Source organism: Grampus griseus (assembly GCF_964374135.1).
Source record: "Grampus griseus genome assembly, chromosome: 9".
NCBI classification, from domain to species: Eukaryota; Metazoa; Chordata; class Mammalia; order Artiodactyla; family Delphinidae; genus Grampus; species Grampus griseus.
The window spans coordinates 60,085,756-60,229,934 of record NC_139003.1 but is presented as its reverse complement, the minus strand read 5'-3'; the positions used below and the strand labels follow the sequence as shown (position 1 = coordinate 60,229,934).

Here is a 144,179-nt window from a genome sequence, read left to right as displayed (position 1 = left end):
TATTCCAGATGTCCATATAGATACTGCTAACTAGAGCTTTTGTCCCAAATCCCAATAGGGTCAAAAGATATCTTCTGAGAAATATCTGCTTTGGGGGAAAACTTGGAGAAACAGTGACTGTTTGGTAGTTACCTAAAATCCTTTAGGAAATAAGGCATGACTAGAAGTTAGAAGAGTGGGGAGGGGAGAGGAAAAGACAGCAAGAGAGAGGCAAAAACTATTGGGCTTAAATAAGAAGAAGCTAAAAGGAGATTTTACGTGTCCTTATTCCTATGAAGGAATATTACGGGACTGACCATTAGACCACTAGTGGGGTTTTCTTTCCCCCCGTTTTCTACTAAAAATAGGAGAAAATGAACCTGAATCAATTCAACCACTTACTAAATTGAAGTGTAACACAGACCCTATAGAGGTCATCTTAACCTCTCCAGATCTGTTTCCTCATCTGTACAAGGTTAAGAGTAGACTGATCCCCCCCAAGATTACTTCCACGTCTAATTTGTAATTTGAGATTTTAGAGTAGGTGGCAGAGAATTTATGAAGGCCCTTTTACTGGAGATTTTTAAGCAATAATGATGACTATTTTTTTGAGATGCATTGCATAGAGTGTTGCCTGAAGGTTTGAGGATAGAGTCCCTGGCATCTAAATGTTCTCTTTAACATGTACGGAGTGTGTAGGACTAGGTGAAAGCCTGATGGCAATCTGGGAAGGCTTCCAAGAGGAGGTAAGCTCTGAGCTAATTTAGGAGACCTGCTGGAAAGGACTAGAGAAGGGAGCATGTTACCAAGAAAAAGTATGACTCAGCCAGGCAAATACAGGATATGGTAAGGGGAGTGTGGAAAAGCCCAGAGGGAGATCAAATCACTTCTACAACATTCCTCTACCTTAGGAAGGACACCGTGTGTGTAAATATCTAATTGTGCCATAGCTTTGGTATCACACATGTTCAAATTTGAGTGTCAGCTCTGTATCCTTGAGGAATTTTCCTGAAGGGCTACAGATTTCTTACCTGTAAAATATGGATAATAAAACTTACCTCTATTAGGTTATTGAAAAATTAAACAATATAACATATACAGTGTGTCTAGCATCATGCCTGTAATTGCAGTAGGAGAACAACAAATGTAGTCACCACCCTTCCCTCCCCAGGACAAACCAAACATCCTGCTGAAAACTGCACACACAAGAGCCCTGGGCTGGAAGTTAGAGACCAGATTTGGGATTGCAGATGTGGGTTCTAGCCAACTGTAAGACCACAAGCATGTGATTCAATATTGTTAGATGCAGTTTTCTCATTCTAATAATTTTGAGTTTGTAATAGATGATCCCTAAGTTCCCTTATAGCTCTAACATCCTACATTCAGTTCCTGCCCTTATGTTGTTACTAACGTACAAAGAGAACAAGCATGTGAAAGAATTTAGTGCCAGTCCAGCCTGAGAAAAAAGCAACATGAAACAGTGGCACAGTGGCTGTAGCTTTCCAGCTTACGAATGTAGCTCTCTAACTGGGAAGAAGTAGAAGTCCAAACATTTGTAATGTATTGCTCTGAACATATTAAGGACGTTAGTCTGCATGATTCACTCGACTGATATTCATTGAGCGTCTGCTATGTTCCAAGCACTGTACCAGGCCTGGGGATGCAGAGTTAGTAACACAGGCTCCCTCCCCAGTCTGTAGGGGACCTGGCTGTTATAGAGCAGTGTGTTAAGCACAATGATGTGTATGTAAGGCATGCTATGGGAGCAACAAAAAGAGTAGACCCATCCCAGAGTAGAGGGAAGGAAGCCATTGAAGTCTTCCCAGATGAAGTGACAGGTCAACAGAGGTTTAAAGAGTGACTAGAAATCAGATACTTTGTGTTTTTAAGAGCAACAGAGCTTTACACCAGAAGTCCACGCAAGGAGGCAGAATATCCACAGCTGGGACTGATGTCCCCAAAGGCAAGCAGGTCTCAGGCAGCTACTCAGTTCCTCAAACAGACTAGCTCTAGAGCTTCCTTTGCTTCTGGCACCAACCTTCCCTTTCAACAGAACTTTTAGACAAAAGATGATAACTCCAGATGCTTTGTGGCCACAGTCAAAGTTTTGTTTACCAAAAGAAAAATCAACTTAGGCTAACTTCGAGGAAACAAATATGCTTTAGAATACTGGGTAGCTCATAGCATTGATGAAGAAACATGAAGTCCTAAAAAAAAAAAAAAAAATAGGAACGAAGGGAAGCAAAGATGGCCAAGATCACCCAACAAGACTAGTCTACTTTGAATTCTAGTACCATCCTCAGAGTTCATTTGTGGCCATGCCTGGACTCTGCTGCCCCTGGACACTTGCACTTACTGCTAGACTCTTAATTCAGCCATGCCGACATGGGTAAACTCTATCCATGTACCTTCGTTTCATTCCCATGCCTGCACCACAGTTTCTACAGAGCTTGTGGGGAAATGCACATGCACACACACACACACACACACACACACACACACACACACACACAGCCACTAAACCTTGTCTCCTGCCTGGCTCAAAACACAAATATTTTGAGTATTTGTAATAAGCATTAAATATATGGAAGCAAAGTGTTATGTAAGTATAAAGTATTAACATCAGTGATTAACTTTAGTCAGTGAAAATTATAAATCATCTCATTTATGCTCTTTGTAACAAGGGAACAGTTGTCATTTTCTCTGAAATGATCTAAATTAGCTACATTTTGAAGTGAGGCTAAATGTCATTACAATATAATATGCTAAACCTGTCCATCAAAAGGAACATTTGCACATTTAAATTTAAATGAAGTAGGGATAGACCTATTATCTCAATGTCCTAGGTGATAACAGTATTATTATTATATAGCATGTCTTCTACTGTTTATAGACATTATGCTATTTTGAGTAACATTTTAAAAATCACTACAATTTTTATAAAATATCTGGAAATAACCTTAAGGATAGAAAGTATTGTATGTGTTGATTTGTAGCATTTATATAAATTTGGTGTTCTATTATCTCAGTGCTTTTGATGTCAAGTTACTATGAAATCCGAGAGGTCCGTTTGTATTAAAGTAAGTTAGGTCAGCTCTTATAACCAACCAGGAAAATCCCAATGGCTTAAAATGTTGAGGGAAGGTTTCTTGCTCACATCACAGTCTAATGTGGGCCAACAGGGCTATCTTCTTCATGCACATGTTCAGAGACAGACTCTCCGTATCTAGTAACTCAGATTTACCCTAAGGTCTGGGAACCCTCCACTGGACACCTGCCTCCAGCCAGATGACAGGGAAGCCAGAAGACAGGGAAGAGAGAATATAAGGAAATACAGGGCTGGTTTTAAATATCTATATTTATTTATCCTGAAAGCAAACACAGGTTTCTGGATCACATAGTCCAAAGAGGTGACCTTCTTTTGGGGCCACCCAGAGAAAAAGGCATCTTTTCCTAATATTCACAAAGACATCATATAGGCTAGTGAGTGGCGCTGAACTCTAAGTTCAGTAAATGAGAAAATGAGAGCCGTCTGGAAGTCAACAGTGGAAGCAACACCATAAAATACAGCCCGGGGAGCATCTGGCTGCAGAAGGCATAAGATGCAAAGAGGAAAAGTGTGCAGCAAAGCAAGAGTGCAGGAGAAAACAATTCATATAGGTTGAGTGGCAGTAATAAAGAGACCCCCAAAATTCAATGGCTTATAAAACAAGTTCCTTTCTTTCACATAACCGTCCAAGATGTTATTCAGAAGCTTTCCGTAGATGAACCACTGGATTTTAAGGTCACCATGGTCATGCCTAACCCAATCAGGACAGGGGAGACATCATGGAAGACCTCACAGAGGAGTATTTTTTTTTTTTTTGAAGTATAGTTGAGTTTCAATGTTGTGTTAGTTCCAGGTGTACAGCAAAACAGTTCTATATATTGTTTTCTGAGTCTTTTCCCTTACAGGTCTTTACGAAATATTGAGTATAGTTCCCGGTGCTATACAGTGGGTCCTTGTCGGTTATCTAATTTATATATAATAGTGTGTATCTGTTAATCCCAAACTCCTAATTTATCCCTCCCCCAGCCTTTCCCCTTTGGTAACCAGAAGGGATTTTGACTCAGGAATTGGCTGACTTCCACTGGCTGGAACCCAGTCACATGACCACACTTAACTTCAAAAGAGGCTCTGCAAAATGTAGTCTGAGGATCAAGAAAGAAGATGACAGATTTTGGTTGACAGCTCACAGTCACTGTCACATGGATTCACAGAGACTCTTAGCAACAACATAGGAGAGAGTAAATGCAGAGGGAGCTCTCTGATACATTAATTAAAATAGGGAAAGAAGAGACAAGGACAGTTGGCTGACCTCTGTACCCTTAACCCCCTCTGTGGGGCAGGGCTGGCTGACACAGATAAATTCTCATTTCCTCAGTATGATACCTGTGAGTTTTGCTTTTCAATGTGACTAGCTGATCAAAACCATTCTTGATTTCAAACACTATTTAGGAACTCTGGTAGGCAGAATAATGGTCCCAAAAGATGCTCACATCCTAATTTCCAGAATCTGTGAATATGTTACTTTACATGGCAAAGGGGTTAAGGTTACAGATGGAATTAAGGTTGCTAATCAGCTGCATTTAATATTGGGAGATTATCCTGGATTATCCACGTGGGCCCAATATAATCACAAGGATCTATGACAGTGGAAGAGGGGCAGGAGGTCAGAGTGATGCCAGGGGAGGAGGACTTGACCCACCATTGCTGGCACTGAAAATGGAAGAAGGGGGGCATGATGGAAGGAACGTGGGCAGCCTCTAGAAGCTGGAAGAGGCAAGGAAATGAACTCACCCCTAGAGCCTCCAGACTGATTAACAGCTCTGCTGACACCTTGATTTTTAATCCATTAAGATCCATGTCAGACTTATGACCTAAAGATGATGAATTTGTGTTGTTTTAAGCCACTAAATTTGTAATAATTTGTTACAGCAGAAACTGTAATAGGTCGTCACCCATATAAAACATATGAGAATGAGAGGGAGCCTCAGAAACACTGGTCACTAGAAGGGCTGCCCAACAGAGGAGGCTGACCCCGTAAGCCATACTCATACAGGAGAGTTGCCCACGAGGTGCTACCACTGTCAGAAATGTTTCCTAAACTTGCCGAGATAATCACTCCATCCTCTTGTACCTGAGATGTGATTTTGACTACCTTTTTAAACACAGAGCTTCTCTAGTAGCTAAAGAAGAAAAGTCCTCCAGGGTCCAGCTGAACACTGATACTAGGTAACATCAAAACACAGCTCGGCTTACCCTTGAATCCTTGCGACCTGTTTATGTCAAATTAGGAGTTGAGAAAAGCCGTCAAGGTATGAAACAGAAATTTATTGCAACTAAATCTCTTACCTTGTACAAAACATGAACTCCAAATGAGTAAGTGCATCTATGCCTCCAACTCTAAAATGTTCCATTTTACCGCCCCCAAAGAACTCCATGAATGAGTGTTCTTCTCTTGTTTTATATTTATGTAAATAAATATTTTATATGTATTTTATATTTACATATTCTCACGGTGGGCAGTCTTAGTATCCACATCAAAGTGTTGCATTTTTTCTACCTGGGAGAAAGCTGTTAGCTGGTTTAACAAATCCAGGATAGTACCATCTGGATGTTTCCCAGAGCGTTAGCAATAGGGTTTTAATCAGTGTTGAACTTTCGGAAGAAACGTGTTAGATAAACAAAGACAGAGAACATATAAATATATTCCAGTCTGCTGGCCCAAATAATGATAAACCAGAAATATTTCAACAGAACGAAAAGCTAAAGAACTTCGTTTAAAATTGTTATGCTCTTTTGGGAAAGTTAATAAAAAAGAAGGCAGAGAAGCAAATCAAAGAGTCTTTTGTGTTGCCACTCATCTCTCAAACTGACAGAATATACTTGTGTTTCATAAAGGACCTTGATATGGCTAGAGCTTGACTTGATTCCATCAAAAAATAATAAAATATACAGTGATGAGAAAAAAATATTACAGGCAAGGTTGAGTCTGGTTTTTGTGTAAACAATTTTCACATCCAAAGAGCACACAATGAGACAATACTTTGATTTTCTTTCATGATTATAAAGTATTTAGTTCTCAGGAAACCTTGTCTTGAGGCAGTGCCACCACATTGGTGAAAAGTTCCAGCCAAGTTAATTTCTTTCTGGTATAAAGCAGAGCCAGAGTTGATTTTTTTCAAGGTCATCCATTTAAATTAAGAGCTATTCACTCCAAAGGTTAAAGTAAATAAGTAGTTTTAAAGTGAAGTGTTAAGGCCACGCATATGAAAACAAAGTTCACATAAATTATAATTGCTGAAAACAATTTTGAAAATAATTAACTTTTCCATTTTTATGCCATTCTCCTTTTGTACGAGAATTTTAAAGTTCTTCAGAACGTTAGAAAAAGGCTAGGATCCTTTCGTTAGATTTGCAAAGCAGCAAGACTGATGCAGTGCCGATATATATAATGAAGGTCCATTTGCACTATTTTTGGAGCTTTGAATAGAAAATAAGAGGCTGCTTTCTTTATGTGCTCTGGAAATCTGTATCAGTCTTTTACATCCTTATTCCATACATATATGTGTAGTCTCCCCCTACCCCCGCCATTTCCCTAGGCCACATCTGCCTGAGAGGTAGGAAAAATAAATCATGTCACAACCATGGTCATCTCATGTCTTGTTGACCTCGTCTGGGAAATCACTAAACCCTAGTCACACCAGTATTTCCTTTCTTGTTCAAAAACAATAGGTCCTCATCCAAACTATTCCAGGCCATTATAGCCTTCCTTTGCTACTTAGGAGTAGGTGGTAGACCCTAGGTAATTAACATAACACAACTCTTTTGATTGTCTGTATTATAGAAGATGAAGAAGCTAAACTCTAGAGTTCCTGGCCTGCCTTTGCATTGGTGTGGCTGTGCAACACATTCTGATCAATGATATGTAAGAGGATGTCTCCTGGTGCCACATTTTCCCTTTCTCCTTTCTGTCTGGGACATAGACAGGATGTCTTGAGATGCAGTAGCCATCTTGTGCCCACGCTAGATGTGGCAGGCTGATTATAAGGTGGCTCCCAAGATCCTCACTTCCTGATGTTCATGCCCTCCCCTTGAGTATGGGAGGGACCTTGCTTCTAACCAATAGATTACAGCAAAGGTGATGGGATGTCGTTCCTGTGATTGTGTTACATATGAGGGTAACACCTTTCTGAGAGAATCTCCTGCTAGCTTTGTTGAAGAAAGTGGCCATGATGGGGGACCTACATGTGGTGAGGAATTAGAAGGAGCTTCTGACCAGTGACCAGCCAAAAATTGTAGTGGCCTCCAGCCAACAGCTAGCAAAAAACTGAGGCCCTCAGTCTAACATTCCACAAGGAACTGAATGCTGCCAGTGATGCAAGCTCAGAAGCCATCCTTTCCTTACTCGAACTTTCAGATGAGAACCCAGCCCTGGCCAACATCTTGATTACAGTCTTGCAGAGGACCCAGCTAAGCCATTCCCAGACTCCTGACCTACAGAAACTGTAAGATAATAGAAGTGGTCATTTTAAGTTGTTAAGTCTGTGGTAACATTGTTGCACAGCAATAGACAACTAATATACCAAAGATGAAGGAGAGGATAGAGAGTCCTAATTCCTTGAAGGCACTTACCACTGGTACCCCAGTCTGGACTGCCTATTCTGGATTTTTATTGAATGGGATAAATAAACACCTATGAACTTAAGCTCTTCTGTTTCTCACGTTTTCCGAGGCTTGGACGTAAAAGCAATCCTTATTGGTACAAGGTGGCTTGTAGCCCAAATTGTTCTCTCAGCTCTGAGTAGAGCCTTCCTCTTGTTCATGATAGTTCTCTGGTTGTAGCAGCTATTTGCATAACTGTCTCAAGACATGCTCCCAAATGTTACGGTTCTAACTCTTCTTTTGCTCCAATAATTGTTAAGGTGAGTTAAGGGAGAGGCTCTCCTTCATCCAATATTAAAGGAGAAGAGAAGGAAAGGGAAAGGGAGAAATGGAAAGAGGAAGGAAGGGTTAATATTTTTAGCACCCAAACTATGCGTCCAGACCTTCTGAGTTTATTATGAACGTGTGTATGTGATTATAACATGTTACAACTTTCATCAGGCTTGATGTATTTATGACATCTTTCACTTCTGCCCCGGCCTCCAAACCTGACACAAGCCCCCAAAGAATATTCCTTTTTACCCACTGACTTCCTACTACAAGTCCTTATCACTCCTAACATAAGTCTTTCCTAACCTTTGGGAGATGAGGACTCCACTCTCTCCCGTGACTTGAATAGTACTGCAAATTTCCCAGCAGCCCTCCAATCCCCTGAGCCTTATCCACTGTCATGCAAACTGAAGTCAGTGAGGTCTGGGGGAGTCCTCACTGCACACTTGGAACTCTGGCCACACAGGTGTGCACTTTTGCATTGAAGACTCTTAACATATACCTACTTAGGTAGTATAGTGTTCACTCCATTATAGAGACAAGGAAACTGAGGTGCAGAATCAGAAAGTCTTAGCTTTAGAAGAGACCCTTAAATGACTCCAGTGCTCTTCTCACTGTACAAAAGAGGTGCTGGGGAGGAAAATGAATTGAGTATGACTTCACTTCTTGTAATGGCTCCAACATTTATAGTCCTGTGACCTTGATAATATCCTTTACCCTGAGGCCTTCTCTCTGATGAGTGATACTTCTTGTCTCCTCAGTAATGCTGTGGTACAGACTAAGAGGATTCAAGAATATGAACAGTTTTTGAAAGCTTTAAGCACTACAGACCACATGAAGTGCAGGAACGTTGAAACCCACACTTTTTTTTTTTTTTTGGATGTATAGTTGATTTACAATGTTGTGTTTCTGCTGTACAGCAAGGTGATTCAGATATATAGACACTTTTTAAGATTCTTTTCCATTATAGATTATTATAAGTTATTGAATATAGTTCCCTGTGCTATAAAGTTGGTCCTTGTTATCTATTTTATATATAGTACTGTGTATCTGTGAATCCCCTACTTCTAATTTATCCCCCTCTCCCTCCCTGTCCCCTTTGGTAAACATAAGTTTTTTTTAGGGTTCTTTGAGTCTGTTTCTGTTTTGAAATAAGTTCACTTGTATCATTTTTTTAGATTCCACATGTAAGTGATATCGTAATATTTGTCTTTCTCTGTCAGACTTACCTCACTTAGTATGATAATTTCCAGGTCCATCCATATTGCTGCAAATGGCATTATTTTATTCTTTTTTTATGGCTAGGAATATTCCATTGTATCTTCTTTATCCATTCATCTTTTGATGGACACATTTAGGTTGTTTCCATGTCTTGGCTATTGTAAATAGTGCTACTGTGAATATTGGGGTGCATGTATCTTTTAGAATCAGTTTCCTCTGGATATATGCCAGGGAGTGGGATTGCTGGATCGTATGGTAGCTCTATTTTTAGTTTTTTAAGGAACCTCCATACTGTTCTCCATAGTGGCTGCACCAATTTACATTCCCACCAACAGTGTAGGAGGGTTCCCTTTTCTCCACACCCTCTCCAGCCTTTGTTATTTGTAGATTTTTTAATGATGGTCATTCTGACTGGTGTGAGGTGATACCTCATTGTCGTTTTGATTTGAATTTCTCTAGTAATTAGCGATGTTGAGCATCTTTTCATGTGCCTGTTGGCCATCTGTATGTCTTCTTTGGAGAAATGTCTGTTTAGGGCTTCTTCCCATTTTTGAAACCCACACACTCTTGAATACACATTGTACATTAAAGCTGTGCACTATCCCATGTTTAATGACACTTCAAAAAAACACAAAATGCTGAAGTCTATAATCTTCACGTGGGAGCTGTACTAATAATATCTGCAAATGCATTTTCACAAACATACTTTGAACAGAGTTTTCCAGTTTGGATTTTTTTTTAATTGTCTTGATTTGGTAGATGTATTTGGTCTTTCATAGATATTTTGTCTGTAAATCACAGTTTTTATTCCTCAGTGATTGGATGTCTGCTTTTTAAAGAAAGGGACTAGTCAGTATTGGTTCACAGCTGACTTCAGATACCATACCAGTTACTTACTTCTCAGGAACTCTAGGCATAAATTTTATTTACTAAGTCTCTTATTCAAAATACCTGTCATGGGGCTTCCCTGGTGGCGCAGTGGTTGAGAGTCCACCTGCCGATGCAGGGGACACGGGTTTGTGCCCTGGTCTGGGAAGATCCCACATGCCGCGGAGCAGCTGGGCCCGTGAGACACGGCCTCTGAGCCTGCGCATCTGGAGCCTGTCCTCCGCAACGGGAGAGGCCACAACAGTGAGAGGCCCTCGTACTGCAAAAATAATAATAATAAATAAACAAAATACCTGTCATGAATATATGACCTTTTAGTAGTGGGGTAATTGCCTACATATTAAATATTTTAAAATAAAACAGACAATAGTAAAAGAACACAGTTTGAGCCTAAAATTTATGGATAATAGACAAACCGAGGACTTTTAATGTTGACTTGTCCTCCCTTTGGGTTTTAGGCTAATCAAGGAATGTCACTCAGCAGCTAATATATAGGATATTCCACATGGTTTCTGACTGTAATGATTTACTTACTCTTGATGAGTTTCTAGCAACACAGGCACACATGACGAAGACTAGTCTAAAATATCCATCAGGATTATTCCATGCCTCTATTAATTGAAAAAAGAAGTTCAAAATTAATGTAAGACTTTGCTTCATATCACTCATTATGGGGTATACCAAAAGATGAGTTTAATGTTTTGTTGTTTTCTTTAAGAATAGGTAAATAGAGGAATTTTTGTTTGTCTTCCCTCAGGAGCTCAGCCTTAAACAGCAGAAACAAACTTGAAGCCACCTCAACTGTATCAGATTCTAAAACCAGCTTTCACTTCCTATTTTAGTGATTGCTACAGTCCCAACTTGGAATTTTCCTTTTTTCATTGCTTTAAAGTCGGAACTGTGTGTGTGTGTGTGTGTGTGTGTGTGTGTGTGTGTGTAGACGGTGGAGGAGCTGATACAGTCCATGTAAATGTGGAAGTGATGTCTCCTGGCTTCCCAACCTTCTCTGAGAATCAGTAACTTGACATCCCTATGCCTTCACAACATTAACCAATTCATCATGAGATGTCATCATGCCTCAGAAAGGAAAAATACCCAGAACCCAGAAAAATGTTTGCACCTACTTCTGTGATGCTATTAGCCTTTGCTCTGAGAACCTAGACGTGAGAGACATGTCTTCTCCCCAGGTGACTGGGTGCTGTGAGAGTGAAAAGCTACACTAGGGCAGATTACATCCTCTCTGCCTCTTCATGCCTGTTTAACCTGTTTCCACCTGCCATGAGATGCTGTTTGATAGAACACTGGATCAAAAGTGTTGAAAATTAGAAAAAGTCATCAGAGAGAGAAACAAGATAAAACGTGTAAGGCAGTGAGCACAGTGCCTTACACATTATTCACCTAGTGAATTTGGGCTGTTCTGTCATTTTCAACAATGAAAGTAGCATTTTCCTTTAACCATTCTTGCTGTTTTACCTCCAACTAAAATTTGTTCGGTGTGCAGGCCATGAAACATTCATCCAAAATCCACAGATGTAGACATTTCATCTACTTGTTCAGTATGGAGCCCAGCACAAGTTCCTACCATGTTTTTACATACGTTCATTTGCCCTGCCACTACAAATAAGATCAATAACTATTTGAATGCCTACATTTAAAGAAATGCAAACTATTAAAAGTAACATGTAAATGGTATTCTGAGTAGCAATTCTCTCTGGCATTTAATTATTGGGATTGTGACATAATTTGAGATGGGAGCAGTGGATTTCTGTCAAGCATAAAAAAAGGCATTTACACCAAAAAATAGTGCAAAGAAAATGTGATTTGTCTATAAAACTAGTGCATTCTTTAGCAATTTAGTTTGCAAAAGAACCAGCAGCTCTGCGTGCTTGTGAGTTATTTTATCATGTAACTGCTCAAAGATGCCAATAACATTGGCAATGAAAAGTGGAGAGGTTTATGAGAGCTAACCTGAAATCAATGGTGACAGTGAACTCTGTACTTCTTTGCTGATTTTCCATTACATTCAGAAAGCAAGGGAACCAAAATGTTGGTCAGTAGCAGCTGAATTTAAGAAAGTCTGTCTGTTTTTAGACTTTGCTTGGCTGCAATGTTGAAAAGTAATTGCTGTTGGTTTTCAGTTATTTCTTGATCTTTTTTCTTATGTGATTTTAGAACTTGGAATTACCATTGTTTTTCTAAGACTGATTCATACTCTCCCCTTCATCCTCTCTCCTTCTATTTTTAAATGTAATTCAAATGTCAATACTCATTTATCAGTCACCTGTTTCAAGGAATGTTCTTGTTGGATTCTTTGAAGGGAAAAATTAAGAACTTACTATGACGTGTAAGTGGAAAATGAGTCAAAATAGCTGAAAGTGGAATTTTTAAAACCATTGTAGCTTTGTATAGAGAAGTCTGTTCATATATTTATTCATGATAGAAAAAAAAAAGTTGTTGGAGGAAACATTGTTCTTGTTTCAGGGCAGAAAATGGCCCTGGAGAAAAATGAGTTCCACTTCTCATCAAGCCTTAAGCCTCGACTTCCTATGTCCCAGCTGGGTCAAACCCTGGAAGTCTCTAATTTATATCCTTACTAAAGCCCCTATTCTAAATGTTGTTTAAATTATAAAATAATAAGATACAAGATAATGGGGAATAAGTTCTTCCAGAAGGAAAGTGGATTGTAAAAACTGTGCCTATGAAATAAAAAACAAGTTAGGTACTTAAGGTGGGAGACCCCTGCCAGGGATGAATAGCAGGGGGTCTAGAACAAAGGTCAACATATTTTTTCTGAAAAGGGCCGCTAGGAAATATTCTCAGCTTTGTGGGTTAAATGACCTCTATAGTCTTTGTAGCATGGATACTCAGAACTACAGTGGCACTCAATACTGCCTTTGTACTTTGTGGAACAAAAGCCGCCATAGGCAATAAATAAATGAATGAATGTGCTTGGGCTCTGATTGCATTTTTAAATGATTGAAACATGTTGGAACATTTCTTAGTTCATGGGTTGTAGAAAAATAAGTGGCAGGTCAGAGTTTGCCACTTCTCTGGTCCAGGGAGTTGGAAAGGGGCCTTTGTTCCATAGTTAGGTGCCAACGCTAGAATTACTGTTAAAAAAGGGTGATGCCCCTCTCCTTTAAGAGAGGGGAATAGTGTTTTCCCCCTTATAATATTTGAAAATCTGTCACAAAAACTTTTGGGGCTCTCATTTGCAGGTATTTTCTGTGATAGTTTTTCTTATTCAGGCACACAAGGAGATCAGATGTGGGAGAGTCAGAGGAAATGGCAGAGGATTCCGGCTGAGGGAGAATCATAAAGGGCTCTGTCTTCAATTATTCTCCATAGGCAGATAGTTTCCCAGTGTTCAAGATGGAGAACATTAGGCAGTGGTCAGAATGCTGAGGCCAAACTGTTAGCAGGATTTATTTTTAATTCCAAGCCTAAGATTCTGGAGCTTAGGACAAGTCCTTAAAGGGTCTGACTCCAAGGTAAATATTTCAAGTGTGTTAGAAAGAGATACGCTAATCAAATCCTGTAGTTAACTAGGGCTAAATTAAATAATCACAGTAACAGTCAAAAATTAGGGGAAAGGGGAACTTTTTTTTTTTACCTTAGGCCTCCTTAAAGGCTTGCTGTTAACGCAAATCCTTTAAGCTTAGTTCTGAAAATGGTATTAAATATAGATATATCAAAGAAGTATTCTATTTTGACTTAAAAAAGCAAAAGCTGTTTCATTTCCTCCTCCCCCCTTCTCCTCCTGTTCTTCCCTCTCCCTCTATTCTTTCATTCTTCCTCCTTTTATCCCCCATTTTTCCTCCTCTCCCCATCTGTGTGGGTCACTGAAAGCATGAGAATGTCTGTTGGTTTGGGTTTTGTTTTTCTGTTTTTGTTTTGTTACAAGCTCTGCAAGTGATTCTTGGTGATAAACGCCAAGATTTAGGAAGACTTGTGGTAGAGCAGTGGCTCTAAAACTTGAATGAACATCAGAATGATCTAGAGAGCTTATTAAAACAGATTGCTGGGCTCTCCTCCTGTGGGTCTGTAATGGGACTTAAGCATATGTATTTTTTAACAAATCCTCAGGCGCTGCTGGTCTGAAGATTACATGTTTATTAAGAATTGCTTCAGGTTGTATGACCAACACTCCTGTCTCCAACTGACCACTTATCCTTAGCCCAGGCTCCAGCTTTGAACTACTTCTTAAAAGTTTCATCTGCAATTGTAAACATAGGCTTATACAAACCATCAAGCCCACCAAATAGTTCCTAAAGATAAACACCAAAAGCTGGACTTCTGTTGCTTAAACATTCAGTTAACAGAATATGCACTTAGCGAAGCACCATGACACCATGTAAATGACTCTCATAGCTCGTCTGATCAGAACACTCTGGAGGTGAAATGTGTCCATAGGCATTTGCTCTTGTTTGATGCATTTGAATTCTATCACCTCCTAGAGACGGCTTTGGAGTTCCTCAGAAGCAAAGGGTGGTAGCAAATTAGACTTGATTTAATTTCTGTGTAAATAGAAGACCAAAATGACAAATCTTTCCATAAAACAAAGGCCTCAATATAGGTCATTATTTTTATATCCTTTGAGGATTCATTGGGATCATGAAGATTTTTCTCTCCTTCAGTGCATGGATTAAATGTTGAAAACAATTCCCAGAATTTGAAACATCATGATGGCTACTTCTCTGTACCTGCTCTTGTTTGTCTCAAACATAGACTTGTTGCCTGCAGGAACTAGGGGATGAGTTGAGTGACATCTGAGTTACCTACTGTTTATCTCATTTAACACCCACAATAACTGTGAGGAAAATGGTGAGAAAACTAAGATGAATTCTCCCAAGGAAACATAAGCAATAAGTTGTGGGTCAGGATTTACACGTAGTTCTATCAGGTTCTACCATGCCTTGCTGATACCTAGATTCAGAGTGCCCCGGCAAATACACAATCTGTTGAAAATAATAACAAGCCAAAAGAGAACTAGAAAGTGACACAAAATCTTCTTAATTTCTTATCAGAACGTTCCTTGATTTTATTTGAATTGCCTTGATTTTTAAGACCTGCACCCATACATCAACAAATCTATTTTTGTGGGTATTTTAAAATTCTGAGGTTCAATTCGTTGTTAGAACATGTAAAACTTCCTGTGCAGGCAGTGATGCAAATCATCAAGGTCTATAGAAATGTCTTAGAATATGCTGATTCTGAGCTATATTTACCATGGAGAGACGTTTCTGTGAATATCACGATCCTCTGCTAAAAGGTCAACCTTCTTCTCTGCATCCAGAAATTCATGAAAATGGGAGAGGCTCCAGAGACTCAAGGTACAGGGACTGCTGGGCGTAGCATAGAGGGAGTTAAAGGGAGTGTGCTCTAAGAAGGCTAATGGGGGGTACATAGGGGAAGTTTCAGCTAATGCCAATCATACAGCCTCAAAGGAGCCATGGTCAGATTCTCTGTAGACTCCAGCAAACCCATAAAAGGCAGGAGCAAAGCAAGGATGTTTTCATCACATGCCTTCTGTATATGAATACCTGGGTGGTCGGCAATATTAAAATAGCTTATTTGAAACTGACAGCTTCCAGAATTTGTAGCCAAGCTCCATTTGCTAGAAACACAACTCTGGACACCAACAGATTTGTCTCGCTTGGAATAGGAATTACACATTTGCCTATAAATATTTATCTCTGAAGAGATGTCTTTCTTAATGTTTAGTCTCCCCATAAGCTTTTGATTTAAAAAATTATTATGAATTTTAGAAAGTACTTAATTTGTTCCAGGGATACCATGCAGAGTGCTTTAAATGGGTCATTTCATTTAATTCTCACAACAACCCCCTAGATAAGTGCCATTATTATCTTCCCTATTTGACAAATGAGGATATGGGGGCTTAGTAGTAACATATCCAAGGTCCAACGGGAAGTGGCAAAGCTGGGATTCAAACTCAGCCAGTGGGAATCCAGGGTCTGCATCCCTAATTACACCATTCTGCCTATCAATATTTATGCAGACCTGGAGCAGTAGTTCTCAACCCTGGATGCACATGGGAATCATCTGGGACATTGCATTTTGGAGAAAAAAAACATCTGATGCTTGAATCCTGCCTTAAGAGTTCTGATTTAATTGATGGAAGGTGGGGTTAGTCACAAGTGTTTTCAAAAGCTCCCCCAGTTGAGTCTAATAATACACAACCAATACTTGAGCTTCAAATATACTGATGCCTGGGTCCCACCCTCCCCACCCCCGAGGTTGTAATGTAATTGGTCTGGAATATGACTTGGGCTTTGGGATTTCTAAAAGATCTCTGCCCCCCACCCCACGCTGCCCCAGGTGATTCTAATACACAGACAAGTTCAGGAACCTCTGCACTAGGGACTCTCAAATTCTGACCAGTATCAGAATCATTGGAAGAACTTTATTAGAGTACAAATGCCAGGCCCTATCCTACTTAGTTGGGCCTTGGCCTCTGTGTATCTCAAACTTTATTGCACATCACAGTCATCTGGAGGGCTTGTTAAATGACCATTTCCTGTGTACAACCCCAGAAATTCTGCTTCAGCAGGTCAGGGGGGGTGGGCTTAAAATTTGCATTTTTAGTAAGCTCGCAGATGATGTCATCGTTGCTGGTCTGGGGATCACAGGGAAATGGAATTTTCTCCCCAGGGACATTAGTCAATGTGTGGAGGCATTTTCTGTTGTCCCCATGGAGGTTAGGGAAGAGTGCTATTGGCTTCTAGTGTGCAGAGGCCACAAGTGCTGCTAAACATCCTACAATGCACAGGAGAGACCCCAGTAAAACAATTATCTGGTCCAAATGTTAGTAGTGCCAAAGTTGAGAAACGCTGCTCTGGACTTTAGAGGAATGTTTAGGTCATTTTAAACCAGAGAATTTGAACACAGATTTGGAGAAAAAGATCTAAAACTCTTGAATCAGTATCGTCTTTAAAATTGAAATATAGAACAGGGCTTCCCTTGTGGCGCAGTGGTTGAGAGTCTCCCTGCCGATGCAGGGGACACGGGTTCGTGCCCCGGTCCGGGAGGATCCCACGTACCGCGGAGCGGCTGGGCCCGTGAGCCATGGTCGCTGAGCCTGCGCGTCCAGAGCCTGTGCTCCGCAACGGGAGAGGCCACAACAGTGAGAGGCCCGCGTACCGCAAAAAAAAAAATTGAAATATAGAACAAACTGCATGGCTTAGATATACTTAGAAGTTGTAAAACATTGTGATTTCTATTTCAAAACAGAAGACTAACACGTGGAAAGGCATTACTTCTTTGGCAAACTTTTTGCTGTAGCATGAATTATTATTATAGCATTCGGATGCCTTCCAGAGGGTTCCAAATCCTCCATGAGTTTGCCTTGAAATTTTGTATAAAAAAATATGGGGCTTCCCTGGTGGCGCAGTGGTTGAGAGTCCGCCTGCCGATGCAGGGGACGTGGGTTCGTGCCGCGGTCCGGGAGGATCCCACATACCGCGGAGCGGCTGGGCCCGTGGGCCGTGGCCGCTAAGCCTGTGCGTCCGGAGCCTGTGCTCCGCAACGGGAGAGGCCACAACAGTGAGAGGCCCGCGTTCCGCAAAAAAAAAAAAAAAAAATCTGAATTTACTAAGGAAACTATTAGAGGGTAATTATCCTTTTTATAAAAGTACTGAACAGAGGACCTCATTAAAGTGAGTGTTCACAGTGCATTTTAAAGGAAATCTAAATTACCTTGAAAAATATTCTCTAAAGTGAAATCCATGGATATTTTCCCACATTGATTTTGTTGTTTTATGTTTAAGAAATCTAGGTGGTAAGGATATAGGAACTTTAAGAAACCAAAGACCTGTCTTCAGTGGGTTTAAAGCTAAGACGTGTGTAGGTCTCTGATGTGAGGAAGTAAGTAAAAATTGCCTTGAGGGTGACAAATATGTTCTGGAAATGCTTTTGAAGGCATCATGTAGGTAGAGGATGTTTTGTGGGAAAGGTGAATTCAGGACTGGACCCAAAACAGAGCAAAATCTAGAAACTAGATAACTAGTCTGGAGGTTATGGATGGTTAAGGCAAAACACTGGGTGTCCCCAACAGGGAGCAGATGATCCTAAGGGGAAGAAGCATCTGTCCTGCCCGGTGGTTCAGGCACTAGACCAGGAGGCTCTCCTTGGATATGGCTTCACCCACTTCTCTAGTGGAAGCGGGTGTGAGGGTGAGTGACTATGTGCAGAATTCTGGGAGTGTGGGAAGCTTGACACCTTACTGTGAACTTTATTCCAAGTTTCAAGGAAGACTCAGTGGCAGACCACTAAGTGGTGCAACCAGGTTAAAGTTTGGATTTGACAGCTCTGCTGGGCGAACCCAATCATCTGCAATTTAGAAGTAAAACGCAAGTTCAGGGAGTGGGCCAAAATTTCAGAACAAATTAAAATTAGGTAAAATGTTGGTAGCCCTCTCCCACCATCCACTTAATGCATTTTCCTCTCTGACAAGTGTGCCATTGAAGGTTGTGCTCCATTGTTTGAGTGTCATAACTATAGGTCTATTTTAGTGATAGCAGACACCAGCAAAGGCTGATATTTCCCCACAGACTTTTTTTCCTTGCCATCTCTCTATTTAGCTCTTTTCTAGTTATTTGCCGTCTTTTAGATACTGTGTGGGTGAAGAAATATTAGTTCTAATAACCCCTGGTTCCCACTGAAATGAAAAGGTACAATTAGGTGAAATCTATTGGCAAAATTGTGTATTTATCCAAAGTGAGCAGGGAGGATATTTACCTCCTGCCTTTGGAAGCTGCATGATTATCAGAATTTGAATAACAGCTGGGCTCTTTCCCTTTGTTAGGATATATCTTTTCTTTCTTTCTTTCTTTCTTTTTTTTTTTTTTTTTTGCGGTACTCGGGCCTCTCACTGTTGTGGCCTCTCCCGTTGCGGAGCACAGGCTCCGGACGCGCAGGCTCATTGGCCATGGCTCACGGGCCCAGCCGCTCCGCGGCATGTGGGATCTTCCCGGACCGGGGCACAAAACCGTGTCCCCTGCATCGGCAGGCGGACTCTCAACCAGTGCGCCACCAGGGAAGCCCAGGATGCATCTTTTACATCTATTGATTGTTTCAAGATGATTGTATGAGTAAATTCCACCATACTTCCAACACTAAGGTGAGGCAGGTTAGAGAACTATTCTTCTTTGTTGTCAAGTTAGTGCTTTACAATACAAATTGCAGCAAAAGGCTCCTGCTGGATTTTATTCTTGTTTTCTCCAAGACTAAAAAGTTAAATAAATCAGCAGTCTTTGAAACCTGCTGGCAGGGTTCTGACACTCATTTGAAATATGGAATCTCAGAAGCATTTGGCTGTTTTAAAACCAACAAAGGACTTAAGCCAGTCATCTTGAAATTAATAAATACCCCTCTGTATTTCTCCGTGACTCTCTATGAGGATTGGTCTTTTTTCACCCTCTTAGGGTAGACAAGTCCTTCTGCCTTGCTCTTTGGATTCAAGATGATGCCACAAATAGAGGTTTTCACTGTGTAGATGAGTAAAGTACAAATTGATTTTACCCATCAGCCCTCCTGCCAAGTGCTTCCTGACCAAGACTCAGCTCCAGGCAGATAGAAAAGTGAATTAGGTACTTCAAGGAATTGAACGTTCACTAGGGGAAGTAGACACGCTTGCTTATAAGGCATTTGCCAAATCCTGGTTGGAATTTGGTTCCTTTGAAAAGAGTAAGGCACAAAGTTCTAGAAACTGAGAGACAAAGAGCAAAGGGCTTTCCTAGTACCTTTTTATTCTCTGTCCAAAATAACATTGACGAACTTTTTAGGAATCCCCATTTGGATTTCGCTCTCGTTGGAAGGTTTTCTTTCTTTGAAATATATGAGCAGCTCTGGACTTGGAGGTTGGGAACAAGAGGAAGGAAGGGGCACCATAATAATCCCTAGGGTGGAAATGCAGGGCCATGAGAACAGTCCACCATAATATCTCATTCAGCTAGGTTCACTAGAAGTTATGCCACTGTACACCGACAGACAACATAATTCTCAGATAGGAGTAAGTCTCCCAGGAATTTTACCAGCATTACATGCCCATTTGTCGCATCATGCAAGCACTTTCCTCTGAGAAAGATGCCAAATATTTTTGTGTGTGACTATCCAAACAGAGGATAGCCACAATTGCTAAACCCACAATTGTTTTTCATGAGAGGGAAAAAAGAGGCCCTAATTGTTTAGTGAATGTTAGGAGGTATGTTTATGCCCTTTATAGGGCCATAAAGCAGTTGCCTAAAATAATGCCCCATGTAGCTCCTTTGTTCAAAGAACGTTGCACCCCATCTTCTCCTTGCATGTCACAAATCAGTAGGTAGATGTTTAATATTTAGGAGAGATATACAGCCCAAACCATGGACAACACACCTCAGAAAAAACTTAAACTTTAGTGATTTTTTTTTTTTAGTGTGTGTACAATCCCAATTGAGTGGGTTTATCCTAAAGCTTCCTGTTGATAACAGCAAAATGCAGGCAAAGTTTTAAAAGAAAGAATCCAAGTGAAAATACCTTGAGCATGTAAATTCAATACCATGGATAGTTTTTAGATGTCTTTCATGTGAATCTAGGGATTCAGAGTGAACAGAAAACACGAGATACAAAGGTTTAAGTATGCAGAGCCATAAACAAAACCATTTTTATTTTTCAAAACTAAGGATTAATGCTATATATACATAGGTAGTTAAAATATCTAACTATTCAAATATTTTTTATGATAAACCTCGGCAAAATAAATCAGAGTTTAAAGTGACTAGAATTTCTATTAGTTTAGTACAAGGTGTTACTAATCCGTTGTTAGTTGAAGTGTCTGGAAATGTGCATTTTAGAAATTCAATGTTATTTTTTTGTTTGTTTTTAGGTAAAACATCTTTTAATGTAGTAAAAACGAAAAGAAAAATGTAGTAAAAACGTGCACTGGTGTCTTACAATATGATCATAGTAGGAGGGTTTATGCCTGGAGATTGTGAATTGACATAAATCTGTCCTGCTTTCCCACAGACAGCTGTGCCCCTCCCCCTTCTGGTTATTGCTGCATATGTCCTTGAAGCTTTATTTTTCTGTAGGTATAAAGTAAGATTTTCTTCCTTGTCCTCATACATCCTACTTATAAAATAAACTCCTTCATAATTAATTGGCTGCCTGGATCAAGTATGAACTATGTGTCCAAAGGATGGAGGAGTTATTTCTCCTACTTCTTATTAGCCAAACAAAACATATTTGCAGATTTTGATATCCATGATGAAGCTACAAGCAGGGCTGTGATGGTGTGTGTGTGTGTGTGTGTGTGTGTGTGTGTGTGTGTGTGTGTATCTGTCTGTGTGTCCAGGTATGTATCCCATTTTGAATTTTTAGAATCAGCTAAGTGTACTAAAATGATCACAAGACAAATACTGTTGCTTTACATTGTTTTCATAAGACGGTCACCAAAAAGCATCATGTATGGCTAGAGTATTGGGAAAGTCAAGGTTTGTTATGTACCTTATCAGTTACCCAAGCTTCACTCACTTGAATTAAGTGTTTGTCGTTAGGTAGGAAATGTTAAAGTTTTATCTTAGACTTGAAAAGTGAAGGAAATCCATGGTTATAAGGGGATGTGCATGAAGAAGTAAATCCCTAAGAAGTTGTGAAGAAAGCTTGTTCAGTCTCTTGTTGAGAGTGTGTCTACACTGGGGAGAAATGGGTACACATTCTGATTTTCAATTTTTTCCCTCAGACATAACCCTCGTCACAGCCCTCTCCCTAAGTGTACTAGTCAAATTCATTTTGTTTTGAAAAACTATGGGTGTATATATAGCCTTTCTATCTTTAAAATAACTTTTCTTGACAAGTTCAAAAATGTAAGACATATGACAGAACAGAAATTTTCTTCAATTATATAGTTTTATTTTCCACAGTGCTGCAGCTGAAGTTTGCCCTGTTGTCAGTTCATACATGAGTCCTGTTGACACTTCTTTTCTCTTAAGTGCCAGGGGTTTGGCTTTGAAGGTTTTCCTAACTCAGTCTTTAGGGACCACTCTAATTACATTATTAAACAAGATGAAAATAATTCAGATAACAAAACCTTCTTTAGAGATACCCATCCAACGAATTAAGTATAAAAAACTTATTCAGTAGAGTATATTGCAAAAAATTAAATGAGACTTAAAAATGGCAAATTATCTTCATATCTTTTATTAGGACATGTAAGAACTAATGCAAACATGATGAGAAATAGCTGTCAGGTTTGTAAAAGCAATTTTTGACTGTTATTCTCTTTCTGGATTTTCTTTAGAGAAATATTTGAACTTTCATGCTATAATATGAATTTATTCAAGCCTAAAATGTTATTTTATTACATTAAACATTTATATTTATCGAACATAAAACACTGACCAGAATATTTTAACATTTCAAATGGTTCATATCATTTAAATGTTTTATGTCACAAATTCACACAGAAATCATACACTAATATTGTGTGTGTCGGTGTGTGAGAGAGAGAATTTTAAAAACAACTAAAACATGCTTTCTAAACTAGAGGAAGAAAAAAATTGATGAGGGAAAATAATCATCCAACATACAAGGAGGCAAGGGAAAAAGAGAAACATAGAAGTGGAAAAAATACTGCAAAATAAGAAAATACAAATGAATACAAATACATCAGTCCTCACAATCTATATAATTTGACTAGGGTTCCAGTTAAAAGCCGAGATCTTTAGATTATTTTTAAATTAACTATATATTATTTACCAGTATACATTAAAAAATTCATAATAAGGACACCGAAAGGTAGTGAGTGAAAAGATGGGAAAATACGCACTAGGCAAATACTAACCAAAGCAAAGTTGATAGAGCTAAAGTGATACCAAATAAAACAGGCTTTAAGACAAAAACAATGTTCAAAATAAAGAGGGTCACAGGTACATACAATTCCCAATTCACCAAGAAAAGAATATATATAATTCTGAAGTTATATATACCTAAAACGTAGCTTTAAATATAGAGAGTAAAATTAGGAAAAATTACAAGGATAGAAAAATCCACCAGCACAGTTAGATTATATCACACCAATTTCAGTAATTGATTTTAAAAGTAGGCAAAAAAAAAAAAATCACTAAGGATGAGGATTTGAACTCAATTAAAAAGCTTGATCTAATGTGTATATATATAGAATTCTGAGCTCACTATTAGAATACATTTTCAAGTACACGTGGAACATGTTTTTTGAAATGCGTTATGAACTGGACATAAAGCAACTCCTTAATTTCAAAAATCTATATCATACATATCCTAATCTCTGAACTCAAGGAAATTAAGATAGATATTATTACCAAAAGGGGAATTTTTAAATTTCATGCATTTGAAATTTAAACACATGCTTTAATTACCCGTGGGTAAAAGAAACCACACAAAAATTTAAAATACTTAGAACCAAATGTGAATGAAAAACTATATATAAAAATTTCCAAGATGCAACTAGAGCATCTTCATGTTAAAAGAATACTTTATAGCTTACTTTTAGAAGTCTGAAAGTGAAAAGGGTGCTATATATAGGCTGCAGAAAACAAGCAGAAGTTATTTTGAAGCAGATGTAATGGTTCAAAATCTAAAATGATAGAACATACTAAAACTGACTCATGAAGAATTAGTTAATCCATATAGTCTATGACTATGTCAGTCAGGGTTCATTCAGGGAAACAAAAAACTAATATAGGAACTGTGTAAAGAGGTTTCAGGACAACTGAGGCAACAGGGATAGTAACTGCAGGCAGTATCTGTTACTTCTAGAGCTGTGGGAAAAAAGGAAGAGGTTACTATTTTCGGAATTTAACAGCTTGGAAAAGAGACTGCTCAGAGCTGGGACCCAGATCTCTGATGAGAGGGTGCTGTTCAGCAGGTGCTGATGTTCAGGGGTTCAGAGGAAGCCCCCCGTCCCTGCAGATCTTCGAATCAAACCACTGAGGAAGGAAGCACTGGCCACCTGGTGCTGGTGTCTCTAAGGAGAGACAGTGATGCTGGTTATGGGATTATAGAAAAAACTGGAACAAAAAATGTCACTGCCAAAGTAAAGAAACATTTCTGGGGTGCCATTAACAGGAAGCAAACACAGAAGGGACAGGTTCCTTCTCCTTCCTCCAGTCTCCTAGTCTCCCTTTAGCAGCTATTGGAAGAAACTAACAGGCAACCCTAAGGAAAGGAAAAATGTGGTTTGAAGAGTGTCATTTCCAGTATTGCAAGACAAAATAGAGAACAGGCTTTTTTAAATTTTATTGGAGTGTAGTTGATTTCCAAGGTTGTGTTAGTTTCAGGGATATAGCATAGTGATTCAGTTATTCATATACATATATTCATTCTTTTTCAGATTCTTTTCCCATATAGGTTATTACAGAACATTGAGTAGAGTTCCCTGTGCTATACAGTAGGTCCTTGTTTGTTCTCTATTTTATATATAGTAGTGTGTGTATGTTAATCCCAAGCTCATAATTTATCCCTCCTCCCCTCCCTATCCCCTTTGGTAACCGTAAGTTTGCTTTCGAGTTCTGTGAGTCTGTTTCTGTTTTGTAAATAAGTTCACTTGTATCATTTTTTTAGATTCCACATATACCAATATCATATGATACTTACCTTTCTCTGTCTGATTTACTTAGTATGATAATCTCTAGTTTCATCCATGTTGCTGCAAATGGAATTACTTCATTCTTTTTTTTTTTGAAGGAAGGTAATCCACTTGGTATTTATAAAGCATTAAATACTGAGGAACTTTCATAATTATGAAAACTGCTTAAGAAGTAGTGAGTTTAGCATTACAAGTACAAAAAGTACTAATGCCTATAGCTCATCTCCTGAGATGTTAGATTAAATTAAAAAAAAATTCTGAAAAAGAGTAAACTCTTGGTCTTGTTGCTTGGGAGAAAAATCTAAACTTTAGAGGCTAGCTCAAAAGTCTATCTTGGTTGCAGGCTTCAAGTCTGGTAGGAATCACAGCTGCTCAGTTGAAAACCTATTAAGAGTAGCAGCAAGGTTAATGAAGAGCAAGCTAAATCTCCTCAGAATAATTCATGCTGCCACAGATTTGCTCTGTGGACTTGGAGATGCTGCTGTTCACCCAGCACTGGGAGAGGGAAGGCGCACAAATGGACTCACAGTTTCGGATGTCAGAGGAGCTGAAGGACTGGTTAGGGAAACCATCTCCGGGATTGCTAATTGGAGCTTTAAGCGATGCAGAGGATTGCTGATTGCAGTTTCTCTCTGGATCTCAGTGTCTGATAAAGCAGACACAGTGGCACCGCTCTTCATATGGGCTCCGCAGGCTGCCACTTACCAAGCAGGCATTCCCAACCAGAGCTCTAACCACGCGACTACAGTGGGCCCATTCCACTGGGCAAAAGGTAATCCCTTTCTCCAAGCTTCTTCTAGAGGTTCATGCTTTTTCCTCAGTCTTCTATCCTCAGTTTGAATTCCAAGTTGGCCTATCCCCAGGGACTCCTGAGCTGCAGCTTCAGTCTCCATAAAGCCTCGGAGCTGCCCAAGTCGAGGTTTTTCTTTTTTACCAAAACAAACGTCCTATTGAAGACTTGATTCCTTTCTTCTTGGGGGCTTTGTGAAGAGAGTCTTGGTGGCTGTTGGCACTGCCAAGCCCAAGGCTTTCAGGCTTGAGGGAGGCAGTTAAACTACTTAGGGCATCATTGCGGTAGGAAGAAGGGAGGGTGTGAGTCATCCTGTTGGCTCTAGGGGGAGGGGGAGGAGAAGTTTCACATTTAATTGTTGATTTATCCTCCCGACCATCTTCTTCTACCACTGCAGTCTTTCTCCGATGTTTCCTTAGATCACTTGGCAGTGTCGTGACTCCCATCCGATCCATATCCCTGGCAGGACTTTGAGGGGTGAGCTTTGGTGTTGAGTGTCCACTGGGGGGGGGGAGATGAACTGGCCAGTGAAGAAGCTGTAATCGAGGCAGTGATGGAGGTACCTGAAAGGACCCTCGCTAAATTCAGGCCTTCCAGACTCACACTAGCCACTCTATTCTCAATTTCTTCAGCATGTAACTCTACATTGTTTTTCTTCCTGAATTAGTCTGATTTCTTTGTTGATAGCATCCAGCTGTTCCTGAAGCATCATGGCTAGGGTCTGGGCATCAGAATGACCACTTGGAGAGTGAAGATCCATTGAGCTAAAAATCGTTTCTCTTTCATCATCATCAATGTCAGACCTTTCTACGTCACTTTCAAAAGGGAGACTGCTTAGCACTGCAATTTGTTGTGTTCTATTCCATTCGTGATCCCCAAGAGATTTCACCTTTGGCTCATCTCTCCGCACACCCATGTGACCTCTCCTTGGTCTTCTTATTACTTTGGTTGTTCTGTAATCAGACTGGCTGTCCACTAGGGATCCAACAGAATACCGCAGCTCAGCTGAGGTGTCTAGATGAGTTCTTGATATTGTGGGTTCAATTAAAGAGTCAGTTCTCATTTTCATCTGGTCAAGTTCAGATCTCAGCTTTTCAATTTCTTCTGCTAATCTTTCCTTATCATGTAAAGATTCTTCCAGATTCTTTCTGAAAGTTTCTGATTCTTGAATTAAAACATTCCTCTCTTCTAGAGCAGCCATTCGTTCCTTTAAGTGTAGCTGTAAGCGTTTGTTGGATCCAGTCAGAAGTCTATCCACAGTATCGGATAATCTTTTGTTGTACTCCTCATTCATTTTCTCTCTTTGCCTAGCTCTTTGAAGTTCTTGATTTTTCTCTTCAATTTGACCTTCTAGATGCCTCATAAATTCTTCAATGTTTCCATGTCTTTCTTCAGCCTTTCTTAGGGCTGCAGTTCTCTGAGCCAGTTCAGCCTCTACTTCAGGTAAGCTCTCAGCTTTTCCCATAGTTTGCTGTAACTTTTGCTCAGCCAGCTCAAGACGCTCTTGTAACTGTCTGTTCTTCTCTTCCATCTGCCATAGGATGGCCTCTTTATTTGCTAACTCATTTTCTAGTTTGTCATTCATGTCATGTATGGAGGTAGATTCTCTCTGAGCACTGAGGTAACGCTTCTCAAGGGTCATGATTCTTTCTTCCATGTCTTCCTTCTGTGCCATGGCCTCCCTAATGTCCCTTTGATACTTAGTGTTCCATTTCTTCTGTTTTAATGAGACCCTTTCTTGCTGTCTCTACTTCCTGTTCCACCTCTCCCACTTGAGAAGAAAGGGCTGCTAAACATTCTTTCATTTGGGCCATTTCATAGTTTTGTTTTTCAAGCAATTCTTATAGTTCAACTACAAGACTTGTTTCATCAGTTGAGTCTATAGAGCCATTGGACAAACGCTTTTCATGGACTTTCTGGCCAAGTTTCATCCCTTCAAGATGTTCTGATTCTGTGGATCCCTCACTTGATGCCATTTTTCTTTGTATACGAACATTTTGTTCATGCAAAGCAGCAATCGCCTGATTAGCAGCAGCTAGTTCTTCTTCCAGTGCAGAGACTCTTTCTAAAGAAACCCTCAGTCACTCCCTTACCTTCCATCCAAAGCCTTGAGGTGCTCAAATAAAGATTTCAGTGACCTGAGAACCTCGACTTCGCTGGACATTCCAGAGGGGGACAGGGCTTGTCACTTCACCACCGTCATTCTTAGTGACCTTTCATATCGTGACACAAGGTACTCCAAATGCTTCAGTAACAGTCTTGTATTGTTTCTTTCAGCTTTAAGTTCAGAAATTTCTTCTTCCTTTTTTAGAAGTTGTTCCCTGCTGGCATTTAATTCTTTTGTCAGTGCAGCAAATTCCGGTGGATCAACCCGCTTAGAACCAGTCAGCCCTCCTGTCAGGGATTCAATATTCTGCTGGTGTTGGAGGGTCTCCTGCAGAGGCAGGGGGTGGCTGTGGCTCACTGCGGGGACAAGGACACTGGCAGCAGAAGTTCTGGGAAGTACCCCTTGGCGTGAGCCTTCCTGGAGTCTGCCATTAGCCCCACCAAAGAGCCTCTAGGCTCCAGTCTATTCCATTCTTTTTTATGGCTGAGTAATATTCCATTGTATATATGTACCATATCTTCTTTATCTATTCATCTGTTGATGGATATTTAGGTTGCTTCCATGTCTTAGCTATTGCAAATAATGTAGCAATGAACACTCTGTATCTTTTTAATTTTTTTTCCAGATAAACGCCTGGAGTGGGATTGCTGGATCATATGCTAGTTCTATTTTTAGCTTTTTAGGGAACCTCCATACTGTTTTCCATAGTGGTTGTACCAATTTACATTCCCACCAACAGTGTAAGAGGGTTCCCTTTTCTCCACACCCTCTCCAGCATTTATTGTTTGTAGACTTTTTGATAATGGCCATTCTGACTGGTGTGAGGTGATACCTCATTGTAGTTCTGATTTGCATTTCTCTAATATTATAATTAGCGATGTTGAGCATCTTTTCATGTGTGAGAACTGTTACTTTTGAGCATAGTCCTGGGTACTTGTGGTAGAGAAGAAGAAATTCTGAAAATAAATGAGCTAAATATACAACTTTAAGAAGTTAGAAAAACAGAATAACTCTAAAGAAATTAGGCAGGTCTAATTAATAAAGATAAAAATAAGTGAAATAGAAAATAAAGATTCAATAGACAGAATGAGCAAAGCCAAAATATAGTTCTTCAAAAAGAATAAGAAAATTGACAAAACTGAAAAAGAAAAAGGCATAGGTAAATAATTTGGGAAAAGGAAAAGGAAGACATACAAACACTGCAGAAACCAAGCAGAGGATATTATGAACAGCTGTATGCCAAAAACTTTAGAAATACGTGAAATGGTCAAATTATTAAAACAGTCTCAATAAGTAGAAACTCTAGTCTATGGCCATTGAAGAAATTAGACTTGTAGTCATTTTTCTTCCACAAATCAAACACCAGGCTCAGATGGTTTTATAGGACAATTCTACTTCTTTCAAGGAAAAGAAGAAGAATTTTTCACAAACTCTTTAGGGCCTATAACAAAAACCAGAGTGGAATATTTCTTCTAAAAGTTATAACTTAATACCAAAACCACAATTAGTAAAAGAAAAGATATAGGCCAGTTCAAAGAACAAATCTGTCAGTGTATATAAAAACACAAGATGTATTCAATAGTGAAATGTTACAAGTGTTCTCCTTAAGGAACAGTATAAACATACTCGCTATCATCATGGGTATTCAACATTGTACTGGAGGTCTTAAAATAATGTGACAAGGAGAAAATGGTAGAAAAGTAATGGAAGGAGAAAAATGTCATCTATAGATGATATGATCATCTACATAGACAACACAAAGGGGGATATACAAATTACTGAAATTGTTATGGAAACCTGTCAAGGTGGCAATATGTAAGATTAATACACAAAAAACAGCTGCGTTTCTATATACCAGCAACGAACAGAAAATTCAGGGGTTTTTTTGTTTTTTGTTTGTTTGTTTGCGGTACGTGGGCCTCTCACCTTTGTGACCTCTTCTGTCGCGGAGCACAGGCTCCAGACGCGCAGGCCCCAGACGCGCAGGCTCAGCGGCCATGGCTCACGGGCCCAGCCGCTCCACGGCATGTGGGATCCTCCCAGACTGGGGCACGAACCCATGTCCCCTGCATCGGCAGGCAGACTCTCAACCACTGCGCCACCAGGGAAGCCCAAATTCAGGTTTTTTTAAAGTTACTGTTTACACAGCAACTGAAAATAGATGGTATTTAGGAATACATATATCAAACAATAAACAAGCTTTCTACAGGGAAAATAATAAAACTGAATCAAAAGACATTTAAAAAGTTCTAAATAAAGAGAGATACATGTTATGTTCATCTATTGAAGAGTTAATATTGTAAAGATATAAGTGCTTACTCAAGTTATTCATATTTACTGGAATTACAGATTTTTTAAAAAGATTTAAAAATTTAGATGGAAGAGCAAAGAGCCAAGACAGTCCTAAAGAATCAAGTAGAGAGAATTTTCCTGCCAGAAAAATTCATAATAATTAAAACTGTAACTGGTGCAGAGATAGAGCAATGGAATAGAATGGAAAAATAAGAAAATGGTCTCTGCACATAGAAAACTTGACATAAGGCACAACTAAATTCAGGATTAGTGGGAAAGGACAGATTATTCAATAAATGGTTCTAAAATAATTGCTCATCTATAAGGACAAAACTGTAAACTGATCCTTACCTCATACCTTACACAAAAAATCAGTTTCTAACGTATCAAGCTGTAAGTACAAAAGGCAAAACATTAGAAATTCTAGAAGAAAATAAAAGAGAAAAACCTCTATATCCTTAGGGATTTTAAAACAAAAATTATGTAAACTATGCCAAGTATTAAGAAATTCAGCTTCATCACAATTCAGAACCATGCATTAAAAGACCCTTGTAAAGACCTGTGGTTGCCAAAGGGGGAGGGGATTGGGGAAGGAATGGATTGGGAGTTTGGGATTAGCAGATGCAAACTATTATATGTAGAATAGATAAACAACAGGGTTCTACTGTACAGCACAGGGAACTATATTCAATATCCTGTGATAACCCACAATGGAAAAGAATACGAAAAATAATGTGTATATATGTATAACTGAATTACTTTGCTGTGCAGCAGATACTGACACAACATTGTAAATCAACTATACTTCAATTAAAAAAAAAAAGACCCTGTGAAGGGTGTAAAAGACAAACCACAAACTGAGAAAATGTATTTGTGATACACATAACAAAAAATATAAAAAGGACTAGTGTCGGGCTTCCCTGGTGGCGCAGTGGTTGTGAGTCCGCCTGCCGATGCAGGGGACACGGGTTCGTGCCCCAGTCCGGGAAGATCCCACATGCCACGGAGCGGCTGGGCCCGTGAGCCATGGCCGCTGAGCCTGCACGTCCGGAGCCTGTGCTCCACAGCGGGAGAGGCCGCAGCAATGAGAGGCCCACGTACCGCAAAAAAAAAAAAAAAAAGGACTAGTGTCCACAATATATAAAAACCTCGTGTGTCAATAGAAGAATATAAACAATCGTTTATTTATTTATTTATTGGGTGACACGAATAGCCAATAAATATCAAAAGATTCTCTATCTCATTACAATCAGTGAACATTTAAATAATAATATATCATTTCACAGCTGCCAGACTAGAAAAAAATTAAAGTCTGACAAAACCAAGTGACGAGAGGAACATAGAACAGTAGAATTTATTGGAGCAGGTAAGAACACAAATTGGGACAATGATCTTGGGGAATAATTTACCTACCATTCAACTTCCATGTGCATAAACCCCTTGCCCCAGCAATTCTAATCCAAATCTTTGCACATGTGCACCAAGAAACATGATGAAAAATGTTTATAGTAGCATTGCTCATAACAGCAACAAACACTAGAAACAACTCAATTGTCCATTGAAATTAGAATGGATAAATTGTAGTATAATCACATAATGAAATACTGTGCTGTAGTAAAAATGAATTACAGCTATAGGCACCAACATAAATGAATTTCAGAAGAAAATTTGAGCTCAAAAAGCAAATTGCAGAATACAGAAGTACAGTTCCATTCATATGAAGTTCAAAAATAGGCATAGCTAAACAATATATTGTTCAGGGACACATACATGCGATTAAAATATGAAGAAAAGGTACAGGGAGATTATCACAAAACTTAGTATAGTGATTGCATCTGGGAAGGGAGAGAGTGGTGTTGCTATCATGGAGGGGTACACAGTAGCGTCCAAAAACATTAGTAACGTTTTGTTTTTTAAGCTGGCTGATAAGCAAGGTTTGTTCCTTTTATTTTTGTTATTTTATACAGTTATACACTTTTACTCTGTATGATACACTCAAAATGAAATATTTTATAAAATTTAAAAAATTTTACTTTTATATTAGTTGTTTGGTTTGGCTTTATAAAGTAACCAATGGATTCGTTTAATATTTTTCTTTATCCTAGTCTGATAAATTCCACTGCCCCCTTGGGTTACAAAATTAAACATTTTAAACCACCATCCTCAAAAAGTCTAAATAATTTTGACTGAACTATTTAACATTTTGATTTTTTACAAACATGTATGTATACACATATATATGAATTTTAATATGACACCTGTGAAATAGTTTAAAAACATACATACCTATCCAAATGCAAGCTAATATAGACATGGTGCATGTATTTTTGTTTTGAATTTTATTATATATATATTTTTTATACAGCAGGTTCTTATTAGTTAACCATTTCATACATATTAGTATATATATATATGTCAATCCCAATCTTCCAATTCATCACACCACCACCCCCCCCCCACCCAGCTTTCCCCCCTTGGTGTCCATACAATTGTTCTCTACATCTGTGTCTCAATTTCTGCCCTGCAAACTGGTTCATCTGTACCATTTTTCTAGGTTCCACATATATGCGTTAATATACGATTTTTGTTTTTCTCTTTCTGACTTACTTCACTCTGTATGACAGTGTCTAGATCCATCCACGACTCTACAAATGACCCAGTTTCGTTCCTTTTTATGGCTGAGTAGTATTCCATTGTATATATGTACCACAACTCCTTTATCCATTTGTCTGTCGATGGGCATTTAGGTTGCTTCCATGTCCTGGCTATTGTAAATAGTGCTGCAGTGAACATTGGGGTGCATGTGTCTTTTTGAATTATGGTTTTCTCAGGGTATATGACCAGTAGTGGGATTGCTGGGTCATACGGTAATTCTATTTTTAGTCTTTTAATGAACCTGCATACTGCTCTCCATAGTAGCTGTATCAATTTACATTCCCACAAACTGTGCAAGAGGGTTCCCTTTTCCCCACACCCTCTCCAGCATTTGTTGTTTGTAGGTTTTCTGATGATACCCATTCTAACTGGTATGAGGTTATACCTCATTGTAGTTTTGATTTGCATTTCTCTAATAATTAGTGATGTTGAGCAGCTTTTCATGTGCTTCTTGGTCATCTGTATGTCTTCTTTGGAGACATGTCTATTTAGGTCTTCTGCCCATTTTTGGATTGGGTTGTTTGTATTTTTAATATTGAGCTGCATGAGCTGTTTATACATTTTGGAGATTAATCCTTTGTCCATTGATTCATTTGCAAATATTTTCTCCCATTCTGAGGGTTGTCTTTTCTTCTTGTTTATGGTTTCTTTTGCTGTGCAAAAGCTTTTAAGTTTCATTAGGTCCCATTTGTTTATTTTTGTTTTTATTTCCATTACTCTAGGAGGTGGATCAAAAAAATTCTTGCTGTGATTTATGTCAAAAATTGTTCTACCTAGGTTTTCCTCTAAGTTTTATACTGTCCAGTCTTACATTTAGGTCTTTAATCCATTTCGAGTTTATTTTTGTGTGTGGTGTTAGGGAATGTTCTAATTTCGTTCTTTTACATGTAGCTGTCCAGTTCTCCCAGCACCACTTATTGAAGAGACTGTCTTTTCTCCACTGTATATCCTTGCCTCCTTTGTCATATACTAGTTGACCATAGGTGTGTGGGTTTATCTCTGGGTTTTCTATCCCATTCCATTGATCTATATTTCTGTTTTTGTGCCACTACCATATTGTCTTGATTACTGTCACTTTGTAGTATTGTCTGAAGTCAGGGAATCTGATTCCTCCAGTTCCGTTTTTTTTTCCTCAAGACCGCATTGGCTATTCGGGGTCTTCTGTGTCTCTATACAAATTTTAAGATTTTTTGTTCTAGTTCTGTAAGAAATGCCATTGATGGGCTTCCCTGGTGGCACAGTGGTTGAGAGTCTGCCTGCCGATGCAGGGGACACGGGTTTGTGCCCCGGTCCGGGAAGATCCCACATGCCGTGGAGCGGCTGGGCCTGTGAGCCATGGCCGCTGAGCCTGCGCGTCCGGAGCCTGTGCTCCACAACGGTAGAGGCCACAGCAGTGAGAGGCCCGTGTACTGCAAAAAAAAAAAAAAAAAAAAAAAAAAGAAATGCCATTGGTAATTGGTAGGTTTATTCCTAGATATTTTATTCTTTTTATTGCAATGGTAAATGGGAGTGTTTCCTTAATTTCTCTTTCATATTTTTCATCATTACTGTATAGGAATGCAAGAGATTTCTGTGCATCACAGAAACTTCTATCCTGCAACTTTACCAAATTCATTGATTAGCTCTAGTAGTTCTCTGGTGGCATCTTTAGGATTCTCTATGTATACTATCATATCATCTGCAAACAGTGACAGTTTTACTTCTTGTTTTCCAATTTGTATTCTTTTTATTTCTTTTTTTCTCTGACTGCCGTGGCTAGGACTTCCCAAACTATGTTGAATAATAGCGGTGAGAGTGGACACCCTTGTCTTGTTCCTGATCTTAGAGGAAATGCTTTCAGTTTTTCACCATTGAGAATGATGTTGGCTGAGGGTTTGTTGTATATGGCCTTTATTATGTTGAGGTAGGTTCCCTCTATGCCCACTTTCTGGAGAGTTTTTATCATAAATGGTTGTTGAATTTTGTCAAAAGCTTTTTCTGCATCCATTGAGATGATCATATGGTTTTTCTTCTTCAGTTTTTTAATATGGTGTATCACATTGATTGACTTGCATATACTGAAGAATCCTGGCATCCCTGGGATAAATCCCACCTGATCATAGTGTACAATCCTTTTAATGTGTTGTTGGATTCTGTTTGCTAGTATTTTCTTGAGCATTTTTGCATCTATATTCATCAGTGTTATTGGTCTGTAACTTTCTTTTTTTGTAATATCTTTGTCTGGTTTTGGTATCAGGGTGATGGTGGCCTCATAGAATGAGTTTGGGAGTGTTCCTTCCTCTGCAATTTTTTAAAAGAGTTTGAGAAGGATGGGTGTTATCTCTTCTCTAAATGTTTGATAGAATTACCTGTGAAGCCATCTGGTCCTGGACTTTTGTTTGTTGGAAAATTTTTATTCACAGTTTCAATTTCATTACTTGTGATGGGTCTGTTCATATTTTCTATTTCTTCCTGGTTCAGGCTTGGAAGTTTATACCTTTCTAAGAATTTGTCCATTTCTTCCAGGTTGTCCATTTTATTGGCATAGCATTACTTGTAGTAGTCTCTTAGGATGCTTTGTATTTCTGAGGTATCTGTTGTAAGTTCTCCTTTTTCATTTCTAATTTTATTGACTTGAGTCCTCTCCATCTTTTTCTCGATGAGTCTGGCTAATGTTTTATCAATTTTATTTACCTTCTCAAAGAACCAGGTTTTAGTTTTATTGATCTTTCCTATTGTTTTCCTTGTTTCTATTTCATTTATTTCTGCTCTGATCTTTATGATTTCTTTCCTTCTACTGACTTTGGGTTTTGTTTGTTCTTCTTTCTCTAGTTCCTTTAGATGTAAGGTTAGATTGTTTATTTGAGATGTTTGTTGTTTCTTGAGGTAGAATTGTATTGCTATAAAATTCCCTCTTAGAACTGCTTTTGCTTCATCCCATAGGTTTTGGATCGTCGTGTTTTCATTGTCATTTGTCTCTAGGTATTTTTTGATATCCTCTTTGATTTCTTCAGTGATCTTTTGGTTATTTAGTAACGTCTGTCTGTACAATTTTACATTTGTAAAATAAGAAATGAATGTTGGTTCATTCAGTGTGCTTTCTTACTTGAAATAAGAATACTAGAGTTTCCCCATAGTTTTAACTTTGAAACTCTAGACAAGCATCTGATATTCAGAGTGAAACTTTTTGAGGCAGAAAGGATAGTGATTTAAGAGCACGGGCTCTGGAACCAAACTTTCTTGTTTCTAAACTTAGCTCCACAGTTCACTACGTCTGTGGCCTTGGGTGAACTTACTTAACATCTCTTCGCTCTTGCTTCCTCATCAGTAAAACAGGCAAAAGTACAAATACCATAGAATTGTGGTGAGCACTACATAAATTACTACATGTAGTAAAAAGTATATATAACTGACACATAGTGAATACTCAAAATCGAGCTCAGTTAGAATTCAGACAGTCAAAAATGAGGGGCTGTGGTCATCCATAATTCAGGAAGTGAGACCAATAATGATTATTCTCACATAAAATTGCTTTGCTTTATAAAACCACAAATTTAAGTTATGTGACATAAGATGTTCTGTAGATTGTCATAGTCTCCTCAAAATCCTTTGAGATCAAGTGTTTAAAAGGTCCCTGGAAATGATCTACTCGACACATTTTAGAGCTAAGGAAACTGGATTTCAGAGAGGTTAAATGACTTGGGTCAAATGACAGCAATAGCACCTAAACATCCATTTAAGGAGACTGCTTAACAAAAGAAGAGAATGTGAGATTATGAACAAAACAACTTCACATCCCTCACCCAGCGTAACTCTTCAGAACTCCACCTGAGTGCAACCAGAACCAGCAGACCAAGGAATGGAAATCCAACCAGAGAGAGGGAAGAGCCAGGAATTTGCTGGAGCTCAATTAGGATACAAATGTATTGTGGACCTGTGTATGTTTATTCCACAAATACCTGTTGGCCACCCAATATCCACACCGTGTTTTGGTTAGAAAGCTCAACATCATTTCTTTTATATGCAGAAACACTTGAGCCTCAGATCCCTCTGTCTCATTCATGTCTTAAGATCTGGTACATAGCAGTAGTCACAGATGAAGTCTCTCTCGATGCAATGGTGTGGCAACATGGGAAGACATGGGGTTTAGAGTCTCCAGTATGTCTGCCACTTATGAGCTCTGTAATCTTTTTTTTTTAATTTAATTTAATTTATTTGTTTATACAGCAGGTTCTTATTAGTTACCCATTTTATACATATTAGTGTATACATGTCAATCCCAATCTCCCAATTCATCACACCACCACCCCCTGTCCCACCACTTTTCCCCCTTGGTGTCCATATGTTTGTTCTCTACATCTGTGTCTCTATTACTGCCCTGCAAACTGGTTCATCTGTACCGTTTTACTAGGTTCCACATATATGCATTAATATACGATATTTGTTTTTCTCTTTCTGACTTATTTCATTCTGTATGACAGTCTCTAGATCCATCCATCTAGATCCATTTATAGAGTCTCTAGACTCTACAAATGACTGAATTTTGTTTCTTTTTATAGCTGAGTAATATTCCATTGTATATATATACACCACATATTCTTTATCCATTCATCCGATGATGGACACTTAGGTTGTTTCCATCTCCTGGCTATTGTAAATAGAGCTGCAATGAACATTTTGATACATGACTCTTTTTGAATTATGGTTTTCTCAGGGTATATGCCCAGTAGTGGGATTGCTGGATCATATGGTAGTTCTATTTGTAGTTTTTAAGGAACCTCCATAGTGTTCTCCATAGTGGCTGTATCAATTTACATTTCCACCAACAGTGCAAGAGGGTTTCCTTTCTCCACACCCTCTCCAGCATTTGTTGTTTGGAGATTTTCTGATGATGCCCATTATAACTGGTGTGAAGTGATACTTCATTGTAGTTTTCATCATATTTCTCTAATAATTAGTGATGTTGAGCTGCTTTTCATGTGCTTCTTGGTCATCTGTATGTCTTCTTTGGAGACATGACTATTTAGGTCTTCTGCCCATTTTTGGATTGGGTTGTTTGTTTTTTAATATTGAGCTGCATGAGCTGTTTATATATTTTGGAGATTAATCCTTTGTTGATTCATTTGCGAATACTGTCTCCCATTCTGAGGGTTGTCTTTTCATCTTGTTTGTAGTATCCTTTGATTTGCAAAAGCTTATAAGTTTCATTAGGTCCCATTTGTTTATTTTTGTTTTATTTCCATTACTCTAGGAGGTGTATCAAAAATGATCTTGCTGTGATTTATGTCAAAGAGTGTTCTTCCTATGTTTTCCTCAAAGAGTTTCATAGTGTCTGGTCTTATATTTAGGTCTCTAATCCATTTTGAGTTTATTTCTGTGTATGGTGTTACAGAGAGTCTAATTCCATTCTTTCACATATAGCTGTCCAGTTTTCCCAACATCACTTACTGAAGAGACTGTCTTTTCTCCATTGTATATCCTTCCCTCCTTTGTCATGAATTAGTTGACCATAGGTGCATGGGTTTATCTCTGGGCTTTCTAACCCGTTCCACTGATCTATATTTCTGTTTTTGTGCCAGTACCATACTGTCTTGATTACTGTAGCTTTTGTAGTATAGTCTGAAGTCAGGGAGTCTGATTCCTCCAGCTCCTTTTTTTCCCTCAAGACTGCTTTGGCTATTCGGAGTCTTTTGTGTCTTCCTACAAATTTTAAGATTTTTTGTTCTAGTTCTGTAAAAAAATGCCATTGGTAATTTGATAGGGATTGCATTGAATATGTAGATTGCTTTCACTAGTATAGTCATTTTCACAATATTGATTCTTCCAATCCAGGAACAGGGGTATATCTCTCCATCTGTTTGTATCATCTTTAATTTCTTTCATCAGTGTCTTATAGTTTTCTGCATACAGGTCTTTTGTCTCCCTAGGTAGGTTTATCCCTAGGTATTTTATTCTTTTTGTTGCAGTGGTAAATGGGAGTGTTTCCTTAATTTCTCTTTCAGGTTTTTCATCATTAGTGTATAGGAATGCAAAAGATTTCTGTGCATTAATTTTGTATCCTGCAATTTTACCAAATTAATTGATTAGCTCTAGCAGTTTTCTCGTAGCATCTTTAGGATTCTCTATGTATAGTATCATGTCATCTGCAAACAGTGACAGTTTTACTTCTTCTATTATGACTTGATTTCCTTTTATTTCTTTTTCTTCTCTGATTGCTGTGGCTAGGACTTCCAAAGCTATGTTGAATAATAGCACTGAGAGTGGGCAACCTTGTCTTGCTCCTGATCTTAGAGGAAATGCTTTCAGTTTTTCACCACTGAGAACAATGTTGGCTGTGGGCTTGTCATATATGGCCTTTATTATATTGAGGTAGGTTCCCTCTGTGTCCACTTTCTGGAGAGTTTTTATCATAAATGGGTGTTGAATTTTGTAAAAAGCTTTTTCTGCATCCATTGAGATGATCATATGGTTTTTCTTCAATTTGTTAATATTGTGTATCACATTGATTGATTTGCATATATTGAAGAATCCTTGCATACCTGGGATAAATCCCACTTGAACATAGTGTATGATCCTTTTAATGTGTTGCTGGATTCTGTTTGCTAGTATTTTGTTGAGGATTTTTGCATCGATGTTCATCAGTGACATTGGTCTGTAATTTACTTTTTTTGTTGTATCTTTGTCTGGTTTTGGTGTCAGGGTGATGGGAGCCTCATAGAATGAGTTTGGGAGTGTTCTTTCCTCTGAAGATTTTTGGAAGGGTTTGAGGAGGATGGGTGTTAGCTCTTCTCTAAATGGTTGATAGAATTCACCTGTGAAGCCATCTGGTCCTGGACTTCTGTTTCTTGGAAGATTTTTAATCACAGTTTCAATTTCATTACTTGTGATGGGTCTGTTCATATTTTCTATTTTTTCCTGGTTCAGTCTTGGAAGGTTATACCTTTCTAAGAATTTGTCCATTTCTTCCAGGTTGTCCATTTTATTGGCATAGAGTTACTTGTAGTAGTCTCTTAGGGTGCTGTATTTCTGTGGTGTCAGTTGTTACTTCTCCTTTTTCATTTCTAATTCTGTTGACTTGAGTCCTCTCCCTTTTTTTCTTGATGAGTCTAGCTAACGGTTTTTCAATTTTGTTGATCTTCTCAAAGAACCAGGTTTCAGTTTTATTGATTTTGCTATTGTTTCCTTCATTTCTTTTTCATTTGTTTCTGATCTGATCTTTATGATTTCTTTCCTTCTGTTAAGTTTGGGGGTTTTTTGTTCTTCTTTCTCTAATTGCTTTAGGTGTAAGGTTATGTTGTTTATTTGAGATTTTTCTTGTTTCTAAAGGTAGGATTGTATTGCTATCAACTTCCCTCTTAGAACTGCTTTTGTTGCATCCCATAGGTTTTGGATCGTCGTGATTTCATTGTCATTTGCCTCTATGTATTTTTTGATTTCCTCTTTGATTTCTTCAGTGATCTCTTTGTTATTTAGTAATGTAGTGTTTAGCCTCCATGTGTTTGTGTTTTTTCCTTTTTTTTCCCCTGTAATTGATTTCTAATCTCATAGTGTTGCAGTCAGAAAAGATGCTTGATATGTTTTCAATTTTCTTAAATTTACTGAGGCTTCATTTGTGACCCAAGATATGATCTATCCTTGAGAATGTTCCACGTGCACTTGAGAAGAAAGTGCAATCTGCTGATTTTGGATGGAATGTCCTATAAATATCAATTAAATCTACCTGGTCTATTGTGCCATTTAAAGCTTGTGTTTCCTGATTAATTTTCTGTCTGGATGATCTGTCCATTGGTGTAAGTGAGGTGTTAAAGTCCCCCGCTGTTTTTGTGTTACTGTTGATTTCCTCTTTTATAGCTGTTAGCAGTTGCCTTATGTATTGAGGTGCTCCTATGTTGGGTGCACATATAATTATAATTGTTATATCTTCTTGGTTTGATCCCTTGATCATTATGTAGTGTCCTTCCTTGTCTCTTGTAACATTCTTTATTTTAATGTCTACTTTATCTGATATGAGTATTGCTACTCCAGCTTTCTTTTGACTTCCATTTGTATGGAATATCTTTTTCTATCCCTTCACTTTCAGTCTGTAGTGTCCCTAGGTCTGAAATGGGTCTCTTGTGGACAGCATATATATGGGTCTTGTTTTTGTATCCATTCAGCAAGCCTGTGTCTTTTGGTTGGAGCATTTAATCCACTTATGTTTAAGGTAATTATCAATATGTATGTTCCTATTACCATTTTCTTAATTGTTACCAGTTTGTTTTTGTAGGTCCTTTTCTTCTCTTGTGTTTCCCAATTAGAGATGTTCCTTTAGCATTTGTTGTAGAGCTGGTTTGGTGGTGCTGAATTCTTTTAGCTTTTGCTTGTCTATAAAGCTTTTGATTTCTCCATTGAATCTCAATGAGATCCTTGCTGTGTAGAGTAATCTTGGTTGCAGGTTCTTCCCTTTCATCATTTTAAATATATCATGCCACTCCCTTCTGGTCTGTAGAGTTTCTGCTGAGAAATCGACTATTACCCTTATGGGAGTTCCCTTGTATATTATTTGTTGTTTTTCCCTTGTTGCTTTCAGTAATTTTTCCTTGTCTTTAATTTTTGTCAGTTTGATTACAATGTGTCTTAATGTGTTTCTCCTACGGTTTATCCTGTATGGGATTCTCTGTGCTTCTTGGACTTGGGTGGCTCTTTCCTTTCCCATGTTAGGGAAGTTTTTGACTACAATCTCTTCAAATATTTTCTCGGGTCCTTTCTCTCTCTCTTCTCCTTCTGGGACCCCTATAATGCAAATGTTGTTGCATTTAATGTTGTCCCAGTGGTCTCTTAGTCTGTCTTCATTTCTTTTAATTCTTTTTTCTTTATTCTGTTCTGCAGCAGTGAATTCCACCATTCTGTCTACCAGGTCATTTATCCGTTATTCTGCCTCAGTTATTCTGCTATTTTTTTCCCTCATTTCATTAGACAATATATTTTGTACATCATTCCAAATAAGTACATATTCACAACTTTGTTTTTTCTCACACACACACACACTGCATTTTATTTTTACAAGAGATAAACTGACACCAAGTTGTGCAAAATGCACAACCAAGCATTGTAAATGGATGAGCAAAATAAAAGCAACAATGATTGCAATTACCAAACACGAGTTATTCTGCTATTGATTCTTTCTAGTGTAGTTTTCATTTCAGTTATTGTATTGTTCATCTTTCTTTGTTTTTTAATTCTTCTAGGTCTCTGTTAAGCATTTCCTGCATCTTCTCGATCTTTGCCTCCATTTTTTTCTGTGGTCCTGGATCATCTTCACTATTATTATTCTGAATTCTTTTTCTGGAAGGTTGGCTATCTCCACTTCATTTAGTTGTTTTTCTGGGGTTTTATCTTGTTCCTTTATCTGATATGATACATAGCCCTCTGCCTTTTCATCTTGTCTTTCTGTGAATGTGGTTTTTGTTCCACAGGCAGCAGGATTGTACCTTTCCTGCTTCTGCTGTCTGCCTTCTGGTGGATTAGGCTATCTAAGAGGATTGTGCACATTTCCTGATGGGAGGGAGTGGTGGTGGGTAGAGCTGACTGTTGCTCTGTTGGGCAGAATGCAGCAAAACTTTAATCCGCTTGTCTGCAGATGTGTGGGGCTGGGTTCCCTCCCTGTTGGTTGTTTGGCCTAAGGTGACCCAACACTGGAGCCTACCTGGCTCTTTGGTGGTGGTAATTTGGTGCACTCTGCGAGGGCTCATGCCAAGGTGTACTTCCCAGAACTGCTGCTGCCTGTGTTCTTGTCCTCACGGTGAGTCACAGCCACCCCCTGCCTCTTCAGGAGATCCTCCAACACTAGCAGTTAGGTCTGGTTCCGTCTCCTGTGGGGTCACTGCTCCTTTCCCTTCATCTTGATGCACACACTACTTTTTGTGTGCTCTCCAAGAGTGGAGTCTCTGTTTCCCCCAGTCCTGTCAAAGTCCTGCAATCAAATCCCGCTAGCCTCCAAAGTCTGATTTTCTAGGAATTCCTCCTCCCGTTGCCCAACCCCCAGGTTGGAAGCCTGACGTGAGGCTCAGAACCTTCACTCCAGTGGGTGGACTTCTGTGGTATAAGTGTTCTCCAGTCTGTTAGTCACTCACCCAGCAGTTATGGGATTTGATTTTATTGTGATTGCGACCCTCCTACTGTCTCATTGTGGCTTCTCCTTTGTCTGTGAATGTGTGGTATCTTTTTTGGTGAGTTGCAGTGTCTTCCTGTTGTTGATTGTTCAGCAGTTAGTTGTGATTCCGGTGCTCTCACAAGAGGGAGTGAGCGCACGTCCTTCTATGCCGCCATCTTGAACCTATTTTTTCAACATGGTGCATGTTTTAAAGGATAGGTAGAATCACTGTTGTTTTTGGACTAAGCAGCATGTGGCTAAAGATCAAATTAGATGTTCATACACTGAAATCTCGGGTAAACCTTTTTCTTGTTTTTGTTTTAATGGTACGAAGACAAGATGGGTTTGTCGACTGAAAAAAATGCACAACCTTAAAAGTTCAGAATTATGTTTTATTAGTTGACTTTACTGAGGACTGTAACATGGGAAGCAGCCTCTCAGATAGCTCTGAGGAACTGTTCCCAAGAGGTATGAGAGAAACCAGGGTATATAGGAGTTTTAGCTGGGGTGGGGGTGGGGAAACATGTAGTAGAACATCAAAAGATTACTGCTAATCACAAAAAGCAGACATCTCAATTTAATGATTTTAATGATTTTCTATGTATAGGAAAATGCAAGAGTCTGGGCTTATTGATATCATTCCTTTGATATGCTCCTTAACTTTATAGGGCCAGTATCATGTTTTCGTCCATCCTGAATTCCCCTCAGGGTGCATGGGGTGGGGGGCTGATGCAGTGACTGATGGCTTTATGGCCACAACATCCTTTGTTTACTGAAATAGCAGGTGACATTCTTTGTCCACATTTGAGAAGAGCAGAGATGGGAATAGAACCTCATGTATCTTTGCAGAATAAGCTAGGGGTTCCTGATATGTGACATAAATGTGGAAGGAGGAGAAGAGAAACCGTTTTCACCAAAAGAAATGAAGTAGTTAAAGTACGTCTCACTAAAAAGTCAGAAGTCCTCCCACCTTAGTCTCTATACCTCCCGATTCCCACCAAAAATAGAATTTATCAGGCTGGGTGTATAAGAGTTCAGGAGATCATTCCAAGAAAAAGCGCCACACTTTGGTGAAAACTGATACATCCAAGATGGTATGCAAGGTATTTAATGATCAGTTCAGTGCATGACCAGTCAGAAATTATGCTAGCAAGCCTTTAAGCTGTTATCAGTGCATCCTAATATCAAGACTGGTATTTGTCGACCTTTTAATTTGTTTTATCGAGGTGGTGTCTGTTTTTTATCCTAGAATAGTGCCTTGCACACAGTAGTTGCTGAATAAATATTTGTTGAATGAATGACATGTTTAAAATTTTAAAAGCAGAGAGTAAAAGCTATAAAAGCTGTTAGAACAGAGTAAATATTTATAAAGCCATTTCATGTAGCCTGAGAGTAATAGCAGGAGATGAAAAACAGAAATTAGGAATGCTAGGGAGCAGAACACAGCAACTGCAAGGTACATGGGATTTGGAGTCTGAAAGGTGTGAGTTCAAAACTCTGTTGGCTACTGGATTTGTAATCTCATATAAAGCTTCTCTGTTGTTTTACTGGCTGATTTTGGGGTTTGGTTTGGTTTTCCTGCGTGTATTTTTTAAAAATTTTATTGGAGTATAGTTGATTTAAAATGTTGTGCTAGTTTCTGCTGTACAGCAAAGTGTATCATTCATACATATACATATACTCACTCTTTTTTAGATTCTTTTCCCATATAGGTCATTACAGAATATTGAGAAGAGTTCCCTGTGCTATAGAGTAGGTCCTTATTAGTTATCTATTTTATATATAGTAATGTGTATTTGTCAATCCCAATCAATTACAGGCTGTTTTTAAGGTCTTTGTCTTTCATCTTCAGCATTTTCACTAAGATGCAATGTAGGGTTCTGTTCTGCTTGGGACTCACATTTTCTGAGCATGAATATTCCTGTCTTTCATCAATTCTGGAGATTCTCAGCTAATATTTCTTTAAATACTGACTCTTCTTTTGATCTAAAATTGATTTTAGACACATAGTGAGGCTTCTCTTTCTCTCCTCCATGTCTTAAACTCTTTTACATTTTCCCTGTTTTTATCTTTTCTCTGCTACATCTTTGATTTCAATGATTTTCTGTGTTTTTTCTGAACTGCTGTTTGACTTTCCCATTGAGACTTTAATTTCAATGATCATATATTTCAAGTCTAGAAGTTCTATTTGTTGTCTTAAATCTTAAATCTCTTTTTCCCCTTGTGTCTTGTTATTCTGTTTCTATTTATTTCATGATAAGTGGGACTTTGCCTGTGGGAATCTTTTCTGGTCTGAGCTGAAGGGGTTTCTCTCTAAAACAGTTGTACATTTGTTTCTGACAGATCTATCAGACATATTCCTAGCCCAAACCCCTTTCATGCTACTTCCTTAGCTGTAATCTTATACTCTACATGGTAGCATCGATTAGAATTGCAAACTCTAGGGAAAAAATGCCCCCAAGTGTAATGAACTCTTAGGGAAGCCCTTTTTGTTTCCTCTACCCGGAGCCAAGGCAAAGGAAGACAAGTTCTTTCCTTGCCTATCTGTGCTGAAGGGCAGATTTGTTTTCCTAAATTTCCCTTTAACTGAGGATGTAGTGACTCAAAGGTCCCTGCTTTTTATAAGAATTTCAATTCCATGTCCTGTGAACCCTCCATTTTCTCTATGAGCTCAAAGGCTTTATCTCATGGTCTTTCCTGGATGTTATACCTCTAACCTCCCAGAGTTTCTTGCTGTTTTCATTTCCAAACTTGTACTTGCCTTCTGGGGATTTCCTCTTATTGAAAACTCAGCTACGCACAGTTCGTTTTGTTGAGGGGAAGTTCTCAGGGTATCTTCCTTGCTGCAAAAAATGGAAATCTCCCACTTCCTAATATTAGATCCAATTATATGACTTGTTGATATTTGACCATTTTTGACCTATACAATTTTATGTTTCATAATATCATAATTCTTAAATATTTAAATTAAGTATTTTCTACCCCTCAGGTTTGATACAAGGATTAAATGAGATAATATATGTAAAGATCTTATCAGTTTGGACATGTAGTTAACAATAAATGGTAGTTTCACATTATAAACATATATGTCCATAAATGCATAAAATACTATGTGAAGGATACATATCACAAATATATGTACTCTTAGCAGGATTTGCTTCAAGGGAGGGGAATTTAATTGCTGGAAACACAGAAGGAAAGAGACAATTTTTCCTGTAAACTCCTTGGTAACTTCTGAATTTTGAACTATTTGCATATATTCCCTATTCAAAAATTATTGTAGAAATGAAAAATTATAAACCCATCAAACTGCCTAACATGCTATATATAAGGTAGAGCATGAGATTTGGGGATGGATTTTCACTTTTCCGCTATGTATTTGGTGATGTTTGAATCTTTCTAATAAATGTGTTTATATGCTATGTTTATAATTTAAATATTAAAGCTAAAAAAATCAGTTGGACATATGTCCATATGGGTATGACACATTATTTTAACCTATTTGTGAACCTATATGTCAGAACCAAGGTTACCATTAGCTTAAAGACAGTCAGTGGGCAACTCATTCTAATTTGGTGTGAAGAGCAACAGCAACAAAAGATTTTAAAGAAGGTAGCTTCAAAAGCTAAACTTTAGAGACAGCAGAGATATTTTATAGTCATAAATTACCTTCTGTGCTTTGAATATTTTAGAGAAGATGTTTGGCCTTAGAGTAGAAGAAATCATTGCCAAGTCATGGTAGAAAAAAATGAGACATTGTTTTGTTGTGTTGGCAATTTTTCTTAAAACAAAGCAACCACTGCTTTTTAAAACAGGCTCTCACCATGACTCCTCTGTATGGCGTGGTAATGAAGACATTTACTACAAAGATGCTAATGGATTTTTTAAATTGTACCTTCATTTGGGGATGTTTCCCTTCAAAATATGAGGTCATTAAAAGAAGTTATCACAGCATTTTAAGTGCCCAACAGCCTTTTAAGTAATCACCCAGTATGGCAGGAGGAGAGCCGTCTGTATCTGGACAAGTAGAATTTGCGTTAAATTATTTTTCCTTAGTTATGTGAGGTAGTGTGGTATTGTATTGACATTTCTCCCCCGCATTTGGTCTACATCAAGCTAGCTTAACCTCTGTACTACTGACATTTCAGGCCTGCTAACTCATCGTGGTGGGAGCTGTTCTGTGCCCTGTAAGATGCGTAGCAGTACCCCCAGGTTCTATCCCTAGATGTCAGTAGCACTCCCCCTCCTCAGTTTTTTATACAGACATTGCTAAATATTCTCTGGCGGACAAAATCGCTCCTGATTGAGAGAGATTTGAGCAATCTACCTCTTGCTAAATTCTTTGGTCTGAGCCTATATGGGTGAGTTAAGTGTCAAGATTGAGAAGAAACACCTTAAAAGTCTTTCTGGGGCTTAATGAGGAGGAAACTCATAGATTTAGCCTGGTTCTCTCACTAGATAAACCAAAGAGGCACAGTGGCGGGGCTTCCCTGGTGGCGCAGTGGTTGAGAGTCCGCCTCCTGATGCAGGGGACGTGGGTTTGTGCCCCGGTCCGGGAGGATCCCACATGCCACGGAGCGGCTGGGCCCGTGAGCCATGGCCTCTGAGCCTGCGCGTCCGGAGCCTGTGCTCCGCAACGGGAGAGCCCACGACAGTGAGAGGCCCACGTACCACAAAAAAATAAGGAGGCACAGTGGCAACATCCCAGTGCTACTCAAAAGAAATGCCAGTGTCCTTCCATTGAGACTTATGAAATGTCAGTGTGGAAGGTACTCCTTCTGCTAGTCATATAGACAAAGTCCATTTGTAAATAGTACATGGACATTCTTTTGGGTACAAGCTTATATATAAAGGAGCACAGGAAAGACTGGCAGGAAGGTCTTAGGCCATATTCCCCTCCTTGGCTCATTAAGAAGAATCACATTATGTCTATCTTCTCAGTCAAATATACCTGTCTGCACACAACACAGCATAGAAAGGTTTGCTTGCTCTTAATTCAGCTAGTATATATTGGACAACTTAAAAATTCTAGGTTGAGGATTTCTATTTAAAACATTGCCATCCACTCATATCAAGTTCATTTCCAAATTACTTAAAACTTTGCACTTAAGAATATTAACTTTGTAAAAGTCTAACTTGGTGTGGAAAGAAAGCGTAAATTTGGGAAAATTTCCCTTTAAAAAGTGAATCAGAGAATCATATTAATCTAGGAGTTTTTCTCCCTTGTCCTACCTTCTTTAAAGAATAGTAAACATTTTCATGCAAAATGGAATTACTTGTAGGGATCCCTGCTCTGAGCATAGTAAATAAACTATAATTTGCAAAGTCCATTGTCAAGGATCAACATTAAGAAGTGAATAATCATAGTCAACTGCGTGCAAATTTTTATCACTTAAATATCACTGAATATGCTTGATAGGCATATTTAAATTTTAAAAATTAAAACAGTAAAATTATGGAGGGTTTTTTTAATTAAAAAAATTTTTAACATCCTTAATGGAGTATAATTGCTATACATTGTTGTGTTACTTTCTGCTGTATAACAAAGTGAATCAGCTATACATATATTCCCATATCTCCTCCCTCTTGCGTCTGCCTCCCACCCTCCCTATCCCACCCCTCTAGGTGGGCACAAAGCACCCAGCTGATCTCCCTGTGCTATGCAGCTGCTCACACTAGCTATTTTACATATGGTAGTGTATATATGTCCATGTCACTCTCTCACTTTGTCCCAGCTTACCCTTCCCTCTCCCCACATACTCAACTCCATTCTCTACGTCTGCGCCATTATTCCTGTCCTGGCCCTAGATTCATCAGAACCTTTTTTTTTTTCCCCTTAGATTCCATATATATATGTTAGCATACGGTATTTGTCTTGCTCTTTCTGAGTTACTTCACTTTGTATGACAGACTCTAGGTCCATCCACCTCACTACAAATAACTCAATTTCGTTTCTTTTTATGGCTGAGTAATATTCCATTGTATATATGTGCCACATCTTCTTTATCCATTCATCCGATGATGGACACTTAGGTTCTTGCCATCTCCCGGCTATTGTAAATAGAGCTGCAATGAACATTTTGGTACATGACTTTTTTGAATTATGGTTTTCTCAGGGTATATGCTCAGTAGTGGGATTGCTGGATCATATGGTAGTTCTATTTGTAGATTTTTAAGGAACCTCCATATTGTTCTCCATAGTGGCTGTACCAATTCACATTCCCACCAGCAGTGCAAGAGTGTTCTCTTTTCTCCAAACCCTCACCAGCATTTATTGTTTCTAGATTTTTTGATGATGGCCATTCTGACTGGTGTGAGATAATATCTCATTGTAGTTTTGATTTGCATTTCTCTAATGATTAATGATGTTGAGCATTTTTCATGTGTTTGTTGCCACTCTGTATATCTTCTTTGGAGAAATGTCTATTTAGATCTTCTGCCCATTTTTGGATTGGGTTGTTTGATTTTTTGATATTGAGCTGCATGAGCTGCTTGTAAGTTTTGGACATTAATCCTTTGTCAGTTTTTCATTTGCAAATATTTTCTCCCATTCTGCGGGTTGTCTTTTGGTCTTGTTCATGGTTTCCTTTGCTGTGCAAAAGCTCTGAAGTTTCATTAGGTCCCATTTGTTTATTTTTGTTTTTATTTCCATTTCTCTAGGAGGTGGGTCAAAAAGGATCTTGCTGTGATTTATGTCATAGAGTGTTCTGCCTATGTTTTCCTCTAAGAGTTTGATAGTTTCTGGCCTTACATCTAGGTCTTTAAACTATTTTGAGCTTATTTTTGTGTATGGTGTTAGGGAGTGTTCTAATCTCATACTTTTATATGTATCTGTCCAGTTTTCCCAGCACCACCTATTGAAGAGGCTGTCCTTTCTCCACTGTACATTCCTGCCTCCTTTATCAAAGATAAGGTGACCATATGTGTGTGGGTTTATCTCTGGGCTTTCTTTCCTGTTCCATTGATCTATATTTCTGTTTTTGTGCCAGTACCATGTCATCTTGATTACTGTAGCTTCATAGTATAGTCTGAAGTCAGGGAGCCTGATTCCTCCAGCTCCATTTTTCGTTCTCAAGATTGCTTTGGCTATTCAGGGTCCTTTGTGTTTCCATACAAATTGTGAAATTTTTTGTTCTAGTTCTGTGAAGAATGCCAGTGGTAGTTTGATAGGGATTGCATTGAATCTGTAGATTGCTTTTGGTAGTATAGTTAATTTCACAATGTTGATTCTTCCAATCCAGGAGCATGGTATAATTCTCCATCTCTTCGTATCATCTTTAATTTCTTTCATCAGTGTCTTATAGTTTTCTGCATACAGGTCTTTTTTCTCCTTAGGTAGGTTTATTCCTAGGTATGTTATTCTTTGTGTTGCAGTGGTAAATGGGAGTGTTTTCTTGATTTCACTTTCAGATTTTTCATCATTAGTGTATAGGAATGCCAGAGATTTCTATGCATTAATTTTGTATCCTGCTACTTTACCAAATTCATTGATTAGCTCTTGTAGTTTTCTGGTAGCATCTTTAGGATTCTCTATGTATAGTATCATGTCATTGGCAAACAGTTACAGGTTTACTTTTTCTATTCCGATTTGGATTCCTTTTATTTTCTTTTCTTCTCTGATTGCTGTGGCTAAAACTTCCAAAACTATGTTGAATAAGAGTGGTGAGCGTGGGCAACCTTGTCTTGTTCCTGATCTTAGTGGAAATGCTTTCAGTTTTTCACCATTGAGGACAATGTTGGCTGTGGGTTTGTCATATATGGCCTTTATTATGTTGAGGAAAGTTCCCTCTATGCCTACTTTCTGCAGGGTTTTTATCATAAATGGGTGTTGAATTGTGTCGAAAGTTTTCTCTGCATCTACAGAGATGACCATAAGGTTTTTCTCCTTCAATTTGTTAATACGGTGTATCACATTGATTGATTTGTGTATATTGATGAATCCTTGCATTCCTGGAATAAACCCCACTTGATCATGGTGTATGATCCTCTTAATGTGCTGTTGGATTCTGTTTGCTAGTATTTTTTGAGGATTTTTGCATCTATGTTCATCAGTGATATTGGCCTCTAGTTTTCTTTCTTTGTGACATCCTTTTCTGGTTTTGGTATCAGGGTGATGGTGGCCTCGTAGAATGAGTTTGGGAGTGTTCCTCCCTCTGCTATATTTTGGAAGAGTTTGAGAAGGATAGGTGTTAGCTCTTCTCTAAATGTTTGATAGAATTCGCCCGTGAAGCCATCTGGTCCTGGGCTTTTGTTTGTTGGAAGATTTTTAATCACAGTTTCAATTTCAGTGCTTGTGATTGGTCTGTTCATATTTTCTATTTCTTCCTGATTCAGTCTTGGCAGCCTGTGCCTTTCTAAGAATTTGTCCATTTCTTCCAGGTTGTCCAGTTTATTGGCATAGAGTTGCTTGTAGTAATCTCTCATGATCTTTTGTATTTCTGCAGTGTCAGTTGTTACTTCCCCTTTTTCATTTCTAATTCTATTGATTTGAGTCTTCTCCCTTTTTTCCTTGAGGAGTCTGGCTAATGGTTTATCAATTTTGTTTATCTTCTCAAAGAACCAGCTTTTACTTTTATTGATCTTTGCTATCGTTTCCTTCATTTCTTTTTCATTTATTTCTGATCTGATTTTTATGATTTCTTTCCTTCTGCTAACTTTGGGGTTTTTTTGTTCTTCTTTCTCTACTTGCTTTACGTGCAAGGTTAGGTTGTTTATTCGAGATGTTTCCTGTTTCTTAAGGTAGGATTGTATTGCTATAAACTTCCCTCTTAGAACTGCTTTTGCTGCATTCCATAGGTTTTTGGGTTGTCGTGTCTCCATTGTCATTTGTTTCTAGGTATTTTTTGATTTCCTCTTTGATTTCTTCAGTGATCACTTTGTTATTAAGTAGTATATTGTTTAGCCTCCATGTGTTTGTATTTTTTACAGATCTTTTCCTGTAATTGATATCTAGTCTCATAGCATTGTGGTCGGAAAAGATACTTGATACAATTTCAGTTTTTTTAAGTTTACCAAGGCTTGATTTGTGCCCAAGATATGATCTATCCTGGACAGTGTTCCATGAGCACTTGAGAAAAGTGTGTATTCTGTTGTTTTTGGATGGAATGTCCTATAAATATCAGTTAAGTCCATCTTGTTTAATGTATCATTTAAAGCTTGTGTTTCCTTTTTTATTTTCATTTTGGATGATCTTTTCCTTGGTGAAAGTGGGGTGTTAAAGTCCCCTACTATGAATGTGTTACTGTTGATTTCCCCTTTTATGGCTGTTAGTATTTGCCTTATGTATTGAGGTGCTCCTGTGTTGGGTGCATAAATATTAACAATTGTTATATCTTCTTCTCGGATCGATCCCTTGATCATTATGTAGTGTCTTTCTTTGTCTCTTCTAATAGTCTTTATTTTAAAGTCTATTTTGTCTGATATGAGAATTGCTACTCCAGCTTTCTTTTGATTTCCATTTGCATGGAATATCTTTTCCCATCCCCTCACTTTCAGTCTGTATGTGTCTCTAGGTCTGAAGTTGGTCTCTTGTAGACAGCATATATATGGGTCTTGTTTTTGTATCCATTCAGCCAGTCTGTGTCTTTTGGTGGGAGCATTTAATCCATTTACATTTAAGGTAATTATCGATATCTATGTTCCTGTTCCCATTTTCTTAATTGTTTTGGGTTTGTTATTGTAGATCTTTTCCTTCTCTTGTGTTTCTTGCCTAGAGAAGTTCCTTTAGCATTTGTTGTAAAGCTGGTTTGGTGGTGCTGAATTCCCTCAGCTTTTGCTTGTCTGTAAAGATTTTAAATTCTCCATCAAATCTGAATGAGAGGGCTTCCCTGGTGGCGTAGTGGTTGAGAGTCCGCCTGCTGATGCAGGGGACACGGGTTCGTGCCCCAGTCCGGGAAGATCCCACATGCCGCGGAGCGGCTGGGCCCATGAGCCATGGCCGCTGAGCCTGCGCATCTGGAGCCTGCGCTCTGCAACAGGAGAGGCCACAACAGTGAGCGGCCCGTATACCGCAAAAAAAAAAAAAAAATCTGAATGAGATCCTTGCTGGGTAGAGTAATCTTGGTTGTAGGTTTTTCTCCTTCATCACTTTATATATGTCCTGCCACTCCCTTCTGTCTTGCAGAGTTTCTGCTGAGAGATCAGCTGTTAACCTTATGGGGATTCACTTGTGTGTTATTTGTTGTTTTTCACTTTTGCTTTTAATATGTTTTCTTTGTGTTTAATTTTTGACAGTTTGATTAATATGTGTCTTGGTGTGTTTCTCCTTAGATTTATCCTGTATGGGACTCTCTGTGCTTCCTGGACTTGATTAACGATTTCCTTTCCCATATTAGGGAATTTTTCAACTATAATCTCTTCAAATATTTTCTCAGTCCCTTTCTTTTTCTCTTCTTCTTCTGGAACCCCTATAATTCGAATGTTGGTGCGTTTAATGTTGTCCCAGAGGTCTCTGAGACTGTCCTCAGTTCTTTTCATTCTTTTTTCTTTATTCTGCTCTGCAGTTGTTATTTCCACTATTTTATCTTCTGGGTCACTTATCCGTTCTTCTGCCTCAGTTATTCTGCTATTGTCCCCTTCTAGAATATTTTTAATTTCATTTATTGTGTTGTTCATCATTGCTTGTTTCATCTTTAGTTCTTCTAGGTCCTTGTTAAATGTTTCTTGCATTTTCTCTATTTCCATGATTTTGGATCATCTTTACCATCATTTTTCTGAATTATTTTCATGTTGACTGCCTATTTCCTCTTCATTTGTTAGGTCTGGTGGGTTTTTACCTTGCTCATTCATCTGCTGTGTGTTTTTCTGTCTTCTCATTTTGCTTATCTTACTGTGTTTGGGGTCTCCTTTTTTCAGGCTGTAGGTTTGTAGTTCCTGTTGTTTTTGGTGTCTGTCCCCAGTGGGGACTAAATTTAGTTCAGTGGGTTTTGTAGGCTTCCTTGTGGGGGGGACTAGTGCCTGTGTTCTGGTGGATGAGGCTGGATCTTGTCTTTCTGGTGGGCAGGTCCACGTCTGGTGGTGTGTTTGGGGGTGTCTGTGGACTTATTATGTTTTTAGGCAGCCTCTCTGCTAACGGGTGGGGTTGTGTTCCTGTCTTGCTAGTTGTTTGGCATAGGGTGTCCAGCACTGTAGCTTGCAGGTCGTTGAGTGAAGCTGGGTGTTGGTTTTGAGATGGAGATCCCTGGGAGATTTTCACGGTTTGATATCATGTGGAGCTGGGAGGTCTCTTGTGGACCAGTGTCCTGAAGTTGGCTCTCCCACCTCAGAGGCACAGCACTGACTCCTGGCTGCAGCACCAAGAGCCTTTCATCCACACGGCTGAGAATAAAAGGGAGAAAAAGCAGAAAGAGAGAGAGAGAGAGAGAGAGAGAAAGGAAGGAAGGAAGGGAGGGAGGAAAGAAGGAAAGAAAGAGGATAAAAGAAAATAAAGTAAGATAAAATAAAGTTATTAAAATAAAATATAATTATTAATAAAAAATTAAGAAAAAAACGGACAGGTAGAACCCTAGGACAAATGGTGAAAGCAAAGCTATACAGACAAAATCTCACACAGAAGCATACACATACACACTCTTGACAAAAAGAGGAAAAGGAGAAAATGTAATAAATCTTGCTCTCAAAGTCCACCACCTCAATTTGGGATGATTCGTTGTCTATTCAAGTATTCCACAGATGCAGGGTACATCAAGTTGATTGTTGAGGTTTAATCCGCTGCTCCTGAGGCTGCTGGGAGAGATTTCCCTTTCTCTTCTTTGTTCACACAGCTCCTGGGGCTCAGCTTTGGATTTGGTCCCGCCTCTGCGTGCAGGTCCCGGAGGGCGTCTGTTCTTCGCTCAGAACTGACGGGGTTAAAGGAGCCGCTTATTCGGGGGCTCTGGCTCACTCAGGCCGTGGGGAAGGAGGGGCACGGTGCGGGGCAAGCCTGTGGCGGCAGAGGCCGGTGTGACGTTGCACCAGCCTGAGGTGCGCTGTGCATTCTCCCGGGGAAGTTGTCCATGAATCCCGGGACCCTGGCAGTGGCGGGCTGCACAGGCTCCCCGGGAGGGAGGGTGTGGATAGTGACCTGTGCTCACACACAGGCTTCTTGGTGGCTGCAGCAGCAGCCTTAGCGTGTAATGCGCGTCTCGTACCCGTCTCTGGAGCTCCTTTGAGCAGCGCTCTTAATCCCCTCTCCTCGCGCACCAGGAAACAAAGAGGAAAGAAAAAGTCTCTTGCCTCTTCGGCAGGTCCAGACTTTTCCCCGGACTCCCTCCCGTCTAGCCGTGGTGCACTAACCCCCTGCAGGCTGTGCTCACGCCACCAATCCTTTACCTGCGCTCCGACCGAAGCCGGAGCCTCAGCTCCCAGCCCCGCCCTTCCCGGTGGGTGAGTAGACAAGCCTCTCGGGCTGGTGAGTGCTGGTCGGCACCGATCCTCTGTGCGGGAATCTCTCCGCTTTGCCCTCCACACCCCTGTTGCTGTGCTCTCCTCCGCGGCTCCGAAGCTTCCCCCCCGACACCCGCAGTCTCCGCCCGTGAAGGAGCTTCCTAGTGTGTGGAAACCTTTCCTCCTTCACAGCTCCCTCCCACTGGTGCAGGTCCCGTCCCTATTCTTTTGTCTCTGTTTATTCTTTTTTCTTTTGCCCTACCCAGGTACATGGGGAGTTTCTTGCCTTTTGGGAGGTCTGAGGTCTTCTGCCAGCGTTCAGTAGGTGTTCTGTAGGAGTTGTTCCACGTGTAGATGTATTTCTGGTGTATCTGTGGGGAGGAAGGTGATCTCCACGTCTTACTCTTCCGCCATCTTCCCCCCAAACCTCAGTTGCCACGCTTTTGACTGCTTTCCTTATCTCCCCTCGATTTATTACAGTCATAGGCTGTTTAGCACATCTCACATGGGAGTTAGGTCCTTTAAGAAACTGACCCCCTGGTGATGTATTTCCAAAAGGAATACTGCTCACTTCCAACATGGAGGGTAAGCAATTAGAATGCAACAGCTCCTTGATATGGAGATTTCCAGGGACAGTGCCTCTCTTTCTGCTCCTTCTTCCTCTTAGCTCCTGATGAGGAATTAGCTTGCTAGTGGCAGTGACACTTCCCTCTGCTAGTTGTCCCATTCGATCAGGGCAGCCCTGGAGGAGTTACAGGAGCAGCCACTGTCTCCTGTGAACCATGCTTGGAACTGAAGTTGGACAGTTTTGGCCACTTCCCTGACTCTTCATGAAACTGTCAATTTCCTCATTTATTGTCATGTCTCAGTGTTAATTTCTCTTTCCTCACTGGTTTCTAGTTTACAGCTGTCTCTTCTCCATCGATCTAAAAATGTTAACTTCATTGCAACTAACTGGAAAATGTTCATGTTTGTATATTTCATCATATATTAACTCCAATAAAGGAAAATTTTGATCCATTTCCTTGAGCAATTTCAGTCTTTAGTCTTCAGAGAGAATCACATTCATAGCAATTTTTCTATCCTCTTGTCACATCAATAAGTTATAAACATTGCCTGATTATAGTATAGAGTTTTCAACAACGTGGAAATTTTTATTTGCAAAGAAATTATGGGCGCAGTGAGTGACTAACAAGTTCAGAGGTCAAAATGAAATTTCGGAGATTAAGTAATTGTTAAGGAATGATTATATTCTTTAATTTTTATATTCCTTAATTCCTGTAATTTATAAAGTTTGAGTGCCAAGATTTTCCTATTAAGATTTGTTTTTAGCTTAAGTCAGGTTTCCTGAATACGTAATGAATTTTAGTTTACTGTTAGTTCCATCATCAAATATATCAGAAGAAAACTTCTCTTACCACTCCCAGAAAAGTCTGTTAAACGAAGACTGTAAAGCTCAGGCAGGTTTTATTTCTAGTCATGTTGGTGCCTTTATCACAGAAGGTATTGGGAAGGGGAGTGAGGAGGTGGGGGTAAGCATTCAACCTATATCCTTTATAACATGTAAATCATTGAAGTGGAGGAAAAGGAAGTAAAAAAAACTGTCCGTTTCTGGTGCTATCGAACAGTAAAGAACTATATTCAGGGAGCAGAAGACATTTTGGTTAGGAGAAAATTAAAATCTATTCTCATTTCTTTTAAGAGTGGAGGATGATAACTTGAAGACATATAAGAAATGACTTGAAAAAAAATATTATACTCATAATAAGGTATCCAAATTTGGCCAGAGCAGTGTCAGTTTCTAACAGGTACACAGGAATCCTGGAGTCATATCTACCCTGAATATAATTGTAGACAAACAGTAAATCTAAATAATCTGATAGTAAATCTGAACAGTAAATCTAAATTATCTCCCAGCTCTCAGCCTTGCCAGAAAACTCTTAAGGACTGTCTGCCAACTCATTATGTGAAAAGATGTATGAGTTAGCCACAGACTCCAGGGCAAATTTCTCTGGGGAGAAAGAAGTCACTTGGAACCCAGACCTTTGGAAAAGATGCTCATTTTGTAGTGGGAAAACATGAACATCTTAGTGGACCGCTGAGCACCCCCTCCTCCCATCCCTCTCAGATACAGGACGGGAGGGGGAGGAAAGGGAAGTAGCCTCAGCTCTTGGTTTCTTCTATCCTGAAAGACCATGGCCTCCATCATTCCATACTAGTCAGAAATAAGGCCATGAATCACACAGCAGCTTTGCTTCAAAGATCTCAAAACAAACAACTTACCACAGTTTTCAAGTAAGAATAATTTTATCATTTGTATAGCTAAGAAATGTCCTTACCAGTGATCATTACACTTTGAGCTGCCAAATGTTGAAACCTTTACCTTACTTAGAGGAAGTTTGGACCAGGCAAAATCATCAAGGGAATCCATTTACTCCAATGGAAATGAAACTTCCAAGTTCAATGTAGTAAACACAGATATATCTTTCTCATCTCTCTGTGTCCCCATTGTCTTTGTCAGGATGTCCAAAATATATTCTTTTGCCAAGAACTTAATACAGGCATTTGGAAGATCAAGATTTGTACAGTTCCAATAAGTACCTGGGACAGATCCATATGAAGAACGAAGGGGAGATCTTTCCTGTTTGTGCTATTTCCAACATGGGTTCTTTCTCCTTCCTCTGATGGATCCATTTTAACCTCGGTGCTCCAAGCCTATTTTATTGTTAGAAATGTTAAGGAAAGTAGAAAAATAGACTTATATGTTTGACATGGGTTCTTTCCCTTTTCACATAGGGAATTTCACGTTTGCTTTGAAGTAAATAAAAAGTTTTCAATCTAGGGAAGGAAAATGGCCAAATGATTCCCAAGCCAATGGGAGATGAAGTCCAGAGCATCACTTTGACAGCACAAAGATATGGCTTTGAGTAAACCATGACATACCTCACTTATGCATCTCTTCCATGGGCGTTAGAGTTTTGTTTCTAGAACAGGCATTTGGTTCTAGAGAAATAGTTAATTTTTTTCCATTGCAGCAGTGCTTAATGAGGTATGCCCTGAGCATACTATCAGTTTTCTCTGTAAGGTCATTGTAAATTATGTGGGTGTTGTAATAGGCGTGGTTCTACATATGGGAAAGCCACATAGCCTAGATGTAGGAGTTAATCTGTCAAAGTTAGACTTCAGGTTCTTGCTGCAGGCTGTCTTAGCATAGCCAGAATCACACTGTCTTCAGAAGAGCAACTGAACCCAGAACTGCAGGGTGGCTTAGTACATTGTTTAGTTTATTTAATTTTAAAGATATTTGCATTTATCCTCACCAGTATTAGTGTAGGTAAATTTCTCAGATAACTAGATGAATAATTTTTAACATTTCTTCATAATATCATTGTTGTGAATATATACAAACCTTAAGGATGGAAAATGAGAAAACAATAAACACAACATTTTATCTAGCTTCCGAGAAACAGTGTTTATACCACAGTGTTATACCACAGAGGCTATTTTTATTTTTTTCCTAAAACATAATGTAGACCATAAAATTATTCACAAAATAAGCCAAGGTCTCATTTATCAATCCTATCAGACATTAAAAATATTTATCTCATTTGCAGAATGTTGGGAGGAAAAATTATACATTCAGTGCTACATTCAACATGATATTTTTTCCCTGCTGTCAAAAATGTAAACAGTTTACTTTTCACTGGAGCAAATGCATTATAATCTTACTCTATTAAAGGCTAAACTTAAGGATTATACATCTGAGAGAAGAAATTTCCTTCAATTTGTTTAAAATATACTTTTAGTATGTGGGAGTGAGCTGACTGGGTAGTGCTAAAACTTCCACTGGTTTGTAGACTATGATTTCTTTAAAAAGAGTGTAAATCTATAGAAGACGCACACACTGAGCGTGCTACTGGGGAGATGCCAAAGGAAAAGAAGTAACTGTTAAGGGGAGGGGGGGTTAAGATGCGTGAAAAGAAACCAGTCAACTGGACAAAAAATACACAACCTAAAAGTTGAGAATTATGTTTTATTCGGGGTCCTTACTGGGAACTGTAACCAGGGAAGCAGTCTCCCAATAGCTCTGAGGGACTGCTCCCAAGAGGTAAGGGAGGAGCCAGGGTATATGGGCGTTTTTGCTCAAAACAAACAAACAAACAAAAAAACCGAATACCAAAAAAATGTAGTCAAACATCTAAAGATGACTGCTAATCACGAAAAACCAGACATCTCAAGTTAATGATTTTCATGCTTTTCTATGTATGGGAAGATGCAAGAGTCTGGACACACTGAAATTATCCCTTTGATATGCATCTTAGCTATCTAGGACCAGTATCCTATTTTCCTCCATCCTGAATTCCCCAGCTTGGTTGGGCTGAAGTCTTTTCTTGATGAAAAGAAGGTCATGAATAAAAACTTCTTGCTCAGAATAGGTGGCTGAATCTGCTGCTGTTAATCACACACTTGCTATCTAGTTGCACCCTAACTCAGCTGGTGGTGCAGGTTCTGTTCCTACTGTCTCTGGCCATGTTAGGAGAGCGTAGATGGGAAAGATACAGAAAGGAACAGAAAGATGAATCTCAGGGGAAATAGTAAAATGTCTGAGATGTGGGCCTTTTGAAATGGGACGTCCCATTTTTGTTCATCAGCCACTTCAGATGTGTCACAAATATCCCCCAGTCAGTGGTCAGAATAACCCCCTCCATCCTTTATGTTCCCATAGGATTTGTTTATACCTCAAGGGGAGCACATGTGACACAGTGTTATTGTTTGTTTATGTGTCTCCTCTTCCCAGCAACACTTAGGTTTCCTAGTGGACCATCTCTGTGAAGTCTAGTTGTCTGTCCAGCACCTGGAAAAGGGTCTACACACAGTATTTGCTTAATGCATACTGCATGAATGAACAATCAAGTACAAAAATAAATTGACTACCCAGAGGTTGGATTCATCACCTATTCTCCCTGTATTCTCAGTACCCAGCACAATTCCTGACTAGCAGGGTCTTGGTAGAAACAAGTAGGTAAAAAAGATCTGTGGCAAATGGAGCCATATTTGAACACCAGCTTGAAGCTGGAACAAATTACTTTACATCTCTGTGCTTCAGTTTTCTCACCTTTAAACTGGGGTTAATGATTGATTAACTCCGTAATACGTGCATTAATGTTTTGCCACAGTACCAGACAGGAATAAGGCCTCATTAAAATATCAGCAAATCTTACAGTAAAGGCTATAAAATTGACTTAATTCTTCACTTTCTATTTAGCTTGAATGTTTATTTAATTTTTAAGTTCCAAAATTCTATGAGAAAAAGGCTAATGTGATAGTAAAAAGCTTTGTATATCTGGCATGTTATTCACGAAAAAGTTGAATGAAATGGAATTACCCCAAAATCAAGGGGCTATAATTGTCACAAGTAAACACATTGATTCCAGTTAAATGTAGATGTTTGTTTAGCTGACCCCACTGTTCACGTGGTCACTGTATGTTGCCGTCACGCCAACTCATCAATTCCTTTCCATTGTATCACAAGTTAAATTTATTTATCACTGTATATCCCAGAAGCATTCTCATAGAGCCTCATACACTGAAGCTTTAGTTTCACAACATTCTTATGCCTGACAGAGAAAATATAGTTTTAGTTTACAGAATGGAGATAACTGAAGCTGGGCTTAAGTAATCTGTCCTAAGACAATAGTTACTTTTGTAAGGAAATACCCAACTAGCAGTTGGACAATAATTCGCAATTGGATAATCTGGCCTAGAGTCTAGGTCTACCTTAACTAGCTGAGTACACTTGGGCTCATCTTTTAAATTCTCTGAGTTTTGGTGTCTTTGTTTATAAAATGTGAGTAAAGGTCTCTGCTGCTTTTAAATGGCATAACTTTTGTGACGATCAAATGATGTCATATACCTGAAAATTTTTTTGAAAATATAAGACAAATATTAAATCCTACACCTAAGTATCTCATATTTGTTGCTTCTCTCTTTAAAAGAGTCTCTTTTGAAACATTGCCAGGATGTAAACAAATATTGCCACAGTTTGCCTTGGAGGGCTCTTTTGTTAACTGGGTCAAAGATCAGTTCTCCAAGTATAATCTAGCATGATTATATTGACTTAACAGATGAGGAAACTGGAACACAGAGGTGCTCTGACTTGCCCTGATATTATAAATCATGCTAGTGTAGTGGCTCCTATATCAAGAAACCCAGCCTAATTCCTTCTGTTCACTGCACCAACCACAGAATGAGGAGGCCTTTATATTTTATCTGTAAAGAAATAAACGCAGAAGTAATGGGCTGACATATATAGGTCACCTGCTTTCCCAGAACTGAATCTCCTGAATACTCAAACTGAAGATACATGATTTAGTAAATGGAAAAATACAGAGAATTTACGTTTATTAGGGGCAGCATCAAGATTTGGAGCTTTTGTAAATGTTTCCTTGAAGGAAGAATCTCTAGAAACTTGTGCTGAAATGCATACAGATCTGGTGGAACCTTGTTTGCACTTGGTTTTTTTTGACTCCATAGGATATTTGTGCTGTAATTGAGGCTTTGACTGTAGTAGGTCCTAGAAGGTCTTTCACTTCTGTCACAGACAAATAAAAGCAGCAGCAGCTAAGAGAACCTGGGAGAAAATACCAGTAGGTATCCTGGATCAGTGGTCATTAACTAGTGTCTCACGGCCTAGACAGAATGTTTTGGTATGTCACCCTCTGCTAGGCCTGTAAGCATTTCTAGCTTAAATAAAGATTTGATTTTTCTCTTTGAATACCAGCAGGGACAAACAATTAATTTATTGATTGGTAAATGGTATGTGTTCAGCTCTGTTGTCAAAGATAATCAGTCATGTTTAATGAGACTCTGCCTTCATTAAAGTCATCAGAGTCATTAATAAGTAAATAGGTGCCTAGATTTCATAGAATTTGTACCTCATAATAAAGACTAAGCTAAGTCTACATTTCTCTGAAACAAGAATTTAGAAAGAAATTGAGAAAAGTGAAGTTAATTCAACAATAATAATTATTCCCTGGGGTCAGAAATCACCAGTCTCCAAGAAGGACATATAAAATGAGCCTTGGGACATGACACTATGCATAGAAGATCCTAAGGATGGCATCAGAAAACTATAACATTAGAGTTCATCAATGAGTTCGGTAAAGTTTCAGGATACAAAAGTAGCATATGCAAATCTGTTGCGTTTCTATACACTAACAACAAACTATCAGAAATAGAAATTGAGGAAACAATCCCATTTACCATCACATCAAAAAGAATAAAATACCTAGGGATAAATTTATCTAAGGAGGCAAAATATCTGTACTCTGAAAACTCTAAGATATTGATGAAAGAACTTGAAGATGACACAAACAGAAGGAAAGATACTGTGTTCTTGGATTGGAGGAATCAATATTGTTAAAATCACCATACTACCCAAGACAATGTACAGATTCAATGCAATCTCTATCAAATTCCCAAGGGCATTTTTCACAGAACTAGAACAAAAAAATTTTAGATGTGTGTGGAAACATGAAAGACCCCAAATAGCCGAAGCAATCTTGAGAAGGAAGAACCGAGCTGGAGGAATCAGGCTCCCTGGCTTCAGACTATACTGCAAAGCTACAGCAGTCAAAGCAGTATGGTGCTGGAACAAAAACAGACATATAGATCAATGGAACAGGATAGAAAGCCCAGAAATAAACCCACCCACTTACTGTCAATTAATCTATGACAAAGGCAAGAATATACAATGGAGAAAACACAGTCTCTTCAATAACTGGTGCTGGGAAAACTGGAAAGATTGATTGATTGATTGATTGCTGTGCCACAAGGCATGGGGGATCTTAGATCCCTGACCAGGGATCAAACCCATGCCCCCTGCAGTGGAAGCATGGAGTCTTAACCACTGGACTGCCAGGGAAGTCCCTGGACAGCTACATGTAAAATAAAGAAATTAGAACATACTCTAACACTGTATATGGAAAGAAACTCAAAATGGATTAAAGACCTAAATGTAAGACTGGGCACTATAAAACTCTTAGAGGAAAACATAGGCAGAACACTCTTTGACATAAATTACAGCAATATTTTTTGGATCCATCTCCTAGAGTAATGGAAACAACAACAACAACAATGAGACATAATTAAACTTAAAAGCTTTTGCACAGCAAAGGAAACCATAAACAAAACAAAAAGACAACCTACAGAATGGAAGAAAATATTTGCAAATGATGTGACTGACAAAGGATTAATCTCTAAAATGTACAAACAGCTCGTACAGCTCAATATCATAAAAACAAACAACTCAATCCAAAAATGGGCAGAAGATCTAAATAGACATTTCTCCAAAGAAGACATACAGATGGCCAACAGGTAATGAAAAGATGCTCAACATCACTAATTATTAGAGAAATGCAAATCAAGACTACAATGAGGTACCACCTTGCAACAGTCAGAATGGCCAACATCAAAGAGTCTACAAACTATAAATGATGAAGAGCATGTGGAGAAAAGGGAACCCTCCCATGCTGTTGGTGGGAATTTAAACTGGTAACAGCCACCATGGCTGCACCTTGTGCATTGGCTGGTAGGGATATAAAATGGTACAGCCACTGTGGAAGACAGTGTGTATGGTGGCTCCTCAAAAAATTAAACATAGAATTACCATGTGATCTAGCAATTTCACTTCTAGACATATACCCAAAAGAGTTGAAAGCAGCAAATGGAAGAGATATTGCACACCCATGTTCATAGAATCAGTATTCACAATAGCCAAGAGGTGGAAATAACCCAAATGTCCATTGCTGGATGAATAGATAAACAAAATGTGGTATAGACATATAATGGAATATTATCCAACCTTGAAGGAGAATGAAATTCTGATATATGCTACAGCATATATGAACCTTGAAAGCATTATGCTAATTAAAATAACCTAGACACGAAAGGACAATATTGTATAATTCCACTTATATGAGGTGTCTGGAATAGGCAAATTTGTACAGAAAGAAAGTGTGGTGAGGACTTCCCTGGTGGTGCAGTGGTTCAGAATCTGCCTGCCAATTCAGGGGACATGGGTTTGATCCCTGGTCCAGGAAGATCCCACATGCCATGGAGCAACTAGGCCCATGTGCCACAACTACTGAGCCTGAGCTCTATAGCCAATGAGCCACAACTACTGAGCCCATGCACCACAACTACTGAAGCCCATGCTCCCTAGAGCCTGCGCATCGCAACTTCTGAGCCCATGCGCCACAACTACTGAAGCCTGTGTGCTCTAGGGCCTTCATGCTGCAACTGCTGAGCCCGTGTGCTGCAACTACTGAAGCCCCTGTGCCTAGAGCCAGTGTTCCACCACAAGAGAAGCTATCACAATGAGAAAGCTGCATACTGCAACGAAGAGTAGGCCACACTCACCGTAACTAGGGAAAGCTCGCACACAGCAAGGAAGACCCAACACAGACCACCCCCCACCCGCAAAAAAAAAGTAAAGTGTGGTGAAAGAGTGGTTACCAGGGGCTGGAAGGAGAGGGGAATGCGGAGTTGTTGTTTGGTGGGTACAGAGTTTCACTACGGGAAGATGGAAATGTCAAAAAAAATTCAAATTGTAAATTTTATGTTACGTATATTTTATCAGAATTTTTTAACATTGAATCTGTAGTCTTTGCTTCCACAATCTCTTAGCCCATTCTCCACAGAGCAGACTTTTTAAAAATACAAAATAGGTCATGTTTCTTTTCCACTGGAAACTTTCCATGGACTTTCCATTGTACGTTGTGTGAAATCCAAACTGCTTTTCAGGGCTCCTAGTCCTATAGGTCCTGGCCCTGGCCCTACCCCTTCCTCTTCTCTCTGCTCCAGCTGTAATAGCCTTGCTGGACCCTAAAATGTGCAAAGCCCAGTCCTGCTTGAGGTCTTTATACAATACTTCCTTTCCTCTGCCTGAAATATTCTTTTATCCCCAGAGTTTCATGCCACTTGCCCCTGACTACTAATCAAGTCTTACTCAGTTGTCACCTCCTCGGAGAAGGCTATCTTGACAACCATCCTAAGTTTGCACCTACCTCACTGGCTACCCAGTCGTTCTATCTTCTCACCCTGCTTTGTCTGCAAATTGCTTCTTATTATCAAAATTGTGTTATTAATTTATTGGATTGCCTTTTTAATCTAAATCCCTCCCTAGAATGAGGGCAGTGACTTTTCACCACCATATCATTAGCACCCAAAACAGTGCCTGGCACATTAATGAATACTATGTGAATGAATTAGTTCTGATGGTAGATATCCTGCCTTTCCGAAATGGGTTCCATTTAAAGCCCATCAAGCTTGCATCAAGTGAAGTTTATTTGAAGTGGATCAGGTCGTGTGACAGACATGGAGGTACACCACCCAGAAATGCCTTCAGAAAGGGCATGTGATATCAGCTGCTGGGAATGATGTCAGTAGATGGTCAGTTACTTCAGGAATTGCTGCAACTGCAGGGAGTCACCTGCTCCAAAATCAGTCCTTCCTGGGGTAAAGCACATACACTGGCATATAAAGACACAGCCATTTCATCCCAATGCAGACCAACTCCAAAGGACCATCTTAGCTCCAGAGCAAGGGTGGGGTCTGCAGAGACTGTCCTGAGGGCTGACTCATATTGCCACTTACCCTTGTGCCCCATCTGCTTCCTTCCCTCCTTTTCACAGGTGTTGATCCCAAAACATTCCCAGATGGACAGCCTGCACACTACCCTCCATTTCAACATCCCAGTGCACTTCCCTGGGAACTCAACCTGTATCACCTTGTATGCATACGAGAAGCAAAAAGCACCACCTTCTGAATTTATCCCCTTGAGTTATAGATGACTAAATATAGTTCGTGTCAACTTTGTTGAAAGCCTGAAACCAATCAGACACTTCACAGCAATGCTGGTATGGCTGGAGAAAGCTGCAGTAGTGACAGAACTTTCCCCACTTAGGAAGGATTGTCCATGACTTGTGGGATCTAAGGTTGTGTTTATTTCATGAAATGTATTACATTTGTGTGACTCCTATATTGCCTGCCCTGTAATTTGTAGGCAGGGATGAAATAAGTGGCAGATGCGGCAGATGCTTTCTGATACCTTGAGGGAGAGATGCACAAGGAAAAATGCGTGCTTGGTGTGATGCAGAGCCCAGGGGAGATGACTTGGGCAGTTTGCTACGAGGGAAGGCTGAAGGCATTCACCAATTCACAGATGAGCTTTAGGGGATGCAGGGGTTCCCTAAAAGTACAGGCAAGATATTGTACACATGAGTGGTTTTCCAGGAATCTAGATTATCAAAAGGGCCAATGCAGTAAAAAGGGTTAAGGGGACCTTGAACTTTGAGAACTTTTGTCTCCAATCATGTCCTGTAAGATTTCCCTGTCTTTTCATTGGTATTTGCACCAAAGATTTATGACTACTTTCAGCCACTTGGATTCAGATAACAGGTCTCATCTGCCCCTTGAGTTTGTGTGTTCGTTTTTGTTCTGGGTTGTTGGCTTAATGGATTTGACTCTCGCAGTTTACTTTTACTGTTTCATCTGTTTTCCTGGTAGAGTTTTACCTTCATTTTTTTCCTTTTTGTCTCACATATCTTACTATCTTTTACTTTTAAAATGAAGACAAGCTAGCACAAGGGGGATAGTCTCAAGCACAGCCCTGCTATGAATGAGGAATGAAATTTTATTCCCCAGTTTACTCCTTAGGGGCTCTCCCAGTGTAGCAAACACAACTGCCAGGTTAGTGGCAGGCATTTGGGGTAAAATCATATTTCCAGGAAAGCCTCATTTTAAACCGAATTTTGGCCCCAGTGCACATACTAACATAAAAACACACATGTATACACATAAGCAAGGAAGAATTTGTACCTTTCTGCCACACCACCAACCCAAGAACAAATTATAAATGCAAACATATAAATTAAACCTACTCTTCCCACCTCTAAAATTGGATTTGCATATGAACTCTCTATTTCTTCTTAGAGTTAGCTAATATTTGTTACCTAATTTGGGCACTTAGCCATATTAGAGTGACCCTAAGTAAATCCTGAAACAGTTTTTTGGGCACCTTGACATCTCGTTCCTTGAATATCAAACACTTGGCATTTACTATGTGCAGACATGAATGAAGCATCATCCCTGCCCTCAAGATGCTCACGATTTATTGTGGCGTGCCAATCTGTGCCTAGCACATGGCTGGCACTGATTAACTAAGAGAGCATATTGTGTCTAATTGTATTGCAAGGACATGTGTATGTGTAACTTTACCCTGGGTCTAACAACTTCTTGGTTGCCTCTTCACTGGTTCTTACTGACACTCATTACTCATGAATGGTCCTACCACTGATGTCTCCATTTTAAGGTCCCACCTCAGACAAGTTCTATAACGTGGTCCTGATATTAATTTTTATATTTCAAAGAGCCATTCCTTAGGTATTTAAGCTCTGAAACTTTCTGTGTCCTAACATTTAGTTCTGTTTTTATACTTGGAAAGCTATTGCCTAGAATGCTACTAACCGTTTTTTGGCGATATCATTTACACCTGTATTTGTAGTTACGTTTCATTGGCTTACAATAATTTCCATGTCATATGCATATAATATTTATTTAAAATGGCAATTTTTGTTTGTGAATTGTATGCCTTGTTGCTTTTGGTACTCACACCAGTTGGGCTTTGTAAATATGCACTAGATGTGGTGGGTGAGTGGATATATGCTTGCCTTACTCCCTTATTCTGAATTATTTCATTTATATGTTTAAGAACAGATTGCAGACTCTCCCCACACAAAATGCCGTTTATGTTTTAATAGTTTATTTGATATAGGTATACTTAAAGGAAGCAAAAACCATGGAATGGAAATGTAGAACAGATCAATTAGGGTTTAATTCTTCATTTTACATGGGAATTGATACAGCATTCTCTTAAGCAGCAGTTTCCCCTATTGTGTTTACAGTATGTATGACTTTAAAATATATGTTAAATCTTAGGTCATTAAAATAACCCTTCCCATGTTTTCTGAGGTGGAAGAATCCTTTATGTTCATCTCCTGGCCATGGAGCTTTTGCGGTAGTGGATAGGTTCACAAGTAGATATAAAAGTGGGAAGTTGGGAAAGGACTGTAGACATAAAGCAAAGATCAGAGGGGGAGCAGTGTGAGGGAGCGGTAAGGAGAAAGGTTTCCAAGAGGGAAAGAAAGAACAGAGGGTACAGTGAGAGACAGAAGACAGAACAGATAGAGTTGCACAACTGCTGAAAAAATTTTGTTAAGTTATAGAAGAAAGAATTGGGAGCAACTTTTTTTTAATTGAGGTGTGTTCTTAACCCTGTCCCCTACTTCCTCAGTGCATTTTTAGTGAATATCTTATTATGTGATTATGTATAGATTAGATCTACAGGGTAGAATGAGCATATGTGTTTACCAATCTTCACATTAAAAATTCCTTAAAATATCATAAAACATAGGTTTAAAAATAAAACTTCATAATAATACTGGGAGAGCCTGGATACTTAATATTCAAGAACTTAAAATAAAATGAGTATATACCTATCCCCAAACTCATTGAGTTGTATATATTAAATACATACAACTTTTTACATGTCAATAATACTTCAATGAAGTGGTTTAAAACAAAAAGAATTAAAAGAGATAAATGCTGTCAACATAGGGAACTGGGTGAGGAGAGACATTAGTAAATGGTTAGGTTTTTGACCTGTTCAGTGAAAGGGTAAAGACAAAAAATTAATTCTTAACAAGAAGATAAAAAACATAGCTTCAACATGTTCTTCAAAATATTAATAGTAAGCACTTAAGGATAGACATAGGGTGTGTAACTTCAAAATGATTAGAGAGAAAATAGAACACTCCACAATCAACAAAAAACTTGAATCTGACAACACACAAGAAAGGAAAAGAGGCAAAAAGGAGACAGTGTGTGAAGATTAAGTTTGACTTCATGTACAGAAAACCTGAAATAGCAGTGAGTTAACATTTAAGAAATGCATTAACTAATGACAAAATAACAGGGGTAGGCCATCCAAAACACACAGGGGTGCTCCAAAATTCTTGTGAAACCAAGCTTCTCCTACCTCTCAGTAGGATGCTCTCACCCACCATATGACTTCTTTCTTTAAGGCCACTTAATAATATAAGACAGCTTCTAGAACTCAAACTCAAACTTGTATCTATGTTGCAAACCAAACGAAGAAGAAAAGAACAAAAGAATTGTACACTTTCCAATGAATCAAACACCCTATAAACGGTTTTCCCAAAGAAAACAATGGAAGCAAATAAGGGGAATCATCACATACACCCCAGAAGTGCTCTGAACTGTTACCTGGGCCACCAGGAGAATGAACAACTGCTTGTTCCCCAATCCTGGTTTCCTAACATCTAAGTTTTTATGAAAGAGGTCAGGTAAGCTACTCCTTGTGCAACGACCTGGTGTTTGACTTCATGCCAGCTCTGAGCCACATCGGGGAGCAGGGGGACAACACGACAAGTCAGCGGTGCCCAGAAGCTCACTAGAGCAGGCAGACCTGTGACCTGTGTCAGCCCTGTTGGAATCATTGTGTCCTTTTGTCTCCTGACATTATTTTTTGTGCATGGTACAAACCACTTGCAAACTCCTCCTGAGACCGCCCATCAGAGTAAACCTACTTGGGGTCTGTAGCCGCCTCTCTCTTCTAATTACTATTCATGTGTTTGTATGTGGTTATCTCATTAGAATGCCGTTACCATAAACAACCAGAGCATGGAGAATGCATTATGCATGGTGCCGCTTTTACCAAGAGTCCTCCTTTTCTTTGGTCAAATCCCTTCCTTGCTTTTGCCGGTCTTAACATTTGTAGTTTAAAAAATGCAAGTCATTCCTTGGTTGTCTTCTCCCCTTGTAGTAACTCTGTCTCTTTAAAGGTCTCGTTAACTTTATCAATACTCACTAAACTTGAGTAAAGAATACTCCTATGACTACCCCCTCACTTCTTCCACTGCTAAACAATTCCCAGCTGACATTTATCTACTTAAATGTAAAGAGAAATATCTGGAAAGATGTATATTCAACTCTTAATAGTAGTTACCTCTACAGAAAAGGGTAAGATGGGGAAATGGGGCACTGTAGTGAAGAACTGTCACTGTTGAGTCAATATACTTCTGAATTGCCTTAATTTATGACAGGGAAAATGTCTTTTGTGTTATATTTTTAAAAGAAAGAAAAGATACTTAAAATTCTGCATTATCCCCTCATGCTTTTGAATTCGATTTTTGATGAAAGGTTTATGGGGGTTTCTTTTTTATGTTTCTTTTTTTTTGGTTGGTGGTTTTATTTTCCTTTTTTATTTCTTTGTTAAGGTAACTGGACAACTGCCTTCAAGTCAGACAGAGAAAGAGAGAGGGACTAAGAAACCCAGTCTTATTTCAGTTACATGTTTAGAGCTCATATCTGGGGTTTGGGAGCTGAGGTGTGTAGAATAAGCGAAAAACAACCAACCAACCAACCTTCACCATGCCTGACAATGAAATTGATTTAGCAATTTCAAGAGCAAGAAAAACAAATTCAAGCTGACACAAGCTATAATGGTCCTTGGAATACCACCTCAAAGCCAGAAAGAAATTGTGGCAATTACTCTGAGATGAGTATCCAACCTGTAGGAAAAACACAGTCTCTCCTGTGGTTAGATGTTTCAGGCAGACAGCTAGGTATACCCAAGCTTATGTGAATTCAAAAAGAAAAATGGCCAATAAACTTCCACTCAGAGATGTAGACTAAAACTCAGTTTTCAAGCCAGCATTGCATTGCATTGCATTGGCATGCACTTCTTTGCGGAATCCTTCCTGAATGGGGAGATAAGCTGGTGTTCCTGAGCCCTGAATGGTTCTAAGTCTTTGCTCTACTTTAGGTTTGAGAAAGGACCGCAGGTAATCCCGTTAGTGGGTGAGGAGGCCCTTTGATAACATCACCCTGTACTTGTTCCTCCGCCTCTTCTTCCCTGGCTGCAGGCACTTCTGCTCCAGGTCTCTCCTCCCCTACCTCATTCACTCTGAAGCTGCTGTGCTTCTCCCGTTGCACAATCACTGCTTTCCAGAGCTGGTCAGGAGTCAGGAGGGAGGTGATGGCTGCCTGTGTAGAAGGAAGAGGGTGGGCCGGGAACCATAGTCCTTCATGTGGTCAGCTTTTCCAGGGTGCTGGGGGTTAGACTTCTCGTGATTCTTTTGTTGTGTCCTTAATGGGTAACTGGAGAGACTAGAAGGGAGAAAGTGGGAGAACAATTAACATTCTCAGGGAATAGATAACTGTCGTCTTTAGAGGTAACCAGAGGCAACACTGAGGTCAGGAGATGCATTCTTCCCTGGTTTCTGTTTTTGTGCTTTGGTTCTATCAATTAGGATACCTTCATGTATAAGGAAAAGACTGACTCAACTGGCTGAAACAACAAGGAAATTTACTTTTGATCTTAAGAAATCCAGAGAAGATAATTCTTACACTGTTGGCTAATTCAGCTGTTCCATGCTCTCATCAGGAACATCCTCCTACCTCTCTCCTCCTGACATCCTTAGAAGTAACTCCCCTCAGGGTCACAAGATGCTCCCACAGTTCCAAACTTTACATCTGGACACAGCATCCAATGTATGAAAGGTCATTTTGTCCCAAGTATCCCTTTTAAAAAACAATGAAACCTTTCCCAGAAACCCGCCTTGGCAGACTTCCCTCATGTTTCATTGGCCACATCATGTCTCCTTGCCTTTGTCTGACACAATCACTGGCAGGGGGGTGAGATCATTGGAATTGTCTTGGGTTTGTCAGGAGTTACCCTGAGCTGGAGAGAGGGTCACACTCCCTGAGGAATAAACATCTATACAAAATTGGGGTTCATTTAAAGAGAAGAATAGGATAATGGATATTGGAGACACAATATGAATTTCTGCTACAATGGTTGATCCTATGGAAATAACAACAGCAGCAATAATGTTTATTAAACATGTTGTACCATGTGCTTGGCTCAGAGCTACCTATGCACTTTGAATGAAATATCTTAAGAACAAACTTGTGAGATAGGTGTTAATATCCTCTCCAATTTATAGATAAACTTAGAGATATGTAAATAAGTTAGAGAATGTAAATAACATGTCCAAAAAAATAAGAAGAGGTGGAAATGGACAGAATCTGTGCTCTTAACTACTTCAGATTATACACTCCTTCACCTGTTCTAAAATGGTCTCTCATGTACTTTTTTCCCTTTCTTTGTATATTTGCTTTAAGAATGCTTGCTTTTTAAAAATTTATTGTGATAAAGGCTGGGGATGTTGCATGGTATTCTCTATTGCAAACCATAACTGCTATGAAAGCCTGGATATGTTTTTATGAAGGGCACCTAGTAGGGGATGTGATCATAAGGGTCCTTTTCTATTGTCTTCTCTTTCAAGTTACCAGGGCTATTTCCTCTACAACTTTTTGATCCACTCTCATTTCCCCTTCTTCTTATAATTTCATTGAAAAGAGCTGGAAATAGCAATCTCTATATTTTAATTATCATTCCCTACGCTCTCCCTTTTCATCACCAGTTCCGTATTATGAGCTATGTCACTAAAGTGTCACAACAACAAAACATATTGTTTCACAACACTGTACTGGTCAGGCAAAACCTGAGGTCACAAGTGGGGACACCACCAGGGACTTCATTGGCATCCGTCTCCTGGCAGAAGCTCCTCCTGGGCCCCTGCACAAGATGGAGCTGTGGAGGTCAGAAGGCGCTACTCTAGGAGAGGGGGAATGAGGAAGTGCACATTCCATTATGTTTGACATTTTGTGCCTGAACCTTGCTTGCTACAGGCTGTTAATACCAAGCACTGGATTGCAAAGATAGGATTTTACAAGCACACAATTTATTTCTTATTTAAAGCTGTAATTTTTTTTTACGTTTTTAAGTCTGTGTTTGCTCTTCGGACACGTTTCAGTTTCGGAGAGGGGAGGGTTAAACTTTGCAGGCGATGCATCAAAAGTTCAGGTCTTAAATCTGATAAATGGGGGAGGTTACGTGCTGTATTGAATTTGGATGGTTCTGAGTGAGCTTCAGAATCAAAGATGAGTTATCTAAATGTGAGTTATTTAATTTAGCATTTCTTTAGAATTGAAAACATCACAATCGTGTGTGTGTGTGTGTGTGTGTGTGTGTGTGTGTTTAACACGACGGGTGATACTAAACACGGAGTTTTTTTTAAGTGTGTCATTTGATGGTGAGACTAGAAATGGCCATTTTAAAGTTCTGTCATTTTTTTCTGCCTCCTTAGAAGCAAAATCTTAAAGTATTTCTGAGGCAGTGACTTGTTGGACAATGGGAAAAGGTGGTCTGGTCCAAAATGCTTGGTTTGTCAATAAGAAATCAGTTGAAGAGGCTTCCGCAAGGTCACGGTGGTACTTAGGATCAGAATTGCACCGGGACCCTAAGTTTCTGCTTCACAGACCAAGGCATTTTCTCTTCATCCACGCTGTCACCCATAACTCCCTGGCTCAGAAGGGTCCTGTACTTGGGGTTTAAAGCTCTTCAGCATTTTTATCTCTGAATTTGCAACTGAGGTCCAATGGAATAGTGCCTAAAGAGGTTCAAGTTGGTTTTCTGATTCTTGCAACTAAAAGAGATTTGACATATTTTATAGACCTTTATAGGCCTATGAAATATTCACTTAGGAGGCTGGCTAGGTACACTAATTATCAAGTACTCCTGTCACATGTCAGAATCTGATTTGAAGACAATGTATCCTATGAGGTTCATCTGCATCAAATTTTAAACCTTAGGATGGTTCCCTACACTTCTAGCACGTTGGCATGTAAGCTGCTTTATCAGTAATTGTACGAGAATTTATGGATTGCAACCTTTTGGAGAAAGAAAACACCAGAAACCAAAACCTCATAATTTATTCAGAACAGAAACAATGCAATTATTTGTCTAAAAGAGATGGATGTTTGTCTTAAATACTGACAATTAGGAGTGATGCAATTAAAAGGAAAATAGCTTCCATTCGGAACAGATGATGACATACACCTTCCTGTTAATCCAAAGGAGAGAGATTGTACCTTGTGATGAAGAAAACAAAGTCTAAAGTATAAAAGTGTTGACTGTTTCTCTGCAAAGAAAGAACACACATTTTTTTCAAAGTTAAGATGAGGCAAAATAACGAAATTTCCTTCAGTGAAGGAAAGCCTTTCTAGCAGGCTAGCATATTCGTCAGATTATGAAATCCATGCTGTCATCTGTGCTGGCATTTGGCGCGCAGGCCCTGAGGCCTTTCCTTGGCTCAGATGAGAGCCTTGCTTGGCTACATATAGACCTTACTCAGCAGTGTTTGAGGAAATCCCACCCTGGGACTCCACAAAGTTTCCACTAAGTAAGCCTAGTAAAGCTGCATTTAGCATTCCTGAGAAAGCAACGCCCGCAGCCCTCCAGAGCACAGCACAAGACCACACTGTCTGCACCTGCACTAACTTTCAGTTCTTTTCTCTTAAATGTGGGTGGATTTTTCCCATTACCTCCAAACTGAAAAGATTTCTTCCCATTTGAGAAAGAAAAAAAAATCAATTCTATCTCATCTACCATAGTTCAGTGCTATTCTGCAAGCACTGATAAAATTTTCTCCAGAACAAATGGAACTGTTAACTCTTTCCATGTTACGAAGGTACAAGGAAACACCAGATTTCCTTCCTGGAATTTTCCAAAGACTCTATTGCACGTAATTGTAAGTCGGCACGTCATTTGTTCAGTCCATCAATCCCAGGTGAGTTAGTGTTAGGAGAACTCCAGTCAGTGGTGTTTGTTTAAAAAGCAAAGTAGGGCTTCCCTGGTGGCACAGTGGTTGAGAGTTCGCCTGCCAATGCAGGGGACGCAGGTTCATGCCCCGGTCTGGGAGGATCCCACATGCCTCGGAGTAGGTGGGCCCGTGAGCCATGGCCGCTGAGCGGAGAGGCCACAACAGTGAGAGGCCTGCGTACTGCAAAAAATAAATAAATAAATAAGAAGCAAAATAAAGCTCTAGATATAGTATCCAATCTCGTGTAACTGTTTAGTCACTAACACTAACATTGCCTAACAAGTCCTTATTGACCAACTAAAGAAAATTCCTATCATTTGTGGATACTGTAGAATTTTTATAATATTCCTGCCCAAGAGCAAGGTGGTCCAAAGTCATTCAGAGTATAGAGTGCCTGTGCAAATGTGGTCGGCAAGAGGTCATGCTCATTTTTTATGTATGTTAGACATTAGGCAATGTTTCATGCTCAAAGAGAAGCAAATCACAAGAACACTTTCTTCTGTGTTCCTCACTACTCACACTTTATATCAATTGTCAAGGAAAGTACAAGGTTGAAGATTCATCATACTGTACCTGCAAGTTTCAGAGATAAGACGTATTCTGATGTTAAAAAACAGCCTTCCATATTATATACAACCTGGCTTCAGGAGGAAAACCAACCCAAGACCTTGAGAAGTTTGTAGAAATAGTGATATGATAAATAATGATTCTAGCCTGACTTTGACTTAGTATCCAAGTCAGATTTAAAATGACCTTGTAAATCAGTCCACAAATATTTACTCAGCAGTTACAGGAAAGTGTGTTGCCCATGGCATTGTCAGCTGGAAATCTGACACATCACAAAAGGCTCTTCTCTGTCATCATTACTTTGATCAGGTAGGGAATCGACTCATAAAAACAGGACACACATTGCCGAAACACCCAGGAATGCATGCTTATGTCCAGGAGACATAAAAATGGCTCTGGGATTTTATCCTAAAGAACCTTAGACTTCCCTGGCCATTACGTGGTCCAGTGTGCCTCACAAATTGCAGAAGAGCCTTTCTCTAAACTTCTCAGTTCTAATTGCACACTGGGAGCCCAGAGGGCACAAGGTACAACCTTCTGAAGCTTCTGGGTACCAGGATCTGCAGTCAACAGGGCCAGTCATGAGCATGATAGTGAAGTAAGCCTAGATGATCTTTGACGCTATCCCCTCTTTGCTTCACCAGCATCCTTCTAGGCCTGTCCTAACTCTTGCTACTTTGTGTTCCATCCCTTTTCCTTAGAAAACTCTCTCCATGAAGGGCTAACAATCTATGCCAATATGTCCATTTTAACTGTAACCTACCAGAAAGGCTTGGTAAGATTTCTGTGCCATTTCTGGAAATATAAAGTGATGAAAAAATAGGCATAGATGTGGAGTAGAAAAACCTGGGTTCACATTTGGTTCCTGCACTCTGTATTTGAGTGATCTTAGATGACATTCCTGAATTGTTCGAGCCTTACTTTATTTTTCTACAAGATGGAAAATAATACTATTAATCTATCTCATTTAAGACAATTTATGTGGGAGTGTTTTTTAACCTTTTATTTTGAGATAATTCTATATTCACATGCCGATGTAAGATACAGTATCAAGGGATTTCATGTACCCTTCACTCAATTTTCCCCCAATGGTAATATCCTGTATAACCATAGAACAATATCACAGTGAGGAAATGAACACTTGTACAATCTATCAACTTCATTCAGATTTGACCAATTTTTCATGCATTTATGTGTGTGTATTTAATTCTAACAGTTATTCCCATGTGTAGGTCTGTATGACTGCTACCACAGTCAATATATAGAACAGTTCCAGTACAATGATGCTTCATGCTACCCTTTTACAGTGAGAGCTGTCTGCCTCCTGTGCCCGTCCCTTCCTGGCAATGACTAATCTGTTCTCCATTTACAGGTTTGCTATTTCAAGAATGATATATAAATGACCTCACAGTCTGTTGCCTTTTGAGATGACTTTTCTCACTTAGGGTAGTTCACCTGTGATCCATCCAACTTGTTGCGTGTATTCATAGCTCTTTTTTGTTGCTGAGTAGTATTTCATGGCATGGGTGTTCTAGAGTGTGTTTAACCATTCACTTGTTGAAGGACATTTGGAGATTGTTTCCAGTGTTGGGCTTTTATAAGTAAAGCTGCTATAAACATTCATATACAGGTTTTTGTGTGAACGTTAGTTTTCATTTCCCTGGGAGAAGTGACCCAAAATGTAATTGTTGAGTCACATGTTAAGCACACGTTTAGTTTTGAAAGAAACCACCATCCTTCTTCTCACAGTGACTGTGCCATTTTACATTCTCACCAGCAGTGTATGACTGTTCCAGTCTCTTTGTATCTTCATCAGCATTTGGTGTTATACCTTTTTTATTTTATCCATTCAGATAAGAGGTTAATAGTTCACTGTGGTTTTAATTTGCATTTTTCTAATGGTTAATGACAATGTACAACTTATCATGTGCTCATCTGTATATCCTCTTGGGTTAAATGTCTGTCTGTGTCTTTTGTCCATTTTCTAAATGGATTGTTTGGATTTTCTCCTATTGAATTTTGAGAGGCCTTTGTTTTCTATATTAGTCCTTTGTCAAATATATGGTTTGAAATATTTTTACCCCACCTGTAGATTGTCTTTTCATCACCTTCACAGAGTCATTGGCAGAGGAAGTTTTAGTTTTGATGAGGTCCAGTTTACCAGTTTTCCTTTTATGGACTTTGCATGTGGGTACCAAGTCCGAGGACTTTTTGCCTCGACCTAGATCCTGAATATTTTCTCCTATGTTGTAAGAGTAATTTGTTCTAAGGAAAAAAGAGCTGTTCTGATATCAGTCGTGATCTTCTCAACAGCTTCTTTGTCAATATTGTTTTATCCTTCTCAGAGGCTCTCTGAGGCTAAAGATAGTTTTTCAAGAAAACTCTGAAACAGCTCCATTCTGGTCTACGCTCTTAGAAAAGCCAGCAAAAGGCAGCCTGAGTTTTAAAGCCAGAAACAATGAAGATAATATGCTATTAACTTCATTAACTGTAACAGATGGTGAGTGTCTGCTATGAGCTGATCAATTTTTGCCTCCAGGGAAACAAAGATGAACAAGACTAGATCCCCTCTCTCTAGGAACTCAAAATCAAGCCAAAAGATGGCGCCAGAACAGCATGGAAACTGACCCATATGGCACTCACCATAAAGCGGCAGCTTCCTCCAATTCAACAAGCACTCACTGAGTACCAACTGGGTACCAGACCGTATAGCTGGGAATACAAAAATGAACCATACTTAGGCCCTGCCCTGAGAAGCTTATTGTCAGTGGAAGAGAGCAAGACATGTGAGAAATATCCACAACATGAGAACATGATGGTGCAGTGGGAAAAGCATTTAATTTGAAGTCAGAAAAATCAGTGCTCTGACACTCGCTAGTTGTATAAACTTGGGCAAGTTACTTAATATCTGTGAGTCACAGGGTCATTCCTGACAAAATGAATATGTTAATACATAATTTGAAGTTTTGTTATGAGGAGTAAGCAAAAAACATATGTAGAGAATATTTCAGAGAGTAAACATAAATATAATTCGAAGTTCATGAGTGATAAAGTGGAACGAGTGACCAGTATATACTGACTGTGAGAAGATATCAGGAAAAGCTCCAAAGACGAGAGCCCACTAGGTGGCCAGATGGAGGGGTGCATATGGGTGTTACAAAGGGAGCAACAGGGTAAGCACTATGACTAAAACCGTATCTAGTTCAGTTTTGCTCAAAAGAAGTGAGAGGAAATGGAGGGAGCTGGGGAGATACAGCAGGAAATGCAACCAAACCCCAGTGGAACCGAGAGTGGTCCTTCCCCCACCCCACAGGGGATGGACATTTTGGAAGGTGACTGTTGCCGGCAGATAGCAGTCAGAGGACCAGGGATGCTAAACCTCCAACTGTGCAGGAAACAATGAATAATCATCCTATCCAAAATGTCGGTGGTCTCCCTGTTGAGAAACTGAGTGAGCTCATGAGGAGTGGTGTTTACAATAATTTTGATGATGGCGATAATGGCTGTAATGAGGATAACAGCAACCATGACAATAATAGCCCCTACTGAATGCCAGACACTCTGCCAAGTGCTAGAAATGCAGTGTCACCTTTAATCTTCCCCAAACCCTGATGAGATACTTATTGATACTATTCTTATTCTCATTCCACAGATGATGAAAACTAGAAGTCAAATAACTTGCCCCAGGTCACAAACCTAGTAAGTGGTGAAGCCAAGAGTAGGGCCCAATTCCATCTGATTCCAGAACTTACTCTCTTGAGCTCTATGCTGTACAGCTTTCTGTAGATTCTCAATCCTGGATGCCCAGAGTAAACAATATTATGGATGCCTCGTTGTAACCCCAGATCAATTAAGTTAGCCTTGGGATTGGATCCCAGGCATCAGTATTGTTTCAGAGCTTCCTAGTTGATTCAAATGGCAGCCAACTCTGAGCACCACTGCCCTGCTCCAAGCCGAGTCAGAGACCAGAGGCAATGAGTTTTAAGTAGAGATGAGAAGTTATCATGTTTGTGCTGTAGAGAGAGTGCACCCTAGTTCTGGCTGGAATGAAGAGAATGAATTTGAGGGGAGGATTTACTAAAGGTAGGAAGACCAGTGAGAGGGCACTTGCAGAAGCTCTACCAAGAGATGCTAAGGGTATGGGTGAAGATCACAACAAAAACAAACAGCAGGTAACTATTAGGAGGGAAAGTCAGGATTTGGCCATCAATGGGATGTGTATGAGGCGGTAGGAAGAAAGAAGTGCAGGTGATGCCCAGGTTTCTCACCCTGGGATGAGAACACATTGTGCGTAGGTTTACCCTAAGTTTTCTTAGGGCTAATGGAGCCCTGAACAGCCAACATGCACACAAAGACCAGAGGAAGGACTTTGGTTGTGCGGGGATGGGGACACACTTCGTCAGGAGGGAAGGTCAGAGGAAGGCTTGGGGGAAGATGGAGACTTTGGTGCCTGTGCAACCTCCAGGAGGAGGTGCCTGATGGATAGCTGAAAAAAAGCAATCTGAGCTTAAGTTAAAAGTCTAAACTGGGGTTTAGCCCAGGAATGCAAGTATTCTTCAATATACACAAATCGATGTGATAAACCATATTAACAAACTGAAGGATAAAAACCATATGATAATCTCAATAGATGCAGAAAAAGCTTTCGACAAAATTCAACACCCATTTATGATAAAAACAAAAAAACCTCCAGAAAGTGGGCATAGAGGGAACCTACCTCAACATAATAAAGGCCATATATGACAAACCCACAGCCAACACCATTCTCAATGGTGAAAAAATAAAACCATTTCTTCTAAGATCAGGAACGAAACAAGGTTGTCCACTCACACCACTATTATTCAACATAGCTTTGGAAGTTTTAGCCACAGCAATCAGAGAAGGAAAAGAAATAAAAGGAATACAAATTGGAAAAGAAGAAGTAAAACTGTCACTGTTTGCAGATGACATGATACTATACATAGAGAATCCCAAAGATGCTACCAGAAAACTACTAGAGCTAATCAATGAATTTGGTAAAGTAGCAGGATACAAAATTAATGCACAGAAATCTCCTGCATTCCTATACACTAATGATGAAAAATCTGAAAGAGAAATTAAGGAAACACTCCCATTTATCACTGCAACAAAAAAAATAAAATACCTAGGGATAAAGCTACCTAAGGAGACAAAAGACCTGTATGCAGACATCTATAAGACACTGATGAAAGAAATTAAATACAATACAAACAGATGAAGAAGTATACCATGTTCTTGGATTAGAAGAATCCAAGAAAATTGTGAAATGACTCTACTACCCAAAGCAATCTACAGTAGTGAAAATAGTGAAAATGACTCTACTACCCAAAGCAATCTACAGATTCAATGCAATCCCTATAAAGCCACCACTGGCATTTTTCACAGCACTACCACAAAAAATTTCACAATTTGTATGGAAACACAGAAGACCCCGAATAGCCAAAACAATCTTGAGAAAGAAAAATGGAGCTGGAGGAATCAGGCTCCTGGACTTCAGACTGTACTACAAAGCTATAGTAATCAAGACAGTATGGTAATGGCACAAAAACAGAAATATAGATCAATAGAACAGGATAGAAAGCCCAGAGATAAAGCCATGCACATATGGTCACCTTATTTTTGATAAAAGAGACAAGAATATACAATGGAGAAAAGACAGCCTGTTCAATCAGTGGTGCTGGGAAAACTGGACAGCTACATGTAAAAGAATGAAATTAGAGCTCTCCATAACACCATACACAAAAATAAACTCAAAATGGATTAAAGACCTAAATGTAAGACCAGACACTATAAAACTCTTAGAGGAAAACATAGGTAGAACACTCCATGACATAAATCACAGCAAGATCCTTTTTGACCCACCTTCTAGAGAAAGGGAAATAAAAAGAAAAATAAACAAATGGGACCTGATGAAACTTAAAAAATTTTACACAGCAAAGGAAACCATAAACAAGATGAAAAGACAGCCCTCAAATGGGAGAAAATACTTGCAAACAAAGCAACTGACAAAGGATTAATCTCCAAAATATTCAAGCAGCTCATGCAGCTCAATATCAAAGAAACAAAGAACCCAATCCAAGAATGGGCAGAAGATCTAAATAGACATTTCTCCAAAGAAGGTATACAGATTGCCAACAAACACATGAAAGGATGCTCAACATCACTAATCATTAGAGAAATGCAAATCAAAACTACAATGAGGTATCACTTCACACTGGTCAGAATGGCCATCATCAAAAAAATCTACAAACAGTAAATGCTGGAGAGGGTGTAGAGAAAAGGGAACCCTCTTGCACTGTTGGTGGGAATGTAAATTGATACAACCACTATAGAGAACAGTCTGAAGGTTCCTTCAAAAACTAAAAATAGAACTACAAAAAGAGTCATGTACCACAATGTTCATTGCAGCTCTATTTACAATAGCCAGGACATGGAAGCAACCTAAGTGTCCATTGACAGATGGACGGATAAAGAAGATGTGGCACATATATACAATGGAATATTACTCAGCCATAAAAGAAACAAAATTGAGTTATTTGTAGTGAGGTGGACGGACATAGAGTCTGTCATACAGAGTGCAGTAAGTCAGAAAGAGAAAAACAAATACCGTATGCTAACACATATATATGGAATCTAAAAAAAAAAAATGATTCTGATGAACCTAGGGGCAGGACAGGAATAATGACGCAGACGTAGAGATTGGACTTGACACAGGGAGGGAGAAGTGTAAGCTGGGATGAAGTGAGAGAGTGGCATGGGCATATATACACTATCAAATGTAAAATCAATAGCTAGTGGGAAGCAGCCACACAGTACAGGGAGATCAGCTCGGTGCTTTGTGACCACCTAGAGGGGTGGGTTAGGGAGGGTAGGAGGGAGACACAAGAGGGAGGAGATAGGGAGATATATGTATATGTATGGCTGATTCACTTTGTTATAAAGCAGAAACTAACATACCATTGTAGAGGAATTATAGTCCAATAAAGATGTTAAAAACAAAAAAGTCTAACCTGAAAATAAACAGCCATTAGCAAATAGTCACCCATCTTGGTAACACCAATCATGATGCTCCAGGATGCTCTCTGTTTGCAAGAGCAGGCAGCTGGAAATTTCTTAACTTCCAACCCTGGCAACCTGTTCACTCAAGTTTCAGTCTGGATTTGTTATTAAAAAAAAAAAAAAAAAAATTTTTTTTTTAATTCAACCACAGTTGTCCTGTTACAAGTTCCCTTTAGAAGTATGAAGGGTACATCTAAATATATACTGTAATTTGTTAAAAAGATGTTCACTTATAGATCGTGTGTTTCTGGACTTTTTTCAATAAACCACAGCCTGTAAAATCCCTTATATGGAGATAGCACTCTTCAGTTTGCAAAACACTTTTCTATACATCATGTCATCTGATTCTTAGAGAAGCTCTTCCAAATAAGGAAACTCAAATTGCTGAGACAACCTGACCAAAATGTTGCCATTAGTAAGTGGAAGCTGTGGGACTCACGTTCACTTCTTCTGACCCCTAAGCCAGTGCTGTTTACCACGTGGTAACTGGGCTTCAGCATGGCCCATCCTGTCAGGCTCCCAGAATCAAATTTTGTGGACTCTGATTGCTTCAATATTCTGAAAGGCTGATGGGAACTCTACTTAAATGGTAGGGTATTAAGGGGAAACGGATACTCCCAAGAATTTAGTTGAATGTTCAGGGTTAGAGCGGGCTACTGGCTCAAGGCCCAGAGAAGAAAGCGTGGCTCTAAGAAATTCTTTCATCCCTCCATGATTTAATTCTGATCAATATTTTGTCTCATGTATATGAGAAACTGCCTAAGGCAGTTCTTTTCACTGCCAAGCACATTTATTTTCATTCATTTGTTCTCTCCCCTTTGCTAAAGGTCAAGGTTAACCAAAGAATGTGATATCCATGCTCAGTCTGAAATTATGAAAGATCTCAGAGATGGGCTGCTGCAGTCTCTGAATTGAAAAGACCCTACTTGTTCTCCAGGAAATTATGAAAGATCTCAGAGATAGGCTGCTGCAGTCTCTGAATTGAAAAGACCCCACTTGTTCTCCAGGAACTAAGAAAAGATGAGTCAATCGACACTGTGTACGGCTTCGATTGTTTTTGTGGAGAACAATTTATTTTTGTCTCTTGTCTCAGGTAGCTGTCATCTGCCCCCGGGGGATTTGATGAATAGAATATGTAAAAGTGTGGGCATCAGTGAATTAGCCAGTGATTCAGACCTGTTAGAAGGTCGCATCTCATATTTCATGACTTGTTGAAAATCTGAAGTGTTAACAGTGTGGGCTTACCCGAAACAGCCTTGTAGCTCTTACCACAAATTACATGTTTATCAGTAATTTAATCCTATATCTAATAATAAAACAAACATATTCAAAACTCAAAGTCTAGTTTCTTAAGAATTTAAGTTCCTTACAAACTTTATTACATTACAAATACAGCAAAGTTTCGAAATAATTTTAAGAGGTTTTTGACTAACGATCGGTCCCTATTACAAGCTAATTTAATTACATCCTTTATTTTAACCTGCATTTATATATTTAACAGTTTTGATTACTGTACATAGCATAGTTTCATTCAAATCCTGTGGGCTATGCCCAATGTGAGGGAACCTGGGAAATGCATTCCCTACACAGGTGACTATGGGTCCCACTAAAACATGCATAGATTCTATTTTTTAAAGGAAAAAAAGAGAAGACTGGGCACTAAGGAGACATGAGCAGTCTCTGCCACATCTGTGTTGCCTCTAATGAGTTAGGCCCATAGCTGATCCTCCCAAAATTATTTTTTCCCAACATCCCCTTGGGGTCCAAGACCTCTTTTGTAATTACTATGGGAGCCTCAAGCACATATATACTTAGGATATGGTCCTGGCTTCGGTATGAGTTTCCTAGGTGATTGCATCTTTCTGGTCAAATGATTATGTACAGATTCATACTATATGAATGTACTGCTAAGGGATATGATTCTGTCATGTATATCAGCTCTACATAATGGACTATGTTTATAGTGATTTTCTTTAGAGATATCTCTATAATGGGGTCTTGAATGCTGAGGATTTTCAAACTCGTCCCTCTGTGATCCTCTGTATTCAGAAGCTTGGTTTAGGGGAGCTAAGAAGAGGAAAATTAGAAAATCAATGTGAGGTCAAACTTCTTCACTTAAAAAGCAAAAACTCTTCATTAAAGCATTTTTTTAATATTTATTTATTTGTTGTGCTTGGTCTTAGTTGTAGCAGGCGGGCTTCTTAGTTGTGGCATGCATGTGGGATCTAGTTCCCTGGCCAGGGATTGGACCCGGGCCCCCTGCATTGGGAGCGCAGAGCCTTAAACACTGTGCCACCAGGGACATCCCAGCATTATTTTTGATGAAGTCAATTTCTGCCTGCTTGACTCAGGATCCGGAAGGAAAATTTGCATAGACTATGGCTGAGTTAGGTTTGTAGCCATATACGTTTAACAACAAATCAGATTTGAAACAAAACAATCAGCTTATTTTATTAAAGGTCTTCAATATTTTCTGAAAGATCACATTTCTACTACTGTTACATTTCATATAAACTACTGTTTAGCTTGAGGGATTTTTTTTCCCCCATAAACGGTGCTTGGCATTTGAAAAAGTTGTTTCTTTTTGATAGCTTAATAAATCTTTAGTCTTTCCTATATCAATAACCTGAGCTCAAATGTAGAATGATTGAGAAAGGCAAGAAGGAATAATGTGAGGGTAAAGGATAATAGGACAAACAAGTTTCCTCTCCTTTATCATAAATAAGTCTTTATTTTCAAAATACAAATCATTTTGCACTATTTTCCATTATCCCTACAAATTCCTGAAATTATCCACCATGTGAAAAGTTATTATTTCAAACAAAAGCCTCCTGTCGTCATAGAATTAGGTATTTTATATTAGATTATTCTCAGAGGTTTTGCTACTATTTTAGATTTTTAATGTCATAATAATTTGGATTTGCAACTTGTTCTGTAAAACAAAAAAAAAAAGAGAGACATTTGTACATCAAGCTAGAGATAGTCATTACTTTTTATGTCTTATTTTGTTTCCTTCCCAAGTGGTTGAGCATGAGTGTTCAGATTTATGTTTCCTGTATCCCTTCACTGGTTTTCAGGAGTTTTTCATTTGTGTAGTAAGCACAGGAGGAAGACCAGTCAGTGCTAGGAAAAGGATGGATTCAGCTTTTGCCCTGGGTGGGTGTCAAGGGGTCTAGAAATTGTTCATGGCATTGTCTGTAAGAACAATGTTTGCATTTTCTGATGAGAGGCTCCAAACATTTTCATTGCTATCTGTGACCCAAAACAGGTTGAAAACTGTGGTCTCTATTCCTTCTCTCAATTCTTGAGGACATCGCTGCACCTCTGAGGAAGTGGTGCCTTTGTTCCACATCTCCTTTCTCCACCTCTGGGGAGTGTGGTGAAGGCTGGGAGAAAGACTAAGACACGAGTGTTGGCTGTGGATGGACAGTGGTGTAGAGGTCCCACCTCAGGGGCACCTGCCATTCTGCTCAGACTGGGCCCCTCCATGACATTTCTCCACTCAGTGCTGCAGGTTCTCCATTTGTAAACAGTGTATATGTGGGACAGGAAAACTCCACGTAGCCCTTTTACCATCAAGATGTATATTTTCGATAGCAGTTTACATACAGGAAATATATACATTTCCTAGACTCTCAGCTTCGCGAGGGCAGAAGCCATCTTTTCTCCTTTTGAGACCACACTCCTGCCGTGTGCCTTACATGTAGTAAGTTCCCATAGAGGTTTAGTGAATTTGAATTAAGTAAAATAGATATGTTTTATACTGTGTGTTTATCAGGTCACTTGGGATTTATATAAAATCCTGTTTCTTTGACTTATTAAACAGGTGACATTTCCCTTGGGCTTCAAGTACTGTACAAAGTAACAAATTCAATTAAGTCTGACAGCAAAATTCCCCATGGACAAAAAAGTACTTTCATACCCACTAACAGTCTTTTCACCTAACACAGGAATTAGCCCTATACATGCTAGATCTTCCTCCCTTCATTTCTTCTATAAATCTAGACAATGGACATGTCCAGAAAAAAGAATAACCCACAGAAAATGGCCAGCCCTTGATCTGTTGAGATTTGAATCAAGAGATATTATTTTATGACTGGTTGTAGTTGATGTTTAACATGATATATCCACCTAAGGTTACATATTTAATTGGCTTTCATTCTTGTAGCTTCTTTTCTCCTAAGAGTGCGAAGACTTTGAATAAATAAACTTTAAATTAAATATCCTAATCCTGAGTAACTGAGAAGGAGGACAGAAACAGCAAACGGAAGGAAATTAAAAGGAGAGGAAGTGTATGTAGTCCGAGTGCTTTATCTTCTCTCTAGGGCTTTTATTTATTCTATTTGGTGTCACCGCAAGTACTTGCTGAGCACCTGTGGAGGGGTCTGCGCCGGGCATAAGAAGCACAGTGATGGATAAGGCAAGGATCATGCCCCCAACCAATGAGGGACACAAAGAACTAAAAATGTCGAACTCGCAGAAACAGAGTCAAGTGGTGGTTGCCAGGGGCTGAGGGGTGCGGGACATGGGGAGATGTTGGTCAAAGGTTGCAAACTTCCTAGTATAAGATGAATAAGTTCTGGGGAACAAATGTACAGCATGGTGACTACAGTTAGCCATACTGTATTATATACTTGAAAGTTGCCGTGGCAGTGGAGTTTGAATGTTCTCACCATAACAACAACAACAACAAAATGGTAATTATGTGAGGTGAGAGATGTGTTAACTAACCTTATTGTGGTAAACACTTCGAAATATATACAGGTATAAAATCATCATATTGTATACCTTAAACGTACATTTGTTACATGTTGATTATATCTCAGTAAAGCTGGGGGAAGAAAGAATAGGATTTATCCAACTCACCTGCAACCTCAGCACGTTGATTCTGTTCTGAATAACTTGTATTTACCACCAACTAACCCCATCCCACTTGCCAAACGCACACACACCTTGGAATCCATGTACTCATAATTTGGCCTTCTAAATATTTCAAATGTTAAGCTTTAATTTCATAACTAACTGCTGATGAGAACCACCCTCACTCCCCTGCCCACCCAGTGACCCCACTCCCACCATCTTCCTCCTGGAAACCATCTAGGAAGCCGTCTCCATTTCTTAGGACAGCCAAGAAAGCTTTCTGCCTTCAGTAGCCAAGAGATGTTCTGGAAGTTTAATGGGCTAAACTGAGGAAGAAGAAATTAAAACTTTATTTTAAAATGCATATACAGTTTTTAATTTCTACTTAAAATTAAAGCAAACATTTACACTGCAATAAAAAGGAAACCTAAATGTCCAGCAATGGGGGAATAGTTAAATAAATATTGATACCTGTATATAACAAAATACTAGGTAGCAATTAAAATTATTTAGAAAAACATTTAATGATGTGGGAAAATATATAATCATGAGAAATTAAGTGAAAGGATCAAACCACAAAACAGGATATACAGTATAATCCCATTACTTTTTAAAGTATGTATATAAACAGAAAAAATTTGAAATATAAACATCAAAATATTATGTGATGGGACTGTGAGGAGTTATTTCCTTTATACCTTTCTGTAGTTTCCAAATTTTTAAGCACAAATATATGTTGCTTTTAAAATTATAAAAGTCAAAATTGTTTAGAAAACAGAGGGAAAAGTTTTTCTGCAGCCTACCCAAAGTATCTGAAAAATTATTGCTTTAGAATCTCACATTTGACTCAGAAAAAAATGGAGTTGCTCTAGGTCAAGGTAGAGGGAGTTGAATTAGAAAATAATTTTCCCTCTTTCTTCAAGCAAGATCATTATCCTGCAGGGAATTCTCTACCCCAGAGTGTCCCCTTTCCTTGTTCCGTGCTTATCTACAAGAAAGAGAACCCCCCTCTCCCCACAAAGAACTTAGTAACATCTTTGGCCCATCCATTCCCCGAAGGACCCAATTTCCAACTATGCCTCCTTAACCTCGGACCCCACATGAACAGCTTCTTTTAGTTCTGAGACAAAGACATATATCTTCAGGAAAAAATTAAATTAAGGAAATACAGAAGCCTGTAGTGAGTTACATGTGCCCCTTAGAGTTAAACAGGAAGGTGACAATTGCTATTGTCAACTGAAAAGGTGAAAACCTCCCATATACCTTGGACTGCTTTAATTCCAACTTCCTACTTTACTGAGAGCTACTTTGTCCTCTTAACTTTCAATGCCTTTCTGTAAACTGAAATAGCTGCCTGAAGACTCAACCCATGGGTGACAGAATATGCATGTGTCTGTTTTCCACTGGTCCTAATCTAGTGAATGACTGTTCTAGGTGACAGAATTCAGCAGTCCCAAAGCAAAATTTGAGAAAAGACTATGTCGTTTGTTTATCAAAAAATAATTCCAGCAGAAAGGGCCTGCCTTTCCAGTAGGGCCTCTTAGATTATATGCATGCTTATGACCTAACATCAGGTACAGAAATATTTATTTGGGAGTTAATTTTCCTTATTGTATTATTTCCGGATGATTTTCTTCACCTACCTCCTACTCTTTCTTTCCTCCTCCTAGGCATTTAGCCAGTGATCAACTTCTGCAACCTTTCTAAAAGCTCTCTGTTAAGGATGGGTATTTCCCCTGAAGTATTAGTTTTCATATCATCTGCTCTGGGCACCAGAGCATCTTCATTAGAACAAGAAAATCTCCAGGTCTAATAGGGAGATACCTAATGGTAGAATTCTAGATTCTGTGACAGTTGAGGTGGAAGGGAATATGTTTATACCCCCTCAAAGCATTCCTCTCTGGAAACTCCTGGATCTGCCAGCAACTCAAGGCTCTGCCCCAGACTTGGAATCAGAAGTGCCTTCAGCTCTTTTTCAAGGAGTAGGAATGAGTTTGAGTTGACTCAGCTCCTATCTTGTCAGTCCAGCTTGTCACCAGTCATAGTCATCTGTAAGACCAAAAGTGTGCACTTAATTCCATCTCCCTAAGGATGCACCCACGTCCAAGAAAACTCCAACATTATATATCTCTCTGAAAAGTATAATTTTCCCACAACTTTGACTTAATCACAATGTAAATATCTTTGGCCAAAGAAGTTGGGCCACTTGGATTAATTCTGGTACTGCCACATTCTTTGTTGGGTAAACTGTCCTGTCACGGACCTTGCAGGGCACCAGCATAAGATCAACCAAACAGTAGGAAGTCCAGTAACCCTATTAAGGAAAAAGATCAGATTTGTATTTTTTCACTTATTTTTCTATTCATTTAACTTATCTTTTCTGAGAGCCTGCTATGTGTTGGAAATTGTTCTAGGTGATAGAAATTCAGCAGTACAGGGCAGGTGCTGGTGAGAAGAATGTCCCTGCTGTAATGGAATCCCCATCTAATGAGGGGAAACAGGTGACAACAAAATAAGCAAAATACGTATTTATTACTTGGTGACAGTTGCTATTGTCAACTGAAAAGAAATTGTTCAACCTAAAAGTTGAGAATTATGTTTTATTCGAGGACCTCATTGCTTACTGAGGACTATAGCCCAGGATAGCAGCCTCTCAGATAGCTCTGAGGGATTGTTCCAAAGAGGTAAGGGAGGAACCAGGATATATAAGGGGTTTTGCTGAAACAAACAAACAAACAAAAACCCCAAAACCAAAAAACTGCAGGCAAACATCAAAAGATTACTGCTAATCACAAAAAACAAACATATCAAGTTAATGATTTTAGTGCTCTTCTATGTATGGGAAGATGCAAGAGTCTGGGCTTAGTGAAATCATTCTTTACTATGCATCTTAACCATCTAGGGGCCAATATCCTGTTTTTCTCCATCCTGGATTCCCCTAAGGAGGCTCCGTCAGGGGCAGCTGCAGTGACCGATGGCTTTATGGCCACAACATTCTTTGTTTACTGAAATAGTGGGTGACATTTTTGTCCACATTATGGACAGAAAAGTGAAGCAGGGAAGGAAGATAAAAAGATTCATGTCTTGAAGGCAGGAGGGGTATTGCATTTTAAATACAGTGGCCAGGGAAAGGTGACACTGAGAAGGTGACTTCTGAGTAAAGCCCTGAAGCTGAGAGGAAGAGGGCCACATAGGTACCTGGGCAGAGAGCTTTCCACGAAGCAAAGGCAGAAGTGCCAGAGGCCAGGAATATTCCTATTGTGTCTGAAAACAACAAGGAGGCCAGGGCGGCTCCAACAGAGAGAACAGGGGAGTGAAGTAGAAAAGGGGCTGGGTGAGGTCAGCGGGCGGGGCCACGCTGACCACGTCGGGATTCACGTCTTGCTCTGAGAGACGTGGGAAGCCGCTGAACCAGTCAGACAGATTTATTTTTACGGTGTCACTCTGGTGCTTGGGTCGAGTATATACTACAGGAAGGCAAGGGCAAAAGCACAGAGATCAGAGAGAAGACTTTTGCAAAAATCCAGACCAAAGATGCAGATGAATTGGGCCAGGATGGTAGCAGTGGAAGCGGTAGAAGTTTTAAAACTGCTCAGTTAAACATACCATTTATTTTTAATCATACCATGACTACACAGAGAAGAAAACAAGTGTTTGTTCCCCGCCCCCTTGCCCAACTCGAAGAGAATTTGAAGAGGCTTTTATGCTGATTACATTAATAGTTGCATAATCAGTAAAGCAATAGTCAAAGGGTTAACTCCAAGAAGGTCAATCAGTAAATTTAAACATAATTTCCCATAACACACACATTAAGAGAAACTATAATTTCCCATATCCAGTAAGTATCATAGACTCAAGGTTAAGGGCTGTGTAACAATAGACCATTGTAGTTAAAGTAGAGTCTCTCTGGTATTTCTTGCAAATAAACTAGTCAGCGTTCATTTATGACAAGATAGAGAAAAGATATAAATCCGACAAGAAAGCATCTTCACTCCAACTTGTCCGGTGTTTCTATTCTGAGTGTCTTTAAGGTAGTCAGTTCATAAATAGACTCCAGACTTCTCCCCTAACTTTAAAGGAGATGGAAGAGGTAGCTCTTCGAGAATATAGAACACTTGGGTCTAGACTCTCTATTCTTTTAAGGTTCTTTCTTCCACTGCTGATTGAGACGTGTGGGCTCTATCACCAATTCTAACACTATCCAAGGCTGAATCAAAGAATTGGGGCTCATGCTTTTTAGTTCTATGCCTATGTCATGTCTGGCCATGAGACGCTCTCCCTGATAGGGATGATGACTGATAGACTAATTGGATTTTCTCTTTGGGAACTTGACCTAGAGAGAATCAGAAAGACCAGACCAATTGGATTTTCTCTTTGGGAACTTGACCTAGAGAGAATCAGAAAGACCAGATCAATTGGCAACCGCATAAGTAGAGAAAAGGACAGAGCAGCAGAGCTCTATTAGTGGGAGGGGACAGAAGTGCAGACCACCGAGGTGAATCATGACCAGCCCCCAGGAATGGTCTCCCTGAAGCTGCGGTATTTCAGTCCCTGTTTGCAGATTCCTTTCCCTTCTATTGCCTTAGCAATCCTTGCTTGAGGTTCCCTGAATGAGCTGGCTCTTTGCAACTAAAAGTGCTTCCATGGAGGCTAAGAAAAAGAAAGAGTACTGAGACTTATTTCTAATTTATAATGGTAAGATACTTCAAGAACAAAAATGCTTTATTTTTAAAACTTACCTCACTAGCCAATGAGCTGTATGCTAGGAGAGATTTTTCTGGGACAGGTCTGGGCTTGCTATAAACATCAGTTGATATCCACGCAGTGTCTGTCCCAGTGTCTGACCAGAAACAGAAGTCTATGGCCACCATGGAACAGAAAAAAAAGCAACTCAATCTTTCTTGTCCTCATAAGCACTGTAAGCAATTTAACTACACTCTATAAATTATCTTTTCCGTGAACCACGTGGCCTTCAGAGTAAAACTGTTGACCGATGGCCCGTTCATAAACGTGATATAAATAATATGGCTATGAGCTGCTACTTACCAGTACTTAGTATGTGTCAGGCCCTGTGCTAAGAGCTTTATGTACATTATTGTAATTAAACCTCACAACAAACCTAGGAGGTCATTTTTATCCATTTTTACAGAGGAGAGCTCCAAAGTTTACAGAAGTTGTGTGAGCTGCTAGAATCACACAGCTAGTGAGTAACGGCCAGCCTTTGAATCCAGATATGTCTGGAGGCCACTGCCTTATTCCCCAACCACATCCAAAATCCAGAGGAACCCTGAGGCTAGCTGTGTGGGAGGGTAGGGTCAAGGTTAGAGGACCGTGAATGAGCAGTTGTGTGAAGTGGTGACTTTCTATGGGTACAGAGCCAGTGAGGAGCTGGGACCCCACCTCTCCCTGCTGCCAGCCAGAATTTGTCTCAAGATGCCTGAGTGACCAGGCAGAGAGAACAGGGCAAGAGGGTACCTACCTAGGAGGCCACACAGGCATGCCTTCTCTAAACTTCCCACTTTGTAATCAATTCCACACCTAAATACCTCTTGCCTCTCAGCTACCTACGTGCAAAAGCCCACATGGAAAAGCGTAAAACATGGCTAAAGGTGTTTATTTCTCAGGGAAATCATCTTGCGTGATTACACTTTTATGAAAAGAGCAAGAATGACACCAATAGCTTCTTGACCTGACTGGCTAATTAGTAGCCCAGAGTCTTAGTTCTCAGGTAACATTCCAAGATACGAAATTATTCATAGATAACGTGGCCAGGTTCAAGGCTGAGTGCAAACCCCAAATGACTTGACTGTGGACATGGAGTGATTTGCTGTCTGAGAAAATGCATTCTATGTTTACTCAGAAGAGTGTTTGAGGATGCAAACGTTTACTAAGTAATACAATTCACAGCGTCACCAACTGTTCTATCCCCTGCCAACCTCCCACCGATACCCTCACAAAAGGAAAAGGGCAGGCTCTTCATGCCCGGAGCAAACTGGATGCTGAAGGAACAAAACAAAAAGTAAATAACCTGCAGCTGATGGCAGCTCCACAAATAAAAATGAAGCAGCGGAGGTGCCTTGACTGAAAAAAGCCCAGTGTTTGTGTTCCAACACAGAAAGCCCACAGGCCGCAGAGACTCCGTCAGAGCCTCACGACTAACCCCTGCCCACGTGCCTCTCCTCCCGCCTCAGTCCCTTCCTGGTGAGCTTCAGAGTTAGCAAATGAGAACCCAAACTTTTCATAGAGAAGGCTGTCCATTCCTTTGGATTTAAACAGTCTTCCTGAATATTTTCTCATTACAGCAGCCATTTCCATAGCTTCCGTTCCATTTCCACCCCAACTAGAATTTACTACAATTCAATTCTGACACTACCCAGAGTTAGTGTTGGATTTCACAAGTTTAAGGACAGAGTCCTCCATGAGACTGCCCTTACTTCAGATGGCAGCCACAAGTTCCAGGAGTCCTCAGGCCACCCCCAATTTTGACCAACTTGGCTATATATTTGAGGGTTCCCATTGGCACCCCTCAGTCTTGACAATTTGCTAGAACAGCTCTCAGAACTCAGGGAAGCACTGTACTTGGAATTAGTTTGGTGATAAAGGATACACATAGGCCAAGTTCTGGAAGAGTCCTAAAGGCCCTCTTCCTTCCATGCCCTCTTCCTATAAACTCAGGACGTGTCACCCCTCCCAGCACACCCATGTGTTCACCAACCAGGAAGTTCCACCAAGTCTTGGTGTCCAGAGTTTTTACTGACAATTTCATTAGTTTTCGTTATGTTGATATGATCGATTAAACCCCGTTGGCCATGTGGTTGAACACCTCCACCCCTCTTGCCTTCCCTGGAGGTCGAGCTAGCCCAAAGTTCACACTCTTTAATCATCTGGTTGGTCTTTCTGGTGACCAGCCTCCATCCTGAAGCCATCCAGGGGCCCACCGGGAGTCACCTTGTTAGCATAACAAAGACTCTCCTAGCACTGAAGAAATACCAAGGGATTTGAAGCTTTGTGCCAGGAACCAGAGACAAAGAGCAGATTAATTCTTATTTTACCACAGCCTCCATTATTTTCTATATGACTCCTGAATTTACATTATCTTTGATCCGCAGCCATGAATATCCTGCTCCCTATTTGACACCTCTGTTTGGCTGTCTCACAGGCTCTTCAAATTCAGTATGGACCAAGGTAAGCTAATCTTCCTCTAGCACAGTGTATCAGTCAGGGTTCAGTCAGAGAAACAGAACCGCTAGATGTGACAGATAATAAGATTTTCATGACAGAGACTCCAACTGATGCAGTGAGGGAACTGGTTAAAGCATCTGTGGAAGGCTGTTGTTTTTGTCCCTGATGTGCAGACTCAGGTCAGCAGGGAAGGAAAGGTGGGCGCGAAGGAGGGGAGAGCCAGGAAGTCTGAAACATGTGAAGGTGAGCTGGAACCCACAGGGATTGGATGCTTCCAAGCTTCCACCTTGCGGGACGCAGGGGCCCTGCAATAGAAGCTGGCCCCCTTCATTACAGAGCTACACATATGCCACCCAGGAGTCAGAGAAGCTAAAGGAAGATCCAGACGTGACAGCTGCCTCCATGCTAGACAAGCTGTACGTGTAGAAGAGCGACAAGGTGCGTGAGCTGAGACAGGGCTGCCCCCAACACCAGTCTTCCGGCATAAAAAGAATGTAGCTGCTGCGTCACTTCCGCTTTCCAACTCTCCTGCCAAATGGCTCGCGCTACTCTGCTGATTTGGGACTATTCAGGGAAAGGAGTCTGCAAAATATAGTTCCAGCTGAGCTAAATTGATACAATACAAACTGACAGCACACAAACCCAAGGAAAACTATTCTCCCTGGCGTTCTCCCACATCTCATTAGATGGTCCCACCCTCTACCTAGACCTTTAAGTCATAAGTACTGGGGAGTCGTCCTCAAATCCTCCCGCTTCCACATAATCTATCTCCAGTCAGTCACAAGTCCTTTCGAGGATACGACTGATGGTTGACCCCCTTGCTACCCACCCACCACCACGCAGGGTCAAGTCACTATCACTTAGGATTTAATTTCTGTAATCGCCTCCTAGCTGGATTCTCCATACCAAATGCAAAAAAGATAAAGTCAAAAATCATTCCCAAAGCACATAAGGCCCTTCACAGTCTGGCTGTTGCTGCCTCCCCTACTTCTTTCCTGCCACACTGGGCAGCTTTCAATCCTCATGCTCCACGCTTTCTCTGCCCCAGGGCCTTGGCACATGCTCTTCCCTTTGAGCGATCACTCTTCTCCTCACTCCTGGCCTGGCTAATGACTCCAACTCCTCTCTGGCAGTGAGATGAAATTATAAAGCATTTGCCAGCGAAAAGATCCAAATCTTCCCTTCTTCTTTTGCAGGGAAGAATACGCTCACCCATGTACAACTCTAAGGGGCAGGGCAGGGAGAGGACTGGCTCAATCCTTGGCCCTTCCTTTCTTGTGGCAACTGGGGTAATGGGTCAGTTGACAATGGGGAAAAAAGCTAAAGATAATAAATTGCTCTACTTTAAAAGTCCTAAACTGGAGGCAATAGAGAGGAGGACTCAGGAAAACAAAGTCTGAGAAATAATTTGGGGCATACTTTACATGTAGGAGGTAGAGGGAGAAAAGACCAGAAAAGATATTTTTAAGGAATGTTGCTTTCTGAGGGTAATACAACATAGTGGTTAAGAGTCAGAATATTTGAGTCTAAATCCAATTTCCATTATTTACTAGCTGTGTGACCTTGGGCAGTTACTTAATCTCCCTGTGGTTCAGTGTCCTTATTTATAAAACAGGAGCATTAATAGTTTCTGCCCCTTAAGGGTGCTATGCTTCACACAGACTATGTGCTTAGTGAAATTCGTACCACGTTCTATAGGAAATCCCTCTTTGATATATTGTCGAGAAACTGCACTAAGATTTTAATAAATTTTCAATGATTTTTGCAAGCCAGACTCATACGTCTGCAAATGTGACACCACGACAATACAGAGTTATGGCATGAGACTTCCAGTGGCAACTCAAAGGTGACCTAGGTCAGCTCCCCCATTACAGAATCTTACTTCCTTCCCCAATGAGTTGGAAACACTCATCTCATGTGATGTCTTTGATGTCCAATCCCCACTAGAATATAAACTCCACAAGGGCAAGAATCATGTATCTCTTATTCATCACTGTATCCCCAGTGGATAGCAGAATGCCTAGAACGTTCTAGGTGCTCAAAATATGTTTATTGAAAGGATGAATGACTGAACACATGAACAAATCAGTCAATAGCCAAAGGCAGGACAGGACATATGAAGCACCGGTAGGTTGTATCTCCCAAGAAACAAAAATTGAATCTTGTGTCTGAAGGACAGAACACTGTGAGCACTGGATCTGGAGTGAGAAAATAGTGGTTTGTATCCCAGTTTTGCCAGTTTCGTGGGCAAGCCATTCCCTTAAATTCTCTGAGCCTATTCCTTCTTTTGGTAACTCACTGAAATAGAGATAATCATCCTGAGCTTGTGGAGTGGTTAAGAGGATTAAATAACATGTGAAAGCCCCCAGCTCTGCACAGTTTTCTATAATTAAACTATAGTTTGTTTACAATATTGTGTTAGTTTCAGGTGTACACCTTCAGATTCTTTTCCATTACAGGTTATTTACAAGATATTGAATATAGTTCCATGTGCTATACAATAGATCCTTGTTGTTTACCTATTTTATATGGAGTGGTAGGTATCTATTAATTCCATACTCCTAATTTATTCCTCCCCCTCCCCTTTCCACTTTGGTAACCATAAGTTTTTTTCCTATGTCTGTGAGTCTATTTCTGTTTTGTAAATAAGTTGATTTGTATTTTTTTTTTAGATTCCACATGTGAGTGATATCATATATCTGTCTTTCTCTGCCTGACCTACTTCACTTAGTGTGATAATGTCTAGTTCCATTCTTGTTGCTGCAAATGGCATTAGTGCATTCTTTATGGCTGAGTAATATTCCATTGCATATATGTACCACACCTTCTTTATCCATTCATCTGTCCATCCATTCGATGGACATTCAGGTTGCTTCCATGTCTTGGCTGTTGTAAATAGTGCTGCTATGAACGTTGGGGTGCGTGTATCTTTTTGAATTAGAGTCTTCATTTTTTCCAGTTATATGCCCAGAAATGGGATTGCTGGATCATGGGGTAACTCTATTTTTAGTTTTTTAAGGAACCTCCATACTCTTCTCCATAGTGGCTGCACTAATTTACATTTCCACCAACAACATCTATAGTTTGTAGACTTTTTGATGATGGCCATTCTGACTGGTGTGAGGTGATAACTCCTTGTAGTTTTGATTTGCATTTCTCTAATAATTAGCGATGTGGAGCATGTTTTCATGTGCCTATTGTCCATCTCTATGTCTTCGTTGTCTGTTTAGGTCTTCTGCCCATTTTTTGATTGGGCTGTTTGGTTTTTTTTTTTTTTTTAATTAATTTATTTATTTATATTTATTTTTGTCTGTGTTGGGTCTTCATTTCTGTGCAAGGGCTTTCTCCAGTGGCGGAGAGCGGGGGCCACTCTTCATAGCGATGCGCGGGCCTCTCACTGTCGCCGCCTCTCCCGTTGCGGAGCACAGGCTCCAGACGCGCAGGCTCAGTAGTTGTGGCTCACGGGCTTAGTTGCTCCGTGGCATGTGGGATCTTCCCAGACCAGGGCTCGAACCCGTGTCCCCTGCATTGGCAGGCAGACTCTCAACCACTGTGCCACCAGGGAAGCCCCGGGCTGTTTGGTTTTTTGATATTGAGTTGCATGAGCTGTCTGTATATTTTGGATATTAAGCCCTTGTCAGTCACATCATTGTCTGCCATGTCTGTCAGTTGACTCTAGCAGGGGATCTGACACATGTCATGCCACCTCTTGGTATGGTGTTGAAGGTAGTTCAGGAACTAGGCTTCAGGGGACATAAGAAGCCCATCAGTGATGCCACATTCCCAGTCGGTGGCTATTGCCTTGACCCTTCAAGAATTGGCCAACCTTTGGTATTTTGGCAAGTATCAAAACATGTAAGATTTAGTAATGAGTGAAAAGCCTTTAGCCTTGCAGATTATCTTTAGATATTTTCTTTCTATGTCATTATGATTATACTATTGAGGTATAGAAAAGAATCAGGACAATTATATTGAGCTAAAGACCAAATCCAAAGAAGAATGACAAAAAGTTTATAAGTGAAATACAAAAATATTGTAGTTTAAAAAATATTTTATGATTTATGACATTAACTATGTGACGATACTAATTGAAGATGAGCCCTTTGATAAATTAAAGGCATTTAACTTAATAAATGGGATATTGCTGAGTGTCTCTAATTAACAAGGCTCTATTCACTTTACTGAATTGAGGGACATTGTCATTTACTGGCAGGCACTATAGTCAGTACAAAAACCAGAAATGGTGAATTTGATATGATTGTAGCTGACAATCTGAGTGTCACATACTCTTAGTTAATCATATCACAGGACTTTAACCCTTTGGCTGTTGTCCTGGAAATTTAATGAAGTCATTTTATTCTAGTGACTCCTGCGTATACTGGGGGTTTTTTTAATCAAGAAAGGCCATATTTTTCTCTTTTCTCTAGTCATTCTACCCAGGTTTCCTTTTCTCATCAATATTTCCCCAGAATGTGAACCTTATACTTAATAAAATTGCTGAACATGGATTCAGAACCACCATAACTTGTTTTTCCCTAATATTGCCCCCAAAGCAACCAAAATTACCAGCCGTGAAGTATTAATCACAACTAAATTCGTGTTGTGGATGTAACTGCACAATCTTTCAAAATAAAGTCTCTAGCAGCCATTGATGTGGAATCTTGACTGACAGGCTAGGAGATACCCTTTGGAAAATTGTAAATATTTATTTAGTTGACTGAGAAACTACAATCCGGCTCATCTTTGTCAGTGTTGTTGGTTTACATAGTCCCTTGTGTGGGCTTTCAGATTCCCTGGGAAAGTGGTAAGAGCTGCTTAGCAAGCATTTGCTGGGGAAGTCCCCTTCCTATGTTCCCATTCCTGCTCTCGGGCAGTTCCCCTCAGCCCTGCAATCTGCCCTACTCTAGAGAAGGCTCCCAAAAAAGGAAATCACTCTCCTGAGCCTCTCCTTCAGAAGTTTCAGGGTAGTGCAGGGCTATGAGGCTAGAACAAAGGACATGTGCTCTGCGCTTTTCCAGCATGAGATGCTGAAGAAGGAAGAGGGGACCTTGGGCTCCTCTCAGGGTGCACGTGGGCTTCATGCAGCGTTCTCTCTGGATCCAGCTCTGGGGACCCAGGGCTGCTGCTCCAAGGCAGAGGCAGTGCTAACGATAGAAATTACCATCTGGGGGCCCTGTCTACGTGCCAGACACTTTGCTAGGCAATTCGCATACTGTGTCACATGTAATACTGCCAACAACCCTATGAGGGAGGTGCTATTATTATGTCCACTTTACAGGTACATAAACTCTGTCAGAGTCTAAGTAATGTGCCCAAGACATCACAGCGTCTCTTAGTCACCAAGTTCTCTGCTTTTAGTTACTATACCATATCAAGGTCGCATTTAATACTAAATATAAAAGTAAAAATAAATCCCCACCTGCTAAGGCATTCATTGCTTCAGCATGTTTTAAGCATGTGCACTGTGCCCCTTTATAAGGCCAGCCCCTCCCCTCCCCTGCAAACAGGATCCCATCTCCAGGATGCACTCCAGCAAATCTCTCTTCTCTGCATCATCACCTTTCCCTCTCTACTAGATCATTCCAATCATCATGCAAATATGCTATTATTTCTTCCATCTTAAAGCAATAATTTCCTGGCTCCACATCTCCTCCACCTGCCAGGCCATTTCTCTGTTGCCCTTTAGAGCAAATCTCACCAAATGATTCTTGTGTTCTCACTGGCATTCAGTAATCCAAGTGGCTTTGTATTCCTTCTACATTCTCTACCAGAATCTGAGGCTTACGACTATGGAGACACCTTCAATAACGTTTACCTCCGGCCATTTCTTTGAGCAGATTGAGCTTTAGATTGTAGTTTGCATTTCAACTGTGGCTCGTTCATTTTGGGCATTAAGTTGAAATTTCGCAGTAAAAAGACATGGAAATCAATCTTGGAAGGGACAGCAGAATTCTGTGTACTCCTTGGTCACCCTCTGCCATTTTGCCATCATTGCATGACTCCAGAGTTGGGACTGATCTATGGAAGTCCATTGGCACAACTGAGAGAAAGCACTGGAAGAAGCTCCCTCCCAGGGATGTCTGACAAACGTTCTGTTTTTACAGATAGAGCATATTTGATGCAATATTTTGCCATAAAATTTATGTATAAATCATTTTCTGTAAATAAAATGATGTCTTAGGCATAGTTGGGGAGCTTGCTATGTAAGAAGATGAAACATAGATGCAAACTATTATACATAGAATGGATAAACAACAAGGTCCTACTGTACAGCACAGGGAATATATTCAATATCCTGTGACAAACGGTCATGGAAAAGAATATGAAAAAATATATAAACATGTATATGTATAACTGAATCACTTTGCTGTACAGTAGAAATTTACGAAATGTAAATCAACTATACTTCAATAAAATAAGGTTTTTTTTTAAAAAAAGATGAAACAGAATGAGCAAAAAGAACATAAAGATGCAAAAGAGCATTATGTGAGTTATGGTGGGTCCTTTGTAATCCAGAAAGTGCTTTTCTAATGAAAGTATTTATCTTCCCTGCAGCTCTAAATGTTCATGTATCACGTGTACTTTACCAAGCTCACAGCACAGGAAGGACAGCATTATTTGTTACTCTGATTTTATAGATGTTCTCTTTGTATTACATGATTCATTTGAAATTCTATAAGAGGTATATATTTGGGAGTCTTCTCTTTCTCTCTCTCAAATGAATTTTAAATGACTCTCATGGGATACAGTACTCAGAAAGTAACATCATATTGTAATTCTGGTATGGCTATTTACATAAACAGTCACGGCTGTTTATACAGTGTACTTAGAAAACAGGTTGGGGACTATGGAATGAGAACAAACTCTAAAAGAAACTCAGTATAAAGTTTTTACATAAATATAAACAGTGTGGGAAGAAAGAAAGGGAAAGAAAGAAAGAAAGAAGAGTGGGAATTAAATAAGGAAAAAAGGAGGGAGGGGGATAGGAAGAAGGAGAGAGGGAGGGAGGGAAAAGGAGGGGGAGGAGAGAGGAAAAGCAAGCTCTTTACTAGAAAACTATCTTCGTATTACTGAGTACAGAAATGCCTTATGTATAAAAGAAGCAAATCTGGGACCAAACGGCTAAATAGTAAGTTTTTCAACAATTAACAAAGTATTAAATACTATTCTTAGTTTTGCATGTGAAGAAATGGTATTTGATTATATCTAGATTTTTTAAATCCTTGCAAAATACACTGATGAGATACATTTGCAAAACTCCTACAAATCAATAGGAAAAAGATAATCCAATTAAAGATGAGCAAAAAACTTCAACAGCCACTTCACAAAAGTAGACATGCCAGGAGCCAATAAACAGTGGAACTCAACATGGTTTCTTCTGACGGGACTGCAAATTAAAAGCACCATGAAATACCAAAACGCACCCACCAGGATGAAAAAGAATGAGAGCACCACTGTGCGCCAACTGGAACTCTCATGTCGTGCTGGTGGGAGTGTAACTTGGTCTGACACTTTGGAAAATTGTTTGACATCATCTACTGAAGCGGGGCATATGCATATTCTATGACCCAGCAATTCTACTCCTCTGTATGTACCCAACAGAATGCATATTTATAGGCACCAAAAGACATGTACAGGACTCTAGGTCTATCCACCTCATTACAAATAGCTCAATTTCGTCTCTTTTTATGGCTGAGTAATATTCTATTGTATGTATGTGCCACATCTTCTTTATCCATTCATCCGATGATGGACACTTAGGTTGTTTCCATCTCTGGGCTATTGTAAATAGAGCTGCAATGAACATTTTGGTACATGACTCTTTTTGAATTATGGTTTTCTCAGGGTATATGCCCAGTAGTGGGATTGCTGGGTCATATGGTAGTTCTATTTGTAGCTTTTTAAGGAACCTCCATACTGTTCTCCACAGTGGCTGTATCAATTTACATTCCCACCAACAGTGTAAGAGGGTTCCCTTTTCTCCACACCCTCTCCAGCATTTATTGTTTCTAGATTTTTTGATGATGGCCATTCTGACTGGTGTGAGATGATATCTAGAGTCTGTCATACAGAGTGAAGTAAGTCAGAAAGAGAGAGACAAATACCGTATGCTAACACATATATATGGAATTTAAAAAAAAAATGTCATGAAAAACCTAGGGGTGAAACAGGAATAAAGACACAGACTTATTAGAGAATGGACTTGAGGCTATGGGGAGGGGGAAGGGTAAACGGTGACAAAGCGATAAAGAGGCATGGACATATATACACTACCAAAAGTAAGGTAGTTAGCTAGTGGGAAGCAGCCGCATAGCACAGGGAGATCAGCTCGGTGCTTTGTGACCGCCTGGAGGGGTGGGATAGGGAGGGTGGGAGGGAGGGAGACGCAAGCAGGAAGAGATATGGGAATATATGTATATTTATAACTGATTCATTTTGTTGTGAAGCTGAAACTAACATACCATTGTAAAGCAATTATACTCCAATAAAGATGTTAAATAAATAAATAAATAAATTAAAAGACATGTACAGGAATGTTTATAGAAGCACGATCCACAGTAGCCAAAAACTAGAGACAGCCCGTCAGCAGTAGAGCAGATACGTAAATCACGACATGTTTAAGCATGGAATATTACACGGCATTAGAAACAAATGAATTACTGCTATGTTAAACAGCATGGATGAATCTGCATGAAATACGAGGCTGAGAAATATAAGCAAGACGAAAAGAGTAAATACGTATGGTTCCTTTTATATAAAGTTCAAAAATAGAACCAACTAATCTATGGTAAGAAAAGTCAGGATGGTGGTTACCTTCGAGGAGGATAGTGTAAATGAGTGAGAAAGGGTGTAAGGGGGCTCTCAGGGTGCTGGTGCTAACCCCTCTTTTGATCTGGCTGCTGGTTACATGGGTCTGCTCGTGTTGTGAAAGTGCATCAAGCTGTGTTTTTATGACTCGAGCGATTTTCTGTATGTATATTGCAATTAAAACGTTGATGGCAAAGCAATGTGGAGACAGACAGCAACATGGTGTAACATACCTTCCGTACTGCGACATAGACAATGGCCATCATTGCCCATCTCCTGGCCTTTCCCTAATACTGCTCCCCAGGGGAGAACTACACTCCCTGCCCCCTTAGATGACCTGTTTGGCCATGCTCAGAACCCTGACTGCTCTTACAGCATGTCCTTTAAGAAAGAAGATCCCACTGGACCACCTCTGTTTAAATCCCACCCCTGCCACTTTGAGCTTGTGTGACCTCAGACAAGGGATTTAAACTAAGACCTCAGTTTCCTCATCTGGAAAGCAGGATGCATACTGCACAGGTTTGTTTTGAGAATCACAGGACTGAATTCTGGTCAGCACATGTAGCAATGCCTGGCTTGTAGTGAGCACTCGGTAAATGTAAGTTGCTGTCATTATTGGAGCCGTGGGCAGGGTCTAGATCACACAAGCTGTTCAGGCCTTGGCAAGAGTCTGGATTTATTCGGCATGTATAGCAAGAGCTGTGGGGATAAGCCCAGAGCGAGAGGCCTACACAAGGAAGAAAGCAAAGGTGAGGATGGTTAGCTATGCCTCCCCTGTCTAGGACTCAGGAAATAGGGAGAAACTTGGATGCTTTGACAGGGAGAGCTTTGAATGACCTTCACTGATGCCATCTATTGGCACCAAACTCCTTGCCAAAGTCAAGAAAATTTACAGCTCTGATTCCATACTGGCAATTATCTGGCTTCCTTCAGGACTCCTCCACCTCCATCCTGTCTCAGATTTGACCATTATTTTTCTAGAGGTGTCCCCTAGTGAAAAAAAAAAAAAAAGCCCCTTAAAAGGGGTGACCATGTGGAAAGCAGGAAACAGGCAACGAGAGGCACCGAATGCCAAGAGTTGAGAGAAAATCATGGAGAAGAAAAGTAGAAAGATGTTAAGACAATCTAAGACACACATGCCTTTCAAAGAAGTTACTGGCATAGTCCATAGTATATATCATAGTGCTGAGAACTCAAAACATGCTTAATAAATACATGTGATCAAATTTCCACACAGATCTAATAATTCTCAAATACGGAAGCATAGATTTTTCCACGACTCCTAATGGGAGACACAGAGAAGTTAGGACTAACCCAGCTTGGAAGAGTGTAAACCTATTTCAGGCTCAGATTCACAAAACGATATTGCCGTTTTTTGCCATGAGTAAAATATTTTGTTTTTCAAATGACTAGCAGTTCTATCTTCAATACTTAATAACATGTGGAATTTTTGAAAATTGCAGAGTTAAGTTACACTCTACATCTTGAACAAGTCTGGGCTGACCACTGAGTTAGATGATTTACACAATACCTCATTTTATCACCACACTATCTTAGTGGTACTCACAAGTGGTTACTGTTAAATTTTCAGGAAATTTGTGAGCCAGTCCTCATGGTAACTTGAAGTCTGCCATCATGGGAGTATTGACAGGTCAGAAATTGGCAACACCACAATATCAGCCTCCCCTCCATAGAACTGGTTCATTATGCCATTACCAATACACCACTGCATGGACTATTATCTTCATCTTATAAATAAGGAAATTTATTCATGCTTCGACTTTACATGTCTTCTCCAGAGTTATCCATCTAATACTGCAAAGTCAGATTTTAGAGGTAGCCATGATTTATCACTGAAATCTGGCTTTATAATTTGAAATTATCATTAATGATCCACTTCATTAGAGATATAATTTGAGTTTAATTGAAATGCCTAACTTGTAAATTAAACAATCATTTTCTTAATTTATCTTACTATCAAAAAATTATAAGGACCCTTCAAACAGCACAGCTGAGGGAAGCTTGCCTAATTATGTTTTCATTAATTTTGCTAAGCCAGACTCGTGCCAGTGACTGCGTAATTTGGTCCCAGAAGCAAAATTACTTGGAATGCAGGACTTGCTCAGAAAAAGATGACTCCCATCTAACAAGAACAAAGCAGTTCCCTGGGAATAATCATATTGTTTTTATTTAACATCAGGAGACCAGTAACTTCAGTGGTGATTTTTTTACCATGAAGGATACCTTTGCAAGGCAGAGCTGTGAAATCAGTGATACCAAATCCTAGTGTCCGGGAAATTAAGTGAAATCTTAGGACAGGATTTCTCAACCTTGGCTGCACATCACATTTTAGAATGTCTGGAACTCACCCCAGACCAATGTAACCAGAACATCTCGAGACAGGGCCTGGGTATTGTTTTGTTTGTTTTGTTTGTTTTGTTTTGTTTCACCGGTCACTAGGGTGATTGTTCACCCACAACCGACTTCCATCAAAAGACTGTTTTCTTCCTCTTTCATACTGTCACACAATACAGTTGTGTCGACAGTTGGGTTTCCCTCCCTAACTCAGGTATAGGATATCCAGTGGCTCTACCATGCGGTCTGGGTACCTTCTAACTGCACATTCTGTGCTCTGGCACCCCCTGCCAGCCTTCTGCCAAAGAGCTCAGGAATGGACAGAAAAGTTCCTTGCCTACCTTCCTTCCACCTCCAGAATAAGCAGATTACAGTTTATACATGATTAAAATCTCACTTACTCTTCACTTAAGATGAGTTACTTACCTTTACACTCCCCATTCACTCATTCATTCATTCGTTTCCTTGTTCCATCCAAAAATGAAAGAGTACATCTTTTGAGTCTGACCGTTTCCAGTTCTACATGTTTTTTTGCCTCTGCTGTTTAGTAGCTGTGTGGTGATAGACAAGTACTTGACTTCAGACCTCAATATCCTTTCCTGAAATGTGTGAATAACTCTGCCAAGCTTATACTAGGTTTGTAAAAACCAAGTGAGGTGTTACATACAAAATACCTAGCATAGTGTCTGGCACATGACATATACTCACTGATGAAGTAATAAGTCATCAATTGGTTCTTTAAACGAGTTTTGAGTCCCACCTATGTTCATAGCAGTACATGATGGACTATTAAAAAAAAATACAGTAAAATGAGTAAGTTAGGACCAGCCCTCAAAAAGTCTGTAATCTAATGAAGGAGACAAGATGAAGTCATCAATTACAATGAGATGGGCAGTACATACTTCCCTAAAAGAGGCATAGAGACAAAGAGATAATGGCTTTTAATAGAAAATGAGATGGAGAAGAAAAAAATTTTACTTAGTGCTCCAAATATGCAGATGATGAGCTCCCAAGACTAAGATAATTGAGGAGAAATTGTCTTCTCACTTCAAATCCTGTGTCTGTGCTGGCTAATAATTTTACCTAGAAGCCAGCAGTTTTATCCAAGTACGTGTGTGTGTGTGTGTGTGTGTGTGTGTGTGTGTGTGTATTATTCTTCCTTTTATTGAGATGTAATTGACATAGAGCACTGTATAAGTTTAAGGTATACAACATAATGATTTGACTTACATACATCATGAAATGATGACCACAATAGGTTTAATGACATCCATCATCTAATACAGATACAAAATTAAAGTAGAAAAAATGTTTTTCCTTGTGATAACAACTTTCATCTATAACATACAGCAGTGCTAATTATATTTATCACATTGTACATTACATCCGTAGTACTTATTTATCTTATAACTGGAAGTTTGTACGTTTTTGACCACCTTCATCCACTTCCCTCTCCCTCCGTCCCCCACCTCTGGTAACTACAAATCTGATCTCTTTTTCTATGAGTTTGTTTGTTAGTTTGTTTTTAAACTATAATAGATTTACAACTCTATGTTAGTTTGTGTTACACAGCATAGTGATCCAGTATTTCTACACACCATGATAAATCTAATTACAATATGTCACCATGCAAAGATATTATATAGTTATTAAATATATTCCCCACACTGTACATTTCACAACCAACTCATTAATTTTACAGCTGGGAGTTTGTACCTCTTAATCTCCCTCACCTATTTCTTTCCTCTCCCCAACCTCCTCCTCTCTGGCAACCATCAGTTCTCTGTGTATATGTCTGTTTCTGTTTTGTTATGTTTGTTCATTTGTTTCTTAGATTCCACATATAAGTGAAATCATACAGTATTTGTCTGACTTATTTCACTTAGCACGCTACCCTCTAGGTCCATTCATGTTGTCACAAATGGCAAGATTTCATTCTTTGTTATGGCTGAGTAATAATCCTTTGTATGTATATACTGCATCTTCTTTATCCATTCATCTATTGAGGCAACTTAGGTTGCTTTCTCCTCTTAGCTATTGTAAATAATGCTGCAGTGATCATAGGAGTGCAAATCTCTTTTCCATTTAGTGTTTTTGCTTTTTTCAGGTAAATAGCCAGTAGTGAAATCGCTGGATCACATGGTAGTTCTATTTTTAATTTTTTGAGGAACCTCCATACTGTTTTTCATAGCAGCTGCACCAATTTACATTCCTAACAACAGTGCACGAGGGTTCCCTTTTTTCCACATCCTTGTCAACATTCATTACTGTCTTTTTGATAATAGTCATTCTGACAGGTATGAGGTGGTATCTCCTTGTGGTTTTGGTTTACACTTTCCTGATGATTAGTGATGTTGGGAATCTTTTTATATGCCTATTGGTCATCTATATGTCTTCTTTGGAAAAATGTCAATCATTTACTGAACATCAATTTTTCCAATCTTCTCAGTGCATCCCAGCATGACCTTTTTGCATCCAAGCATGACTTCTGTGCCTTAGAACAACCTCTCCTCATTGTCCCTTCTCATTGGTCCCATTCCCACCTCTAGGCCCTGGCTTATGATATTATTTTCATGTGAAAGACTCATCTCTCCTCTCCAGACATAAAAACCCATGTCATTCTTTTTTATAAATCTTTTTTATTGAAGTATAGTTGATTTAAAATTTTGTTATTTTCAGGTATACAGCAATGTGATTCAGTTATATATATACATATATGTATATATATATTTTTCAGATTCTTTTCTATTATATGTTATTACAAGATATTGAATATCGTTCCCTATGCTATACAGTAGGTCCTTGTTGTTTATCTAGTTTATATATAGTAGTGTGTATATGTTAATTCCAAACTCCTAATTTATCCCTCCCCCCCACCTTTCCCTTTTGGTAACCATAAGTATGTTTTCGAAGTCTGTGAATCTGTTTCTGTTTTGTAAATAAGTTCATTTGTATGATTATTTTAGATTCCACATATGTGGTGTCCTATGATATTTGTTTTTCTCTTTGTGACTTACTTGACCTAGTATAACAATCTGTAGGTCCATTCATGTTGCTGCAAATGGCATTGTTTCACTCTTTCTTATGGCTGAGTAATATTCCATTCTATATGTATACCACATCTTCTTTATTCATGTGTTGATGGACATTTAGGTTGCTTCCATGTCTTGGCTATTGTAAATAGTACTGCAGTGAACATCGGGGTGCATGTATCTTTTCAAATTATGGTTTTCTCTGGATATATGCCCAGGAGTAGGATTGCTGGATCATGTGGTAGCTCTATTTTTAGTTTTTTAAGGAACCTCCATACTATTCTCCATAGTGGCTCTTCCAATTTACATTCCCACCAGCAGTATACAAGGGTTCCCTTTTCTCCACACCCTCTCCAGGATTTACTGTTTGTAGACTTTTGGATGATGTCTATTCTGACTGCTGTGAGGTGATTGTAGTTTTACTTTGCATTTCTCTAATAACTAGCAACGTGAAGTCTTTTCATGTGCTTCTTGGCCATCTGTATGTCTTCTTTGGAGAAATGTCTATTCAGTTCTGCCCATTTTTTGATTGGGTTGTTTGTTTTTTGATATCGAGCTGCATGAGCTGTTTGTATACTTTGGAAATTAATCCCTTGTCAGTCACATCATTTGCAAATATTTTCTCCCATTCTGTGGGTTGTCTTATTGTTTTGTTTATGGTTTCCTTTGCTGTGCAAAAGCTTTTAAGCTTAATTAGGTCCCACTTCCTTTTATTTCCATTACTCTAGGAGATGGATCCAAAAAAACATTGCTGCAATTTATATCAAAATGCATTCTGCCTATGTTTTCCTCTAGGAGTTTTATAGTATCCAGTCTCACATTTAGGTCTTTAATCCATTTTGAGTTGATTTTTGTGTATGGTAATTAGACAATGTTCTAATTTCATTCTTTTGCATGTAGCTGTCCAGTTTTCCCAGTACCACTTATTGAAGATACTGTCTTTCCTCCATTGTATATTCTTGCCTCCGTTGTCATAGATTAATTGACCATAGGTGTGTGGGTTTATTTCTGGGCTTTCTACCCTGTTCCATTCATCTATATGTCTGTTTTTGTGCCAGTACCATACTGTTTGGATTACTGTAGCTTTGTAGTATAAGCTGAAGTCAGGGAGCCTGATTCCCCCAGCTCTATTTTTCTTTCTCAAGATTACTTTGGCTATTTGGGGTCTCAACTATCTTTGAAATCTTCGTGACAGATATTTGACCTAAAAGAACCTTTATTGAGTACTTGATAATCTCCAATTGTAGTGTTCCTCCAACTAAATAACTTAGAGCATTTTCAAAAATGCATATATCTAGGCCTTAAACCAAATCTATTGAATCTGTATCTCTGGTGGCAGGGGACTGGAATATCCATTTTTACATACATGATAAATTGATCTATATGCACATTAATGTTTAAGAATACCCTACCATTGTATTTTATTTCATTTGTTTATATTGTTGCTTCAACAATGATGCATATTTTGAATCACAAAAGAGTCTTTTTTTGTGACTTTCAGCCCCACAACAGTTTATTTCCACTACCAGCACCCCCAGCAGCTATCACTGCACTAAGTGTATAGCAACAGAAGGACACACATGCACACTAATCTTGTGTATGTGCCCTTATTCAATAGGTTTCCCATAGGCAGTTGAAGGAACCTGGGGACCTTACTTAGCAGACACTGTTGATGGTAAAATTGCTCTAATTTTAGAGAGAAGTGATTTATGGGATGAAAATATCCCATTTGTCAAATGTAATTCATATAGATAAAATTTTAGAATTATGATGGCATTCTCCTTTGCTTTTAGTAATTCACTGAGATGAATTGCTCAGAGAAATGGAGATTTAAACAGGAATCTTGATCTTGTAATTTCTCAGAGCTTTTATCATCCAGGCTTAATGCTACCTTTGCATTTTGACCTCTAGCTGCCTTAACCTGTGTGGGGTGTTTTTACTCAGGAATGAGTTTCTTTAAACAATGTTTTAATGTACCTATTTCGCCTATGGGAGTATATAACTATAAGCCTAATGCTCTTTAACTTAGCCTTGCTAGAAATACAGCTGCTGTACAAGGAACTTTAATGGGGAGCCTCTTGAAAGAATGAGAAACTTGACACAGGACTTTGAGAAGACACATCAGGCAGTTTTGCATCTTGTTAGATAAAGAAAAGGTTAGAAACTACCAATTGCCATAAACATTAAGTAAAATCTGAATTTCTTAGATTGTTTTCTCAGAGAGACAAAGTGCTTCCCTGAAACATGGAAAGTTTTGTTTTAGTATTTCCAAAGACTGTCAAGTTGTAAACTTGAGGCTAAGGATGTTTATCATAGGAAGCATTTATTAAAATATTATTGCACAAGTAAGTTCACTTAAAATAAACTTTACCCACCAACGATTACCAATTACCTAATACATTAGAGTTCTAGCTGTAATTAAGTTCTCAACTGTACTAAAAAGAGGTGTAGATCCCCTTAAAAACAGGAACATAGATAGCTAAGGCATTCCTCTTTCTGCAAATAAAAAAAAATTATTAACACCTAGTGCAGAAACTCAATTTTACATTTCAAATTCCTAGCTAAAAGATATATCTTTCTGTAAAGTTCCAGCCTGAATAGGTAGAGTGTTTAGGAAAAACAAAAATAAAGTATAGACTTCTGCATTTTTTTTTTCTGGCAACAAGAGATCACTGTGTACTCTGGCTACAAAACATCCAAAAATGCAAGAAAAAAATGGGGAAAATCTTTTAAATCAATGGAAAAACTTGGAAGACAATAAGAAAAAATCATCAGAAGGCAGGAACCAAAAAGGATAGCATGTCGACCTCTAGGAACACAGGGTCTAGGAGGGGCAGTAGGGATGGGGTGGTGCTGAGGACTAGACCTTGAACCAACATTGGTAGAGTGTTGGACCAAAGACCACTCCACAGAAAGCTAAGAATCAGAAAAGGCTATAAATTGAAGGAAATGCTCAGCAGAGGCAGAAAGCAAGGACAAGGAAACTTATAATCTGGTGGAAGATACTCATCACACACACAAGTAACCCAGGATTAGGATCAGGAGCACGTAAATAACGCTTAAAAAGAAAAAGACAAAGAAATCAATAGTAAAATGGGCAAAAGACATGAACAAGCAGCTCACAGATGAGAAAACACACTGCCAATAAATATGACACCCCCCCAAAATTTCTCAATCTTATTAGGAATTAGCAAAGTATGATTTGGAAAATACTTAAACAAGGAGAATGTTAATGTTTGCATGAATGCTAAGAATCCATGGTGCTTCCCACTGCATTCCCAGAACCCTGAAAACCAGTGCTTTGCCATCCCAGCAGAAGATCGGAAAGGTTTATCTAGGGAAGCTGATCAACCTAAAGGAAAAACCTAAACATACTGACATCAAGTGTTCACTCCAGAGGCTCAGTGAGATCACCCAACAGTTAAGCCCATAGTCAACAAGCCCTACCCATGTTTTCAGAGCTTCCAATAAGCTAGTTATTCTCCTGTCCTTAATCATGAGTATACAGCCTAGGGAAGTTCTCAACATGGAATACAGAGACCAGAAATAACACAATAATAAAATGAAAATAAGCCAATATGGAGAAAACAAACTATACAGGGAGAAGGAAAACCTCTTATCCTGAAAAGGATGAGAGAAAATTTTGACTCCATGAAATAAGAACCTGATGCAATTGAGTGGGGAGGGAGAGGGGATAGGCAGTGGGCAAGAAATGTTCACATCAGCCTGAATCAGCTAAGAGAATGTTGAAAGATAGTTTCCTGTATTTCTCTCAGGTTTCTGCACATCTTCCCAGCAAGATACTTACTGTTCTTTGTTTTAGACTATCTATTAAATGTTGTTTCTGTAGTAAAAAGTCTTGGTATACACGTATACCTTGTTTTATTCCACTTCAACTTATTGTGCTTCTCAGATATTGCATTTTTTACAAATTGAAGGTTTGTGGCAACCCTGCTTTGAGCAAGTCTATCTGTACCATTTTTCCAGCAGCATTCACTCACTTCATGCCTCTGTTTCATATTTTGGTAATTCTCACAATTTTTCAAACTTTTTCATTATTACTATATTTGTTATAGTGATCTGTGATCAGTGATCTTTGATGTTACTATTACAACTCACTGAAGGCTCAGATGATGGTTAGCTATTTTTAGTAAAAAAAGTATTTTTTAATTTAGTTATGTACATTGTTTTCATAGACATAATGCTAATGCACACTGAATAGACTATATTGTATGGTGTAAACATAACTTTTATATACACTGGGAAGCCAAAAAATTCATGTGGCTCACTGTATTGTGATATTCACTTTATTGCAGTGGTCTGAAATCGAAGCTGCAATATCTCTGACGTATACCTGTATAAAGATAGTGTCTCCCCCTAGAGTAAAGGGCAGACGTGTTTACTGTCTATTAGTGAGATTCAGGTCCCCTAACTTCAGGGTTCTTCTCCTGTAACTCATCTTACCATATGTGCAGCTGCCATTTGCTCTTCTTTGCATCCCTTAATAGAGTTAAATCTCTGGAAATTAGCTCAAAACAAACAAACAGAAAAACCACTGGTAGCTGATAGCTTCTGATATTGCTGTGAGTAATAAACTGTCCTTTGTCTCTGACCCAGGAATCTCATGACTTCTGCCAATATCCATGAAACTGCATCAGGATAATTTGTGAGCTTCCAAGTAGAGTAAAATCTCAGACCCCTTAATAGTTCTCAACGGGGAACTCATTTCTTCTGCTCTGATCTTCCCTGGAGAGCCAGAAGTGGCCCATGCAGAGTTTAGAAGCAGGAAATAAAGACCAACTTTTAAGTTGTTTTGTTTTGTCAAACTGCGTAGCAGTTTAAAGCTAGCTGGGAAAAGAAAAGGAACTGGTGAATCTATTAGATGAGGGCTCAGAGGAAAAGAAGGTGATGGTTTACCATAGTCTCACTTCTGCTTCCTGGGAGTTTGTAGGAGCCCTTTATGAAATAGTGGGTAAAGTCAAGGTGAGTCTTGGGAAGCATACGGCTTACCATTACTGGGGTATCTAGCTGCAGAGTGAATCAGGTACTATGGAGGAATTTCATATATTTTTCTGGGTTTTTTGCATTTTGTGATAGAAAAATAGTCTAAAAGTTACTGGATTCAAGATAAAGCCTTCCATAGCTCCAGCATCCTCTCTTTCTCTTCAGATAACAGTCTAGAAAATTGACAGCTAAGTAGTGTCTGTGACCTGATAATTGTCTCATTCTAACATAAACACCTCAATTCTAGGAAGAAAGAGTAAGATATTTAAATATGTGAGGAGCTATGTGTCTGTTTTATAGGTACCAGGATGACACTACCTTCAAATTCTAGAAAATTATAAAACTGTAATAATGCCTCTTCTCCTGGCCTATCCCTTAGAAACTGAATAACATTAAGCAAATTCAAGAGTTCAATGAAATACCTCCAAAAGGAAACCAGTTAAGGGGTCTGCTAAGTGACTTAAACCTTATTTTTAAGATCTCACACATGATACATTAACTAAAATAACTTACACAAAAATAATATAGTTTGGGATGGAAGAGAAGATGAAAATACTGTTATTGGGTAGAACATATAGGGGAGAAAAAAGCTAAAGAGAGGAAAATGAAACTTTCCAAATTAATAAGTCTGTGGAAGAGAATGTACCTGGGTAGATGACAATATTAGCCGATTTCTATACTTTTCCTTAGAGCCTAAGCTTGAGGATGCAATTGTTTTTTAACATCTTTATCAGAGTATAATAGATTTACAATGGTGTGTTAGTTTCTGCTTTATAACAAAGTGAATTGGCTATACATATACATATATCCCCATATCTCCTCCCTCTTGAATCTCCCTTCCACCCTCCCTATCCCACCCCTCTAGGGGGTCACAAGCACAGAGCTGATGATCTCCCTGTGCTCTGTGGCTGCTTCCCACTAGCTATCTATTTTACGTTTGGTACTGTATATATGTCCATGCCACTCTCTCACTTTGTCTCAGCTCACACTTCCCCCTCCCCGTGTCCTCAAGTCCATTCTCTAGTAGGTCTGTGTCTTTATTCCCGTCTTACCCCTAGATTCTTCATGACCATTTTTGTTTTTGTTTTTTTCTTAGATTCCATATATATGTGTCAGCATACGGTATTTGTCTTTCTCTTTCTGACTTCACTCTGTATGACAGACTCTAGGTCCATCCACCTCACTACAAATAACTCAACTTCGTTTCCTTTTATGGCTGAGTAATATTCCATTGTATATATGTGCCACATCTTCTTTATCCATTCATCCGATGATGGACACTTAGGTTTCTTCAATCTCCTGGCTATTGTAAATAGAGCTGCAATGAACATTTTGGTACATGACTCTTTTTGAATTATGCTTTCCTCAGGGTATATGCCCAGTACTGGGATTGCTGGGTCATATGGTAGTTCTATTTGTAGTTTTTCTGGTTTTTTTTTTTTTTTTCATCTTTATTGGAGTATAATTGCTTTACAATGGTGTGTTAGTTTCTGCTTTATAACAAAGTGAATCAGTTATACATATACATATGTTCCCATATCTCTTCCCTCTTACGTCTCCCTCCCTCCCACCCTCCCTATCCGACCCCTCCAGGCGGTCGCAAAGCACCGAGCTGATCTCCCTCTGCTATGCGGCTGCTTCCCACTAGCTATCTACCTTACATTTGGTAGTGTATATATGTCCATGCCTCTCTCTCGCTTTGTCACAGCTTACCCTTCCCCCTCCCCATATCCTCAAGTCCATTCTCTAGTAGGTCTGTGTCTTTATTCCTGTCTTACCCCTAGGTTCTTCATGACTTTTTTTTTTTCTTAAATTCCATATATATGTGTCAGCATACAGTATTTGTCTTTCTCTTTCTAACTTACTTCACTCTGTATGACAGACTCTAGGTCTATCCACCTCATTACAAATAGCTCAATTTTGTTTCTTTTTATGGCTGAGTAATATTCCATTGTATGTATGTGCCACATCTTCTTTATCCATTCATCCAATGATGGACACTTAGGTTGTTTCCATCTCTGGGCTATTGTAAATAGAGCTGCAATGAACATTTTGGTACATGACTCTTTTTGAATTATGGTTTTCTCAGGGTATATGCCCAGTAGTGGGATTGCTGGGTCATATGGTAGTTCTATTTGTAGCTTTTTAAGGAACCTCCATACTGTTCTCCACAATAGCTGTATCAATTTACATTCCCACCAACAGTGCAAGAGGGTTCCCTTTTCTCCACATCCTCTCCAGCATTTATTGTTTCTAGATTTTTTGATGATGGCCATTCTGACTGGTGTGAGATGATATCTCACTGTAGTTTTGATTTGCATTTCTCTAATGATTAATGATGTTGAGCATTCTTTCATGTGTTTGTTGGCAATTTGTATATCTTCTTTGGGGAAATGTCTATTTAGGTCTTCTGCCCATTTTTGGATTGGGTTGTTTATTTTTATATTGAGCTGCATGAGCTGCTTGTAAATTTTGGAGATTAATCCTTTGTCAGTTGCTTCATTTGCAAATATTTTCTCCCATTCTGAGGGTTGTCTTTGGTCTTGTTTATGGTTTCCTTTGCTGTGCAAACGCTTTTAAGTTTCATTAGGTCCCATTTGTTTATTTTTGTTTTTATTTCCATTTCTCTAGAAGGTGGGTCAAAAAGAATCTTTCTGTGATTTATGTCATAGAGTGTTCTGCCTATGTTTTCCTCTAAGAGTTTGATAGTTTCTGGCCTTACATTTAGGTCTTTAATCCATTTTGAGCTTATTTTTGTGTATGGTGTTAGGGAGTGTTCTAATCTCATACTTTTACATGTAGCTGTCCAGTTTTCCCAGCACCACTTATTGAAGAGGCTGTCTTTTCTCCACTGTATATTGTTGCCTCCTTTATCAAAGATAAGGTGACCATATGTGTGTGGGTTTATCTCTGGGCTTTCTATCCTGTTCTATTGATCTCTCTTTCTGTTTTTGTGCCAGTACCATACTGTCTTGATTACTGTAGCTTTGTAGTATAGTCTGAAGCCAGGGAGCCTGATTCCTCCAGCTCCATTTTTCGTTCTCAAGATTGCTTTGCCTATTTGGGGTCTTTTGTGTTTCCATACAAATTGTGAAATTTTTTGTGGTAGTGCTGTGAAAAATTTCACTGGTAGTTTGATAGGGATTGCATTGAATCTGTAGATTGCTTTGGGTAGTAGAGTCATTTTCACAATGTTGAGTCCTCCAATCCATGAACACGGTATACTTCTCCATCTGTTTGTATCATCTTTAATTTCTTTCATCAGTGTCTTATAGTTTTCTGCATACAGGTCTTTTGTCTCCTTAGGTAGGTTTATTTCTAGGTATTTTATTCTTTTTGTTGCAATGGTAAATGGGAGTGTTTCCTTAATTTCTTTTTCAGATTTTTCATCATTAGTGTATAGGGATGCAAGAGATTTCTGTGCATTAATTTTGTATCCTGCTACTTTACCAAATTCATTGATTAGCTCTAGTAGTTTTCTGGTAGCATCCTCGGGATTCTCTATGTATAGTATCATGTTATCTGCAAACAGCGACAACTTTATTTCTTCTTTTCTTATTTGGATTCCTTTTATTTCTTTTTTGTCTCTGATTGCTGTGGCTAAAACTTCCAAAACTATGTTGAATAATGGTGGTGAGAGTGGGCAACCTTGTCTTGCTCTTGATCTTAGTGGAAATGGTTTCAGTTTTTCACCATTGAGAATGATGTTGGCTGTGGGTTTATCATATATGGCCTTTGTTATGTTGAGGTAAGTTCCCTCTATGCCTACTTTCTGGAGGGTTTTTATCATAAATGGGTGTTGAATTTTGTCAAAAGCTTTTCCTGCATCTTTTGACATGATCTTATGGTTTTTCTCCTTCAATTTGTTAATATGGTGTATCACATTGATTGATTTGTGTTTACTGAAGAATCCTTGCAGTCCTGGGATAAACCCCACTTGATCATGGTGTATGATCCTTTTAATGTGCTGTTGGATTCTGTTTGCTAGTATTTTGTTGAGGATTTTTGCATCTATGTTCATCTGTTATACTGGCCTGCAGTCTTCTTTGTGATATCTTTGTCTGGTTTTGGTATCAGGGTAACGGTGGCCTCATAGAATGAGCTGGGGAGTGTTCCTCCCTCTGCTATATTTTGGAAGAGTTTGAGAATGATAGGTGTTAGCTCTTCTCTAAATGTTTGATAGAATTCACCCATGAAGCCATCTGGTCCTGGGCTTTTGTTTGTTGAAAGATTTTTAATCACAGTCTCAATTTCAGTGCTTGTGATGGGTCTGGTTATATTTTCTATTTCTTCCTGGTTCAGTCTTGGAAGGTTGTGCTTTGCTAAGAATTTATCCATTTCTTCCAGGTTGTCCATTTTATTGGCATATAGTTGCTGATAGTAATCTCTCATGATCCTTTGTATTTCTGCTGTGTCAGTTGTTACTTCTCCTTTTTCATTTCTAATTCTGTTGATTTGAATTTTCTCCCTTTATTTCTTGAGTCTGGCTAATGGTTAATCAATTTTGTTTATCTTGTCAAAGAACCAGCTTTTAATTTTATTGATCTTTGCTGTTGTTTCCTTCATTTCTTTTTCATTTATTTCTGATCTGATTTTTATCATTTCTTTCCTTCTGCTAACTTTGGGGGTTTTTTGTTCTTCTTTCTCTAATTGCTCTAGGTGTAAGGTTAGGTCGTTTATTTAAGATATTTCTTGTTTCTTGAGATAGGATTGTACTGCTATAAAATTCCCTCTTAGAACTGCTTTTGCTGCATCCCATAGGTTTTGGATTGTCATGCTTTCGTTGTTATTTGTCTCTAGGGTTTTTTTGATTTCCTCTTTGATTTCTTCAGTGATCTCTTGGTTATTAAGTAGTGTATTGTTTAGCCTCCATGTGTTTGAATTTTTTACAGATTTTTTCGTGTAACTGATATCTAGTCTCAGAGCTTTATGGTCGGAAAAGACACTTGATACTACCTCAATTTTCTTTAATTTACAAAGGCTTTATTTCTGACCCACGATATGATCTCTCCTGGAGAACGTTCCATGAGCACTTGAGAATAAAGTGTATTCTGTTGTTTTTGGATGGAATGTCCTCTAAAGATCAATTAAGTCCATCTTTAACGTATCACTTAAAGCTTTACATTAAACAAGATGGAGTTAATTGATATTTAAGTGTTTCATTATTTATTTTCATTTTGGTTGATGTGTCCATTGGTGAAAGTGGGGTGTTAAAGTCCCCTACTCTTATTGTGTTACTGTCGATTTTCCCTTTTATGGCTGTTAGTTTTTGCCGTATGTATTGAGGTGCTCCTATGTTGGGTGCATAAATATTTACAATTGTCATATCTTCTTCTTGGATTGATTCCTTGATCATTATGTAGTGTCCTTCTTTGTCTCTTGTAATAGTCTTTATTTTAAAGTCTATTTTGTCTGATATGAGAATTGCTACTCCAGCTTTCTTTTGATTTCCATTTGCATGGAATATCTTTTTCCACCCCCTCACTTTCAGTCTGTATGTGTCCCTAGTTCTGAAGTGGGTCTCTTGTAGACAGCATATAGATGGGTCTTGTTTTCGTATCCATTCAGCCAGTCTGTGTCTTTTGGTTGGAGCTTTTAATCCATTTACATTTAAGGTAATTATTGGTATGTATGTTCCTATTACCATTTTGTTAATTGTTTTTGTTTGTTATTATAGGCCTTTTCCTTATCTTGTGTTTCTTGCCTAGAGAAGTTCCTTTCACATTTGTTGTAAAGCTGGTTTGGTGGTGCTGAATTCTCTTAGCTTTTGCTTATCTGTAAAGGTTTTAATTTCTCTGTTGAATCTGAATGAGATCCTTGCTGGGCAGAGTAATCTTGGTTGTAGGTTTTTCCCTTTCATCACTTTAAATATGTCCTGCCACTCCCTTCTGGCTTCCAGATTTTCTTCTGAAATATCAGCTGTTAAACTTATGGGGATTCCCTTGTATGTTATTTGTTGTTTTTCCCTTGCTGCTTTTAATATGTTTTCTTTGTATTTAATTTTTGATAGTTTGTTTAATATGTGTCTTGGCATGTTTCTCCTTGGATTTATCCTGTATGGGATTCTCTGTACTTCCTGGACTTGATTGACTATTTCCTTTCCCATATTAGGGAAGTTTTCAACTATAATCTCTTCAAATATTTTCTCAGACCCTTTCGTTTTCTCTTCTTCTTCTGGGACCCCCATAATTGGAATGTTGGTGTGTTTAATGTTGTCCCAGAGGTCTCTGAGTCTCTCCTCAATTCTTTTCATTTTTTTTTTTTCTGTATTCTGCTCTCCAGTAGTTATTTCCACTATTTTACCTTCCAGGTCAGTTATCTGTTCTTCTGCCTCGGTTATTCTCCTATTGATACCTTCTAGAGAATTCCTTCTAGAGAATCTCATTTATTGTGTTGTTCATCAGTGTTTCTCTGCTCTTTAGTTCTTCTAGGTCCTTGTTAAACGTTTCTTATATTTTCTCCATTCTGTTTCCACATCTTTACTATCATTACTCTGAATTCTTTTTCAGGTAGACTGCCTATTTCCTCTTCATTTGTTTGGTCTGGTGGGTTTTAACCTTGCTCCTTCATCTGCTGTGTGTTTCTCTGTCTTCTCAATTTGCTTAACTTACTGTGTTTGGGTTCTCCTTTTTGCAGGCTGCTGTTTGTAGTTCCCATTGTTTTTGGTGGCTGCCCCCAGTGGCTAAGTTTGGTTCAGTGGGTTGTGTAGGCTTCCTGTTGGGAGGGGACTGGTGCCTGTATTCTGGTGGATGAGACTGGATGTTGTCTTTCTGGTGGGCAGGTCTGCATTCGGTGGTGTGTTTTGGGGTGTCTGTGACCTTATTATGATTTTAGGCAGCCACTCTGCTAATGGGTGGGCTTGTGTTCCTGTCTTGCTAGTTGTTCGGCATAGGGTGTCCATAGGTGGTTGTTGAGTGGATCTGGGTTTTAATGTTGAGATGGAGATCTCTGGGAGAGCTTTTGCCATTTGATATTACGTGGAGCCAGGAGGTCTCTGGTGGACCAGTGTCTTGAACTCAGCTCTCCCACCTCAGAGGCACAGGCATGACACCCGGCTGGAGCACCAAGACCCTTTCAGCCACATGGCTCAGAAGAAAAGGAAGAATAAAAGAAAAAAAAAGGAAAATGAAATAAAGTTATTAAAATAAACAATTTTTTAAAATTATTAAAATTAAAAAGTAATAAAAAAAGAATGAAGGAAAGAAGAGAGCAACCAAACCAAAAAACAAATCCAGCAATGATAACAAGTGCTAAAAACTATACTAAAAAAAAAAAAACAAGAGGACAGACAGAACCCTAGGACAGATGGTAAAAGCAATGCTATACAGACAGAATCACAGAAGAAGCATACACATTCACACTCATAAAAAGAGGAAAAGGAAAAATATATATATATCATTGCTCCCAAAGTCCACTGCCTCAACTTTGGGATGATTAGTTGTCTATTCAGCTATTCCACAGATGCAGGATACATCAAGTTGACTGTGGAGATTTAATCCGCTGCTCCTGAGGCTGCTGGGAGAAATTTCCCTCCTTTGTTCACAGAGCTCCTGGGGTTCAGCTTTGGATTTGGCCCCGCCTGTGCATGTAGGTCGCCTGAGGGCATCTGTTCTTCGCTCAGACAGGACGAGGTTAAAGTAGCAGCTGATTAGGGTGCTCTGGCTCACTCAGGCCGGAGGGTAGGTAGGGGTACGGAATGCGGAACGAGCCTGAGGCAGCAGAGGCTGGTGTGATGTTGCAACACCCTGAGGCACACCATGTGTTATCTCCGGGAAGTTTGAGGATGCAATGTTTAATTCTCCAAAATACTTACATTTGGAGTTTGACTCCACAAAAGATTAAAAACACCCTATAAAGGAAATCAAAATAAGAGATAATTTCAAAGTTTTCCCTCATGTAGTCACTATCAATCACAAAGATGTATTTGGAGCACTCTTATAAAAGTGCAATATTATAAAATTTTATTATTTTCTAGTACATGGTAATGTATTCTAAATAGATGTTAAATCTCTTGGATAAATATATAATTGTGCATTTATAATCTTTTTGTATAAACATGACTCACTAATATTAAGCCATAAAAGTATTCTACAATTCCAAGGAAAAAATTTTAAGGTTGATTTTTGTAATGTCATTCCATTTTAATGGTTTATTTGGTGCCAACTTCTTAATATGAATTAAGAATTAATATGAACATAAGAATTAAGTTCACTTCTAACAGCTTAGCAGGAGAGAAGCTTATTGGATTATTCCATCAAAGCATGCTGGGAAACATCATTTATTCATTGATTCAACACATTATTGACCATTTGTAGTTGTTAAGCACTGAGATAAGTGCCACAGGGAAACAATGATAAATTTTAAAATAAGGCTAGTATCAGACCACTCACTGTGTTGTAGGAGAATAAAATGTTCACAAATGACAAAAATGTAGTGAGTGTCATTTAAGAAATACAGATAAAGGAAGATCTGTGAAGATGGAGATTATTTACACCCTACTTTCCATTGGATCTTATGTACCAGGAAGATAATTTTGGCACTTAGCAGGTGTTCCCTGAACGATAAGCATACACGTAGCATTTGACTTGTGCTTGAAGGATGTAATGATATGTGCATGACATGATAAAGCACATTTGTAAAAATCAGAATTGCATTTGTGTGTTTTACTTCACTAATTCAGTTCTTCACCAGCTTGTGATAAATGGCACATTGTGATTTCAGACTTCCCTCTCCACATTTTCCTGTCATTGCAAACCAGGAAGTCATCAATGGGCCTAAGGGTATTGCAGGCCCAGGAAGACATACACTGAATCTTGGTTCATCCATCCAATGAGTGTTTTTTCTTTCAAAGGAGTCACTTTGAAATACACTTAGCTCCATTATGCTACCATCGCTCAATATATACTTGAAATTTTTCTTTGTAAATTACCTTCAGAATCTGCAACAGTTGCCTTCAAACATCATCATCCTCCATATCCCCAAAAGATCAGAAATCAGAATGACCTCAGACCTCTCAACAGGAAAAAAAATGTTAACTAAAAGATGGTAGAGCAAAGGCTGCAAAATGTTGAAGAAATTGTTGTATGGGATAAATTTACCATCTGTATTACAGATTTCTGAATTTATTTAATATTTATAAAGATTATGTAATATGTTAGTATTTAGGGGGAAATAAAAACAGAAATTGAGAACAAATCCCTGTCTTCCTCCACCTCAAATCACTATTAGTGGTCAGAAAACGCCCTTTCCCTAAGTATATATTCAGCACAGTTTCTACTTCTGCCTTTGATAAAACTGTTCTCTGACCTGTGTTTTTTCATTTATTTTTATTGAAATATAATTGACATATAGCATGTGTAAGTTTAAGGTGTAGAAGATGTGCACTTGATACATTTGTGTGTTGCAATATGATGACCACTGTGGCATCAATGATACTTCCATCACAACACATAATTATCATTTCTTTTAAGATTTAGTCTCCGTGCAACTTTGAAGTTTGTAATACAGTATTGTTGACGTTAATCACTATGCTGTGCATTAGATCTCCAGGGCCTATTTATCTACTGGTTACATATGTGTACCCTTAACAGCATCTCCCCATCTACTCTATTTTTATGCATCTGGCTTTTTTTAGATTCCACAGATAAATTATATCATATAGTGTTTGTCTTTCTTTTTCTGACCCTTCTTACTTTGCCTAATGCCCTCAAGGTCCATCCATCCAGGTTGTCACAAATGGCAGAATTTTCTACACTCTTACGGTTGAAATGTTTTCCATTATGTGTATATATACCTCTGTGTATATATTTGTATGTGTGTGTATGTAAATATATTTTTTAATATCTTCTTTATCCATTCATCCATTGACAGACATTTAGGTTGTTTCCATATTTTAACTATTGTGAATAACGCTGCAATGAACATGGGAGTGCAGATATCTCTTCGATATCCAGTTTTCATTTCATTTAGATGTATACTCAGAAGTGGGATTGCTGGATCATATGGTAGTCCTATTTTTAATTTTTTGAGGAGCCTCCATACTGTTTTCCACAGTGGCTACACCAATTTACATTCCCACCAAGAGTGTACAGTGCTTCCTTTTCCTCTGCATCCTCCCTACTACTTATTATATCTAATTTTGATAATAGCCATTCTAACAGGTTTGAGATGATATGTTACTGTAACTTTTACTTGCATTTCTCTGATGATTAGTGATATTGAGTATATTTTTATGTATCTTTTTGCCATTTGAATGTCTTTAGAAAAATGTCTATTTAGTTCCTCTGCCCATTTTTAATAGAATTCTTGGGGTTTTTTTATTGAGTTGTATGAGATTTTTATATATTTTGGACTTTAATACCTTATCAGATATATGGTTTGCAAATATTTTCTCCCATTCTGTAGATCATCTTTTCATTTTTTAATTGTTTTTGTGTGCATAACCTTTTAGTTTGACATAGTCCTATTTGATTTTTGCTTTTGTTGCTTGTGCTTTGGTATCACATCTAAAAATTAATTGCCAAGACCATTGTCAAGGAGCTTATTCCCTATGTTTTCATCTAGGAGTTTTATGATATCAGGTCTTATGTTTAATCTTTAATTCATTTTGAGTTAATTTTTGTTAGTGGTGTAAGATGGGGTCCAATTGCATTTTTCTGCATCAAGTTATCCAGTTTTCCCAGCACAATTTGTTGAGACTATCCTTTCCCAATTGAGTGTTCTTGGCTCCCTTATCAAATATTAGTTGACCATAAAAGCAGGGGTTTATTTCTGGGCTGTATCCTGTTCCATTGGCTTGTTGTCTATTTTTTAATGCCAGTACCATACTGTTTTAATTACCATAACTTTGTACAATAGTTTATAGTCAGGAAATGTGATGCTTCCAGCTTTGTTCTTCTTTCTTATGATTGCTTTGACTGTTGGGGGTCTTTTGTGGTTCCATACATATTTTAATACTGTTTATCTCTTTTCTGTGAATAATGCCATTGGAATTTTGATAGAGATTACACTGAATCTATAGATGACTTTGGGAATTGTGAACACTTTAACAATATTAGTTTCTTAGATCCGTGAACATGGACCATCTTTCCATTTCTTGTGTATTCTTCAGTTTCTTTCATGAGTCTTGTAATTTACATTGTACAGATCTTTCACTTCCTTGGTAAAATTTATTCCTAAGTATTTTATTGTTTCTGATGCTATTGTGAATGGGGTAGTTTTCCTTTTCAGATGTTTTGTTACTAGTGTATAAAAATGCAACTGATTTCTGTATGTTGATTTTATATCCTGCAGCTTTACTGAATTCATTGATGAGTTCCAACAGTTTTTTGGTTGAGTCTATAGCATTTTCTATATATCTAGATCACATCATCTGCAAAGAGAGACAGTTTTACTTCTTCCTTTCTGATTTGGATGCCTTTTATTTCTTTGTCTTGACTAATGCTCTAGCTAGGGCTTCCAGTACTGTGTTGAATAAGAGTGGTGAGAGTGGGCACCCTTGTCCCATCTCTGTTCTTAGTGGAAAAGCTTTCAGTTTTTCCCTGTTGAGTATAATGTTGGCTGTGGGTTTGTCGTATATGGCCTTTATTAAGTTATGTTCCTTCTGTACCAAATTTGTCAAGGGTTTGTATCATGAAAGGATGTTATATTTGGTCAAATGTTTTTTCTGCAGTTGTTGATTTTTATTTTTCATTCTATTAATGTTGTGTATCACATTTATTGATTTGGCCATGTTGAACCATCCTTGCAGCTCAGAGATAAATCCCACTTGGTCATGGTGTATAATCCTTTTAATATGTTGTTCAAATTTTGTTTGCTAATATTTTGTAGAGATTGTTTGCCTCTGTATTCATCAGGGATATTGGTCTAGTTTTCTTTTCTTGTAGTGTCCTTGTCTGGCTTTAGCATCAGACTAATGCTGGCCTTGTAAAATTAGTTTAAAGGTTTTCCTGCTTCTTCAGTTTTTTGGAAGAGTTTGGGAAGAATTGGCACTTATTCCTCATTAAATATTTGGTAGAATTTGCCATGAAGACATCTGGCCCTGGGCTTTTCTGTGTTGGAAGGTTTTGATTACTGATTCAATCTCTGTACTAGTAATTGGTCTGCTCAGATTTTCTGTTTCTTCCTGATTCAGTCTTGGTAGGCTGTACATTTCTAGAAATTTATCCATTTATACATTATCCAATTTGTTTGCATATGATTGTTTAATAGTAGACTCTCATAACCCTCTGTATTTCTGTAGTATGTTTTAATGTCTCCTCTTTCATTTCTGATTTAATGAATTTGAGTCTTCTCTCTTTTTGTGTTATTTGGTCTAGCTAAATGTTTGTCAGTTTTGTTTATCTTTTTGAAAGAGCAACTAAGTTTGTTGGGGTGTTTTTTTCATTATTTTTCTTGTCTTCATTTATTTTCTCTCTCATCTTTGTTATTTTCTTCCTTCTGCTAAATTTGGGCTGAGTTTATTCTTCTTTCTCTAGTTCTTTGAGATGTAGAGTTAGGCTGTTTATTTGAGATATTTCTACTTTCTTAATATATGCACTTATTACTATGAACTTTCCTTTCAGAAGTGCTTTTGCAGCATCCCATAGATTTTGATAAATCGTGTTTCCATTTTCATTTGTTTCAAGATTTTTTTAATTTCCTTTTTGTTTTTTTTCTTTGATACATTAGTTGTTCAGGAGCATGTTGTTTTATTTCCACATATTTACAGATTTTCCACCTCTCCTCTTGTTGATTTCTAGCTTCATAGCATTGTGGTCAGAAAAGATACTTGTTCTGATTTCAGTCTTCTTGAATTTGCTAAGATTTGTTTTCTTCCTATTATACAGTCCCAGCGAATGTTCCATTTGCACTTGAAGAGAATGTGTATTCTGCTGCTGTTGGATGGACTGTTCTATAAATGTGTGTTAGGTCCGTTTGGTCTAATATATGTTTCAAGTCCATTTCTCTGTTGATTTTTTATGTGGATGATCTATCCTTTGCTGAAAGTGGCGTATTGAAGTACCTGATGTTATTGTATTATTGTCTATTTCCCCCTTCTGATCTGTTAGTATTTGGTTAATATAATATATTAATATATCCCCCTTCTGATCTGTTAGTATTTGGTTAATATATTGAGGTTAATATATTGAGGTTAATATATTGAGGTTAATGTTGGGTATGTATATATTTAAGATTGTTATATCTTCTTGATGAATTGACTCCTTTATCATTGTATAATAATCTTTTTCGTCTCCTGTTATGATTTTGACTTAGAGTCTATTTTGTATGATATAAGTATGACTTCCCTGCTTGCTTTTTTTCCTCTTGCATGAAATAGCTTTTTCCATCCCTTCACTTTGAACCTATGTGTATCCTAAAGCTAAAGTGAGTCTCTTGTAGGCAAAGTAAAATTGGGTCTTGTATTTTTAGCCATCCAGCCACTCTGTGACTTCTGATTGGAGAATTCAACCCATTTACATTTAGAGTTACTATTGATATATAAGGAATTATTAATGCCATCTTATTAATTGTTTCTGGCTATTTTGTATTTCTATTATTTCTTTTTCCCTCTGTTTCTGCCTACCTTTGTAAATTGGTGATTTTCTCTGATGGTGTGCTCTGTTTGCCCTTTCTGTATCTTTTGAGAATCTACTAGGTTTTTGCTTTGTGGTTACCATGAGTCTTACGTAAGACATCTCATTGATAAAATAGTCCATTTTTAAAGAAAATCTTCACTCTTTTATTCCCCCTTTTATACTTATATTTTTATGTAATTATTTCTTTTTATATTGTGTATTCATTCACAAATTATAGTAACTATTTTTAATACTGTTTTCCTTTAACCTTTATACTGTAGTTTAACACACCATCCTATTACAGAATTAGACTTTCCTAAGTCTGACTGTGTATTTACCTTTACCAGTGTGTGTATACTTTAATATGTTTGTATGTCACTGATTAGTGTCTTTTCTTTTTTCTTTTTTTTTTTTTGGCTACACCGGGTCTTGTTGCGACACATGGTATCTTTGTTGTAGCATGCAGACTTCTTAGCTGCGACATGTGGACTTTTAGTTGCAGAATGCATGCCGGATCTAGTTCCCCAACCAGGGTTCAAAGCTGGGCCCCCTACATTGGCAACACAGGGTCTTACCCACTGGACCACCAAGGAAGTCCCTGATTAGTGTCTTTTCATTTCAGCTTGAAGAGTTCCTTTCAGCATTTCTTGCAAGGCAGGTCTAGTGGTGATAAACTCCTTCAGCTTTTGTTTGTCTGGGAAAGGCTTTATTTCTCCTCTGTATCTGAAAATAACTTTGTCAGATAGCATATTCTTGACTGGCAATTTTTTTCTTTCAATATTTTGAATGTCATTCCACTCTCTCCTGGTCTTTTGGGTTTCTGTTGAGAAATCCACTGATAGCCCAATGTGGGTTATTTGCTAGATGACAATATTTTTTCCCTGGCTGTTTTTAGGATTTTCTTTACCTTTAGTTTTAACAGTTTCATTGTAATGTGTCTTGGAGAAGGTTTTTTTGCACTGAGTTAATAGGGTGACCTATTCGTTTTTTGAACTTGAATGTCCAAATCTCTCCCCAGGTTTGGGACGTTCTCAGCTATTATTTCTTTAAAGAACCTTTCTGCCCCACCCCCTTTTCTCCTTCTGGAATCCCAATTCTACTCATTTTGTTTTTGGTTTTGTTTTTATGGTTTCCCATAGATCATGAAGACTTTCTTTACTCTTTTTTGGTTTTTTTCCTTTGATCTCCTCTATTGGGTTATTTCAAAATTCCTGTTCTCTAACTCACTTATTCTGTCATTACTCTGTTGCAGTTGCTCTCTACTGAATGTTCACTTCATTCATTGAATTCTTCATCTCCAGAGTTTCTGTTTGGTTCTTCTTTATGACTTCTACCTCTTTGGTAAATATCAATTTGATCATGTATTTTTTTGTGATTACATCGCATTTTCTTTCTGAATTTTCTTATACCTCATTGAGTTTCTTCAAAACATCTATTTTGAATTCTTTATCAGCTTGATTCCAAAATTCTGTGCCTTTGAGCTCAGTTATAGGAGAATTATTATCTTTGGGTGATGACATTTGATTGGTTTTTCATGTTCCTTGCAGTTGTGTGTTACTTTCAAATTTGAAGTAACAGACACCTCCTTAAATAGTTGCTAGTTGCCTTCAGGTAGGGTATTCTATTCATTGGTGCTATTATTATCTGGAGTTTTCTCCACCTTTGTATGTGTACACCTGTTTCACTTTTCTTGGTCCCTCTTATAGTAGGTAGAATTTTTACACTTTTTTTTTTTTTAAGAGGACAGCTTTTTTTTTTTTTTTTTTTTTGTCTGCACCAGGTCTTAGTTGTGGCATGTGCTCTGGTTCTTACAACCCACCAGGTGGGTGCTGAAAACCTGTCTTTTGTTTTCCAGAGGTGTCACTATGCCCAAGTTTGTGGTTTCTCCCTTGACTACAGACTCTGGCCTGTTTTCTGAGCTCACTCCCTAGCCACACTCAGGGGCTCACACAAGGAGTCGGTAGCAGAATGAGGGGAGGTGTAAGTTTAGCACTCAGGGCATTGGGGTGCCTGCAAACCTGTGGTAGGAAGATCCTTGGGTAAGATACTCCTAGAAGCTTGTGGGCAGACTTTCTTCTAAAGTTCTGGGCATAGACAACAGGAACCTCATCTCTTTAATGCCCTTTGATATTCTTAACTGTCTTTCTGATCACTCTCCAACAAGTCACAGAAGTCCCACCTAGGTACTCGGGGTGCTGGTGGAGAGAAACAGGTTTTTCCAGCTGTGTCCTACAGCACTGGGGTCGCCAGCCTCTCACTCATTGCTCTCCTTTTCCCCTTCAGGAGATATTGCCACCACCTGTTTTTTTCAGCCCCAGGCAGTGTTGCCTTGGGGAGGAAGGAGGTGGCACTGGTAAAGTTCCTCTTAAAGTGCCCAATGTATCCAAACCTCTTTTTTCTCCAGTGGTGTGCTGGAAACTCCCCTCAGGGAGGCTGGACTTCTGCCAATTCTCTCTCATCCATGAGCTTCTGCCCGGGTCAGCACTCTCCAGGTTTTTTGCTGACCATGGTGAGAGGTGTGGTAGTAGATTCACTGGCTCCACTGGTTCCACAGCTCATACCAAGGTCTACCTACCTATTATCATATGCACAGGTGGGCAGAATTCCTCCTGGGCCCCTTGGAGTATGGTTCTAAATCCCACAACTCCCACAAAGGTACTTTTGTTTGTGATGGATGTCTAATTTGTTGTTGAAAAGGGGGGAACAAAAAGGAGAAACATCTTATACCACCATGATGCTAACATCAGCACTTCTTTATTTTTAAATTTCCTAGAAAATATTTGACATATGAAAAAATGTAAAGTTTACAATTATGGACACCTAAATGTCTACCATCCAGTTTAAGACTTAAGATATTATGATCATTTAAGCCTCTCTATCACATTCCCCTTCTTTCTCCATCAGTGGGTAACTGTCATCTTGAATTACATGTTTATCATTACTGATCATTTTTTATACTTCTCCTATATATGGATGTATATTTCAGCAATATATTTTTTCATGTGTTAAAAATTTAAGTGGATACACTGTAGTTTTCTTTTAAAACTTGAATTTTTTGCTCAACGTTATGTTAATATATATAGTTTGGTTCATTGATGGATTTATAGTTTTGTTTCCTTTTTTCTATTATGAACAACACTACCCTAAAACATTTTATGTCCCCCTGAGTTCACGAGTGAGCTTTTATTTAGGTCATGTACCAGGAGTAGATTCTATGGATTACTGTCATCTTCAATTTACTATCTATTACCAAATTGCTTTCCACAGTGGTTGAATCAACTAATACTCCCACAAAGAATTATAAAATTATAATTGTTTCACATCCTCCTTCATACTTTTTATATTTTATCAATCTCATGTGAGTAATTTTAATGAAAACTAAAACAGACCACTAGTTAGAGTATTTGTGTGTGTGTGTGTGTGTGTATGTATGTGTGTGTATTTGTATATTTCTTCTCCTGGCTCCTCTTCTATGAATTGTTGCTGATATTTTCTGCCCTTTTTTCTATTAAGTTTTATACTTTTTTAAAATTTGTAGAAGTTCTTCATACATCCTGGACACTAAACTTATATATGTTGCACATAGCTTCTCCCAGTCTATGAATTGTCTTTTTATCATAACTCTGCTTTTACTAAATGGAAGTTTTAATTTTCATGTACTCCAGTTTCTCATTTTTTTTAAATGATGGTTTGCACTTCCTACACTTTCCCTATCTTATGGTTATAAAGCTATTCTCCTATATTTTCTTCTAAAAGAAAATACATATCTTTTACTATATGGTGTGAGGAAGGTATTCAATTTTACTTTTTCCATTTGGTAACTAATTGTCTTGGCACCATTTACTGGCTAGTTCATCGTTTCTCACTTATCGTTGACAAAACCATCTCTGTCAAATTCATACATGTCTGTGTCTTGGGCTATCCATTCTGTTCCATTGGTCTCTATCAATCTCCAAATTAATAATATACACTCTTAATATAATTTTATTATGACTTAATATCCAGTACAGCCACCCCTAACTTTCTTCTTCAAAAATATCTCAGATAATTATTCTCCTCTCATGTACATTTTGGACCATTACTTTTTTCTCATACATTTTCAGATTAGTTTGTTGAGTTCCATGAAAAACTGTATTTTAGTTCTGATTGGAATTAGAAATGTTCTGGAAGAAAGGTTTAAAAATAATATATGGATTGGTCAGTGTGACTTTTGCAACCTTGTTCTGTGTAAGACACGAGAAAAATCTGCTTTTTAAGTAAAGACTATAAAAATGTGAAGTCCTATCTATCATTTAAATAACATAATATTCTTCAACTTTTCTGGATTAAGAAACTATGGTAGTTTTTACTGTTGTAAAAAGAGATCAATGTTAAGCTTTTTAATTTTAATAGCTCTTATTTTATATATAAAGCTTTACTTTTGATTTTTGAGAGAAATAAATTTTTTTTCCAGAACTTCTGGGATTTTCATAGCAATTGCAAGTATGTTAAGCACGCATATGATAACCAAGTGCTGCACATGTTTTCTGTCACTGCAATCAAAATAGTTGCCCATTTACATGAACAGCAACAGAAATAAGGAGAAATGGAGCAGTGTTCAGGGGCTAAAAATACAAAACAACATAATAATAGTCTGTCTCCTCTGATGTGTGATTGTGTGGGGAGTACACAAAGAGAAAACAAGGAGATCAAAATAATTTGAAAATTATAAAACAAAGTAACAAAGCTGAAAAACAAAAACGAAAGGAGTAAATGCATTATTATCCAAAATATTACATTTAGGGGAATCAGGTGTACTGCTTTAACAAAAGTTCTACTAGTTAATGTCATCACATCTTCAACTTTCATCTTCTGTCACACCTTTTTGTAAAACTACCTTTTGATGTGTCTTGCATTCTTCTGACCAGCTTTTTTTTCCCCACTGTATTCCCTATTGTTTCTTTCACCATGCTCTAACAGTTTTAGATTTAATTAACTCCTAATTGTTTCTGGAGACATAGCCAAAGCAAGGGTTTCCAGGATTGTTTTGTTCACAGTTTGTCAGATGAATGAGAACTGGCTTTTATAGTTCCTGGTTAACTAAGATATTTCAAAAGCTTTGTTATAAATAAATGATAGCCAATATTTATTAAGCCAAAACTATGTGCCAATTTTTGGATTAATGTTTTTATATGTATTGTCTCTGTTTTTTCTCAACAATCATATGAGGGTCTTATATATAAGCCTTAGAGAAATTAAAAGACCCAAGTTCACACACCGAGGATATGTCAGATATGAGACATGAACTTAGACGTCCAGCACTCAAGTTCACAGTCTTAAAACTCCGATGCCTCTTCAGTATTTCTTAAGATTACCATACACACAGTTTATTTGGTTGACAGAATGTAAAATGTGTTCCATTTTTTATGTCATTAATTTTAGCTGAAATAACACTTTTGCATATGTTACAGAATGGGAAAATCATTTTACCAGAAACAACCCTTATCCCCCACTATTATATCATTAAAATTAGCAACTGTTTCTTACTGAAGGACTAAAACACCCACCTGCATTATGGTTTATGAATAGGGTAAGCTTGGAACTTACCTAAGGAGTAAATCTCTATGCAAATTCAGTATGTCCTTTCAACCAGTGTAATGAGTATTCAGTTTATACAAACATTACTCTGGAGGCTAGGCATTCAAAGATGAAATCTTCCTGCTCTCAAAGATCTGTGAATATAATGGACAGGTAAACAATTACAATATAAGCCTTGAAGTGTTCATAATTTATCAAATCCAGAACAAGGAAGTAAAATCAGAGCAGACTTTCTGGAGGACATGATGAATGAAATGAGTTTTTGAAGAGTAACTGCAAAGGCTTCATGGGCCTGTGAGAGATGGTGGATGTTCAGAGCACTGCAAGTTGTCCACAATGTCAGAAACACAGAGCATGAGGAAGAAAACAGCAAGAAATGAGATTGGGCAGAAAGCAGAGAGAGATCAGGCTATAAATGGCTTTATTTGCCTTGCAAACACATTTGGATTTTATGTTGAGATCCTCGGTGAGCCGCAGAAGGATTTTTAAGTAGGAGGATAGTGTGATCAGCTAACAATTTTGTATTTAGAATAAGCCAAAGTCTGTTGGCTTTGGGGAGGTCTAGAGAGAAGCAAATCAAGAGGCAAAGGAAAAGCTGGGAAGCTATTACCAGATGAAGCTGTCGGTGAAGTCAGAGTCAGTCAGAAGGGGCAAAAAAAAAAAAAAAAGGGTGAACAGGAAAGATTCTGAATAATACAATTGGTAGGATCTGATTCCAGGTCTGGGCTAGAGGAGTTGAGAATGAATGGTGGCAGCAAACTCAGGAAGATAAGAGATTTGGGAAGGGTTTTCCCACATATGTTGAGCTTCAACAAGGTATCTTAGTGCTTGAATTAGAGATAGCTACCATTCTTCAATGAGATAATAGTGAAGGTTATGGTTGTTTCCAACCTAAAGAATGAATCTCTATTATAAACATCCCACTGTTCCCAAAACTCCTCCAATTTCTTTATGACCTTGTTTTGCTGCTCTTATCCTTAGGTTTGTTGAGGTAATTATCAGAATTCTGAAGTTATATCACTAAGGCTTTCATGATATTTGAGAAAGAATGCCAGAAGGATAACATAAGTAATGTAGAATGAAAATGAAAATATTTCTCCTTAAAAATCCCAATATTCCAGACTAAATACTACTCACAAAATAATATTTCAGAATATATGAATAAAATGTATGGTGACTTCTTATACTGAACAACTTACACCATGCCCCCATTTCTATTTCACAAACAAGAACAATTTTGGTTTCCATGGCTAAGTAATTGAAATGGCAACCATCATAATACTGTTAATTGTTAATTTAATAAATGGTTATCTTTCTTGGCACCCCAAATATTTCAGATTGAAAATCTCTCTCTGGTCAAATGACAATATATGTAACTTTTAGAAAAATGATTACACCAGGATATTTTCTCATAGCTTTAAAGTAAGTATGATATATATTTTTTAACTTGCATAATATACAAAGGTAAATTTTTCTGATAATATTGTTGGTCTCAAGTCTTAGAAACATCCTGGGTTTCCAAAGCCTTGGATACTCAGTGTCTCTATTGCCCTCACAGAGTCATAGAATCAGGATTCAAAAACAAAAATAAAAAAAACCCCTTAGTTTATAAAAAAAAAAAAAAAGAAGGCAGTCATGAGGAGAGATCTGGTCTGGTCAGGAAGGTTATGTGAACTTGTAAAAACGAATAATGCACTAGATACATGTATATGTATAATCTTTTACATATTTATCTATGTTGTATAATGGTAAATTATCATAGAATGATATTATATTATAGATAGAGTGAGCTTGTCTTTCTCTTCACCTCCTATTTTCTTCCCCTATTTTTACTTGGTAAAGAGAAAGTCTTTAGTAAGGCAAGAAAAAAGAATTATTTTGTATTTTATGCTCCAAAGTTCGAAGGTATGCCTCAAAAGATAGTTGATGTCAGGAAGAGAAAGTGTGTAACCGCTATTCCATTGTGAAGAACTGAAAAGACCTACACCTTATTCCCAGGAAGGCCCTCCCAGGGATGTTGCAAGGTGGGAGCCAAGGGCCTGTTTCATAGATCTGAGATCTCAGGAGGGGCAAGGACTGCTCAGGCTGGGAAAGAGAGGAGTATCTGCAGAAATTAGAGGAGTGGAAAAGAAATGAGTGAGAAGGACCTTCCAAACGTCCATTGCAGGCACCAGCTTGAGAAAAATGAGGAACTACTTTCTCCCTCTTTGTTCTGTATTCTGTGTGTATTAATTGACTGGTGATAAGAGAGAGTTGTTTTTTTTTTCTGTTACTAGAGTATACCTTGGTACTTTTCCAGATGCTGCAGGAACCACTAGGGATGTCTGTCTGTCTGTCCACCTTCAAAAGAAAGATGCTGAGATTATGCACTGAACTGTCAACATCCTAGGGAACAGGATAGGGAAGAGTACAGAATTTTTTTCTACTTCATTCACTTTTATATTTCTTGAGTCTAAAGAAAACATAAACAAATTATGGGGAAAAACTATTGCCAATCATTTTTTTTCTGATTCTACCTTTTCCTTAGGGAAAGCATCTCAGAAAGATAAAGATTTGGGTTTCAGTCTTTAATTATGTTCAACCATCTTTAGTCAAAGGGTATGTAGCAATCGACATATAAAGTGCACTATATGGATAGTTTTCTGCTCAGGAGCATGAATGGAAAAAAACGTTGGGCTTCTATTTGGAGGAATGAGACTCTGCACATGAGAAATGGATGAGGGACTTCCCTGATGGTCTAGTGGTTAGGATTCTGGGCTTTCACTGTGGTGGCCTGGGTTCAGTCCCTGGCTGGGGAAGATCCCACAAGCCGCATGGTGGGCCCCCCCCCCAAAAAAAAAGAGTGGTGAAAAGTGAATGAGAAAAAGCAGAATTTATGTGCCTGCAGGCAGTAAGCTTTATTGGATGATCAGACATAGAAGTGAAGTGATTATCACAGTCAGAGAGAGGAATCAGGAGAACAAGGGAAAGATGGTCAGGTCTCTTGCTATAGGCCAAGAATACATAAGTGACTTTTCAGCGTGTAGTATCAACAGTAGGTTTGAAAACTAGCTGTGGGAGAGTTAAAGAATGATGAGAAAGAGCTACAAGGATACACCGTACAACATGGGGGATATAGCCAATATTTTATAATAACTATAAATGGAGTAGAACCTTAAAAAATTGTGAATCACTATATCGTACACCTGTAACTTTGTACAGCAACAATACTTCAATTTTTAAAAATTACTATTAAGAAAAAAAAATCCAAAACTTGAAATAACATAAGAGGAAAGCTAAAAACATAATAATGATGGGAAAATATGAGGAGAAAAAATAGAGTCTACACTGGAGGCATGTTAAGAACTTAGAGAAAACTCTTCAGAGTCACAGAATTTTAACACTGGCAGAAATGTGTTCCTTTTACTTTACATGTGCATGTAAATGAGGCTTGGAGAGGTTCAAATAACAAGCCAAAGGTTATATAACCAGTTTATTTGAAAGTTAAGGCTAGAATCCCAAACTCTGGACTGTGACCATTTACAAGAATTACATCAAGTTATAGTCTTGGTTGGTTTTGCCTCTCCATAAAAATAATGTTCAAATATGTGTCCTTTCTTGGAATCTATAATAGTGTTTGAGAGCATATCCATGAAATCCAGAAAATCATACATGATCATTCTAAGCTTTCTTTGAACCCAATTTACGGAGAATGGAACTGAATTTCAGAGACTGCCAGCTGCCAGGGAAGTCACTCAGGCTTATCTCACACTGTTTATCTGGAAAACATTGGAAGACTCTTCTGAAGAGTCGTAGGTACCATCAGGGCCTAACCCGTCTTCTGTGTAGGTGTTTTAGCCCCAAATAGACAAAGGTTCTCAAAGTGAGGGCAAGCATTTGAGATAAGCCATTTTTACCTAATCAGGCAATTTTTCAAGCAGATTAAAACTGAATCCCTGTCACTGGTTTTAATGACATGGATTTAGCATCTTTCAGAAACTCTTTTACTGCAGCATTTGAAAATCAATGACACTATCAAAGCATATTTCCATCTCATACTCAAAACCTTTTGAGAGTTTAGAAAAATGCTTTATTTTTGTACATTTAAATGGCTTAACCCATAATACGTATGGAAAAGATTGCTTTGAATTATCTTTCTCAGAGTTCAGAAACAATTGTGGGAAAAAAATGACCTGCTTGTAAAATATTAAAAGGTGATGTTTTTCTTCATAATTATCATGCTCTGGAGCATAAGTGTTAAAATGACTGTTTCATAGTCATATCAGTCAGGGTCCAATCTGGAAACCACAGAGTAACTTGATTAGAGTAACTTGAATAGGTAACTTTCAAATAAAATCAAATATAGAGAATTATTAACTGTAAGGGGAGCTTGAAGAAACAGAGGATTGACTAATAGGGAGTAAAGAGGGCAGTTACAGAAGCAACAACTGCCCGTGGGGCTGGGATACAGAATCCAAGGAAGGGACAGATCTGGAAGAGGGCTTCACCAGGGATCCAGACCTCATTGGACAGAGCACAGCCCGGGATGGGAGAGAAGTCCCCTGAGATTGTGTTCGCTGGTGGCTGTGGAGAAAGCTATTCACAGGGGGTTGCCAGGCTGGTAGCACTGTGCTGGGAGGGGAGGTTCCCACAGGGAAATCCCATGTGCTACTAACCCCTGGCTGCCGTGAGGGCCTGGAGCTGCAGGAACATACACTCTACAGAACCTGCCCCGAGGAACACACAGCTGCCAGGAAGAAAAACTTCCTTTCTCCTCCAGTGTCCCTCTGGGACTCTCTTCCAACAAAGCTTGATCTCTTGCCCACTGGCAAGAGAGATATAGTTTCAGGGCCCATTGTTACAGAGCAGAAAATAAGGGTGAAATTAGAGCTGAGAGGCAGTCCATTGATGGCTAGCATAATTGTTCAGCAAGGTTCTGAAAAATAGCTCTGTTTGTTCTATCTGTAGTTTTCAATTTTATCTCTGTTAAAAATCATAAATTCCTTAGGGGCAAATATCTTGTCTTATCTCTATAACAACATGTCATACCCTCAGCTGGTCAGGTCACTACCGAGGCACGTTGAAGAAATATGGTAGAATGTAGAAGAGGAGAGGAATGGAGGAGAGTGGGTTTAACTGTTGATATTAATTGTGTGTGGGTTTGGGGTAGGTATCTCCCTTTCCTCTCCTCTCATGAGTCCATGTGGAGGAATTTCCCCAGCCGCTCTTCACGGCTTCCCCTGTCCTAGGTAATGAGGAGTACTGTATCTGATTGGTCAAAGAATGAATGGGTACCTGTGGTCCAGCAGCTTCCTCCTTGTCTTTGAAAGCCAGCCTGCCTTCGTAATTTTCATCACCAGATGGTACACTCAGAAGGACGGGCTCTGCCCTTCTGAGGGAAGCCTACCAATGCCTACATGCGCCAGCGACTGGGAGGGAGGTTAGGGCGTGTATCTAACTCAGGGACAGAAGATGTTAGATCTAAGCCACATTCTTCAATTCACCTTATATCAATAACAAAACAAATAATTTCAACTTTTACCATATTTCTATTTGTCCACTTATCAGAGGGATCTGAACTCAGGAGTGGTATTTACTGATCCCTCCAAAACTCCACAATTAATCAAACTTTTTAAAGAGAGGTGTGGGCCCCCGAATTTCCCATCTAAAGCTATGGCTCTCCTTCAACAGAAGGCTCTACTTTGCTCGCCCAAACCTCAACCCTCCTCTATGAGATAGTGAAGTATGTCCACTTTGCCCATAGGAACCCTGCATCCCTTTTTCCATTCTCTCTCCCCTCCACAGTTTGCCCCATTTCACCCTAGTACACCCACACCCACAAATACATGCACCGTTTTCAAAATCTGACTTTTTGGAAGATCTGATATCAATCACTGTCATCTCAGCAATAATGCCTTGTTTTCTCTCTGCCAGTGGTGATGGGATTTTTTTTTTTTTTTTTTGCAGTACGCGGGCCTCTCACTGTTGTGGCCTTTCCTGTTGCGGAGCACAGGCTCCGGACGCGCAGGCTCAGCGGCCATGGCTCACGGGCTCAGCCGCTCCGCGGCATGTGGGATCTTCCCGGACCGGGGCATGAAGGACCGGGGCACGAACCCGCGTCCCCTGCATCGGCAGGCGGACTCTCAACCACTGCGCCACCAGGGAAGCCCAGGTAATGGGATTTTGAATCTGAGTTCTAATATGGGGACATAAGGTTATTAATAAAATATCCAGCATCAGATGACTGACTGGGTCATGGGGATTCTTCCTGGGATGCCTGAAACTGTAGCCACAGATGGCTCCTAACTGCCTACCCAGCTTCCCAGAGTTTCCTGTCCGGGAGATCATGCCCCTGCTTTCAAAGGCTCTGAGACTGAATGCCTCTGTTGACATATGGTGATGGTCTGAATGTTAAAGCTCCTAGTCCAAGAATAGTTACTCAACACATGGCAGCTACTGTGGGTAGTGCTGTCTAAGAAAGGCTGGTGGGACTTCCCTGGTGGTCCAGTGGTTGAGACTTTGCCTTCCAATTCAGGGGGTGTGGGTTCGATCCCTGGTCGGGGAGCTAAGATCCCACATGCCTCATGACCAAAAACCAAAACAGAAGCAATATTGTAACAAATTCAATAAAGACTTCGGACCGGGGCACGAACCCGTGTTCCCTGCATCGGCAGGCGGACTCTCAACCACTGCGCCACCAGGGAAGCCCAATAAAGACTTTAAAAATGGTCCACATCCAAAAAATATCTTTAAAAAAAGAAAGGCCAGGAACACTCAGAGGGCATGAGCAGTCCGCTTTAGCAAGGTGAGCAAACTGTAGGGCTGAAAGATAGAAAATTAATGTTGGAACAGATGGCAGAAGACGTTTAACACCTGACTAAGAAGAACAGGCTTTACTCAATTCACGCTTTGGAGCTGGAGGTTTTGAGCAGGAGAGTAGCTCTTCTTCTCTTCTTCTTCCTCCCCCTCCTCCCCTCTCCTTCCCCCTCCTTCCCCCTCCTTCCCCCACCTCTCTCTCTCCTCAAGCAGAGGGATTTGTGTTATCATACTTGTTGCTGTTGGGGGCACACCTTTCAACTCTGATCTGTTTCTTCTTTTATTATTTTTCCCTATTACACTCTATGCCCACTCCCATTTCCTCCTCCCACCTTGATTTTGGCTCCCATATGGTTATATGTGTTTTTGGAAATACATGTATCTGTGAAAATGATATGATTTTATGTAGAAATATAGAGACAGATAGCTACATATCCCTGTTAATTGTGTGTAATTGAATCTTACATAAACATAGAATAGGGATTTTTCTTTTGTGCTATAGAGCTTGTTTTCTCTTGATCTACAATGAATGATTTGCACCCTAGAGATCATCTTCTTTCTTACTTATTTATTTTTATTTATTTATTTATTTATTGCGGAACGCAGGCCTCTCACTATTGTGGCCTCTCCCGTTGAGGAGCACAGGCTCCAGAAATTTTGCATATTTAATGCAAAAAGGTAATAAATCATGTTGAAACTTCCCCACTACATTTAAATACCTGCAATGTAATCTTTAAATTTTAAGCCTGAAAGAATTGCTGAAAGTCAGGAGACATTTTTTTTTCCTTATTGTAGGGGAGTGTAATAGCTTATAAAATACGTTCCTGTTACCCTTCACATGAGTTTTAAATGACATCACGAATATATTTTTCCATTTCAGTTTTCCCTGTTCATATATTTTTCCCATTTTTAATTGGGTTTTCTTTTTTTCCCCTTGATTCATTGGAGTTCCTTTTATGTAGTAGAATAATGTTTATTTCTTGCCATTTTTAGATATTGTAAATATCTTCTCCCTCTCGTTTCCTAATTACGTCTATGGTGACCTCACATAACAGAAATCCAAGTTTCAGCCATATGGTTTGTGCTTTGAGGTCTGGTTTAAGCAATCCTTTCTCATACGTATGCCACAAAGATATTCCCCTATATTTTCTTCCATAAGATTTATAATCTTACCTTTCATATTTAGGCTTTTAAAACACCTGCATTTTACCTGGTATATTATTTTCTATAAACCAATAAAACAATCTGTTTCTTTCCAGTGCAATGGAAGTTTTAAAAATCATTTCTGATTGATTTATGAGGCCACCTCTATCATAATATGAAGATTGAGCACTTATAAGGGTTATCTCTGGGCAATCTATTCTGTCCCTTTGGTTTAATTTTCTATTCTCATGTTAGCGCCAAACTCTTTGTACAACTTTTAAAAATTATGTTCTAAAATATGAGAGGGCAAGTCCTTCACCTTTACTCTTCATTTTCACAATTATCCTAGCTGTTGGTAGACCTGTGTTCTTCTATACCATGCCTGTTATTAAGCTGTATCTTTCAGCTTCTAGCCTACCTTTTACAACTCTCTTTGTGATGCTGGAGCTAGGGTCTACAAGTCATTGTTTCTCCTTTTCTGAGTGGCTACCTGTTAGGCCCTGTCACTAGGGGACACTAAAGGATAACTGGAGGAAGACAAGGGCTGTGTACCTTACTGTCTGCTTTTGGTTGCTGTCAGCGTTGCCCCAGCCTAACTTAGTCACCCCAACAGCAGCAACTGACTCCAGTCTCCAGAAATCAGCCTCATCACGTTGCCTCAGGTTTGCTGGAATCACCTGGCTGGGATGCCCTTGTCAGAGCTCTTTTTTTTTTTTTTTTAAATTGGAGTATAGTTGCTTTACAATATTGTCTTAGTTTATACCGTACAGCAAAGTGAATCAGCTATACGTATACATATATCCCCTCTTTATTGGATTTCCTTCTCATTTAGGTCACCACAGAGTATTGAGTTCAATTGTGCTATACGGTAAGTTCTCATTAGCTATCTATTTTATACATAGTGTCAATAGTGTATATATATCAATCCCAATCTCCCAATTCATCTGAATAGCAACGCCTTCACTGATGTCTGAGTCCCATCTCCACAAGACCCTCTTCCAAACTTCTAGCACCGTTCCTTTGTTTCTCCAGCCCTAGAGAACCTCACTGCTCTCTTTTTGCCTCTTAGTTCTGTAATACCTGCTTGCAATTTTATATATATTAAACTATCTCCAGTAATAACTGGTGTGGTTTTTGATTTTTGACTAAATCTTGACTGATACAAATGTCAAGTTCAGAATTAACCTGTCAAGTTCAAAAAGAAAAAATCCACAATATTTGTGTTTCAGTTGCTTTATTTTTTTAATTAATTTTTATTGGAGGATAATTGATTTACAATTTGTGTTAGTTTCTGCTGTACAGCAAAGTGAATCAGTTATACATATACATACATCCACTTTTTTTTAGATTCTGTTCGCATATAGGTCATTACAGAGTATTGAATAGAGTTCCCTGTGCTATACAGTAGGTTCTTATTATTTATCTATTTTATATATAGTAGTGTGTATATGTCAATCCCAATCTCCCAATTTATCCCTCCCCCCACCCTTCCCTCTTGGTAACCATAAGTTTGTTTTCTACGTCTGTAGTTCCATTTCTGTTTTCTAAATAGGTTCATTTGTACCATTTTTTTTTAGATTCCACATATAAGTGATATCATATGATATTTGTCTTTCTCTGTCTGACTTACTTCACTCAGTATGACAGTCTCTAGATCCACCCATGTTGCTGCAAATGGCATTATTTCATTCTTTTTTATGGCTGAGTAATATTCCATTGTACATATGTACCACATCTTTACCCGTCTCTCTGTCAGTGGACATTTAAGTTGCTTCCATGTCCTGGCTATTGTAAATAGTGCTGCAATGAACATTTGGGTACATGTATGTTTTTGAATTATGGTTTTCTCTGGATATATGCCCAGGAGTGGGATTGCTGGATCACATGGTAGCTCTATTTTTAGTTTTTTAAGGAATCAGTTGTTTTAAATGTACAGATTAATTTCAAGAGAATTCATTTGGAAACAATATTAAGTTGACCATACATTAATATGACAGCTCTTTATTTATTCAGATCGTCAGTGTAATTCAATAGGGTTTTAGAAACTTTATTCATTTAAGACTGATGTACTATTTGGGAGAAAGGAGCAGATTCAGGCTTTGTGGGGCCCAAAGCATATGCTTAACTTAGGGAACCTTCTTTTAGAAGAAGAATATAAGATTACACATACAGAGTTAAGTACGAAATGAATTTATTTAGAATGAGAACAAAATAAAAATAATGTATTTTTTAAACTTTACAATATCAAAGACATCAAAAAATCCAGTTATTAACTAACTGCACAACACAATCTGTAATACGTTTTCCTACATTTTGACTGCACATTCACTGATCACATATTCATATGAAAACAATTTTATTTTTTATAGAATAATATAATACTAATTGAGTCTTTCCCTTTTCATAGTAGATTGAAATATGCTTTTCATCAGTATTATAGTTTAGAAATTTTTTTCTTTCACTTTCACATCTCATTCTTGGTAAGTCATAAATTTTTAAAATTGTTATCAAATTTGTGACTTCATTCAAAAAAAATTTTTTAATATATATAGGAGTATAAGATTCTAAGACATTTCAGTGACTGACAACTCTTAAGATAGTATGTGAATTGGTGATATTCAACCAGTTTGCTCTTGATGTGTATTATGAACCTTGTGATATAAATGTAAAGTTAAGTATTTCATGGCAAATTAGCAGGAAATTCAAATTTTTTCAACTTTTTCATATGATTCACTCTTCTATCATTTTCTAACAAGGCTGTATAAAGCCTGTAACCAAAAATGGTCATTTATTTTTTTCTCCCCATAAATCCATTCATTGTTGCTTTATATATTTGAGCTATATTATTATGTGCATATATGGTCTTGAGGAAAATCTCCTGGTCTATATTTTTATCCCTTTATAATGTCCTTTTTTGTTTCTTCTTTTTCTCACTAATAGAGGCTAAAATGTTACATGTATTGATAGTAAAAGAAATTTAAATAATTTTTAACAAATACCTGTGCCTTTGCTGTTGACTATTTTTTCTCAATTTTATTATTCTTTTTATTGAAGTATAGTTGCCATACAATACTGTTTGTTACAGGTGTACAATATAGTGATTCACAATTTTTAAAGATTATACTCCATTTATTGTTATTATAAAATATTAGCTATATTCACTGTGTTTTACAATATATCCTTGTAGCTTATTTTATACCTAATAGTGTGTACCTCTTACTCCCCTACTCTATTTTGCCCCTCTCCAATTCTCTCTCCCCACTGGTAACCACTAGTTTGTTCTCTATATCAGTGAGTTTGCTTCTTTTTCTGTTACATTCACTAGTTTGTTGATTTTTTAGATTCCACATACAAGTGATATCATACAGTGTTTGTCTTTTTCTGACTTATTTCACATAGCATAATGCC

The 144,179-nt window shown here is 38.7% G+C and overlaps 1 pseudogene across 1 annotated transcript; it reads right to left on the bottom strand.

Moving 5' to 3' along the window:
- Positions 1 to 25,171: 25,171 nt before the first annotated feature.
- Positions 25,172 to 103,572, bottom strand: LOC309827158 (liprin-alpha-2-like; annotated as a pseudogene). The gene is made up of 3 exons: positions 103,543 to 103,572; positions 27,570 to 27,910; positions 25,172 to 27,497 (listed from the first exon to the last, which is right to left on the bottom strand). The product of its transcript is annotated as a liprin-alpha-2-like (transcript).
- Positions 103,573 to 144,179: the final 40,607 nt, after the last annotated feature.